Genomic DNA, 144179 nt, shown 5'->3' on the forward strand with positions numbered 1-144179 from the left:
CAAAAGCATCTGGTGGTTGAAACGACATGGAATGAGGTTTTCGAGAAAAGCCCTGCGCTCTCGACATAATTCACGAAAGTAAATACAACATGTTGAGGAATCATTTTCTCCATGAGGTTGTGGTTTGAATCACCGTAATTGGTTGCATGATTTGACAAGACATGTTTATAACATCTGGTTATTTTTTGAAAATACTTCTGACAATTAAAAAGACATAATTACAGCAGGGAGTCCATGTAAAGATCATGCAAACCACCAGAACCGACGGAAAAATAAGGACAGTGAAAAACAAACCTATGCTTGTGTGTAATTGTAAATATTTTAAACAATCAGTGCAGGATTATGATATGGAAATAAGTTGAAATATTTATAGTTAAAAAATAAAATAAAAGTCATTCGATCAAGATTACGATAGATTAAGCAGTTTTGTTTTTTTTACAATAATAATTGTAAAAAAATATATAAATATCTATAATAAATTTTTTTTACATACATAAACTGCTCTATTTTTACATTTTAAATTAAAAAATATTTTTGTATATATAATAAGATATATATAAGTAAATGTACATAGGTACATATACACCAACACATATACTGTATATATATATATAGTATTTTATATTAATATTTTATGCATTTTATTATATTACACACACACACTAAATAATAGTAAAATTGGGGTCTTGTTTTGACCTTACATTTTGGAATTCTGTAAGAAATTATTTTTGACATCATTGTTTATAGGGTAAAAAATTTAATAAATAAATTAATCAAAATTATTATTATTATTATTTATTTTTTTATACACACACACACATATACATGTATAATATAAACATACATTTTTTTATACGGTATTTCTAATCATATCAGAAGCCATTTCAAAATGTGCAGTACCCAAATCTAACTGGTCTCCATTTCATTTTTGAATAACAATTATGATGATTCATTCTGATTTGACATCTGATGATATAATCATTGACAGGATACAGTCCAAAACATGAATATAGTTAAATACGGGTGCGGATCTCATCAAGCCCTCGCTGTCTGACACTGGTACACAGAACCGTATTTGAGTTATAAACTCAATCCAGGTCTGACACTGATTCATGATCCATCACTGTGGCTCTGCACATTAGACCTGGTCTGCAACACATCAGAAATACTTGGACAACAGTTCAGTGTGTGGAAGAGCAATCCCATCAGATGCAATGACTGATTTCACCCATAATAAAATCTGCTAAATAAAGTCTTCTGCAAACACACACATCTGGATGTGATTCCACTGGCGTTTCTTCATATCTTTCGCTGAATGGCTTGTGTCCATTAATGTCCTATTGTTTTATTAAACTGGCGGATGATAAAAAGAAAAATCTGATCTGAGAAATCTTTTTTTGTTGATTTATTTGAAGTGTTGGAAACACATAAGAACTTTTAGGGAAGTTTTCCCCCTAATTAAAAGCAAATCTATATTGTAAACTTATCTTAATTTAACCCGGCGAAACAAATTAACTGGGATTAATTTGTTCCCACACTAAACCAATTTGAACTCTCTTTCACAAAAAGAGAGAAAGAAAAAGTAAATAGATAAAAATAAATAAAACAAAGCCCTTATAGTGATATTTTAAAGGTTCCTAATTTTGATTTAACGTCTCCTACAGTAGGTTTACATGCCCAGTCTGCTCTGATTGGTCTACTCTGCTCTGATTGGTCAGATGGCCCAGTCTGTTGTGATTGGTCTACTCTACTCTGATTGGTCAGATGGCCCAGTCTGCTGTGATTGGTCTACTCTGCTCTGATTGGTCAGATGGCCCAGTCTGCTCTGATTGGTCTACTCTGCTCTGATTGGTCAGATGGCCCAGTCTGTAGTGATTGGTCTACTCTGCTCTGATTGGTCAGATGGCCCAGTCTGCTGTGATTGGTCTACTCTGCTCTGATTGGTCAGATGGCCCAGTCTGTTGTGATTGGTTTGCTCTGCTCTGATTGGTCAGATAGCCCAGTCTGTTGTGATTGGTCTACTCTGCTCTGATTGGCTCCTCCTTGCTGAGGGGAGTCTAGAGAGGAGGAGCTAGATGTAAACCCCACCCATTTGTCATGCATTGAGCAGCCTCTCGTTGTGATTGGTCTACTCTATTCTGATTGGTCAGACTGAACAGTCTGTTGAGATTAGTCCACCGCTTATAGCGCGTATCGGAAACTAAACGCCCATTACCATATCAGAATTTCAGATCTTCCTCAGTGCTTGATACACAGTGGCATCAGTTCTCCCGTATCAGTTCCACCACGAGTCCTCATCCTTTAGAAGTGGATTTGCAGTGCTGAAAACAGCTTCTTCCAGACATGAACAACACAAACCAAACTCTTGCAGTCTCAGATACATAGGCTGGCATTATGCAAATTTGTTACATAGGTATGTAACAGAAAATGAGACTGGAGTTGCTGATGTGATGACTCGTTTCAGCAGTTCAGAATCAGTTCTTTCTTTTAGAAGACATTAACTTTATTTGTTATGAACTTTGCAGACCTTTCACATTCACAAACAGCTTTATTACACACTACATGAAAAGCAATATTCAAAAAAGCATAATAGGGGCACTTAAACCAGTTTTCTTCAAGTTACAAGTATTATTAAATAATTATATTAACTATTAATTCATTATGACCACCTTTTTTCTACCGCTTTAAAATATATTAAAAACAAAATTTTTTTAATTGAACTGCTCTAATTTCATTACAAAACTATATGCTGTTTTTTTTCTTCTTCTTCTTCTGTGCAAAACAAATAGGAGAATTTAATGTTTGCATTACCTTCACACTAACAGGCCAACACCCGAGAAAGACACGGCAACAGGTCAGGACATACGTGACCCTGGACCACAAAACCTGTCACATGGGTCAATTTTAACAAATTGAGATTTATACACCACATGAAAGCTGAATAAATAAGCTTTCCATTGATGTGTGGTTTGTTAGGATAGGACAATATTTGGCCGAGATACAACTATTGAACATCTGGAATCTGAGGGTGCAAAAAAATCCAAACATTGAGAAAATCTCCTTTAAAGTTGTGCATTTATGTTCATGATTGTGCAGCATTCACTCACAAAAATAAATGTTTTATATATTTACGTCAGGAAATATCTTCATGGAACATGATCTTTCCTTAATATCCTAATGATTTTTGGCATAAAAGAAAAATCGATAATTTTGACCCATACAATGTATTGTTGGCTATTGCCACAAATATACCCGTGCGACTTGTGACTGGTTTTGTGATCCAGGGTCACATATGTCCAACATCTGAAGTACCCCCATTACACTAACAAAACTCAAAGATCTCGCATATCAACGGGAAACAGCCAGGAAGGGAGCCAGCGCAGAGGGAGTCGATTCAAACGTCTGATTGTATACTACGAAACAAATAAACAATGCACTCAAAATCTGGTGCTGGAATGAAAAACCACAACTCTAATGCACATACTTTGCTTTAAATCATTGGTTCATTTCAGGACAACTATAATCGTTGATCAAATCCAAACAACAGGGGCAGAATCCGGAGGGAATCTTCATGAAATCAAGGCATGCTTAATCTTGAGGGCAAATAGAAAGAATACCTCGCTTTTCCGATCCATTGCGATGATAAAATTGTGGTGCGTGAAACAGAGCGCGACAGTCACTGGCCACTTTTTCAGTGACTTTGGAACCAGAAGTCATTTTCTCCATAGGGATTTCAAAAACAATCATCAGTAAAGAGGTCTGAGCCATGGACCAAAACCAGGATGAATCATAACATGATAAACTGTGAATTGAAGCAAAAACAGAAAAGTATGTGAGAAACAGAAAAAAACAATAACTTAATGTCTTTGTGAGTGGATTCATGTGACTCATCACAGGAAAATTACATCATAGTTATTAGTAGTGTCTCCAAACCTTCACTGGCGATTATCCTGAGCTGTGACATCAAATATAAATAAAAATATATACATTTCCATTTAAATGGCGAAAGATCATGTGACACTGAAGACCTGTGAGTAATGATGCTGAAAATACAGCTTTGCATCACAGGAATAAATTACATTTTAAATATATATTTACATAACATAAAACAGTTATTAATATTTCACAATATTTTTAACTGTATTTTGATCGGATATCAAATCCATGGTCGATTTGGTGAGATTCGTGTTAATTTTATTGAACTGAATCTCCATTCAATTATGGAGATTCTCACCATAATTCTCTTGGTGAGAAAGTATAAATATTTAGACACTTAACACTAGAAGTGCCAGAATTCCATAACTACTAGTTCATTTTGACCGCTAGATTCCAAACTCTATATCTTTAATGATAAATACCCAATTGAGAGATTAATGCATTTATTGTACAAGGATGTCTTTTAAAAACAAAACACCACCAAACTGTACATTTAAACAAGTTTAATTATAAATGTATAAATAAAAAATATCCGTAGATGTCCTGAACAAAATGACGGAGTAGTTTTCACGTTTCTGTTCGATCGCGCCCGCGCCCGCCGACACACACACACACACACACACCATATTCCAGCATTGTAATCTTGACATTCCAGCCTGTTCATTATAGCCATAATAAAATATAATAATAAAATAGTGATAGTCAACCTAACTTATAGAAATTCCACTGCTCTGTTTGTCAGTAGCCTAGTACAATTCGTACCATTTTGCGCATTTGAAGAGGATGATTTTTTCCGTGGATATTGGAACGTGAGTGAAGTACAAAGCCAATAATAAAGAATAGTTTACCATCCAAATACATCGCAAATTTTGAAACATTTTGATTCTAATTAGAGAGTTACGTGAGCCTAACGCCGCTTACTTTCACTTTCGCTTATAAAGTATTTCATTTTGGCTTGTTTATAGTTATTTTTTCATTCTTGTTCTGTTCTGAATATCATTACATTTAAATTATTTGTTGTTGAATATGTTTAGTGTATTTTTTACCACATTTTATTGTTGTGTATAGCCTATAATAATACCGCGAAATTCCGTGCGGTCAATATGACCATCTATGGCCGAAATAGGTAAATATGTTCATTTGTTTTTTTTTTGCCTTGTGTAATTTATATGAAAAACATTTTAAATGAAAATACAGACACTTTTAGGAAAAGTCAGGTACCAGCAGGATTGTATTTATTTTTTTCAACAAAGTTATTGCTGATATAAAATTCAAAACGGTCAAAATGACCGCCATGGCAGTTCTAGTGTTAAGCCACACTGAAAAAAGTATATATAAGTGCCATCTGAAATTTTCTTCTAGAATGATCATTTTTATCAAGCCCGTACATTTATGTTCAATAATTTCACTTAAATGGCGATGCAAATGACCTATTAATTGTCATTTAGGTGAAATTACTTAACTTAAATATACAAGCTTTATGAAAATGATCATTCTAGAAGAAAATTTCAGATGGCTTTTGCATCTGAACACTTCAAATACAATATACAATATTAAATCAAGTGCCATTTACTGTAAAGATGCACAAATGCTCTTTTCAACAAAACATTTCATAGACTAAAAATATTTCGATTGGCTTACAAAATGTTGATTTTCTCAAAATACACAACTTTTTGAATGATGGGCATTGTACTGTAGAAAGATGCCGTTTGCCTGTCGAATAGTTTAGTTACAGCATAAAGTTAACCAGACGTCTTGTGTAATCAATGTGTGTTAATAGCAGCGTTTGCTCCTGATCTCACCCGCATTACCTGATAAAGCTCTAATGAGAAGTTTGCCAGCTAATTAAAGCCTCTATAACAGATTAAGCTCTGCCAGCCGTGCAGATTTAGAAAGAGCACTAATTTTGCCTCATCTGAGTTGGAGTTAACTAGTTTTCCTAGCTCTGAACGGCTGATGAAATCGATGTAAACCGTCAGAGATACTTGAGCTACAGCTGACAGACGGCTTCCCGGTAATGGACGTTTCAGAGCCAAGGTTGTTTTTAAATAAATGAATTCTTTTAATTCAGCAAGGATGCATTAACTTGATCAAAAGTTGACAGTAAAGACGTTTATAATACTACAATAAATTAGTAAACTTTCTATTTGTAAAAAACAAAAACAAAAAAAAAACCTGGGTTTCCACAAAAATATGAAGCAGCAAAAATGTGGATGTGACAAAATTCAGCTAAAAATCACAGAAATAAACTACATTATAACATATTTAAACAGTTATTTTAAATAGCAATAATGCTTAACAATAGTTTTTACTGTATTTTTGCTCAGTTAAATGGTGAGCAAATGTAAATATTTAAACACTTAAGCCACATTTGAAAAAATAAATAATACTTAGACAATTTATTAAGCAACGCAAAAAAAGTATGCAAATGTAATTACATTAGATAAAATATCAACATGCATCATTTATTGTAAATAAAGAAGAAAAAAAATTCAACAAAACATTTCATGAAAAGAAGTGTGTCTATGCTAAACCAATAGATGTAGTGTTGGAGATAAAGACAGTCAGTATTGTGTGTGATTATGGTTAGTGGACATTGTTACTTCATCGATTAGCGTTAAGCTTTGTATCAGTAGAAACCCGGTAGTATTTTGGAGTGACCGTGCTTCCCTCCCTCATGTCCCCCTGAGACAAGGGATTTATGTATTGTGTGTCTGGAAAAAAACCTCAGATGACGCAAAAAATCATCATTTATCGTCATCAGAGGCTCTTTTGTCCAGAGGCGAGAGACTACAGCCAGTAGGAGGAGCTCGTCCCGCATGTCTTCAACCCGCCCATAGGGGGATCTCACGATAAAACACCGTCTTTTCAGTTTCCAGTCGACTAGTTGCCTAGTTGTATAATTTCTCCCGATACTGTCCTCTGTAACCGGTAGGCGTGGCTTGGGAGTGTCTTCGTAGGGCAGCGAAGCAAGTGCATTCTGGGAGTTGTAGTCTTTCATCCACATGAGCCAAAAATACATTTTCTGGCGTTTCTCAGGCTAGACGGCACCAACTTCTAAAATAATTTCATAAATGACCCAATTTAAATACACATTCATCTTTCCAGTGGTGAAATATCCCTTTAATGTGATTCTCTACACCTGTGAACTTCAGGAGAACTGACTTCATACATCACTAAAAATCAGCAAAACACTAAAAAGTGTGTTCAAAGACTTAGCTATAGTTTGTTAAGTAAACAGAAAAAAAAAAAATATGTAATCGCTGGCCTGAATACCATTTGCTGAGGATTTCCCGCTATCATTACACAAGAAAATCTGTCATCTCAACAATCACCCTGTTTTGGGGTTCCAGTGAAGAGCCCTTCAGTCTGAAATGCATCCCATGGTCTTGGTTCAGTACATCTGTTTAGTAATTCACCATAAGGGTTTTGTGAGACAGGCAGCCATGCAGATAAAGGCTGAACAGCTTTGTTTAACACAAAAGCATAAGATAGAGTTTAACTGCTTCCACAGAACTATACAACAATGGGCAAGTGTTTCAACTTACACATAATGATGGGTGTGCGTTTATCTGAAAAAGAGAAAGTGAAATGGGTTCTGGTCACTTACATAATGTTCCACTTTTTCTTTTTTTTTCTTTTTTACTCGAGTAAGTAAACGTGGGAACGGAGATAATTTAATGAAATTAAAGAAAGCATACATTTGAAACTTTTTTTTTTGTGACAAACTGTTATTTGATTAGCATTGCGTGTTTTCCATTTTCATATTAGTTAAAGTTTTTTAATTGATGTGTTTTTGTCATTTTTTCATGTGTCTGTCTCAATTTAAACCAAAATGAGTTCAGTTTTAATTAACTATAACCCTGCAAACAATACAAGCAAACATTACAATATTTTTGGCACAACAGAATTGAACAAATCCACAGCGGTTCACTAATAATTGGGTGATTATAAAGTCTCCTGTTGCTAACGTCATTTTGGTCAAAAACAGCTGAACCAATCCGATTAAACATTCATGCTTTATGTTTACATACATGAGATGCCAAAGAGTTCAAGCTCAGGAGTGACTCCTGTATTCCATAAACACACAGAATGATCATTTACTCACTTGCACATTTGTGTACGTGGCCATTGTGATTCAGTATACAACCATCACAAATAAATGGCATGTTATGACACCTAAATACACTGGAAATATTGAGTATTCTATAATCACAGCCATCAACACCTGGACATTTCCAGTTAAAGGTGAGGTATGTTATTTCTGCAACAATAGACTCACCAAACAGAATTACAAAACTACTAACTGTTTTCAAAAGTATTTCTTGAGTTTTTTCCACGGATGATCCTGATCAACTCTTCATTTCCTTCTGTGTGGGCCTCTGAGTGAGTTCACGTAGTGTAACAGCGCAGCGCTTCTGGGTTGTACGTCAGAACGGAGGCTCGGTTTTTAGTACCAACTTGGTATCGAAGTCGGTACTTTTGAAAACATCACATGAATGGGGCCCGTGATTGGCTGTGGAGTAGACTGACTGGCCATTGGAAGCACCTGAACTTTTCCCGGTGGGCCGATCGGAAAACGAGTCCACAATTTGGACCACAAAACCAGTCACATTGGTAAATTTTTGGAAACTGAGATTTATACATCACTTGAAAGCTGAATAAATAAGCTTTCCATTGATGTATGGTTTGTTATGATAGGACAATATTTGGCCGAGATTAGAAAGTCTGGAATCTGAGGGTGCAAAAAAATCAAAACATTGAGAAAATCTCCTTTAAAGTTTTTCATTTATGTTCACGATTGTGCAGCATTCACTCACAAAAATAAATGTTTTATATATTTACGATAGGAAATTTACTAAATATCTTCATGGAACATGATCTTTACTTAACATCCTAATGATTTTTGGCATAAAAGAAAATTCGATCATTTTGACCCATACAATGTGTTGTTGTCTATTGCCACAAATATACCCGTGCGACATGTGACTGGTTTTGTGATCCAGGGTCACATATGTGAACATTAAATGCTGAACCTGAAACCAGATCCAATAGCTCCATGTAAACTGAAGTGTGGAGGTAAACTGTACACAACGGTGATAAGCTTTTCAAAAAGATGGGTCTCGGTTCACTTCCAAAAACTCTGATGCGCTTCGAATGAAATATGAACGCAACACGGACCAAAGACATGTAAACGAACCAAAAACAGGAAGATGAGACCCTTAAAAGGACAGAATGCTCAAGCACACCTGTTTTTCTCATCATAGTCGAGATGTTGCTCATCATCACAGTTCAGGCATCAGAACCGCATCTCCTCACAGCAGATCTGTGTGTGTGTGTGTGTGTGTGTGTGTGTGTGTGTGTGTGTGTGTGTGTGTGTGTGTGTGACGGAGGGATTCCTGACGCTGTTTTGACTCCTTTACACATTTATAAGCTCTTCACAAGTTCTCAGCTGGTCAGAATACCATCATATGCAGCGACACACACACAACCAGCGCATTTACCCCAGAACACAGCATCGTTTTAGATGTTCGGGAAGGTCTGTCGCGAAATATACGTAATAAAATCTGACCAATCAGGTTGTGAACGTATCAGTAACGTTCAGTATCTTTAGGTTCAGTGTTAAAATGCCAATGTGAACGCTAAGTGGACCAGGACTAAATGTTTTGTGTGTTTTTCTTTTTCTTTTTCTGGACCAAATTAACCAAGAGTGTGAACACACACCCTTAGAGCGTTCAAGAGAATCAAGCTACAAATGACTCATAGTTGTCTTTGCGTGTTAAAATAGTCTCTTCTTTCCAAGTTTAACATCAAACAAGTTAAATAAACTATCCTTCTATCCTCTCAGCAAAGACATGCTTCACTGTCAAACACACTTTTCTTTCTCCGTCCAGGTGCTGAATCACGCGGTTGGAATGTTACGAGAGTCAGATCTCTTCTGAGTCAGGAGTTGCTCGAGACACTTCGGACAGGTTGCAGAACGAGCGTTCGCCGTGCTGCCGTACAGTCAGACATTCATGTTTCGTGAAGGTCTTCCATCTGCTTTGCATTAACTGACTCTTAACACTCTTTATGCTGAGAGCCGATGCGTTTCAGGGAGTGTACGAGTCAATAACCTTGCATGGACCTTCTCAAGAGCCCTGCAGAGTCTCACACTTTCTCTTCTCTTCCCGGAAGACTGCATCTTTGGTTAACGGCCATAAGTTTCAAGCTATTTTGCTGTGGAAGGACTTGTGAGGTGAGGGGGACAACATGCTGCTTTCCACGACTACAAACCAAGTGCAATGCATGTCACGTCAAAAACAAATCTCAAGTCAAGTCAGTTTTTTTTCTAAAGCACAAATCAATCATTTCAAAGCAGATTACATTTACATTTATTCACGTTTTATCCAAAGCGACTTACACAATAGAAGCAGTTAAACTAACAGTAGGACAACAATATTTTAAGTGCTATGACCAGGGTTCCCACACCTTGGTTAACCCTTGTATGGTGTTCATTTTTTATCAAAAGAAAAATGATACGATTAATTATTTTTCAACCTCAGACTCATTGGCCTTGGCTCATTTTCTGTGAAGAACATATATCAGAACAATGACCACACACTGTACACCCCCCCCTCCTCCCTTCACATTTATATTACACACAGGATGTTCGGGTCCACTGGACCCGGGGCTAATAAAAGTGTGGACATTTTAGTTCCTGTTTATCTTTACTCTGTCCTCCTCCTGTCAGGGCTTGCTGTTATTGTGTGTGTGTATGTGTGTGTTCTTGTATATGATTTATGAGGACACAAATGTGTATAATCACATGGGTATTACAACGTAAACATGGTTTATTAGGACATCTGTGTCCTCATAAACCAAGCGGCTTAAAAAAACATACTAAATGGTGTTTTTTGAAATTCAAAAAAGGCCAAAAGTTTTCTATGATTGGTAGGTTTAGGGGTAGGGTTAGTGTAGGGGGATAGAGTATACAGTTTGTACATTAGTAAAAACCATTACGCCTATGGAGAGTCCCCGTAAACCACATATCCAAGTGAGTGTGTGTGAGTTTTCTTTTTACTTTTATTATGAGATTTTTTCGAAGTGAACCAATTCGTTTTTTGCAGTCAAGCTTCATGTCGAACCATTTTCTTTTCACTTCTGGGACTGTTCGATTAACAGATGAAACTCCATTAACTGCATCTGTAATATATGCTGCCAAGCTTCCTTTTTTTTAGGACCTGATACGCCACTATGTACGCTTGAAAATAAAATGTGGCGTTTTAAATGAACTTCTGATATCTGCATCTGAGAAATTTCTCTTTTTCATTTGCTTTTGAGAAGACATGTTGAAATCCTTCGTTTGGTGTCATAATATGATGCCCATATATAGTTGTCAGTCGGATTTAATGGGCGGGATTTATGGTAATTGAGAATGAGCGTGCACGCGCGTCCCATTTACGACTGATTGGAATTCACTAACACACACACACACATTTCACTATCACATCTGACGTTTACGAAGTATTTGTGAATCAGGAGAAGAGTTTTCGGGAAGGTCTGTTTACGCGCAAATCACTCACATATTTACTCGTATATTTACGAATGTTTCATGAATGAGACCCATTGTGTGTAAGTGTGAAAGAGTGTGAGTCCAAAAGTGAGTTTTGTTTCTACCCCTGCTGTTCCCGCACAAGGTTGCAATTCTTAAATGTGATCTAACAAAGCTAAAGAGGAATATGAATTAACCATATATGCTGTTTATATTGCTTGTAATTGGGATGAAGTAAACATCTGTTGAGTATTTTAACATAAATTGTTTGATTATGTTGAATTACAAACCCAAAAATGCAGCGGGTCCACCAGACCCACGAACACTGGCTGAATAACAAAAATATGAACACCACACAAGGGTTAAAGGGTTAGTTCACCCAAAAATGAAAATTCTGTCAGTAATTACTCGCCCTCATGTTGTTCCAACCCCGTAAGACTTTTGTTCATCTTCGGAACACAAATTAAGATATTTTTGATGAAATCTGAGAGCTGTCTCACTCCTCCACAGGCTTATGGACACTATAACTTGCTGGCCCAGAAAATGTATTAAAGACATTGTTAATATAGTCCAAGTGACTCCAGTGGCTCAATCTTAAGTTTATAAAGCGACGAGAATATTTTTTGTGCGCAAAAAAAACCCAACAAAAATAACGACTTTATTCCACTTTTCATTTCCTTCTCTCTGGGGCTCGAGTCTTTTCACGTAGTGTAATAGCGCAGCGCGTCTGTGTGGAATAGTGGAATAAAGTTGTTATTTTTGTTGGTTTTTTTGCGCACAAAAAGTATTCTCATCGCTTTATAAACTTAAGATTGAGCCACTGGAGTCACTTGGACTATATTAACAATGTCTTTAATACATTTTCTGGGCCAGCAAGTTATAACGTCTATAGCAGCCTATGGAGGAGTGAGACAGCTCTCAGATTTCATCAAAAATATCTTAATTTGTGTTCCGAAGATGAACGAAAGTCTTACGGGGTTGGAACAACATGAGGGTGAGTAATTACTGACAGAATTTTCATTTTTGGGTGAACTAACCCTTAACTTAGGGGCCTTTTACACCTACCTTGTTTGGTCCGGATCAAAATTACAGGTGTGAAAGCTCCCCCGGACCACGGCCCGGACTGAACAGACGAAATTTGGTCCGACGAAAAGAGGTCGTCTCGGTCCGGATGAAACTGAACAAAGGTTTGGTTCGTTTCTAGTGTGAAAGCATTTTCTGTATGGTTCGGACTTTCAGACCATTTACAGGAAGTTCTGGTAGTTCCCGCTTGGCCTAAACAACTGAAGAAGAATATTTATGTGCAGATCTGTCCCACAGCGTTTCTTCCAGCTGATTCACACACACACAAGTCCTGCCGGCGACGATAAAATGTTCGCACAACGAGGACGTTCATTTGGACTAGCCTCGAGTATAGTTGGTGCTACAGGCAGTAATGCCATAATAATAAAAGTATAGTGGCAACGATATCCGTCTGTTCATTCATTCTTATCAAAGTTACCCGCCGACTTGACAACACGCTGACGTCAGACGCACGTCTGTTTACAAACCAATCAATGTCAAGATGCAGCCCACATGTAAAGTCCTTTAGTGCGCTCGCATAATTGCAATGTGAAACCAAACCAAAACTAACCGAATGTATACAATGTATCAAAACATGAACTTTGGTTCGGACCTTGGTGTGGACTTTCAGGTGTGAAAACGCCCTTAAAATTCAAGGACCTTTCAAGGACTTTCCAGGTCCAATACCCTCAAATTCAAGGACTTAATGTGGGAACACATCTGTAGTTTCGAACAACAAACGTTGAGGTTCCATCGTAGTTGTTTTGTGCGCACGTGAACGTCATGGCAACGTAAAACACAAAGTACCTCGCGCGGGAAACACTTAACGTAACGCGTAAATGCGCGTGGCTAACGTAAATCAAGCAAGCTAGTGTGCAGAGGCCACGAAGTGTTGGCGAATTAACACATTAGCGGACCGGAGGGAATAATATGGCATTTTTTTTCCAGAAAACTAAATTAACAAAATAAATTCAAGCACTTTCAAGGAACTGTCTCTATTACGTTCATTTTCAAAAACTTTCCAGGGCCTTGAATTTATTTAATTCTTTTCAGATTCACAAGGATTTCAAGGACCCGTGGGAACCCTGTATGACCCTTCTCAGTTTAATCTAATGCAGTACATGTAAAAAAAAAATGTTTTGTTGTTTTGGTTTTTTGTTCGATAAATATAAAAGAAGAGAAAGATTTTGTATTACTGGATCAAGCGCTGCCGAAAAATACGCGTCTTCAGACGTTTCTTGAAAATGGCTACGGACTCAGCAGCTCTGGTTGAGTTAGGCAGGGAACAGTCTAGGTCAAGGTCAGGGAAAGAGATTTTGTGCCTCTTTGAGATGATGCACCACAAGACGACGTTCGCTTGCAGAGCGCAGGTGCACATAAGTCTGAAGTAATGAGTAAAGTAAAGTAAAAGGGAGCAGAGCCAGTGGTTGTTCTGTAGGCAAACGTCAGTGACTTGAATTTGATGCGAGCGGCAACTGGCAACCAGTGCAATTTAGTGAGGAGAGGAGTGACTTGTGCTCTCTTCGGCTCGTTTAAGACACTCTCGCTGCAGCATCTGGATCAGTTGCAGAGGTTTGACAGAGCAAGCTGGAAGACCAGCCAGGAGAGCTTTACAATTGGCCTTTATAGCATCACAATAGAACGCCGGAAGTAGTCGCGAAAAATTGCTGAAACAGTGTACTGCGTCTTCCGGTTACTGCGTTCACCATGGCTGCCTGTTAATCATCACTGGACTACTTCGCTCTCGCATCTCCCAAAAGTTTTTTTTTTTTTTTGATTTCTTGATTCCATTTGAATGGTTTGATTAAATTGTTATAACCAATTATTTAAAATGTAATGATTTCAGCAAAACTTTCTTCAAAAGCTAAAACCAAACTTTTATTTTGACGGGTTGCCGTGTAGACCTTTGAGTCTCTCTGTGTTTTATGTGTTTTTCTCAAATTAAGCTAAAATGCTGCTGACGTGACTCTCAGAGCGGCTGTGTTGATGAAGTGCATTAATGTCCTCATATAGGCTGAAAATATCGCGAGCGTCATGCGTGCCTCAGTGTGTGTGTGTGTGTGTGTGTGTGTGTGTGTGTGGTAAATGAAACAGCGCGTCTGTGCCATTCATTCACAGAGACGCGCAGAACATACATGATCCCTATTTAAATAGTCTTTATGCGGTTTAATATTGACAGACACTGGTCTATATCGCGATTTTATTTAAGTTTACTGACCTACTTTTCATCTAAAGGTGTAACTAAGTAGTAGGGCTGGGTAAAAACATATCGATTTCTCGATTTTAATCGATTCTCATTTTTACGAACCGATATCGATTCTTAAATCCCAAGAATCGATTAGTCATCCTGTTTTCAGTTGATGAATGTATGGAACATTGTAGCGCACGTCCCATCCAATACATCGCAATAATATTTGAGCTTTGTTACTTTTGATATGAAACAAAGTCTCAGATTTCAAATTACGTCCTTTTTCTTACGAAATTCAAAAACATAAATACCGTTTTGTCGCTGTGGCGTGAGATCGCTCTGGCTCAGGCTCAGCTCTAGAGAAGCACATGATCTTCTCTTCCGCCTTGATAACACCAGTTACCGTGCGAAATAAACATGAATGAGCATCTGAAAGTGTGTTAAAAGGTAGAGTACAACTTATCGAAATCCGTATCATGTGACAAGGAATCACTCAATCAGTGTTTCAACCGTGGAAAGACGTCAGTAAAACAGCTTGTAAAGACCTCAGAAAAACCATATCCAAAGATCAGCAAGAAAGAGTCAGCAAGAAAAATTAACTCTAGAGAGGAGCATTTTGCTAAATATATGCACCATATTACATATTCATTATAATTTTTAATGTTCTTAAATTTGTAATGCATGTTTGAATAAATCTGGCAGGTTTTTATGACAGCCACCATTTAAATGTTTATATTTCACATAACTTTATTATTATAAAAATAAATAAAAGTGTAATTTAAGTGTTTGTATACAAATAAGTTAATTTTTACCTAGTAGGCTAACGAAGCCTATAGGCTACCACTGACTCCCATAGTTTACAGCATTAGTTAAGAGATTTGTTTTCCTTGAGAAAATTTGGCATGTGTTGTACCTGATATCCAAAATAATCAATATTGAATCGAAATCGAATCGAATTGCAAGCTTGTGAATCGAAATCGAATCGAATTGTGAAATTTGTGTCAATACCCAGCCCTACTAAGTAACCACCGGAAGTGCGAGTACACCGCTTGGCGATTTCGAACGTTCCGAAACCAGGAAATGAGATAAAGGCCAATAGTTCAGTCTGGATAGAACAAGCGCTTGGACAAGGAGTTGTGTAGCATGCTCTGATAGGAAGGGCCTGATCCTCCTAATGTTGTACAAGGCAAATCTGCAGGACCCGGGCCGTTCTAGCAATGTGGTCTTTATTAACAGAAAATATAGCCTGAAAACCCTAAGTCAAAGGTCACAGAGCAAGAAAAACTTGACAAACAGCAACGTGTGCTTGCATTGACACGCACCAATGGCACACAAGCAAAAAAAAAAAAAAGAGATTACATGAAGGCCTAGTGATATTATTTATTTATTTTAGAACTGAAGTCATTCACAAACACATGCCAAACTAAATATCGCAGTAATCCTTCAGCGTCATGCAGCGTTCAATGCGGTTATGAGCTGTAGGGGAAAGCTAAACGTTCAAAAAGCGTGTCAAAAAGTGTCGCGCTTCCATTGACCTGAAAGGTGAAATTTGGCCTCCATTTCTTGAGGCATTTTGAAGAACGACGAAAGAAAACATCACAAGACAAAGACTATAAAATACAAGAAATTACGCGACAAGGTGATAAAAAGATGCATGTGGACTCGCATCTGAATTTGCATGTGTCTGCATCAGCCTTTACTGTATCACAGGTACATTAAATACACAAATAATAAACTTATTATCAAATATATTTGATCAAATAATGTTATATTATCAAATATATCATCAACAATGGATGGCAATTATTGATATAACCTTCAATTCACACACTATATGGGACCCTGGACCACAAAACCAGTCACATGGGTCATTTTTTTAAAAATTGAGATTTATACATCATCTGAAAGCTGAATAAATAAGTCTCCCATGGATGTGTGGTTTGTTAGGATAGGACAATATTTGTCCGAGACACAATTATTTGACAATCTGGAATCTGAGGGTGCAAAGAAATCGAAACATTGAGAAAATCACCTTTAAAGTTGTGCATTTATTGTTCGCGATTGTGCAGCATTCACTCACAAAAATAAATGTTTTATATATTTACGGTAGGAAATTTACAAAATATCTTCATGGAACATGATCTTTGCTTAATATCCTAATGATTTTTGGCATAAAAGAAAAATGGATAATTTTGACCCATACAATGTATTGTTGGCTATTGCCACAAATATACCCGTGCGACATGTGACTGGTTTTGTGGTCCAGGGTCACATATAATAAATAAATGATATTGTTAATTGTAAATCGTAATAAATTATATTGTTATTATATAATAATTTTTTCACATTTTCATTGATTTTCTGAGGGGGATCACACTGAAATGATTATTTTACTTGTAATAAAATCTACTAAATCTGCTGATATCAGCTTGAAACGGTGGTATAGTTTTCGTCAACTCACAGAAATTAACTGCTATGATCACAATTTGGACAGTAGCTAATTACACGGAGTACAAATAGTGCAAATACTGATAAATGCAACAGAGTTTAAATAGAAGTTAAATGCTATTTGTACTAAAGGTAAAATATCTGAGCAAATAGTGGGCAGTTACTGAAACAAGTTTGACTATTTGCACTTCTTATAACTTGCATCTTATAACTTGCATCTTTTTTTTTTTATTAACTTTTAATTAAGTTTATTGATAATATTGATTTAATTGCCTTCACAGAGCAGCTTGCATTCTTTGGATCTCTTGCAATGCATCCCCAAGAGACAAAACAATAATTAAACGGCATTAATTAAAGATTAGAAGAGTTAGTGAGTTACAAGAGTTAGTGACACTCTCTGAAGCCTGTCTTGAATTATATGGATTGTCCCACATCACAGGTGTCAAGCATGTGGTGTGCACTAGGTGTTTACAGCCCTTGTTCATTGTGCCCTGGTTGTGAGCATCCTCAGGCCCCGTCCAGCGAGAGAGGGGGGAGATCCAAGAAGCGATTAAAGTCTACGGTAATCCGACCCATCCAGTGATCAGTGTGTTGGTAGAGGAGGAGTCTCTCACACACACACAGGGAGGAGAAAGACTGACAGGGACCGAGGAGAGTTCGCCATGCGCACACCCCTGAAAAACATACACACGCAAACTCCTGCTCTCTCTCACACACACACACACACACACACACGCGCGCACGGAGGGATCTTACGCACGAAAGACTCCGTGTATGAGAGGACATCCAAACCAGGATTTGGACAGCCTGTAAGCTTCATATGGCACATGGTAAGTCTGGAAGGAATAAGCTTAGTTTAAGTACCTTACAATTTTAAGACAAACCGCACTGTGATCATATTTAATTTGAATTTGCAGTCACTTATAAAGTCACGGTTTTTAAACAGGAATGTTGAGGAAAGCGGAAAAGTGAGAAAAACATTCAATTTTGACAATTCATTTCAGGCTAAAAAAATTAATAAAATAAAAACATTTTGCCGTAAAACAAGTCAAATGCTTGGTCTAAACCATATATGACGGACAGTGAGAGACCCTTAAAGGTTTACTTAAATTTCCTGGCTTCACGTAACAGCTCTGTTGCAAAACCTTGGCTGCCGTGTTTGTCTACATAGGCATCGCAACCGAGAGGAACATCATAAGGGATTGATTTGAAACGCTCTGCATAAGGACAAACTCTGTGCACTTTACAAATAGCCACTCTGCATGGGAGACTTGACTCACGATTGACTTTGATAGAGTTTGCATGTTGCTAAGCAAACACTATGATACTCTACTAAGTGTAATGGACATAGAACACACAAATGTTTGGTGAAAGGGTCGTGTTTTAATAGATTGGACTACTTCATTGATATGAGAGAAGACCTTAAAATGCAAGGTTTTGCATTACACCTGCTTCCCCGGCTTGGGAATTTGTTGTTCCCTGGAGTAAAACAAAAAGACATGAACTTTTTTTTTATTCCACGTGCTCTTAAATTGTTTTATAAATAACTTACAGGTTTGATTGTGTGAAGCCTGATGTATTTCTTGTGTATCTGTTTTACTCCACCTGTTTCTTTTATTGTATTTTTTATTAGGCACATGAGGTTGTTTTGAGTATGTGTTATGTTTGATAAATTTCCGGGTTTTGTTCTACAATATCCTGCCTTGTCAAGCTCTTAAAAATTATTATAAATTTTTTTTAATGCTAATTTCTGCTGCTTTCTTTGTCCGTACCAAGTGCACAGTGTTGACTTTGCCAATGTGTAATTGTGTTTCAGATCTGGAATCCTAAAAAACCGGAACAGGACTCCTGAATCAATTTCCAAAAACTGATTTAAATCGCAAAGTCACGATCAACTAGTCTCAGACTTGCGTAACCGACTATGTCAAAGGATGAGGAAATTCCGAGCCCACCTCCAGAGTGGCCGGAAGAAATGTTAGTGTAAACATATATCCCGGAGGAGAAGTCATCATGAGAAGGAATCTCTAAGACGCTGGTATAGTACTTAATATTCACACAAAACCAACCCGCGATCGACTGATTACATGGATGTACGGCGTGGATGGAAAACACACACACTAGCATCTCCAATCCTGCCTCCATGAGGGATTTGCCCTCCCCACCTGTTGCCTGAGGTCAAGCCAACGCAACGCCAACCCTGATAAGTCTGGCTTAGCTGGCCACTTGGTAAGGACACATCTTCTTTTGTCAGCATAAGCTGCCACTTACAGCCGGGGTGTTAAACACCGCAGATCGCCACAGATTCAGAGAGCACAACTGTGCCAGAGCGCATACATCAAGATTAGTAAACAGGTTGTTTCATTAATCGAATCAAGATGCTGAAGTTTTCCGTTCTTGTGGAAGTTGTATTCTCTCGAAGATTACCGAGACATCTGCATGTGTCTCTCGATAGGGGCTGGGAATCTTACAGTGTTTCATCAGATGCTATAGATAGTGAAAGGAAATCCTTGTTTGGTGTGTTTTTTTAACATTAGATCACAAAAAAGTCCCCTAGGAGAACCCTTTGATTCCTAGACCTTCAGGCCACCATACATCACTTACAGTCCATTTGAGTTCAACAAGCTTGACAGTCTTTTTTTTTGTCTTTTTTTACCCATACCTTTACACAGTGGATCTCTTTAGGGGCAGATATAGAGGTATTTATGGGTAGTTCGATGTAAACCAGGTTAGAAGTTTTCAAAGGTGAGTATTCAGGGACTCCCATTGGGTTAATCAGCATTTAGTCTTGTGCTGGAAACCAAGACATTTAATATATTCAGTAATACGCTTTTAGATGAGAAGAAAGTGAATTGACTATGACACTATTGCCTTCAGTAGAGCGTATTTATAGCTGAATTGAACTTTACACAGTTATTGAACTGAATTGAATCAACATTGAACCGACTCGAGCTGAATAACGACTCAGAGCTGCTTATAACTGAACTAAACTTGCTTCGTGATCACCCAAAAATGAAAATTCTGTCAGTAATTACTCACACTCATGTTGTTCCAACCCCGTAAGACCTTCGTTCATCTTCGGAACACAAATTAAGATATTTTTGATTAAATCTGAGAGCTGGATCACACCTCCATAGGCTTCTAAGACATTATAACTTGCTGGCCCAGAAAATGCATTAAAGACATCGTTAATATAGTCCAAGTGACTCCAGTGGCTCAATCTTAATTTTATAAAGCGACGAGAATACTTTTTGTGCGCAAAAAAAACTAAAATAACGACTTTATTCCACTATTTATTTCCTTCTCTCTGAGCCTCGAGTTTTTTCACGTAGTGTTTTAGCGTAGCGCGTCTGTGTTGTACGTCACACGCATCACACACATGACCAGCGTCGGCCAATAGTGAGCCTACGTGGTGACATGCAACACAGACACGTTACGCTATTACACTACGTGAAAAAACTCGAGGCTCAGAGAGAAGGAAATAAATAGTGGAATAAAGTCATTATTTTTGTTTGTTTTTGCGCACAAAAAGTATTTTCGTCGCTTTATAAACTTAAGATTGAGCCACTGGAGTCACTTGGACTATATTAACAATGTCTTTAATGCATTTTCTGGGCCAGCAAGTTATAATGTCTTAGAAGCCTATGGAGGAGTGAGACAGCTCTCAGATTTAATCAAAAATATCTTAATTTGTGTTCCGAAGATGAACGAAGGTCTTACGGGGTTGGAACAACATGAGGGTGAGTAATTACTGACAGAATTTTCATTTTTGGGTGAACTAACCCTTTAACTTTACGCAGTTATTGAACGGGACTGAATCAATACTGAACTGACTTGAGCTACGAATGACAACACTGTTTTTTAGTCTCTGATGAAGTTTGCATTGGAGCCGCACGATTCTGCATAAATTGAGTATCACATTATTTATTTTTAAACAGTTTGACTGAATGATTCAATGACTCAATCATAAGCACTTCACTTGTTTCATTACCGGATGAATCAACGTTTTTGATCGAATCTCTTGAATGAATGATTTAATGACATACATTTTTAAGTCCCTTGTCGCCACCTACTGGTGTAACGACGTAATCGATACCAGCTTTGTATGAAACGCCAAGTTACTTTCAAAAGGATTTGCTCTATTTTGATCACTACCGTAGACATCAGTGATTATATACAAGTTATACACTTTTATTCCCAGTACTTCTGTGATAATTTGAATATTTGTAACACGATACAGTGTGATTGAAAAGACTTGTTTGTGAAGCTGTTTCATAAACGATAACTTCTCTCTGGGTCAGCGGCAGCGCGAACACAGATTTGATGCTCCGGTGTGATTTTGTCAAAGGTTTAATAGACAGAGACAAATCGTTGTCATTTAGGAATGAGATCGCGTGGGTGTTTGAATCGAGATTGTGATCTTTTAACAACTGAATCGTGCAGCTCTGGTTTCCATCATTGATGCTGTTATGTCCCTGTTTATTACTGTGAAGATGCTTTGAAACAATCTGTATTCATCCGGTAATTTATTTACAGTGCTATGCATAAGTTTAGACACCCATGCTAAAGTTGACTAAAAAGAGGAATAAAAAAATCATCTTTTGGAAATTGAACTTAATGCCTTAATTAAAAAAATTAGGAAAAATCCAACCTTTAAGGACACCAATTTTCTTTGTGAATGAATAATGTATCGTAAATAAATAAATGTTCTTCCTTAAAATACAGGGTGCATAAGTCTGGACACCCCTATGTTAAATTCCCATAGAGGCAGACAGATTTTTATTTTTAAAGGCCAGTTACTTCATGAATCCAGGATACTATGCATCCTGATAAAGTTCCCTTGGCCTTTGGAATTAAAATAGCCCCACATCATCACATAGCCTTCACCATACCTAGAGATTGGCATGGAGTACTTTCCATAAGATCATCTCTCAATGCAAATCAAACCAGCTATTAGGCTAACTGAAATAAAACCATGCCAATCTCTAGGTATGGTGAAGGCTATGTGATGATGTGGGGCTATTTTAATTCCAAAGGCCAAGGGAACTTTATCAGGATGCATAGTATCCTGGATCCATGAAGTAACTGGCCTTTAAAAATAAAAATTTGCCTGCCTCTATGGGAATTTAACATAGGGGTGTCCAGACTTATGCACCCTGTATTTTAAGGAAGAACATTTATTTATTTACCATACATTATTCATTCACAAAGAAAATTGGTGTCCTTAAAGGTTGAATTTTTCCTATTTTTTTTAATTACGGCATTAAGTTCAATTTCCAAAAGATGATTTTTTATTCCTCTTTTTAGTCAACTTTAGCATGGGTGTCTAAACGTATGCATAGCACTGTATATAGCACGTTATAGGCTACCACAGTAGTTCCAAAGTGCTGTACATTACAATAAAAAGCAAAAACAACAAGAGAAAACATAAAAACATCCATGTACTAATGTACTAAAACGCCAAAGAAAACAAATAAAATTGTAAGCGGCCCTTAAAAACATTTGAAGATCTAACATCCAATGGCAGATTATTCCACAATCTTGGACCAGCGACAAAGAAAGCATGATCACCCTTCAATTTGAGACGTGCACGGGGAATAGTTGTTAGATGATCTTAGTATTATGCCTGGACTGTAGTATCGTATTGTATAGAGCGTATTGTACAAAATCTACTGCACCACTGCCATAGTGAACAAAAATGATCTGAAAATGGTTGTAATATCACAAATCTTCACTTGGATTATTATTTTTTAAACATTGTGATTGTTAATTTAGCCAGGCTGGTATATCACAGTTGACCCGTAACGATGACCTGATCATAATCGTCAGTGGGATCTGGTGCATTTTGAGGTGGCAATGTCACAGCAGGTTAAGCTTATATTCACTTGAGCCTTTCAACTCCCATAACCTGGGATTCAACCCGGCTTAGTTTGCAAGCCTGATGAAGGAACACGCTGTAAAAATCGATGCTTTCGCCCACACTCTTTCCCCTCGACCTCAGGGGGAACTCTCCAAATCCGCTTTGCAGGTGCAGCGTTGTGCATTCAAAACACGAACCTGAGCTTTTTGACATCTCGTTTTGATCCCTGCACATTTTTCCAGATAGAAGCTCTTGAATGGGTGCGTTTGTTTTTTCTGCCTGTCCTGCTCCGACACGCTCAGAGTAAGCTGCATTGAAGTGTGCCAGTCGCTAATCATCAGGACTTTTTAAAAACGCCATCACGCAACAATAGCACCCAGGGTTTTATTTAAGTACGATCTGCTCTTCGGCACGCAGAACTGTCTGGATTGAGGCTAACCTCGGCTTTGGCTTGCGAAAGCAAACATTCGTGGCATTGCATCCAGACCGTAAAATTCCACGATGCAACTGATTTACGGTTTACAGATTTGACTATCCATTTGTAATATCTGATAACACAGCTGTTGTCAAACAAAAAATAAAACAACTCTGGAAGTTCTAAATCATGCATACGTGATTAAAACAAATGTTGAATACATTGTGGTTTAGTGTGCATTAATCAGGATGTGATATGTAAAAGGTCACGTCCTTTTCCGGCTATTGATCACTGGGGCGACGCACATGTGCATGTCTCTCCGTCGTGCATCTGGGCTTTTTATTCCTGTCAGATGTTCCAGACTTTCCCTAAATGAGGTACATTTTTACAACCAGCCACAAATAATAACTGGGGTGAAAGATGGCAGGAAATACCCTCTAAAAGACGCAGCGTTCACACAGAGCGGGTGAAATGACCCCTCCAACCTTGGGAAGCTCGGTTATATGATGATATCAAATTCCTGCCGCTGTAAATCCTCAGTGGAACCACAAATCAAACCTCCGAACCAAACTGTTGACTTCACGGCTGAGCCCACACGGAAACTGGGTCTGCAGAGCTAGGACTGAGATGCCTGTCATTCACAAACTACTTCATATTTAGTAAACAAAATGTGAAAATTGAATATGCTTTCAGATGCCAATAGGAGTGTTGCATTCTCAGGTCTCAAAATGGAAAGTTTACCCCAAAAAAACAAAACAATAGTAAATATTCACTCTCATGTCGTTCCAAACTTGTATGAGTTTTCCTCTGCTGAATAGAAAATAATATATTTGGAAGGTGGTGTAAAAACAATATTGGAACATATTTTTTTATGTCCATATAGATTTGGGACATGAGGGTTAGTATATAATGATATCTTTGGGTGAAACATCACACATTTTAACATATTTTACATTGTGTGATTTCACTCCACTGACTTTTCTCCCAAAATATGCATGAAAAATGTAAAAAATGCCTTAAAGATACAGGACAGATACCAATATGAGTGTGGTATTCTTAGCCGTCTTAAAATGGAAAGTTCACCAAACAATAAAACCATCATGCCGTTCCAAACTAGTTTGGCGTACTTTCTTTCTGCTGAACAGAAAAGATGTTTTGAATATAGATTAAAAACGCTTTGAATTCCATTAAAAGGATTTATTTATTTTTGTTAAATATCTTGTGTTCAGAAATGTTTGGAACAACAAGAGAGTGAGTAAATTATTTGTCATTCTATAAAGCCATTCCATCCCAATGAAGTCTGCTGACTTTTCTCCCAAAATCTGTACAGAAAATGCTAAAAGTTCTTAAAGATACAGGACAGGCAAAATGACGTAAAAACTAGCAAAACATTGAGGACTGTGAATCAGATTTCAAGGAGATGTTAGCATGCACGTATCACAGAACATCACAGAAATTCTCAGGGCCTGTTTACACCTGGTCACTTCATGCATTTCTACTGATCAGATACCAACCTGATTTGTTAAAACAGTTTACACTTGGCCACATACACTCCGCAAAACCAATATGAATCCGAATATAATTTAATTTGCATTAGTTTGTGCGATGGCTTGTTGAAGAGATACTCAGCTATACTCATCAGCGGCAATGCATGTTGCAGTAGCGTTAGGCTATATACGGCTTTAACGTCATATAGCCTATATAATGCTTTCAAACATTTATTTTTTAACATTTTGCGAGGAGTAAGGAGTACACCTGCATATTAAGCACATTGGTGTAATGTTCTGGAGCATGTGTATTAACTGAGTAACAAACCATCAGCATTGTGCACTTTTACCGCTGAAGCATCTGTCAGGGTTGTGCAAAATGTTGTGAATTTGAATTAGCCACAAGAAACAGGAAATTGCATTTCAATTTGAATTCGAATGATAGGAAGAGGATTTCACTGAATTGGAATTCAAAGAAATTCAACACAGGTAATGCATTCTGTGAAATGAAGTGCTCTTCCACACTTAAAGGTATAGCGGAGGATTTTCCCGAATTTTAGAAAAGAACCGCCCTCTCCACTTTTTGAAAAAATGCACATGCGCAACACTCTCCCTGCTCCCGAGAGGGAACGCCTATTAAACGCTAGCATCGCTAATCATAGCTTACATTAACTTTTACTAGCAGTGATTTTAAATGGATTTCTCCAAATAGCATGCCAAACTTTACCTGTCGAGTAGAAACTTCGTGACTGAGGCATCAGTGGGAAGCCCAACCTGTGCTTTTAGCGCACGCCAGCGTGTGAAATATTCTCCCAAAAACACTCTGGTCTTGTTTCTTTCTTCAGAGGCCTTTCTCTTCTTGTCATACAATTCGTAGACACTTTTTCTCTTGCGACCCTCAGACATTTTGAAAAAACCCGGTGAGAACGGCAAGCTTCAATGAATGGTTGAAACCATAGCTCACCACACATATACACCTGAAAGTGCGCATGCGCAGAAAGGACGAGCACATACGACGGCCTTACGTAAACATATCACCAGAATGATTGACACTTAGGTGGACCAATAGTATAGGCTACCCACCCGGAAAAAGAAAATCCTCCGCTATACCTTTAAGTTAATCTCTGTCTATCTATATCTTTCCCTCCATCCATCCCTCCATATATCCATCCATCCAGCCATCCCTTTATCTATCTTTCCCTCCCTCCCTCCCTCCCTCCATCTATCTATCCCTCCCTCCATCCATCCATCCATCCATCCATCCCTCTATCTATCTATCTATCCCTCCATCCATCCATCCATCCATCCATCCCTCTATCTATCTCTTTCCCTCCCTCCATCCATCCCTCTATCTATCTCTTTCCCTCCCTCCATCCATCCATCCATCCCTCTATCTATCTATCTTTCCCTCCCTCCATCCATCCATCCCTCCCTCCCTCTATCTATCTATCTTTCCCTCCATCCATCCATCCCTCCCTCTATCTATCTCTTTCCCTCCCTCCATCCATCCATCCATCCCTCTATCTATCTCTTTCCCTCCCTCCCTCCCTCCCTCCCTCCATCCATCCCTCTATCCATCCCTCTATCTATCTTTCCCTCCATCCATCCATCCATCTATCTATCTTTCCCTCCATCCATCCATCCATCCATCCCTCTCCCTCCCTCCATCCATCCCTCTATCTATCTCTTTCCCTCCCTCCATCCATCCATCCATCCCTCTATCTATCTATCTTTCCCTCCCTCCATCCATCCATCCCTCCCTCCCTCTATCTATCTATCTTTCCCTCCATCCATCCATCCCTCTATCTATCTCTTTCCCTCCCTCCATCCATCCATCCCTCTATCTATCTCTTTCCCTCCCTCCCTCCATCCATCCCTCTATCTATCTTTCCCTCCATCCATCCATCCATCCATCCATCCATCTATCTATCTTTCCCTCCATCCATCCATCCATCGCTATATCTATCTATCTTTCCCTCCATCCATCCATCCATCCCTCTATCTATCTATCCATCCTCCATATATCTTTCCCTCCATCCATCCATCCATCCATCCATCCATCCCTCTTTCTATCTATCCCTCCATCCATCCATCCATCCATCTATCTTTCCCTCCATCCATCCATCCATCTATCTATCTTTCCCTCCATCCATCCCTCTATCTATCTATCTATCCATCCTCCATATATCTGTGAGACACCAATGTGTCCCTGAGCAAGACACTTAACCCCTAGTTGCTCCAGAGGCGTGCGACCTCTGACATATATAGCAATTGTAAGTCGCTTTGGATAAAAAGCGTCAGCTAAATGAATAAATGTAAAATGTAAATATCTTTCCCTCCATCCATCCATCCATCCATCCCTCTCTCTATCTATCCCTCCCTCCATCCATCCATCCATCCATCCCTCTATCTATCTATCTATCCCTCCATCCATCCATCCATCCATCCATCCCTCTATCTATCTCTTTCCCTCCCTCCATCCATCCATCCCTCTATCTATCTCTTTCCCTCCCTCCATCCATCCATCCATCCCTCTATCTATCTATCTTTCCCTCCCTCCATCCATCCATCCCTCCCTCCCTCTATCTATCTATCTTTCCCTCCATCCATCCATCCCTCTATCTATCTCTTTCCCTCCCTCCATCCATCCATCCCTCTATCTATCTCTTTCCCTCCCTCCCTCCATCCATCCATCCATCCCTCTATCCATCCCTCTATCCATCCATCCATCCATCTATCTATCTTTCCCTCCATCCATCCATCCATCCATCCATCCCTATATCTATCTATCTTTCCCTCCATCCATCCATCCATCCATCCCTCTATCTATCTATCCATCCTCCATATATCTTTCCCTCCATCCATCCATCCATCCATCCCTCTTTCTATCTATCCCTCCATCCATCCATCCATCCATCCATCTATCTTTCCCTCCATCCATCCATCCATCTATCTTTCCCTCCATCCATCCATCCATCCCTCTATCTATCTATCCATCCTCCATATATCTTTCCCTCCATCCATCCATCCATCCATCCATCCCTCTCTCTATCTATCCCTCCCTCCATCCATCCCTCTATCTATCTATCTATCCCTCCATCCATCCATCCATCCATCCCTCTATCTATCTCTTTCCCTCCCTCCATCCATCCATCCCTCTATCTATCTCTTTCCCTCCCTCCATCCATCCATCCATCCATCCCTCTATCTATCTATCTATCTATCTTTCCCTCCATCCATCCATCCATCCATCCCTCTATCTATCTCTTTCCCTCCTCCATCCATCCATCCATCCATCCATCCATCCATCCCTCTATCTATCTATCTATCTTTCCCTCCATCCATCCATCCATCCATCCCTCTATCTATCTCTTTCCCTCCCTCCATCCATCCATCCATCCATCCCTCTATCTATCTATCTATCTATCTATCCCTCCATCCATCCATCCATCCATCCCTCTATCTATCTCTTTCCCTCCCTCCATCCATCCATCCCTCTATCTATCTCTTTCCCTCCCTCCATCCATCCATCCATCCATCCCTCTATCTATCTATCTATCTTTCCCTCCCTCCATCCATCCATCCCTCCCTCCCTCTATCTATCTATCTTTCCCTCCATCCATCCATCCATCCCTCTATCTATCTCTTTCCCTCCCTCCATCCATCCATCCCTCTATCTATCTCTTTCCCTCCCTCCCTCCCTCCCTCCATCCATCCATCCCTCTATCCATCCCTCTATCCATCCCTCTATCTATCTTTCCCTCCATCCATCCATCCATCCATCTATCTATCTTTCCCTCCATCCATCCATCCATCCATCCCTATATCTATCTATCTTTCCCTCCATCCATCCATCCATCCCTCTCTCTATCTATCCCTCCCTCCATCCATCCATCCATCCATCCATCCCTCTATCTATCTATCTATCCCTCCATCCATCCATCCATCCATCCCTCTATCTATCTCTTTCCCTCCCTCCATCCATCCATCCATCCCTCTATCTATCTCTTTCCCTCCCTCCATCCATCCATCCATCCCTCTATCTATCTATCTTTCCCTCCCTCCATCCATCCATCCCTCCCTCCCTCTATCTATCTATCTTTCCCTCCATCCATCCATCCCTCTATCTATCTCTTTCCCTCCCTCCATCCATCCATCCCTCTATCTATCTCTTTCCCTCCCTCCCTCCATCCATCCATCCATCCCTCTATCCATCCATCTATCTATCTTTCCCTCCATCCATCCATCCATCCATCCATCCATCCATCTATCTATCTTTCCCTCCATCCATCCATCCATCCATCCATCCCTATATCTATCTATCTTTCCCTCCATCCATCCATCCATCCCTCTATCTATCTATCCATCCTCCATATATCTTTCCCTCCATCCATCCATCCATCCATCCCTCTTTCTATCTATCCCTCCATCCATCCATCCATCCATCCATCTATCTTTCCCTCCATCCATCCATCCATCTATCTTTCCCTCCATCCATCCATCCATCCCTCTATCTATCTATCCATCCTCCATATATCTTTCCCTCCATCCATCCATCCCTCTCTCTATCTATCCCTCCCTCCATCCATCCATCCATCCATCCCTCTATCTATCTATCCCTCCATCCATCCATCCATCCATCCCTCTATCTATCTCTTTCCCTCCCTCCATCCATCCATCCCTCTATCTATCTCTTTCCCTCCCTCCATCCATCCATCCATCCATCCCTCTATCTATCTTTCCCTCCCTCCATCCATCCATCCCTCCCTCCCTCTATCTATCTATCTTTCCCTCCATCCATCCATCCCTCTATCTATCTCTTTCCCTCCCTCCATCCATCCATCCCTCTATCTATCTCTTTCCCTCCCTCCCTCCCTCCCTCCCTCCATCCCTCTATCCATCCCTCTATCTATCTTTCCCTCCATCCATCCATCCATCCATCCATCTATCTATCTTTCCCTCCATCCATCCATCCATCCATCCATCCCTATATCTATCTATCTTTCCCTCTATCCATCCATCCCTCTATCTATCTATCCATCCTCCATATATCTTTCCCTCCATCCATCCATCCATCCATCCATCCCTCTTTCTATCTATCCCTCCATCCATCCATCCATCCATCCATCTATCTTTCCCTCCATCCATCCATCCATTTATCTTTCCCTCCATCCATCCATCCATCCCTCTATCTATCTATCCATCCTCCATATATCTTTCCCTCCATCCATCCATCCATCCATCCATCCATCCATCCATCCATCCATCCATCCATCCCTCTCTCTATCTATCCCTCCATCCATCCATCCATCCCTCCATCTACATCTTTAGCATCTATATCTCTGGAATCTACAAAGTACATGTTAACATTGAAATAAAAGCATGTGACCAACGCACTGTTTCGACCTCTTCATACAGATATGCGTCGTTCAGCGTGGAGTAATAATAAGGTGTGTTAGTTCCAGGGTTATATTCAGATTTCACACTCATTCACAGGTTCAGTACGTGACAGCTGTTGTATTTCAGACATAGCATCCGCACATGGACTGGCTAACCTCCAAATACACAAACTAAATGCTAAATGGTGTCTTTCACAGCTGTCGACTAACACTTCCAGTAAACATGCGATTTCTGTGAGCAGATGCTCAGAGACTTTGTCAATGTTTATAGCTTATTTTGAAAATGAGCCCAAATGTGACATCATGTTTAGCTTATTTGCAATTTAGGGTCAGCAGATGAAAGGACGCATTGGCATAATATCTGATAAACTTTGCATGCTAACTGCTCCTGTGTTTAAATGTGCATTCAGAAATTAAATACAGAGACCAGCAAAAACGTTTCAACAATAGATGTTGAAATAGTTGATTATGTTGTCAAGTTATGCAACCACTGGCATATTTGTGAGTGACCCACTACAACCGCTGCAAGCATTTCATATACACAGCAACCCCTAAAAGTATTTGGACACTTTTGAACACACAAATTGCACTTAAAAATGTCTTAAAGGTATAGTTCACTTTGAAATAAATTTTTGGTATGTTTTAGCTTACCTCAAGGGCATCCAAGATGTAGGTGTCTTTTTTTCCGCAGCAGTTTCAATTTTGATATTTTTAGGTCAAACCGTTCTTGTCTGTCAGTCATATAATGCAGATCTATGGTCATTATCTCAAAACACAAGCACAGAGTCCAAATTAAAACAATTCCCCGTCGTCCAAATTAAACAATTCCCCATCGTAAGTACACATTGATGGCCTAAGACACGAAACGAGCGGTTTGTGTGAGAAAACGAACAGTATTTATATCGTTTTTACCTCTTATACACAGACATGTCCGAGTGATCTGATCTGACGAGTACGCAGACTGGTGCATAGATATATATACACCAGATCACTTCGACATGGCTGCGTATAAGTGGTAAAAACGATATAAATACTGTTCGTTTTCTCACACAAACCGCTCGTTTCGTGTCTTAGGCCATCAATGTGTACTTACGATGGGGAATTGTTTCATTTGGACGACGGGGAATTGTTTTAATTTGGACTCTGTGCTTGTGTTTTGAGACAGTGACCATAGACCTGCATTATATGACTGACAGACAAGAACGGTTTGACCTAAAAATATCAAAATTGAAACTACTGCGGAAAAAAAGACACCTACATCTTGGATGCCCTTGAGGTAAGCTAAAACATACCAAAAATTAATTTCAAAATGAACTATCCCTTTAATGTCATTACAATAGAGAACAAAATATCAAAGCAAGTGTCTTAAATGCGGCAGGATCATTTCTATTCACTAACTTCACTTTTCTTAATTATTTTTAAAGTGTTTTGGTGATTTTTAGTGGATTTATGAAGTTAGTTCTCAAGTTGACAAGCACAGGTGTATCACATTACATCTTTTCAACAGTGCATCTATAATTTCGTATATATTTTTTTTTATTACATATATATTTTCGTAAAGTGTAAAATAATAAATGACACTTGCTTTGATATTTTATCTAATGCAATTCATTCAGAAATTAAGTGTCCGAACACACATCTTGTATGACTGCGTAAAGATCAAAGATTAAAATATTAGTAAACATGGAATTTTTTATGTTCTGGGTCACCGCTGAAATATAAGATTTTAGTAGATTCATTTACATTTGATTGGGCCCTTTAGACCCAAGATGACCAAGAATGTTCCGTTTAAAATCCAGAGATTCGGAGAAGTCGTACTCAGATTTGTTATATATAGATGAGCTACTAATACCAAAGCTTTAAATAGCCTGTAACGAAACTGTGGATTGTCTTTAAATAAACCACAGCTTACACATAGAAAACACACACACTACACAGCGTCTGCTCACCAAAAAAATAAATAAAACTACACAACAGTGCATAAAGTAAACTTAACCAAAGTGAAATAGGAAACGCCTCAAAAAGTAAAAGTGTCAATGACAAGGTCCAGCCTTTCTCTGCCAACTTCAATGAAAACACAATTTATGTTTATTATAAATTATAAGTTTATTATTTGTTTATTTACTTTAATTAATTTACTAATTATTATATAAATATAATTTATTTTATTGTATATATATATAAAATAAAACATTTTTATTGTGTATGTGCGTAGGCTACATATACATTTTTTAATAATTTTTTTATTGTATAGATATACTGTGTGTGTGTGTGTGTGTATATATATATATATATATATATATATATATATATATATATATACACACACACACACACACAATGAATATGCATAATATGCATTTATATATATATATATATATATATATATATTATTATTATTATTATATATGCACATTTATATAATATTCTTATATCAAAAAAATTTATTTTATTGTTTATTTGACAGGGACAATACAGAGTAACATTATTGTACAGTGTTAAGCAGCAGATGCTCTATTTTCTCTCTCTCTATATATATATTTTAGTGCAGACCTAAGAAATATAACAACCAACAAACATTATAAAATTCTAAACAATAATAAAGTAACAAAATAACACACATTTAAGTTAAACAGTGGCATAAAGACAAGTACTTTTTCAGTATATCTTAACTTAGCAAGAGTGTGTGTGTGTGTGTGTGTGTGTGTGTGTGTGTGTGTGTGTGTGTGTGTGTGTGTGTGTGTGTGTGTGGTGTATATATGTTTTTCTATCCCAGTGGGGACTTCAACCTGAATGCACACAGACTCATGGGGACTCGTGTCACTGTGAGGAAACAAGCTTAAAAATCATACAAAATGATTTTTTTTTTTTTATGTAAAAATGCAGAAACTTTTGTGTGATGTGTAGGTTTAGGTGTCGGGTTAGTGTGTGTGTGTGATGTGTAGGTTTAGGTGTTGGGATAGTGTGTGTGTGTGTGTGTGTGTGTGTGTGTGTGTGTGTGTGTGTGTGTGTGTGTGTGTGTGTGTGTGTGTGTGTGTGTGTGTGTGTGTGTGTGTGTGTGTGTGTTAGGGGTGTGAACCGACACTGGTCTCACGGTTCGGTTCGATTATGATTATTATGTCATCGATCCGGTTCAATTCGATATCACGATGCATCACGATGCACCGCATCCTCAATTTTAAATTTTACTTCAAAAGTGATGTGTGCGCGCATGTGCTCGCCTGTTCGGGAAGTTGCAGTGACAGACACAGTGACATTCCAGTTTAAGTTTCAAGGGATTAAAGCTTGTTTATGACACTAAGAAAAGGAAAATCTGTCAAATAAATTTTGTTTTAAAGAAATGTTCATTTAAAAGCAGCGCTCATTAATCAGTGTATTATGTTACTTACCATTAAAGATGCGCGCATCAACCGTCGCCGAGTCCGCTGTTGAAAGTGATGATCATCCATTTATAATCACGCGTAACAACACAGAATAATTGTAATTTGACCATCGGGTGCGGATACTTAAATCAGAGAAAGTTATTGGGGCGGGTGGGTGATTTGTTTTTGGCTGCGGATTCGGGTGACGGAGCTCATCCACTTACTCTAAAGCAGTCAGACTCTGCCGGGCGATAACAGCTCGGGGTGAAAACGGCTAACGTGGTTTATCAAGTTAGTGGTATTGCCTCCTGCATATTCTATTTGTGCGTGACATGAGCGCACACAGCGCGTGTCTTCTGCAGGTCGTGCTTACCACGTTGTTCATAAAAGCCGAAATGTGCCCAGATGTTGGCTTTTAAAGTAGTTGGAGCATTTTTTATTTTCTCTCACTCGCGTCTCACCTCCCTCTGCCATTGTATGCTACCGCAACAAAGCACGTACGCGACAAATGACGTAAGAAAAGCGTCAGTACATTATAACCGGTTATGGTCTATTACTGAACCGATACCGAAATCGTCCTCGTCTGCATCGCGATGCATCGTAGAAACGATTAATTTTGACACCCCTAGTGTGTGTGTGTGTGTGTGTGTGTGTGTGTGTGTGTGTGTGTGTGTGTGTGTGTGTGTGTGTGTGTGTGTGTGTGTGTGTGTGTGTGTGTGTGTGTGTGTGTGTGTGTGTGTGTGATGTGTAGGTTTAGGTGTCGGGATAGTGTGTGTGTGTGATGTGTAGGTTTAGGTGTCGGGATAGTGTGTGTGTGTGATGTGATGTGTAGGTTTAGGTGTCGGGATTGTGTGTGTGTGTGTGTGTGTGTGTGTGTGTGATGTGTAGGTTTAGGTGTCGGGATAGTGTGTGTGTGTGATGGGTAGGTTTAGGGGTCGGGTTAGTGTGTGTGTGTGTGTGTGTGTGTGTGTGTGTGTGTGTGTGTGTGTGTGTGTGTGTGTGTGTGTGTGTGTGTGTGTGTGTGTGTGTGTGTGTGTGTGCGTGTGTGTGATGTGTAGGTTTAGGGGGGCAGGTTAGTGTGTGTGTGTGTGTGTGATGGGTAGGTTTAGGGGTCGGGTTAGTGTGTGTGTGTGTGTGTGTGTGATCTGTAGGTTTAGGGGTCGGGTTAGTGTGTGTGTGTGTGATGTGTAGGTTTAGGGGGGCGGGTTAGTGTGTGTGTGTGTGATGGGTAGGTTTAGGGGTCGGGTTAGTGTGTGTGTGTGTGTGTGTGTGTGTGTGTGTGTGTGTGTGTGTGTGTGTGTGTGTGATGGGTAGGTTTAGGGGTCGGGTTAGTGTGTGTGTGTGTGTGTGTGTGTGTGTGTGTGTGTGTGTGTGTGTGTGTGTGATGTGTAGGTTTAGGGCTCAGGTTAGTGTGTGTGTGTGTGTGTGTGTGTGTGTGTGTGTGTGTGTGTGTGTGTGTGTGTGTGTGTGTGTGTGTGTGTGTGTGTGTGTGTGTGTTGGGTAGGTTTAGGGGTCGGGCTAGTGTGTGTGTGTGTGTGTGTGTGTGTGTGTGTGTGTGTGTGTGATGGGTAGGTTTAGGTGTCGGGTTAGTGTGTGTGTGTGTGTGTGTGTGTGTGTGTGTGTGTGTGTGTGTGTGATGTGATGTGTAGGTTTAGGGGTCGGGTTAGTATAAAGGGAGAGAATATACAGTTTGTAAAGTATAAAAAACATTACGTCTATGGCGAGTCCCCACAAAGATAGTGAACCAGACGATGTGTGTGTGTGTGTGTGTGTATATGTGTGTGTGTGTGTGTGTGTGTGTGTGTGTGTGTGTGTGTGTGTGTGTGTGTGTGTGTGTGTGTGTGTGTGTGTGTGTGTGTGTGTGTGTGTGTGTGTGTGTGTGTGTGTGTGTGTGTGTGTGTGTGTGTGTGTGTGTGTGTGTGTCCAACGGATGAGGCGACAGTGAGATTAGCCTGGCCGGCTGCTTCCACACCCCGCGAGCCAATCCCAGGTGTTAGCCCACGTGACGATAGATAAAGCAGGCCGCATTAGTGCTAATCCCAGCCTGATCTTTGGAGTGTGTTCCTGCCCCCCTCCTGCCAACTATCTGCCCCATGGTGGACCCGACCGGTGCCAGGCCTTCACCCAAACCGCTGAAGTGCCCAAAGCCTTACGCGCCTGTTCTTTTCAATGAAGAGCGTAAAGTAGGTGTCACGCTTCATCAGAATTTATTACGCATTAAGTGGCTTCACCTTTCACCGTGTGGTTGATGGCTCTGACACAAAGCTGATGTGTTTTATAGAGCTGTCTGAGTATCTGACAAACGGTGTGTGAACGACAGGACAGAAAACGAGAAAGATTGAATTACTGTAAAATTAATAAGAGTGTTCTTACACTACTAGAGTCTAGTCTAGTTATGATCAGCATTTAAACAAGGTTTCGGACATAAAGATCCTCTTTGTGAGTGAAATCTCTATGGAAAGTGAAATGCTTCCAAAAAAAAAAAAAAGGAAGTTATTGTTTTTGTTTTTTTATGTGGAAAAGTCATGAAAATTCAAAACGTTTTCAAGAATTCAAGTTTCATTACATTTCCTGGAAATTGCACATTAGCAGAAAGTATAGAGTGACTAACTACTTTTCTCCATCAGTGGAAAGTTTCTAGCTTCAATTCAAACGGTGGGAAAGTGAGATCCTTTCCAGAGCTGATAGAGACTTGCTCAGGAAACAGGTAGTTTGTCACACTTTATGTTTTCAAATCATTTGCAATTGCCAGTAGAAAACTTTGCTCACACACACAGTCATATAAATTACAGCTGGGCGTGTTGAAGTTGACAACAGAAAATGTGACTTTATGGGTGGGCGGAACTGAATGTGCAAAACTTCACGTATCACGTATGAATAATAACATATCATGGTAGCAGTATAAAAATCACAACATAGTTGGTTTTGGCACTACTACACACTACACAAAATGGTTTATGTATTAACCATGTGGCAATGTTTGTGTAATACAGTGAGTTAAATACATTACCAATCTAATTTGGAACTTGATGGACACAAACCAAAAGATCAGATTATTCACACATTATGAACAATAAGTCTGACATCAGTGCAAAATAGGTTCAAAACAAAGATTCAAAACAGTCATGAGCCAAAGTCGCTGTGAAATAGCAGATATACACACGCCTATAACGTACATGAGTTAAATTCTATATTAATGCATTAAGTTGTCTGACAAACATAAGTTTAACTACCATTTGAAAGTTTGGGGTTAGTCAGTATGAATTTTTTTTTTTTCAGCAAAGATGCATTAAATTGATCATGTGACAGTAAAGACATTTATAATGTTACAAACTATTTCTATTTCAAATAAATGCTGTTCTTTAGAAATTTCTATTAATAAAAAAAAACGTGTAAAAAAAGTATCAGAGTTCCAAAAAAAAAAAAATGTTTAAAAAAAGTAATAATAATAATAATATTATATAGCAAATATAAAAAAAAATGTACAGTGTAAGCAAGCATTGCAGCTTGTGCAACAAAATTAATTTTAGTGCAAAATAAATAAATAAATAATAAGCCCACGACCATTTAAACTTTCATAAACATAAAAAAAAAAATATACAGACATCAGACTTTTGTATGTAGACATGCAATACGATGTGCAGTTCCTTTGTGGCTCTCACATTTACATTTCTAGCAGTTGACACACCTCATTATACACCTATACACACACACACACACCACAGGAGCCTTTATGTAGAAACAGCATGAAGCTGACAGGATCATTATCCATTCATGATTATGATCATTATCAGCTGTGATCTCCACAACACAAACGTTTGTTTATTCTAGAGAATAATGCATCCTGTCATACTTGTTATCAATCTGATAATATCAGACTACTTAAAGACAATTCATCAGATTACACAGACACACGCTTCTTAGAAACAGTGAACTGACATGTCAACATGCGATTTCCTGTTAAACAATCTGTCTTTGCCAAGTAGAGATAAGATGAGATAAGATGTGAGGTGACCAATGTTGTGACGGATGAAAAGAAACAGACATTCACTCTCTTTCCAGGGAAAATTTTTGTTTTGCTTTCTTATGAAGACCCTACAGCCCCTTCTGACAAGCTGGTAGGGCTTAGACTTTACATCACAGCCATAAAATATGCTAGTCATTTGCGGCATCTGGACAAAAATATGTATATATATATGTAATATTTTTGTAAATAAAACAATTGGAGTATGTTTTACAAGAACTTACTATTTCAGAAGGGCCTAAAAACCTTCCAATAGCCGCGTTTCCATTACCCTTCAAATTGCGCAAATTAAAATTGCGAATTGAAAATACGGCCAATGAAAACACGTCATTTTCGCCAAAACTCCCATTTATCGCAAAAAAGTTTTAACGCTCGCATGAGGTGGTTTTTCAGGCAATTCGAAAAATTAATATTTCGCAAACCTGCAATGGAAACAGCTTTTGCGCATTTACAGGTCAGCTGACGTATATGACGCGGTGTGTTTGGACAGAATACGAGACAGAGTTCTTTATTAAACTCATAAAAGACAAAAGAATTACAGGAATAACAGATTCTAAACCTCAAATAAATGCCACAATCAAGACCTCGAAGCAGAAATGAGTGAGAAACACCCAGAAACTCTTCATATGTGCCGCTCACAAGTATAATAAGGGTCTTTCCTTGCCATTAAGTAAGGGTTAATGCCCTTCGAGGTGTCCATTGTCAGGTATTAATGGACGACGGCGTGGCGTGCGCGTCGGACGGTTGCCTCCACCGAAGTCCATTAATACCTGACAATGGACACCTCGAAGGGCATTAACCCGCTTATACCATGGTCACTTGCCAAATAACACATTTTTAAAACATAGGTTTATATTTTAATTAGTTTTACAATCGAAATCTAAAGTTTTTACAAACAATAACTTGGTTTCCCTGGTTACGCCTGACGGTTTATTTAGCAACCGGAGATATTTATAGTCGTAGAACCCTTCAGTTTACTGCCTGTTGCTATGGTTACTCACAGCTGATGTCGCCAGCGCATTTATTTATTAATTTCGAACGGTAAACAGTCAGTTTCACCAGAACTCCTTTACTAGGTGCCCTCTATCACTTTTTAATGGGCACCCTGCAGCCAATCAGAATCGAGTATTCACCCAGACCATGGTATAATGATTGGATAACACATGTTTCCTTTGATTAATAATAATGGCCAGTGCAGCTGCTGAGATATACATAAACCGACCAACGTTCAATGCTATGATTTTTGGCATGACTTAACGCGAGAGGAAAAAAATTAGTTTTAGTCGCATAACATCGGTTAATGGAAACGGCGTCATTTCGCAATAGTTTTTTGTCGACATTTAGAAGAAAAAAAAAAGAAAAAAAAATCAAGAGTTTTGGACTGTAAAATCTTATTTTCATGATTTATTACATCTTTGTCAAATTAACTTTGTTAATTCATGTGGTTCAGATAACAATGTTTTCTATTTATTAAATATACTGTATCTCCTTCATTGTATAAACTAAAAAAATATATATTTCAATGAACTCAAAATTAATGCAACCGGGTAACTTACTTTAAGTTCAACCAACAATATTGTTTTACAGTGTAAGCTTGTGCAACAAAATTAATTTTAGTGCAAAAAAATAATAATAATAAGCCCACGACCATTTTAACACGTGTGCATGTTGCTTCACTGATGGTTTAATCATAAAAGTATATCCATATAATTTAACAACTAAAAAACTACTGAAGCCCTTTTTGAAGAGCGAAACAGTCTCTGAAATAAGGACTATTACATCACTAAAGTTTTACTCATAATCAATCAGAACACAGCCGTTTAAAATAGATGATGAGGTAACACTTAATACACAACAATTACATCATAACATAATTCATCAAACACACTGCAGTTAATGTCAGACTCAATAATCAGCATGAAGTACGTCTCAAATGTAATTGTCCATTGCGTTCATCATAACGGTCTGTGTAAATATAGTTAATTAGCAGAACACCCCTGATGGAAACAATTCGCCTCAACAGGCCAATTAATCAAACATCCATCTCTGAAAACTCACAACTGTGGTTTGATTATTTGTACTGAAACTAAAGGACGATTAAAGCAGAAAGGCGAATAACCATTAGTGGGAATAACACACATGCCGTATGAATCTAGAGAAAGTTTATTGGTTCATCAGTGTTCTTTTGTATATCTTGACACATTTTGGATTAAATCAGGATTTCAAAATACACAAATCTCATGAAACCCATCAAGAAGGTCATATTTCTCCCCAAAAATCGAGAAGGAAAAACAATTTACACTTTACTTGAAGTAAATGAAGCCTATATTCTGAGGATCATAATGAGTTTTCAAGTAACATTGGTTTCATGAGAGTTTGGGTGGAAACCAGCTAGACATGTTTTCATGACATTCACTTAAATAATGATCTATTTATTATCATTTGTTGGAAGTTTTAAGCGTTCAGACGTGCCAGATCTACATTTTGGTCAAGCGAAGAGTGATAATGCCGTTTCCAAAACACACAGCGGTCGAGATAAAGACACCAGAACACATAAAAAATCACAGCATGCTTTCCAGAAAATAAACTGAATTCCAGACTTATTAAAAAAGGCATTAATTTTACTATTAAAAATGATAATAGCTTGTGTTTACTTGTTTAGACGGGTTATTTTTGGGCCACACGGAGACATGGAACACAAAGTCTATGTACTTAAAAAATAAAGTGGATAATGATGACCGGGATAGTGACCCTGGATCACGTCACCAGTCACATGTCGCACGGGTATATTTGTGGCAATAGCAATTCATTTATAAAATAAATGAAATTATTTTTTGTTATTATACCAAATTCTCATTTCTATTTTTAATGATGATTCTCGTTACATTTAAAAAAATATATATATAAATACTTAAAAAAAGAAAAATATCACTGCATTCTGCATCACAATAATGTGATTGAGTTTTATAGAATTATATAAAATTTGGGGGAGGGGGAATAAAAAAAAACAGTCAATGCAAAAAATGTCTTAAAAATAAGCTTCATCTAGTTTATATTCATATTAGATCATTAATTTCATCATAGCTTCATCTTGCGCAACATAAATAGGATTATACCTATTTCCTTCTTTTGAATTTTGTGTAAAGTTTTGACATGCCAGACATGAATCACTAATGAAGTGAGAATCACTCATGAAAATATCTCTCAGACACACACATTAACTCTAGACTTGGCAGCCAAACCCCCCATTAACCCAATAAGACCACCATACTGTCAATCTGGCAAAACACTTCCAGCATATAGTGTCTGGATTTGTCCTTAAATGTTACTCATCTGCCATTTCCTGATCTGGGGAAGAGTTTTCCCGCTTCCTCCAACTCTGGAGAAAACGGTAACTAGTAATAACAAAGAAGAAAAAGAAAAAAAAAAGACTTCAACCAGTATGTTCAACTGCAAAAACAACAGTGTTTCAAAGAGATTCCCAGCAGGAAAAGAATGCAGCCTTTTGAGAGAGTAAAAGAAAAGTGTGTGCACACATGCACAGATACACGATTGCTCCATAGATATGTGTATAGCTAAACAAACAAAAGCTCAACAGATTGATCTGGTGGAGAACGTTCTACCAGCAGACCCACATGCAAAACTTTGAACCGTTGTTATAAAAAAAAAAATGCAATGCACAAAAACTAGATCCATCTCACCCCCATCTAATTTCAACAACTACTGAAGGTCTGTTTACCATCATAAATCTGCCAGCATTGACTGGATCATCTCGACAAAACAAAGATTCCCCCTCAGGAAACATACGACTAATAGTTTGGACTTGCTTGTGTACAATGATGTCGGATCTCATTCTCCACCCAGGTGGATGTTATAAGGGACACACCTTCATAAAGATGAGGAATCAATTGGGAAAACGACACAATGCATAGAAAAGATCATGACTTGAAAGAGAGAACCTCTATTCATACACCGATGATCTCAAAGCATTCAAAGCAGACAGTAATTCTTTCAATTGTATTATTATCGTATAATTAAGGGTTATTAAAAACACTCTCTGCGCCAAGTATGCGGTCGAAGCTTAAGAAAAGTACAATATACAAAAGGTTAAGTCCCTAAAAGGAATAGTTCAACAAAAATTGTGTTATCATCAGCTGTCATTTTAACCCTTTTTTTTTTTCTGTAACGCACAAGAAAAACATGGAGTGTTATTCATATTGCCATGTTCTGAAAATAAAAATAGGTATAAAAATAGTCCTTCAGATGGATAGTAGTCCTGAGTTTGCTGCCAAACGCCCTTTGTTTTTGGGTCACATGACCGATAGTAATGCAACCCGAACGAAACAAAGCAATATAGATTTCAGCAATATTGAGAAGTGGAAGATTATAAGTTAATAATGACTTAAATATACTGATAAATATTCCATATACATATATATACACTATACTGTTTTGTCTAAATTAAAAAATAAAACACTAAAAAATAAATACTTTTTTTTTTTTAATGGTACAAGCAAATTTAGAAATCACTACATATTCATTTTAAGATTTGCTAAAGATTTAACACTTATTAAATGTAGTAATTTTAAAGATTAAATTTAAATGAGCGTTAGGTGACAGCAGAGGTCATCTAAATATAAAAACAAGGAAAATGAGCATGCACTATTAAATATCCAATACCAATCCATATACATATGCATTCTGCCATAGTTAAATATCAGTGTAAATTTAGAAGACTTGGAGTATATATATAGCACAAAAGTCATACAAACTACTCTTACAGTGTTTTTATGTTTTTTTTTAGAAGAATAAATCACCATCCACTTTTGTTGCATGCAAAGGCTTCGACATTATAAGACAAAATGACAAGATGACAAACTGTGTAATTTGAGCGAACTATTCCTTTAATGCCATGCATTTTTTTGTAGACTGTGCTCAGGAACACTTTTACAGTTCATTGAAAGCTGTCAATAAATGTGAAAGAAGCCACATATCTCAAAGACGGGTTAAAAGCCTGTCTGAGCCATGGCTATTATAGTTATAAAAATAAAATAAAAAAGACAAAAACACAACAAAATGACAAAAAATGTAATATTTAAACAGAATATATATATATATATATATATATATATGAAGAGTTCAGATGCAAAAGCCTTCAAGTGCCATCTGAAATTTTCTTCTAGAATGATCATTTTTATAAAGCTTGTATATTTAAGTTCAGTAATTTCACTTAAAAGGTTTTGATCCACTTCAAATGTTGACTACTGTATATATAAAATCCAAAACATTAACAAAAACTAAAAGATCTCAATGATACTTAAACACCACGTGTGAGATGAGTTGCCTGACGAGCCTGTTTTAACATCTGTTTTTCAGAGTTTCAATGCTCCACGCTGCTCTAAGATGAGGGTATGGAAAGAGGTCATCGCCTTCATCCTGTTTGGTGCCTCGTTTTTCCTCCTGCTTATGAGAACCACGTTACCTATCGGGCCCTCCTACCCAAAGGCCTTAGTGATCTCTTCAGGCCCTTCCTCACATCCACCAGCCTCAGCACTTGAATCCCCACCATCATCATCATCATCATCCTCATCCTCATCTTCACTATCATCAACCTCAGCGAGGAAGCCAGCGCCGCGAAGAGCGGTCAGAGCCACGGAGGACATGGGCTCCTTTCTCTCCGAATGTAAGAGAAACCTTTTTTTGGTTTTCCTTATGTAGCGACAGCGCTAGTGTGGATTAGGTTGACGTTGACGTAGACATGACGGGAAGGATTTAAAGTTGTTCTTCAGTCGCCGTTGTGTTTATACTGCACACCAAGTCACACAAAACCTCGTATATCATCAGTTCACAGTTACCACACACACACACAGCATCTGCCAGCTCACTTGATATTTAAAGGCAAGAGCGCAGGTGAATAGGGTAAAAATGTTAAAGGTGCTCCAAGCAATGTGACGCGTTTTTAGGCCGAAACATTTTTTGTCACATACAGCAGGGGTCCCCAACCCCCATTTGGTACCGGGCCAGACAGAAAGAATAAATAACTTACCGTATTTTCGCATCAGTCAAAAAATGCACCATGAAGAAGAAAAAACATATATAGCCAGAGTCGCACTGGACTATAAGTCCCATTTATTTAGAAATGTATTTCACACACAAAAAACAAAAACAATGTTACAGACGTGACAGTTCTCCGTTACGGACGTGAGCGCTCTGAAAGCGGCACTAAAAGACTGCTTTAAAACTTTCACAGAGACCTCAAACAGAAAGCACAAAGCCTGTCTTTAAATTTAATTTCGTTTTGTATTAATTGTATCTTAATTTTAATCTATGTTTAATCAACCAATTGCCTGGATTTAATAAATAAGAAGTAAATATATTAGAAAATAGATAAATCACGACACGGAGGCGCCGGCGCGTGAACCTAGAGATCGTCTCATAAATTAAACAAAACTCAGTGATAAGGTAGCCTACTTGCCTCACAGACCTGAGACATATATAGAAAGTTTGAAATGTCTACTTTTTTTAAACAGAACAATTCAAAACGAAAGAAAACAGACTGTTCTCTGCTTACATAATCCGTATGAAATGTGCATTTCTCTCTGGCGCGTTCACTACTGCGAAGATCGCGAGTCAGCATCGTCAACTTCATCTTTGCAGCCGACACTGACACAGAAAACACTTGTTTATTAGTAAACAATTAAAATGTCTCCTGCTATATTTTACATATTCATAATCATTCATTTTGCCGGTTCGTTGTGACAGCTTTTAGGTGCTTTATTGGCAGTGCCACCCTTACATGTTACATGAACGCATTTTTTTCTTTTGGGGGGCATTTTGTTTGTGTTCAGGCTTTCTCAGTTGTCTTCAGGCGCGATGTTACGAGGACGCTGCTAATAAAGTTGCGAGTAGGCCTACACATTGGATTAACGTTTATTATTATTATATTTAAAAAATACCCCAGTTTTTATGCTGGTCGTATCATTTTATTTTGTTGTATTTATCCACCACACCTTATAAAGGCCGGTCCGTGAAAATATTGTCTGATATTAAACCGGTCCGTGGCGCAAAAAAGGTTGGGGACTGCTGACATACAGCAAACATCTCCTCACTATCCGCTCGCTGCCTGTCCCCTGAACACACTGTAAAAAAACGCGGTCTCTGTAGACAGCACAGGCTCCACACACGACAACAAAAACAAACTGGCCCAGCCTGGACCACGAAACATAACAAACAGTGTTCCAGCCAATAGCGGACAAGAATGATTTGGGGGAGGGGGTGGGGGGGTTAGTGCGTGTGCACATGAAGGGGGGTGTGAAGGAGAGAGAAGCATGAAGAGGGAAGTTAGCAAGAGGAGAAATGTCCTAGACAATGACAACGACAACGACAACGACAAATGTTATAATTATATTCTTGAGAATTTTGATATGGCCGACACACGACCAAAGAGACGACGTTCCGATGAACAAATAGCAAAGAAGAGGGAAAAGGAGAAGGAACGCGCAAAGTCCCGAATTTATATCGGAAAAGCCTTCGAAAGGTGGCGAGGAGGGAGGGGGACGGGACGGGACGAGGAGGAGGGAGGGTCGAGCTAGCCTCCGTTTTGTTTGACAATACTTCGAACGTCAATAAGAAGTCGTGACGTCACCCAACATCGCTTAGAGCACCTTTAACTAGTAGATATCAGCATTAGGGCTGTCACAATTCCTTGATTAAATTCGAGTACTTGATTATAAAAAACCCTCGATTACAATTTTCCCATGTCGACTAAAAATACCGAAAGTGGCGAATTCCATGCATTATTAGACCATTTCCAAGGCTGTATGATACATTAAAAACATAAAAAAAATTATAATATAGCATAGTGCTACTGTGAAATATTCAGTTAAATAAATATATATATGCCCTCTGGGTTTCAGGGTGAAGCGCGACGCTTTAATTATTTACATGCGTGAAGGTTTAAAGTTTCTTCTGTCTCAGAGCGTCTCCGTTCACAGTAGATTCTGCTCCAGATGAACTTAGTCTCTGCATGTGCTGTTTGTTTGGGTTTCTAATAATGTGCATATGATATGGTAATGAATAAAGTCTGACGCTCGTTGTGTTTTTCATTGCACTTTTATCATTTAAATGTGAGGAGTGCATCTCAGCAGCTCGGCTAGCTAACCCCATCTCTGCATTTGTTTGGGTTGCTTGCTTATAACGTTCATATGGGTTCGCAACGTGTGCCATTTCACCAGATAAGTAATGTTAATCATTTATAAATCTAAGCCAACACAGGAGAATACATCAATATGATTCTTAATATGCAAACTGTTGTTAATTGCAATTTGCAGTTTGCATGTTTTGATGTCCACATGTTCTTGTTCAAGAAATTACAGCGGCTGTAGCCTTTCTATAACAAAGAAGTGGCCAAATATTAAAGATTAAAAGGACGAAGTTTCCTTCAATGTTGTTTAGATATGCAAATGCATGATCTATTAAATATGAACTAATTTGCATACATTTCCAGGCCAGATTAACAATTCTTGTTTTATTTTTGTTGATATAGTTAAATGTTTTTACAGAGTGGATTTTGGATGTCTCTTTTATCACTCGGAAATCGGAAAATACTGTCAATACAGCCAAAAAAAATAAAATAATTCAACATATTTTCAATGAGAAAACTCATTTTGAGAAAACGACCCATAAATAAATAAATAAATAAATAAATAAATGAATGAATGAATGAATGAATGAATGAATGAATGAATGAATAGTTAGTAATCGAAATCTACAGTCGCAAATAGATCATATTCACTTAAAAGTGTATTTTGGAGGTTTTCTTTCCACTAATCTGAAATAACATGTTATAAAAAGCCAAATATAGTGACATGCTGAAAAGTTATGCTAATCAAAAGTGTAGAAACAGGCAAATATTGAATCAAATAAAGATAATTCAAGGAACATTTCTAGTAGTTGGCCAAAACACCCTAAATTAAATTTAGTTTATTATTGTCAAGAATATTTTTTGCCCCTTTTCTTCAGCGCATTCAGACACTGTATGTTGAAACGGCTGCATGAAAAGTGTGCAATTACACGCGAAAGCAATTTTCCTAAAACATATCCAACTTGTAAAGACTGCAAAGAAAAGCAGACCTATTCTTATCTTACATATAGGACAGTTTTCTCTCAACCTGGTACACATTTTGCATCTCTCTCTTATCTGACACACCCGTCTTGGTGCCTCTAAAGACATAATAATGAGTTAAAATCAGGTGTGTTTAATTAGGGAGACATACAAAAATGTGCAGTGTTAGGAACTACTGACATGGAGCATCGAAAGGTCCGTGCAAAAATGCTCTAAACCCATCTTAAAGATGGACGTAATCTTACTTTACAACCTTGATCATTATAGAGATTTAAAGCTGGTAAATCCGAAACAAAATGTGCAGGTCAAGCCCTTTGAGTTCTTAAGTGTAACACAACCAATATTATGATTGTTTTAAGAGCCGTGGAACACAGACAGAGAAATACTGTAGAGAAGAAGAAAATATATGGACAACATAAGACACTGATTGTGATTTTAAATGCAATTTTAGCAAATGCATTCGTTTCAAAATATTGTTCAAAAAACTTAACGAGAAGGAAATCAAATTAACAGCTTGTATTGACAGATTCTCTAATAAAGGTGCAACAACCTGTACCTTTTTAAGCATGCTGCATTCTGATTGGCAAACATCTTTCGCATACAGATGAGTTTAAAAAATGACTTCATATGGCAGCTTTTAGCAATTTAGAAATGATTCGAGCTTCTATCAAACTGTAATTTTATTTATTTATTATCTAGACAGCAATGAGTTTAAATGGAGAGCTGAAGCTGAAGACTGTTAGAGCCCAGCCCTAACCCGGCCCTGGCCCGTGGTGTTCAAGCCCTAACCCGGCTCTAGCCCGACAACATCTGAAATTTTTCAGCCCGAACCCGACCCGACCCGAGACCAACATCAATATCACTTTAAGCTCTCTCTGACGCGCACTGTCTCTGCTACACGCATGCATGCACACACACACACACACACACACACACACACACACTCACGCTACTAAGAGGTAAACTTTTATTATATGCCTCAAACATAACTACCACCACCGACAATTATGCCCACAAATATTAATACAGACTGTCCATAAATAAAGATTTACGGCCAATAGCCTACCTTTTTTTTATGTTAAAGGGATAGTTCACTTTGAAATTAAATTTTGGTATGTTTTAGCTTACCTCAAGGGCATCCAAGATGTAGGTGTCTTTGTTTCCGCAGTAGTTTCAATTTTTATATTTTGGTCAAACCGTTCTTGTCTGTCAGTCATATAATGCAGGTCTATGGTCACCACCTCAAAGAGCATGCACAGAGAAGTCCAAATTAAACAACTCCCCATCGTAAGTATACATTGATGGCCTAAGACACGAAACGAGCGGTTTGTGTGAGAAAACGAACAGTATTTATATCGTTTTTACCTCTTGTACACAGCCACGTCCAAGTGATCTGAGGGCGCGCCCTAAAATACGGAAAGGTATTTTAATAATAAAAATATAATAAATACAAAAAATCCGTTGAACTGAGTAGGCTACATGTATGTTGGTCATCATTCACTGTTTATTCGCGAGTGTTGTGAAGAAAAAGAATAGCATCCAGTGTTGAAGGCTTCAGGCTCATTGTTTGTTGTGGTAATCAAATCAAAACTCTTTCAAAATGCAGCTTTTCCTGAAGCATTGGGAACTTTTAGTAACTCCCCACGCTCCAACTTCTCCCTGATGCTCTGCATGGTCAACTGTCACCTAATGCATTGCACTCGCGTAATCGCATATTGCGTTGCATATTTATAATATTATCAATATAACAATATTTCATATGCGCTCTGCACGTATATTATGGGCACGATGAAAGGAGAGAAGCTAAATGAGCCCGAGTCCGACCCGAGCCTGATCTGTAAAAAATAAAATAAAAATGGACCTCTACCGACTGTACCTCAAACCAACCAATGCATCTCCTGAAAACAAGACTTGAGTATAATCTCACACGTCTCCTTTAGAGTCATATTGAACATTTCAAATTCTTAACTTTAAAGGCCAAACTTTCTGCCTATTTACATTCATTTTATAGTTCTAGAGACCATAAAAATGTAATTAGACACAGATGAAAATAAAAAGAAAGTCCAAAAGGTATACAGTGTCATATATAGGGCTCAACAATAAGGATTTTGTTTCTGGCCAGAAAACCATAAATTCAAAATACACTTTTCCTTGAAAACAATGATATATGATGCAAAACATTACGTTTTGGTTTGTAGTTTAACACATTCTTAATGATGCTTTTTCCAGTCATTTTTAACTGCTTCTATATAAGCCAGCTATAATGTTTGAGTTTGCCATAAAAAATGTAAAATCTAATATACAGTTTTCAACAACAATGCAGAACTGATTCAAAACACACTTTCACGCTGACCTACTAATGATCCTATTGCAACCTATTGAATGAACAACATGTTTAAACCCAACAGGCTTCAGCCTTGTTTTCATTTGTGTCAAATTAAATATGCTCTCCGTCCTCAAAAAGGTCTATATTCTTACAGCATTTCAACAACTGTGTCTACTTTTACCTCTAAGGAATTTTAGTAAAAACATCTAAGACAAAGTTGATACTTAATGCAAACATTACTAAGGTCTCAAACACACTTTATGAAAGCACAAGTTGCCACAAGATTCACTATAGAGGGAATTAGCACACACTTCTACAGTGAGCTTTTTCGTGCAGGTGAAACAATTGATAGTTATTGTTAGCATGTTTATAGCTACCCAATATAGAGCTGTTGAGTTTGTGGGCAAAACCCAGAGGAGAATTGACACTTTAATGAGTTCCCTCAAGACTTTCCTGTGTTTTCATTTGAGTAAAATACATTCTGAGGCTAACAAGAAGAGACTTTCACTTTTTGTTTCACAACAACACTCTGTAATTTTTTTATTTGCTGTATTTTTGAAAACTAAATAAAACTTGCTACATATCCATTTACTGTTGTAGTTAAAACAGTTAAAAACTCTTAAAAGAAAACATTCTAAATAGAACATTAAAGGGTTCCGTCAATCACTTCATAAATAGAACCTTTTAGGGATTCCCATCATTTCATGGATTTAGCTTGAATTAATTTAGTTTTAATTAATTAATGACATTTTATGAATTAAGCAGCTCAATAACATACTTTATAATCAGAAATAATTTGAAATAACCCATTCAACATCACATTAAGACATTTATTCTTATATAGAACCTTTCTCTCTTATATTAGAGTCAAGAACCCCATTGAACCTCTTTTTTTTTCTTTTTCTTTTTTTTTACTTGTTAGCAAAAAAACAGACAAAGAGTGGCTTCAAAATTCACATTTGAAACCTAATAGTGTATAATTTATGTTGTAGAACAAAAAACGTGAAAGTAATGAACATTACTTTACTCATAAATCCAAAACTGCTATTCAAAAAAAAAAAACCATAATACACTCCAGAGGGAACTGATGGTAAATTATCCTAGCTCTGGTTTAATGACACAGACATTCAAAGGTAACTCAATCGCCCCTCGAGAACTGAGGTTTGTTTCCGCCACAGAATCACAAACGCACGGTGGTAAGCATGTTTAATGGCTCATTAGCAAAAATCTGGGAAAAGCATACATTGATGTCAAGTATGTTTCTGGCCTAAGAACTCAATTAAGTCTCTTGAATTATGGAGGAGCACACATTAACATTCTCCCTCTGGTTGTTTTTCCTCCTCTAGTCTCGTACCTCTTCCAAAGCTTCACCGAGGGCGAGTTGAAGAAGGTGATCGCGACTCTGGTGGACCGAAAGGAAAGGAGGATGAGAACCGAGACGGGACGGAGAACCAAACGAGCACGGAAAGGCCCAAAGCCGTGCTCTCTACATGAGGTCGAGCTCACGGTGAGCGAGCTCGGGCTCGGGTACGAAAGCGACGAGACCGTGCGCTTCAGATACTGCAGTGGGAAGTGCATCCATGAGAGACGCAACTATGACTTTGTAATGGAGCACATGCAGTTAAACAACGGCTCCAGTGAGAAAGGCCGGCGTGGACGGGAAAACGGGAAAAAAGACAAGGCGCGCTACACTCCTTGTTGTCGGCCTACGAAGTTCGAGAAGAAAATGTCTTTCTTTGACAACAAGGACAGATTCTACACAATCCAGAACGTGTCTGCGAGAGCGTGCGGTTGCGTATGACATTCAGGGAACTGTGGAAACTTCAGGGAGCGTGTCCAAACATCACCATAGAAAAACCAGAAAATGTTTCAGAATTCAATGGTAAAGGAGCTTTGGAAAGCGGGCGACAAAAACAAAAAGATGCTCCGGTACGCCACCATGGAAAGAGTGAAAGCTACAGAAAAGTGATGCACAAAACACAAAAGACAAGGCCTGAATTGTCTAAAGCCAACTGTGGAAAGTTTGTCACGGGAATAAGTTTTGTTTCTGCCTTTTTTCAGTGGATACTGGCACTTATGATTAGTGCAGGGCACTGGACTTTAACCAAAGGCGGATCGTTGGTTTAATCAATGGGACCGAAAGCTGGCGGGAGACTCATTTTGCCTTCCACTGGAAACTTCTGCAGAAGAACAAGTACAGATATAATAGTATTTATCCGAAGATATATATATAAATAAATGGTAGAGGGCTACAGCGACAACTGTACGCTGCTCGCTTTTGTTACGAATCTGAATACTGAAGTATGAAGTGCAACACAGCTGTGAAAACTACCTCATTTCTTTCTTCATTACTTTTTTTTTGTTTTGTTTGTTTTCTTAGAAGAAATGTACATGCAATGAATCTTGTTCTACCGCACCCACTTCCTGGAATTACATTAGTCAGAAATATGAATCAGAGGTATACATGTGGAAAAATACCAATCTCTACCAAACGTTTTCAAGGATTGATATTACCTAAAACAACATTGTCATTTGAAACGTATATATGCACACTATACATCAAGCCCTCAAATTTGAGCGTAAAGCCTTGCCAAAGCATGTCTGATCATATCCCGCTTTTCCCTCGTCTTTGAGACAAATTTATACCCAAATATTTAGATTTAAAATAGGGAATAGGCCACCCATTTACAAAAAAAAAAAAAACAGTAGGGAAAAGTACAGCTTCAAATGCTTTCCCAAAGGTGTCGCCCCTCAAATACCGTAAAAGTAATTTTTTTCTCATGAACATGTTTCATGTTTACATTCTTCTAGACAATGATCAACTCGAGACACATTGTCTTTTGGAAAGTATGCCAGATTTAGACCCTTTTCAACAGCAAACGTATATATGTGTTATCCTTGAAGTAATTGTAAGCTTTATTTATACAGATGGAACATTTAACTCTTAAAAAAAAAAAGGTTCTTCAATGATTCTTTTGTAGCACTTTACATTAAACAGGGATCTGTCCTCTTAAAGGGACAGTTCACCCAAAAATGAAATTAAAATTACTCACCCTTCACGTCGTTCCAAACCCGTAAGACTTTCGTTCGTCTTCAGAACACAAATGATGATATTTTTGATGAAATCTGAGAGATTTCTGTTCCTCCATTGACAGCTACGCAACTACCACTTTAACACTTTCAAAAAGTTCATAAAGAGATCGTAAAACTAATGAATTGAGCGGTTTAGTCCAAATTTTCTGATGAGACTCGATCGCTGTATATGATGAACAGATTGAATTTAGGCTTTTATTCACATATAAACATTCATCAACGGAAACAACAAGCTCAAGCATGTTCGCTTGACGTGCGAGAACCAATGAGGTTCATTCTCGTGTTACGCAGCACGTTTGAGCTTTAGTTTATGTTCGCTGATCAATGTTTATATGTAAATAACAGCCTAAATTCAATGTGTTCATCATATAAAGCGATCAAGTCTCTTCAGGAAATTTGGACTAAACCGCTCAATTCATATGGATTAGTTTTACGATCTCTTTATGAACTTTTTAAAGCGTCAAAGTGGTAGTTGCGTAGCTGTCAATGGAGGGACAGAAATCCTCAGATTTCATAAAAAATATCTTCATTTGTGTTTCGAAGATTAACGAAAGTCTTACAGGTTTGGAACGACAAATTAATGACAGAATTGACATTTTTAGGTGAACTGTCCCTTTAAGAACCATTTTCTGCTGTACTTCTTCAGTGGCTAAATGGTTCTTTGGAGATAAAATAAAATTCTTCAGATCATTGTATTGGTTTCTGGCTTATAAAGCACCAGTGCGTAATGTTAAATTTCACAAAACCAGTCAAGAACATGTCTGAAACATTGAAACTCAATCAAATGAAAGACATTAAAAAAATATATATGAAGTGATGTCTTTTTAAAACAAATTAGACTTTTTTCATTGCACTGATTCGCATTACAGTAAGGCAAAAAAATTATAATATTTCAACTATTTATACATTGTGCATGATTTGTACCACCTTTAATTTATGCAGATTTAAATAAAAAAATATAATATTGCAGTAACAAGAATAATGAAAATCAGTCAGTAATAATCAGTAATTTTACGGTAATTATGAGAATTTGCTGGCAAATTGTTCTGCAATTTTTTTCTCTCTAAATATAAGCATCATTCTCTTTATAAAAATTCATATTTACCTTTGATTTTTGGGTGAAATGTGACCTGGACACATTTTTAATGAGATTCACCCATATATGTTTTTCTAAAGAGCTACCCAAGTTACCTAAAACGGACATCAGGTTGAAAAACCCTTTGAATCTTAATATTTTTAAGAGTATACATGTTTCACCCTTTCATTAGGAAAACGTTCTTTATGTTATTCTAGGTACTGGACTAATCACGGAGTACGAAATCTGTCATAACAGTTAACTGATAATTGCATGTGTGAAGATGAACTGCTGAAAAGAACTGATGGTGGAGAGTTGACAGGTCTAAGCTGTTCAGACATACAGGATTAAGCGTTAAGTTTAGCCTTGTCCTTTCAGAAACATATTGTAAAAGTGCAGCCAGTCTTCTTAAAGCTACATTCCAGTTAAATCCCTGTATATATTACACCGTATTCCAAGCTTCAACCTCAGTCAAAAACACCAAATGACAAATCTGGTTTATATATACAAAAGCGCGCTGAACAATCTTGAATTTGGTCTGAGTCAAATGAGGCACGATCCCTCAAACACATTTCTTGATATTTCTTCAGACGACTTCTTTATCCTTGTTGTTCTTTATCACCGAAAAAGACTGGTCTAATTGAATAACTCTGAAGTAATTAAGGACAAAACTACAAATGAGATTTGGAGTCACGCCGGGATCCGTCAAGTCCTAAACACGTCTTTCCTTCAAAGCTAATGGAATTACTGTTAAAAACAAGGTAACAGCTAATGGAGCATGCAGTCATTGTACATGGATCAATTCTATTTCAATTCAGGTGGAACATTTTTTGCTCATTAATGTATTTTAATTTACAAATCTTCTGAATGATAGTGAAATTTTTAGAATCTTGACACACACCGTCAATCATTGCGCAAGGAATGAATCAATTTTTAAACAATAAGTACACCCTGCCCTGTGGAAATATCAACGGTAGACGAGAAAAATGTGTCATTAATTTGTTTTATTGAAATTTATGGCACCTTGCCAATGGAACCCCAGTAAGCGATTAAACTGTGTCTTAGCTTGCTAATTGGATACAGAACGCGATCGCTTGCTTCGACCAGGCAGTGTCAAGTGTTGTCTATGCAAATAAAAAATATGCACAGACAAAACAAATGTAACTATGTAATGTCACCCAGCATGTACGGAAATAGATCCAAAGTTTTTGTCCTCCTCTAAAAAAAAAAAAAAAAAAGATAATGCAAATTGGACAAGGGGTTCAGTGACTCTACTTCTGTCCATTTATATTGGAGTGGAGTACTTCAGTGTCTGTATTTGTGTGTAAAAATGAGTCGAAAGTACTGCGGCAGTATTACAGGAATGCAAATGTGTGTGCGTGTGTGTGTGTGTGTGTGTGTGGTTACATTTCCCATGTCAACTAATCATGATCAGCATTTGGGAGTGTTGGGATTTTTCACACCAACAGCAGAAATGTCGATGCAGTGCATCTGTATTGTGGATAAACCGTATTTATTGCAAAATGCTTTACATTTATATTTAGATACTTCAGGAGGGAGACAGAAACTTATTTATTATTGTACACTTGTGCCAAATGGAATTTCTAAAAGTCGGCTGAATAAAACATACCCAGCTTACAACAACAAAGTTGCTTATTTGTCTTGAATTTCTAAACTCACTTTCCTGTTTATGCTCATGCAACATGTGTAGACAGAATATTTACAATGCCGCAACTTCAGGGCACAAACAGAAGAATTCAATTCTGGTGGGAGAGAGATCTTGTTTACGAAGCTTTGATGTTTAAGCTATTGGGGTGACGTAAGGACGGTAAAAAAACAATAAGAATTAAACCAATAACAGAAATAAGTAGATGACTCATTAAAATCAAAGCGAAAACAGATTCTACAAAGTGCCCTAAAATAAACAGAATGTAAAATCCATTTCATAAGCATTCACCACCTTTAATATGAAACACCTATATCATCACTGGTGTAGCCAATTGGGTTTTGAGGTGACATAAATAGTTAAATTGAGATCACTTGTGTAGTCTAGTCTAATAACACCTCAATCTGGAAGTTCCAGCTTTCTGGGTGAGTCAGTACAAGCAACTAATTAAAAAGCATAAAGAAGGAAAACGGATACCAGAAGATTTTCAAGGCTCGCCTCTGAATAGCCCTTGAAGTATAGTTAGTTATATCAATAATTAAGAAATGCAAGAAGCTGTAAATTCAATGGAGGCCACCAAGAAACCAATGTCCTGGAATCAGAAGGTTGATGAAACCTTCAATCATTATAAGATCATTACAAATCTCACTGTACGACATGGATCTAATAAACTTGGGTATGTTACTGTACGACGATGACACCTATCGAATCATCGGCTATGACGCAAGTTAGTATAGAAGAGTAAAACATCGTCAGCATGAGGTAGTGGTAAACAAATAGAGCAAGATGAATTGCACTTAGAGAGAGTGAAATAGGAGTGAAATAGGAGAGAGAGTGTGAAATAGGAGAATATGGACATGGTTATTGCTGGGAAAAAGAAGCCAAATTAGCACACCAATTTTGTAAATGGAGCTTGAGGTGAGTAGTTTTAAGTTTTAGCCAAGCGGCAACCTCCCTGTCTCTCTCTTGAAACCAACACGGAAGTGAATTCAACGGCAATTCATCGACTGGCCACTAGAGACCGGCTGCAGAAGTGAGTCAAATCTGCATCTCCCCCATGTTAAGACACCCAACTTTACAGCAGAAAAAAACGTTTACAGCCTGGAGCAAAAAGTGGCTTCGGTCTATACAGCTAATTCTGCCCTTCATGACGACTGTGAGGGGGGTGAATATTTTTATAACTCATCCGTTTACATTATATTAAGCCTTAAAGTTCTGCATAATTAAGGGTGTGTCCACTTTTGAGTGACAGGTGGATTCCCGCTGCTGTGGTCATTAGTCATCATTAGGCGTTTGTCTGCTGTCTGTTAGCCGTCACGTTACCTCAGCTCATTGTCTGACTGTAAAAATAGATAAATTCGGGAGTGACGCGCTGCCAAGATGGCGACGGTCGGCCACGCCCACTTTAGGCTTCAAAAACGGTCTCCAGAAACCTCCGTGTAACGTCACGGACACTACGTCCATATTTTTTTACAGTCTATGGTTTTAGCGCCATGTAACATTGATCAATACGCAATTTCATATTGCATTTTTATTTTATTTTTATTGGCTCGTCAGTATCTGTAGGTCGTGGCAGCAAACATACACTGTGAGATGATCATGATGAATTCTGACACTGTCAGTAAATGATCACAGGCTGTGTTTGGTCACAAGTCCGTGGCAATAGCCGTCTTTGAGCCTCTCTCACTGTGCGACATAGCAATGGCGTTTAGGAGACACGACCAGAGAAATCGCCACGATTGGTCATCTTTCGTCTGGGACAGCCCAAAATCGTACAATGTGTACCGGGCATTAGGTCTTAAAGTGATATTTAACCACTGTAAAGATTAATGTGTATTTAAATTGGGTCATTTATGTAGTAGAAATGTGTAATTATTTTAGAAGGTGGTGCCTTCTAGACTGAGAAAAGCCAGAAAATTTATTTTTGGCTCATGTGGATGAAAGACTACAACTCCCAGAATGCACTTTCTTTCGCTGCCTTACGAGGTCACTCCCAAGCCACGCCTACCGGTTACAGAGGGCAGTGTCGGGAGAAATGATACAACTAGGCTACTAGTCGACTCGAAACTGAAAAGACGGCGTTTTATCGTGAGATCCCGCTATGGGCGGGTTGAACATGCGGAACGAGCTCCTCCTACTGGCTGTAGTCTCTCGCCTCTGGACAAAAGAGCCTCTGATGACGATAAATGACGATTTTTGCATCATCTGAGGTTTTTTTCCCAGACACACAATACAGAAATCTCTCGTCTCAGGGGGACATGAGGGAGGGAAGCACGGTCACTCGAAAACACTACCGGGTTTCTACTGATACAAAGCTGAATGCTAATCGGTGAAGTATCCCTTTAAGTTAAGTAAAGTAAAGTTAAAAGTTCTAAATAAGATCCTAACAGAAACTCCCATACTAAACAGTTAAGATGTTTTTGTAATACAGCACCAGAACTGAATCCAACTGAGAATTCATGGGTGAACTTGAAAAAGGCTGTTCACACACAATCTCCATGCAACCTGAACGAACTTGAGTGAAACAGAACAATGGTGGGAACAGACGTTCAGGAATTGAAATGTTGGAAGGATTATATTAAAGTATTAAAGTCACAGATGAGAATCTTGAGCTGGTCAGTGTTACACTACCGGTGTGATTCTGTGCAGCATCATGCAAAAATAAAGGTTTTCAGAAACGGATGCGACTGTTAATGCGTTATTCATAGTGACCCATGATATATTTATTTGGTGTCTTTCCGAGAATGGGCGAATGTTTGCGACTTTACGTGATAAACAACATACAGTAGAGCTGGTATTACAAAACATTCAGTGGCACATGCCACTCAAATACAGACATGCGTTTTATTGACATTTAAAATATCGCTAAATTAGGCTATTTATTTAGGATTTTGTGTCACAATTACGCCAGATGCTCAACTCATCTGTCAGCCACTACTGGAGGTGTCACAACATGTCTCAGTGTCCATACTATCCAACCTAAACAGTATGTGAGATTAGAATAAGTGTGTCCCAAAGCAAAGTACGTTGAAAAGAGTATGCCAGAAGTCCACGGATGGTCTACTATTTCCGGTGGATTCTTGAGGTGTGGATCCGCGCTCATTATAAAGAGTAAAAAGTGTTAAAAAAAACTACAAAACATGGCGGATATGCGCGACCTACATAAAGGTTTGAGTGACTAATCAAAGTTTAACCTGATACAAAACATTTTATTTAATGTTATCCGTGTTATATTTCATCTGCAATAACAATGTGGACTGTTCCACATATAAAGATCTGTTCGGCCATTAACTTTTAAATGCATCATTATGCATTAATATGAGGAGAGTCTCCGCATAAAAGACCCGTGAATGACGTGCTTCTGCATTTCTCTCTGATACGGTAGGAAATTAAATTAAATTAAATGTGGAGGATTTTAACTGTGACAAGATGATTGACAGGCCAGTTTACTGCGACAACCGTATGACGTGATAGTGTGTCCCAAAGCTTGTCTACTCGTCTGCTACACACTCAAAAGTATGAACATACATTTAGGGTGTACTAGAAGTAGGCGAATTGAGACGCAGCATCAGTGTTTCTCGACTATGTCAGTGGCACATGCCAACGGATGTGTTACTAAGATTAGCGGCATGTGCCATTGGCTTCTGTGCATCAGATGTCATGTCACTTTATGTTAATACTGCCACTGGTGCAGAGAAAACATCAACAGAGCAGCTTGATAATCACTGTCTGAACATGACCACAAATACAAACACTGTTGCTATTGGCTGTAAACACTTACCCCATTGAAGGGTGATTTGTCAGATTGGGTCACTTCATTCTGTGGCTGTCCTTCTGGCTATGAATCCAATGAACCTCTAATGCTGGTCTATGTTAAAAAACAGTAAACAAGTCTGTTTCATTCCACTTCCACAACAGATGAAAACACTTAATAGCATTTCAACTGCTTCTCAAGTAAATAAAACTGTAAATAGAGGCATGTGAATAGAAAACACCACCACTTCCAGCTGTTTACCATATGAACACATTGGGTGTCTAATGAAACCTGTCAAAAACATTAATGGGTCATATTTCAAAATAACACAATCAAAAACGACTAATGTGAACCAAATGAAAATTATCAGGGAGAATTTGTGACAGTAATGATTTGTTGGTGAAAGGTAATCTGGACTTGTTTGAATGAGATTCCCCTTTTACTGGTTTTGACAGGTTTCTATACACTGGCTAAAACAACAAACTACCTCAGTCTACAAACTAGTCCATACATGAAATAGGGTTTGTTTAGACAATTCTCTTTACCTGTAGGCTACTTAAGTGTTGCAGTTTACCGTGGTAAATACGAATGAATTCATCAGCAAATGTCTGATTTAAACCAGTAGACCATATTTTGGAGATTTTGAGAGAAACATTTAATCGTAGGTTCAGGCGATTTTCAGCGTCACGTGATCGAGTATTCCCGCCTTGTACACAATTATCTTGGTACCCGTAGTTTCCGCTAAAACAGTTATAAAGTTACTGTTACTAAAAAAATAAAATAAAATAAAAAAACCGAAATATTCTGAACATTTATTACACTTTGAAGGTGATTGATATTGTTTTATAATATAAAAAACGGCAGAAATAATATTGAAGTTGCCTAACTCTGGTATTTAAGCAGAAGCTATGGTTAACAAGGTAAAACTCAGCTATTGATAGGTTTAAAAGGTTAATTAAATAAATCAAAAAATAAATTAGCTAACACAGATGATGAACGCGGAAGATGATGATTGACACGCGGTGCAGCCAATCAAAAGGAGAGTTGAGTTTGGAGGGGCGGAGAAACGAGCAAGTGCACCTGAGAGACATCTGAGAGACTGCACAGTGCACACACACCTCCAGAGACCCTCGCAAGATACAGGTATAATATTTCCTTTATATTTCTTTGAATTTAACTTAATATTCATGTTAAACCATTTTTTATTTCTACACAAAGGTAGAAATGACCTTAAGCACGAGGTTAAATAAAAGATAAGCTTCATATTTTGTTCTTTTTTGTTTGTTTGTTTTAACTTGTTTAATCATCTAATATTTCCTCACAATGTATACTGATAAATATGATGATGATATAGCAGTGCGTTATTTTGGGATTAAGATTTTTTTTTCTCATTATAAAATGTCTACAGAAAGACTAAATATATATATATATATATAACGTTTGTTGATAATCGTTAGCACAGCTTATTATATGGCAGTTTATGTTTACATTTGCCATGGTTACATTCTCTGAGTTTATGTTTCCAAGCCAACATTAATCGCTGGGCCTACATAAAAACACTTCCTTGTAATCCCACGTGACGTCTTGAGGACCACCTGACCCCAGTTCACTTCAAAAAGCCTTTGGTGTAAATATCTTAAATGCATTCAGTGTATAATGCAATAAAAGCTCATATCAAACTGTGATTTGTATAACAATTTTATTATTTTATATAAAAATTTTTATATTTGTAATATTTTAATTTCACAGACCAACCTGAAGCTTTAAGAGAGCACAGACTGTAGATACACCTGAGAAGAACTTGGACACAGAGAGTAATGGCCACAGATGCAGTGAACGAGCTCCGCCAGCAGTGCCTCAGCAGGGGCTCAGCAGGAATCAAGGGTCTCGGAAGGTAAGGGAAATATTCAAATCTCTTTAAAAATGGTAAATGATTGTATGATTCCAAAGAGAGAGAAAAAATTGAGGTGGTTAAGATTCAGGTCTGGTAATGGGAAAGTTGTTGTTGATTAATTATTAATATAGATATAATTAACATCAGGTTACTCCAGAAAGACTAAACCAGTGATAGGGACCCAGGGTTATTTAGTTACCTGAAATGAAAACCATAAAAAAAACATTTTATGTATATTATATTATTGTGTGTGTGTGTGTGTGTGTGTGTGTGTGTGTGTGTGTGTGTGTGTGTGTGTGTGTGTGTGTGTGTGTGTGTGTGTATTTTCATTTAGTTTAACTTGATGTACTAAAATTAAAACTGAAATAAAAATTAATAAAACCTACGTGGACATAATTAAAATATGATATAAGATATGATATATATGTCATATTTTAGTTGGACACATACTGTCATGTGCTCATTTTTAAAGACATTGCTAGTAAAAATGGGCTCAACTCACCCTGCTCTCCCATAATGCACCCAGATGCTTTATTTTTGAATTTTTTGTTGTTGTAATTCTCATTATTCTTTGTGATTAATTTCTACTTTTTAAGTTATAATCTCAAATTTTATGTCAATTATGACGTTTTAATTCATAATTTTAACTTTTTAGTCATAATTTAAAGTCACATTTTCAACTTTTCATTGCATAATTATGACTTGGTATATCATCATTTCGACCATAATTATGACTCAAAGTCACATTATCAAATTTTTTTAATGTAATGTTATTTGATGGATTTCGGAGTTATATGACTTGGACATGTACTTCATAAAATTCACCTTATAAGATGATACAATGATGTTTGTCAGGTGATAAATCAATATTTCAAATGATAATTTTGTCTATTTCATTCAGCTTTTACAAAGGTTGAGGATTAAAATATGTCTAAGTCCAACATTTAAACTACGAACGTAAATATTGTTTCCAGGACGTTCCGGATTATGGACGATGATGGCAGTAAATCTCTGGACTTCCAGGAGTTTCAGAAGGGATTGGAGAACTACGGCGTGTCCGTGGGGAAGGACAAAGCACAGCAGATCTTTGCCATGATGGACAAGGATGGAAGCGGCAGCCTCAACTTTGACGAGTTTCTGGAGAAACTAAGGGTAAGAAACTACAGAAACGCTTCCAGGATGCAGAAATGTAAATAAGAGATTCATTGTGCAGTGTAGACAATGTAAAGTTGACCGTTTAGTCACTGGCTTGATTTACTGATGCATAAACAGCAATAAATGATTTTAAGACGAACCTCTGACTGTACATGAATCATTATCAGAAATCACTGATAACAGATCAGGCATCAGAATGAACAAGGTAACTTGCATGTTGTGGCTTTAGTGTCGGGTCCATATCTTACAGTTAAAGTATTTTAGCAAAGCATGCACCGAAATTTCAACTGATTTACCAAATCCACAGTGAAATATACCAACACTCACATAGTTGAAAATAAATAACCACTTGAATCCGTGTCTTTGCTTCAGCCGCCCATGTCGAGTGCACGGAGGCAGGTGATCGGTCAGGCGTTCCAGAAGCTTGATAAGACGGGAGATGGTGTTGTGACTGTAGAAGATCTGCAGGGTGTTTACAACAGCAAACATCACCCCAAACACAAGAGCGGAGAGTGGACAGAAGAACAAGTCTTCCACTCGTTCCTCGACAGTTTCGACTCTCCGTACGACAAGGATGGAAAGGTTCCTTCAAATTATTCCTGCATTTACAGTCTAATAAGTGTCTGGAGATTAGATATTACTATCATCATCATCATCATCATCATGAGTGTTCATTTTTGTCCTCATACGCAATACCATAATAATTATACATATTAACCGAAAAGGTGTACTAGGCTGAAGCTTTTTTCATAAGCATCACTTCCACTACTAAATTTAATCTATGCAAAAAGATACAACACAAAACCATTACTAAAGACAAAACTGCTGAAGATTAAAAATTCGTAGATAAAGTCTCTTTCTGTGTTGACTTTTGATCTCATAATTATTACTTAGTATGTCATAATTTCGACTGTGACTTTTTAAATCTGAATTTCTGCTTTTTTGTCATCATTTAACACTTTTCATCTCATAATTATGACTGTCATATAAAAAAAAAAAATCATAATTATGACTTTTAAATATAGAATTTTATGACATTTTATGTTTAATTTTTTTATCTCATAATTAACTAAAGTCATGATTTCAACTTTAAATTATGATTTCCCAAAGCATGTTTTTTTTTATGTGGGGGAAATTAACTTACTGTACCTACCCCTTTTTTTAAATAAGCGTTGCTTATAAATCTATGCTTAAATTTAATATATGACAAAAACAAAATGGTTACTAAAGACAAATTAATTTAAGACCTTTATACTCAACTAAAAATGACACCTTTTATAAATTAATACAATTCCTTCATATTCTTTTATATACAAATTATTAAGAGACTCGATCGCTTTATATTATGAAAATATTTAATTTAGGCTTTTATTCCCATATAAATATTGATCAGCAACCAAACCTGCTTGACATGCAAACCTCTTGCTGATGCTCAAACGTGCTGCGTAACACGAGAATGAACCTCATTTGCTCTTGCTGAAGCTCAAACGTGCTGCGTAACACGAGAATGATCCTCATTGGCTCTTGGAAAAGCTCAAACGTGCTGCGTAACACGAGACTGAACCTCATTGGCTCAAACGTGCTGCGTAACACGAGAATGAACCTCATTGGCTCAAACGTGCTGCGTAACACGAGAATGAACCTTATTGGTTCTTGCTGAAGCTCAAACGTGCTGCGTAACACGAGACTGAACCTTATTGGTTCTTGCTGAAGCTCAAACGTGCTGCGTAACACGAGAATGAACCTCATTGGCTCTTGCTGAAGCTCAAACGTGATGCGTAACACGAGAATGATCCTCATTGGCTCTTGCTGAAGCTCAAACGTGCTGCGTAACACGAGAATGAACGTCATTGGCCCTTGCAAAAGCTCAAACGTGCTGCGTAACACGAGAATGATCCTCATTGGCTCTTGCTGAAGCTCAAACGTGCTGCGTAACACAAGAATGAACCTCATTGGCTCTTGCAAAAGCTCAAACGTGCTGCGTAACACGAGAATGAACGTCATTGGCCCTTGCAAAAGCTCAAACGTGCTGCGTCACACGAGAATGAACCTTTTGGTTCTTGCAGAAGCTCAAACGTGCTGCGTAACACAAGAATGAACCTCATTGGCTCTTGCAAAAGCTCAAACGTGCTGCGTAACACGAGAATGAACCTCATTGGTCCTTGCAAAAGCTCAAACGTGCTGCGTAACACGAGAATGATCCTCATTGGCTCTTGCTGAAGCTCAAACGTGCTGCGTAACACGAGAATGAACCTCATTGGCTCTTGCTGAAGCTCAAACGTGATGCGTAACACGAGAATGATCCTCATTGGCTCTTGCTGAAGCTCAAACGTGCTGCGTAACACGAGAACGAACCTCATTGGCTCTTGCAGAAGCTCAAACGTGCTGCGTAACACAAGAATGAACCTCATTGGCTCTTGCAAAAGCTCAAACGTGCTGCGTAACACGAGAATGAACCTCATTGGTTTTTGCTGAAGCTCAAACGTGCTGCGTAACACGAGAATGAACGTCATTGGCCCTTGCAAAAGCTCAAACGTGCTGCGTAACACGAGAATGAACCTCATTGGCTCTTGCTGAAGCTCAAACGTGATGCGTAACACGAGAATGATTCTCATTGGCTCTTGCTGAAGCTCAAACGTGCTGCGTAACACAAGAACGAACCTCATTGGCTCTTGCTGAAGCTCAAACATGCTGCGTAACACGAGAACGAACCTCATTGGCTCTTGCAGAAGCTCAAACGTGCTGCGTAACACAAGAATGAACCTCATTGGCTCTTGCAAAAGCTCAAACGTGCTGCTTAACACGAGAATGAACCTCATTGGTTTTTGCTGAAGCTCAAACGTGCTGCGTAACACGAGAATGAACGTCATTGGCCCTTGCAAAAGCTCAAACGTGCTGCGTAACACGAGAACGAACCTCATTGGCTCTTGCTGAGGCTCAAACGTGCTGCGTAACACGAGAACGAACCTCATTGGCTCTTGCTGAAGCTCAAACGTGCTGCGTAACACGAGAATGATCCTCATTGGCTCTTGCTGAAGCTCAAACGTGCTGCGTCACACGAGAATGAACCTTTTGGTTCTTGCAGAAGCTCAAACGTGCTGCGTAACACGAGAATGAACCTCATTGGCTCTTGCAAAAGCTCAAACGTGATGCGTAACACGAGAATGAACCTCATTGGCTCTTGCAGAAGCTCAAACGTGCTGCGTAACACGAGAATGAACCTCATTGGCTCTTGCTGAAGCTCAAACGTGCTGTGTAACACGAGAATGAACCTCATTGGCTCTTGCAGAAGCTCAAACGTGCTGTGTAACACAAGAATGAACCTCATTGGCTCTTGCAAAAGCTCAAACGTGCTGCGTAACACGAGAATGAACCTCATTGGTTTTTGCTGAAGCTCAAACGTGCTGCGTAACACGAGAATGAACGTCATTGGCCCTTGCAAAAGCTCAAACGTGCTGCGTAACATGAGAATGAACCTCATTGGCTCTTGCTGAAGCTCAAACATGCTGCGTAACACGAGAACGAACCTCATTGGCTCTTGCAGAAGCTCAAACGTGCTGCGTAACACGAGAATGAACCTCATTGGTTCTTGTTGAAGCTCAAACGTGCTGCGTAACACGAGAATGAACCTCATTGGCTCTTGTTGAAGCTCAAACATGCTGCGTAACACGAGAACGAACCTCATTGGCTCTTGCTGAAGCTCAAACGTGCTGCGTCACACGAGAATGAACCTTTTGGTTCTTGCAGAAGCTCAAACGTGCTGCGTAACACGAGAATGAACCTCATTGGTTCTTGCAGAAGCTCAAACGTGCTGCGTAACACGAGAATGAACCTCATTGGCTCTTGTTGAAGCTCAAACGTGCTGCGTAACACAAGAATGAACCTCATTGGCTCTTGCAGAAGCTCAAACGTGCTGCGTAACACAAGAATGAACCTCATTGGCTCTTGCAAAAGCTCAAACGTGCTGCGTAACACGAGAATGAACCTCATTGGTTTTTGCTGAAGCTCAAACGTGCTGCGTAACACGAGAATGAACGTCATTGGCTCTTGCTGAGGCTCAAACGTGCTGCGTAACACGAGAATGATCCTCATTGGCTCTCGCACGTCAAGCGAACATGCTTGAACCTCCGTTTATCACAACTGATATGTGAGTTGATTAAAGTTTATACGTGAATGAACGTCTAAATTACAACATGGCATGAACACACCTTTTTTTTCTTCCTGTGATAGGTGACGCTGGAGGAGTTTGTGAACTACTACAGTGGGGTCAGTGCTTCTATTGACAGCGACGAGTATTTCATCACCATGATCAAGAACGCGTGGAAGCTGTAGTCATCATCGCTCGCCATTAATTTCACATGCATTCCATTTGTCATTAGAAATAACACTGAAATAGTGCAGATTGTAAACTATTTACTTGTAGAAATCATGTCTAATTAAAGTTTTTTTGACTGCTACATTTTGCCTTAATGTTTCACACATTGCTCGTTTTCCCAGAAGACAAAAAGTCCCTCTCACAGATCCATCTGATTCTGGTTGACCTTTGACCCAGGACACGAAAGTAAACAGCGTGACAGCCAGTCAAAATCTGGGCTTGTAAGACGTCAGCTTCAGGAGAGCTTTATTGATTTCTCTGACAAACACCTTTCAATCTGTTGTTAAATCGCACCAGCTGTAAACTTGTGCATCGATAGTTTCTGTGCAGATGTTTATGAGTTTGTGTCGCCATCTGCTGAACATTCACAACATGACACCTCAACGTCAATCTCAACTCATTTTAGGAAATAAAGTCTGATTATTAATGCAGAAGTAGAACAAAAGTGATTCTCACTACACAGATTTTTGCCAAACAACTAACAATCAGCAATTTTAACCAAACTTAATACACTAGCATTCAAAAGTTTAGGGTCTGTAACAAGAAATTAATACTGTTTATTCAGTAAGGATGCATTAAATTGATCAAAAGTGACAGTAAAGACATTTATAATGTTACAAAAGATTCTATTTAAAAAAAAAAATGCTGTTCTTTTCAACTTTCTATTCATCAAAAAATCCTGAAAAATATGTATTACGGTTTCCACAGAAATATGAAGCAGCACAAACTGTTTTTAACATTGATGATAATCAGAAATGTTGATCTTGAGCAGCAAATCATCATATTAGAATGATTTCTGAAGGATCATGTGACACTGAAGACTGGAGTAATGATGACAGGAATAAATTACATTGTTAAATACATTCAAATGTCACAACATTACAATTGTTTTTAATATTTTGATCAAATAAATGCAGCCTTGATAAGTATAAGACGAAAAAAAATAAAAAATCTCACCCCAAACTTTTGAACGGTAGTATATTTCACACTAAAGTAAATAAAGCTTACTTTTTTTTCTTTTTCTTTTTTTTAACCAATAAGAAGTTTTCATTGTAACGATATTTCCTTTATGCAAAATATATTTTCTTTAAACTTTTGGATGTGTTCATGATATTCACCCATGAATTGAAAGACTGCTATAAATCACCATAACTTCATAAAGAAAAATCACATGATTCTTCCTTGTGAGAAAGTGAAGCTCACGATTTGACATAAGACAAAAATTTATTTCAAATGTTTCATCTTTTTTTCTCTTTTTTTTCTTTTTTTTTTTTACTTTGATATTACTATTTATTTTGTAAAGGAGTTTGGAGACATGGTGTGCTAGTAAGTGATAATATACGCATAGAAATTTACAGAACATTCAAGGGTACAAGTTTTTGTTTTTTTTTTGTCCTTTTTTTTCCTGTCTAAATGCACTCAAACTTCCAACACACGAAGAAATATCATCTCCAAATGACATGAAAAATGGATAAAAAGTTAATATAGTAAATCAATATTAAAAAAAAAAAAAAAAAGGCCAAAACAATACAAACCCTCAGAATATGGAAAATAAAAACAAATACAGAGATGCTGCTTTAAAAATGTTAAATTCTCATCAGATCAACTAAAAAAAGAAATATTAAACATTATCTGCCCCTAAACGAAGCTACACAACTCAATTAGATGTTTCAAGAGACGTTGGTGTGAAGATATTTTTCTCTTGTACAGGGGGGCGAGCGAGCTCTAGAAACAGATCCACTACAGCACGAGTCCGTGTGCTGGTTAAGTCCTTTATTGGTTAACACCGATGAGAAATCTAACTACCATCTTAGCAGACTAGTAAAAGTGTCAGCTTGTCCTAGAAAGTGAACATCCAGGAGATGCTTGGGTGAAACTGCCAGAAATCAGTCGCAACCTGGGAAAAAAAATGGTACAATTACACCGAACACAGGGGATATAGGTCAGGTGACTGATGCTACCGGCCAGCTGATTGGCCGATAAGTGTGATGATGCGGCGAGGGCATGATGAGAAATGGTCTGAAGCCGAGAGCCAGTGAAAAAAGAGAGACAGAGAGAGAGAGAGAGAGAGACAGAGCGAATGAGTAAAAAACGGTCCCACGGTAGAAACTGCAGTCTTGTCGATTCCGTGTCTTAAACGGAGAGAGAAACACCCTCACACTCATCAATATGATGAGCGACCAAGTCCAAAGCCATACATGGAAAAGTCTCGATTTTTTTTCTTTTTTTTTTCTTTTTTGTTGTCTTTTTAATTTGTTTATTTGCAGTCCAAGAGGAAAAAAAAACCAACAACTAAAAACAAATGAAACGATTAAAAAAAAAAAAAAAAAAAAAAAAAAACAGCTCCAGATTTACAATAAATGTTGGAGGGGAAAATGAACTACAGAAGTTTGGGTGAGTCCCAGGGGTCCTCAGAGCGGTCTGACTGGGGCTGTCCGCAGAGATGCCTGCACTGAAACACCTGGTGGGCGGCTGTGGGTGGAGCGGAGCTTCATGATGCTATGTGCTCTCGCCCGCGGGGGTCTCGCTGTTCTCACAGTTACCTGGAAGAGAACAAGACAACGTTCAACTCACAAATATACAGTAAAACAAGGGGCTGATCAAGAAATACTGCATTACCTCACCACTGTTTTTTAATGACTCAATGTTTAGGATATTAAAGCAGCCCTATTACAGTTATGGAAGTTCCTCATTTTGTTTGAGTCTCCTTCAATACATGCATCCAAGGCCAAAACACTTTGACCTGTCTTAATAGGTTCATCAAGGATTCAGTCTCTCTTAACCCCTCCTTTCTGAGAGCCTGCTCTACTCTGATTGGTCAGATGGCCCAGTCTGTAGTGATTGGTCTACTCCGCTCTGATTGGTCAGATGGCTCAGTCTGTAGTGATTGGTCTACTCCGCTCTGATTGGTCAGATGGCCCAGTCTGTTGTTATTGGTCTACTCTGATTGGTCAGATGGCTCAGTCTGTAGTGATTGGTCTACTCCGCTCTGATTGGTCAGATGGCTCAGTCTGTAGTGATTGGTCTACTCCGCTCTGATTGGTCAGATGGTCCAGTCTGTAGTGATTGGTCTACTCTGCTCTGATTGGTCAGATGGCCCAGTCTGCTGTGATTGGTCTACTCTGCTCTGATTGGTCAGATGGTCCAGTCTGTTGTGATTGGTCTACTCTGCTCTGATTGGTCAGATGACCCAGTCTGCTGTGATTGGTCTACTCTGCTCTGATTGGTCAGATGGCCCAGTCTGTATTGATTGGTCTAATCGATTCTTTCTTTTAGGAGACAATAACTTTATTTGTCATTCACTTTAATCTTTAAAAATGTGCAACCTTTTACATTCACAAACAACTGTATTACACACTGCATGAAAGGTAATATGAAAAAAATCATTATAGGTGCACTTTAATATTAATATTTAATACAGTATTTATTCCTCTTTGTTAACGATTAGAGCTAACACAAATATAACGTAATTTTTGGCTCATGTTAGCTCAAGTCCATTACAAAATAATAAGATACAACTTTTGATTTTAAGAGTGTCAGCAAATGTTGAAATTAACAAGATCAATAAATAATGTACAAGAATTGTTCATTGTTAGTTCATATTAAATAATGTTAAATGGAAAAATAAATCAAACTAAAGTAATTGATAATATTAATTTATGCATTAGCTAACAATGTGTAATAATGTTTATTAATCTTTGTTAGAGACATTTCAAAATAAGAGTGTCTGTGTATTTTAGGCTTGTTTATAATTAAAAGTCCCGTAATATGCAGATTTCTTTTAAAAATAAATACAATTTGAAGCAACAATATTTAAAAACCTACTGTACTTTGTTTTCAAATAAATGATTGCACCCTTAAAGTTCTTTATGCACTGCTAAATATTTTAAATTATGAGCATACGTGCTCCTTTGCAGAAACATCATGCTTCATACGTCCTGATGAAATCCAGGCGAATGAAAGTGTCGTACCGCTGCTGGTGGAGTTCCCCGTGCCGGTGGAGTTGGCGCCGCTGCTGTTGTTAGTGGGTTCGTCGTCGTCGCTTGACTGTGGGATCTCTGGTTCTGCCGGGGCGGGGGTGCTCTCGGTGTCCGGCTCCACACGACTCCGCAGGGCCAGGATCCGGTGATGTAGAGCGGCGGCCAGCTGACCCGCATCTTTAGAGCTCGCCTGAGGACACACATCACAGACCAACTGTGAATGTTCATGCAGGGTTCCCAAAAACAACATCTGCATGACTTTCCCAGGCACTGACTGAATGATTAATGCAAAAATTATTTTATAGACTGCAGTGCACACACACAAACAATTTAAGTAGATGCAATATTTTAAAGCTGAGAATAACTAGCCTATACAATTTAGATTCTCTTATATATCCTCCTACAAATGTCTATCACTTGATTTCATTGACTTATAAGGCCTGTAAATAATGGGCTTTATTCATGACATACAATCTAAAAAATATATATAAAAAAATAAAAGTAAAAATATTTATTAATAAATTAAAAAGCATTCATTTAAAATAAGATAATTAATTAAATAAAATTAAGAAACTCTTTTTTTATTTATAATTTAAAATAAATGTAATTAACAATACATTTTAATAAAAAAAAATGAAATTTAATTCTAAATAATACAAAATAAATATAAATTTAACTAAAATAAATACATTTTATGAAGATAAATAATTGATTAAATTGACTAGAAAACCTGATACCAAAATGTAATTTTTCAAACAAGTTATGCATGTTACCTTTGCATTAATTCACTGATAAATACAACTAAATACCAATCCCCTTCTTGTGTGAAGCGTTATGGAGGTGTCCATCATACCGATATGAGGAAGACCTTGACTCCCTGGTCCTCAGTGTCCATGGCTGTGATGCGAACGCTTTTCTCACTGGCTTTATCCACCTGCATCTGAGGCCAAAGCTTCGTGTTGAGAATCAATCGCAGACTGCCCTGTGTACGCATCACTGCAAAACAGACGGCGAAAGATGAGAAAGATGAAGACCACTCTGAAGCGAGCGTGCCACACAAGTGCTGAAAAGTGAAGCCAAAGCGTCTCGATCGCCCAGTGGTTGTTCCCAGTATAGATCATAAACCCCGTCCTCCTCTACCCTGGAAATCCAGAAATCTCACGAGAGCACAAGTTGAATTTGCTCAGCGAGTTTACTCTGGTGTCTAGTAATGATGCTCATTAAATATGCCCTTGTATCCGAGCTGCACCAATCACATCGGGTTATCTGATATAGGCGGGCCAGAGGCGAGCTAAACAGAAGACGACAGCGCTGTGACGTCGAAGTCATTAGTAAACATTGCAAGATGGCTATGGATGAACACCAGTTGTTTGAAACGGCTTTGGCCGCTACAATGAACGAGTTAGACGTGGCTTTTTATCTAAAAGAGGAACAGAAGACTGCACTCGAATCGCTCCTTTGCAAGAAGGGCGTTTTTGCTGTTTTGCCGACCGGATACGGCAAGAGTCTAATCTACCAGTTAGCTCCGCTGGTAGCTAAGCGATAACTTGTTGTGATTGGTCGTAGTGTTATCCAATTGCGTGCAGTGAGTTTTTTAAATGCATGCTTGGTGCCGCCCCTCGAGCTGGCTGATTTTCATTAGTCGATGCCAGACCATTAATCTTTCAGATTTGGGTCTGGATTTCCAGGCTAGTCCTCCCCATGAAGTCTAATGGAACGTGACGGAAACTAAAAAAATCAAATTGCACTTAAAATAAAAATTTTCCAAAGATGTTTTCTATCATTTTAGGTCATTTTTATCACGCAGATGTAAGTTTAAATGTTACTTTTTTAAAATAATTTTCGTCTTAGTTATTTGATACTATTGGGAATGTGACATCATGATTGACAGCTTCTCTAAACGAAGTGGTCCCTGAGGCATCAACAGACTTTTTCTTCTTTTTTTTCAGGGGAGGAGATTGGAGCTTGTACTTTAAGGGATACTTCACAGTTTTTTCATATTAAACTATGTTATTCCCTTAACTAAGACGAGTTGATACATACCTCTCTCGTCTCAGTGCGTGCACTCAATCGCTCTGGCGCGCGGCGACACTTTGATAGCACTTAGCTTAGCCCAGTTCATTCATTAGGACCCAAACAGAGATGAAGTTAAAGCGAACAAACACCTCCACCAACCAACGTGACTTTTTACTACGCCGAGTCGAAGTGCTCCCAAGTGCTATTCCGCCATACATTATAGTTATCCTTTTTACCCGCCTAGAAAAGCGCCACGTTTTATTTTGTGTCACCATACTTGGTCGTGTAACTACTCGTGTAACTGTATTTAAATAGAGAAAACGTGGAGGCGTTTGGTCGCTTTAACTTCATCTCTGTTTGGGTCCTAATGAATGAACTGGGCTAAGCTAAGTGCTATCAAAGTGTCGCCGCGCGCCAGAGCGATTGAGTGCACGCACTGAGACAAGAGAGGTATGTATTAACTCGTCTTAGTTAAGGGAATAACATAGTTTAATATGAAAAATCAGTGAAGAATCCCTTTAATTTCTACATGTCCATAACTGTTAATTTCACACTGACATGAGTTGTACCGCAGTAAACTGTATTAACGGTTTCTGCGGGACCTTGATATTGCGGCTCCACTTCACGTTCACTACTGCGCAGAATCAGGTCCCAAAATCAGCGCAAGATGTCCGCGCCATATCAGGACTTTGACAGCTTCCCTTTTCACCAATGGAAGAGAGTGTCAGTCTATGCTCTGAAGACACGTGACCGGCTGGACGGCGCTCTTACCTAATCTGGACTGTAACGAGCCGTCATCGGTGGACGCCATGTCGTTCAGTCTGAGCAGACCGCGGCCTCGTTCCACCCACGACTGAGCTGGCTTATCGAACACAAACAACTTGCACTGCATCTGTGGAGAGATGGGACACAAATCAGCTCATTATCACCAGGTCATCTTATCACTGAGAGGAAAACACTAGCTTGCAATGATTAAAGGAATGTTTCTGGTCAATACAACTTGAGTTCTATGAAACTTGCTTGCTGTCAATTACCACAGAAAATAGTTCAGACTTGTCCCTGTAAAAACAAGAAATTAAGTTTACAGTAATGCACTTACAATATAAGTCTATGGGGCAAGACACGGCAGACTAAAAGTTAAAGCACACCGTTTTGAAAGTATAACCAGAAAGTTCAGTACAAGTTAAGCTCATTTGGCATTACATTGATTAACACAAACAATAAATGAAGTCCTAAATTCTGGCAAGAAAATTTTTATATTTAAATATCACAAAAATAAACGGATTTTCTCCTTTTCGTTACAAAAAAAGGTTACAGCAAAGAAAACATAAATAGCACCAAGACACTTAAAAGTAAATGGTAGGATATGTCAATATGTGAAGTGTATCATGTTATACATGCCCTTAATACTAAATATTCAGTAAAAAACGTTTATGTAAAGCTGTTTACATCCTTTGTCCAGTTCTCATCATGGCAACAACATTGTAAAATTGGATTAAACAGCTTTTTTTCACACTAAAATCAATGCATTTACATCATATGACTGTACTACTAAAACGGTATTGTGTTTACAAATTGACCCTATTCACTTCCATTCCATGTATGTTTTTTTTTGAAGAAGAAGAAGAAAAAAAAAAGAGAAACACTTCGGTTTAAATAAATATGACAGGTTAACATGAGACATGTACATGTAATGTTATCCCCAATTTTGAAACGCTTGACAATTTAAAGCCACAAAACCCTGTAACTTCAATATGAAGTAACTATTCATAAAGTATTCATATCACACAACTCAGCAATGCTGAAATCACATAACCAGAAGTTCCTCTGCTGATCAGAAACGTGAGCTTTCTACTGACAGGACGACGAGCTGAGATTATCTTCTGTTGTAACTGAAAGCTGCAACAGATGTTGTTGACGGATTCAGTGAATCTCAATCCGGAACATTCTTTAAATTGTGGACTAAATGCCAACAGTTTTCCTGAGGCGAGCGACTCTTGACTGCTACGCTGAACATCGTCTCACCTGTAAAACGTTGCTCTCCGCCTCCTCTCCTGTACGGACCTCCACCTTCTCCAGAATGCACTTCTTGGCAGTGGCTTTGGTGTACGCGGCTGCCGACTCTTCTAGAGACTCTGTTACACTGTGATCTGACATATGCACAGAGAGAGACACGTCAGGATGAACTGAACGTAGCATAACTTCAGCATATCTGCCTACTATGGGGAAGGCTTAGCTATTAATTAGGGCATGACAAGCATCCAGTCACAAAACTAATTTAATATTCAAACAGTCAACAATATAGTGTGATTCTGGGATGACTAGGGATGCAGCGATACCACCTTTTTTCAGACCAAATACAAGTACTTACATTTTGGTGCCAAGATACCAATATGAGTACTTAATAATACCATTACAATTCTTCTAACAATGCTTTATTTTCATCAGATGTTTTTCACTTTCTGACTGTAACAAAGTACAACTGATGCTGTTGCTGACATTTTAACATTCAACTTGGTGTTTTCCTAAACAAACATGGCACTGCTGCCCATTTCACATAAATGTAACTGAAGAACAACTGAAATTATGTTAGCATATGTTAGTACAGTACTAAAGACTAAGCCTTTTTTGGAAAAGTGAGAGGCAGGTTATTTTTGATGAAAGCAGTGTTGATGTTTGAGAAAAAAAACGATCTTTATCTCTAAATCAGGGCTAATGTCACATTGCCATAAGGGGCCGTTCACATGTGTGACCCTGGACCACAAAACCAGTCACATGGGTACATTTTTTTTAAACTGAGATGTATACATCATCTGAAAGCTGAATAAATAAGCTTTCCATTGATGTATGGTTTGTTAGGATAGGACCGAGATACAATTATTTGGCCGAGATACAACTATTTGTAAATCTGGAATCAGAAGATGCAAAAAAAATCAAAACATTGAGAAAATCTCCTTTAAAGTTGTCCATTTATGTTCGCGATTGTGCTGCATTCACTCACAAAAATAAATGTTTTATATATTTACGGTAGGAAATGTACTAAATATCTTCATGGAACATGATCTTTACTTAATATCCTAATGATTTTTGGCATAAAAGAAAAATGGATAATTTTGACCCATACAATGTATTGTTGGCTATTGCCACAAATTTACCCGTGCGACATGTGACTGGTGACCTGATCCAGGGTCACATATCGCGTTTTTTGCGCGTCCAAATTCATTATTTCAAATGAAGGGCGCGGCAAGCGCACTCATAATAGTTTTGCGCCTATGTTCACAGTTTCATAGCAGCGACAGACGGCAGCGCGACCACTTGTGGAAAGGAGGAGAAATCCCGTTTTAAGATGCGATATGTGACCGGCCCCTTAGAGTGGTATCGGGTGCGGTTGTATTGGGGTAGTTTTACGAGTACATGAGCACAGTATCGGACCGAAACCCGAGTACTGGTATCAGTATAGGTGCATCCCTAGGGATGACCAATGTCAATGTCAAGATACATGTACTCCGATATGACAAGTTTTCAGAATTTAGTCTTTTTTTTTTTTTATTCTCACTGAAAACAAAATGATGCACAAAGCACCAAATATCATAGACAAAAGGCCCTGTTTACAGCTGCATTTTGGTCAATCGGATCACAAGTAGACGAGGGAGACACATCCTTGTTTACACCTAGTGTTTTAATCCGTCTCTTTTGTCCACTTTCAACTACTTCTGTCCTGATTTCTTCAAGGGCAGGGTCTATGGACGGGTAAATGTATGGGTTTTTTCAGATCTTTCGATCTAATGGACAAAATAAGCTCACACAATTTACATGAACGCGCCGGAGACAACGGAAAAAACACACGGAGAGCATCAGCTTTAGTTTCTGCTCTGACAGACGCAAGACCAGCCGAACGCTGTGAGTGTGTGTTAGAAATCAGGAATGATGAGAGAACATTGTGCTTGGTATGTTTTTCATCTTCAAACCAAACTTGGGTCTTTAGCCGACAAAGCTTAAACCCCATCTAGGTTAGCGCGCTTCCCATAATGCTTACGCATTAGGTTAAGCAATCTGGTCAAATACCTCTGGATTGCTTGAAAGTGGACAAGCTCAAAACATTTTACACCCCGTTTACACCTGTATTTAATGTCGTCCACTTGTGATGCGATCGACTACAAACGCATATGAACATGGCAAATGAACATTATTCAAATTAAATACTTTATTTATAAAACAAATCAATCATATAATATGACACAGACACAGTGTAATCACCATGGGAAAATCTCAGAGTAAAACTGGGAGTTGTGAAAAATATGATACACCGGTGTTTTGCCAGATGAGAAGTTTATCTATGCATCATCTTTTTACTTTTAATTCCTTTTATAACTATCATATACTCTCATATAAAACTCTTTATAGAACGGATAGTTCTAGAACTACATTGCTTGGCGGAGGAATAAATGTGTTATAACGTTATATTTTTTGTTGCTGGTGTTTATTTTATGAATAAAATAAATATTAAAATGAATATTTTTATGGAGCAACAATTTTATAAAAGCAATAAGCCCCTTGAAGCAGTGTTTTGCTCCGCGTTGTGCCTAACAACGCCCCTTAGCTGTTCTAAAAAAAAAAACACTGCTTCAAGGGTCTTATTGCAAAATTTTATTCCTTTTATAACCGTTTTCATTTTCTTTGCTTTTATTTTGTGATTATTTTAATTCCTTTCTGTGTAAAGCACTTTGAATTACCATAGTTTATGAAATGTGCTATATAAATAAACTTGCCTTGCCTAATATATACATACACAATATATTATATATATGCCTGTATGTGTTTGTGCGTCTATGAATATATACATATATATATATATATATATATATATATATATATATATATATATATATATATATATAGCTGATGCTGTGTGAAATGTAACCTACTTTTCTCAGGTGTGGCCTCTTGTGATGACGGCTCGGACGCTGGAGCCGAACTGTCTTTACTGGACTCTGTTGGCGCCTCGCCTCCTGTCGGGGGACTCTGGAAGAGTTCACACACACAACTATATTTAAACACCTCTGACATTTCCAAAACAATTAATTTAATTTACTGTATTTTAACTGGCTTTTGCTCAAATATTTGAAGAAATAGTTCCGAATAGGTTATCATCTGTTCTGTTATGGTGCTTTTTTGGAGTCACCTCCTACTTTCACTGTATGGAAAAGAGCAGCTTGGACTTTCTGCTAATCTTCTCTTTTAGTAAATTATTTAAATTTTTTGGGTGAATTGGGTTTTTGGGTTTATTTTTGAGCTACTCCTTCAAATATTACATGTAAGAGGTGATTAGACTGTATACATTTTCTTTTTTTTAAACAGGTGAGGGAAAAATGTGTCTGTGGTTCAGATCCACTCACTAGTACTCTCTCAGACATGTTCTGGCCAAAAACGAACTTGGAGCCTTTATCCGAGCTGTTTGTGGCATTGTGGGAGCTGTAAAACACAGAAGCAGATTTACAAGACATAGTTCCCGGTGCCAGAGAGCGAACAGCAGTTGGATTTAGGAGAGGTCTATTGAATCAGTTACCTAGCGCTGCCCATGTACTGTAAGAAATAATTGGTGCCGCCAGACTGAGAATCTTGTGTGGAGTCTTTTGAGTCACTGGACGTGCTGTTTTCATCCAACTGTTCAATAAAAACACAGAAAGAGAATTTGAGCATAAACACAAACACTCCAGAGGGAACTTGTATGGTGCCAATTTGCAGTCAGCGCTGACCTTCGCTCGCTCTTTGATATTCTGCCCGAACACAAAGTCCTTCTTCTGACTGCTGTCGTCTTTCTGTCCTCCATTTTCTTCTCCTTCCTTCTCCCGCTTCTGCGAAGAAATACAATTAATGCAGATCCAGCGACAAGTTTTTCGCAATTGTTTCAGATGTGAATATTGAAGCCTTGTTCTGTAGGGTCTCATATTAAAGCAATTTAATATCGCTCAACATATATGTCTCTGATTGGCCATTGTGTTCACTCGCTCAACATATAGGTCTCTGATTGGCCATTGTGTTCACTCGCTCAACATATATGTCTCTGATCAGCCATTGTGTTCACTCGCTCAACATATAGGTCTCTGATTAGCCATAGTGTTCACTCGCTCAACATACATGTCTCTGATTAGCCATAGTGTTCACTCGTTCAACATATACGTCTCTGATCAGCCATTGTGTTCACTCGCTCAACATATACGTCTCTGATCAGCCATTGTGTTCACTCGTTCAACATATACGTCTCTGACTAGCCATAGTGTTCACTCGCTCAACATACATGTCTCTGATCAGCCATTGTGTTCACTCGTTCAACATATACGTCTCTGATCAGCCATTGTGTTCACTCGCTCAACATATAGGTCTCTGACTAGCCATAGTGTTCACTCGCTCAACATACATGTCTCTGATTAGCCATAGTGTTCACTCGCTCAACATATACGTCTCTGATTAGCCATAGTGTTCACTCGCTCAACATATACGTCTCTGATCAGCCATTGTGTTCACTCGCTCAACATATAGGTCTCTGACTAGCCATAGTGTTCACTCGCTCAACATACATGTCTCTGATTAGCCATAGTGTTCACTCGCTCAACATATATGTCTCTGATTGGCCATTGTGTTCACTCGCACAACATATAAGTCTCTGATTGGCCAATGCGTTCAATAATCAACGCTTCAAAAACATGTTGTCTTCAGAGAGCGTTTGAAAGCAGGAGTCTATCAGCAGATTAAACGCTTTCGTGTGTATCTGTGCAAGCGCTCGGTGAAGACAACATGTTTTTGAAGTGTTGATCATTGTAGCCATAGACATAAATAAAAATTAAATAAGTATATTAGTAAGACGATATTAGCAAGTTTTAGTGTGGACGAAAACATTTCGGAAACATTAGAGTTTTGATATGAAAAAGCAGTTTAAATGCATCCAAATGTCACAGTTCACCACAATTATGTAACATTACTGCTGCTTAAAACTAAGATGATTCACTCTAGAATGAAAATGCAACTAGATAAGACTGCAACTAGATCATAATGTAATTTCCAAACAACTATCTATAAGTCATTACCACACACCCAGGTCATCTCAACGATGATCAATGATTACAGGTGACGGAGACATTTACGAGATGCTCTAAACAGAATGCAATTAGTTGCGATTCATTAATCAAGCGTTTCCATCTCAGATGTTTGTGCTGTATGTCCTCACCGGTGATTTGTCTGAGCTCTCTGTGTTGTTCAGGAAAACGGATCGGTTTTCTGATGATGAATCTCCAAACTTCCCCACTCCATTTGTTCCACAGCTGGAGTCTGCGAGTGAAAAATAAAATAAAAAACGTCAAACTAACAGCATCACACTCTCAACACACATTTCCAGTGCTAAAGGAGTCATGAACACTAGTGGTCATCCGATACGTCAACTAGTCGCCCATATATCTAAATAGCATGGTGTGACTGATGGCCGATATAATGCTGATACATACATAATATAACTTAATAACGGCAAATGAGATATATAAAAATAAAACAGCTGAAAAATAAGCACAACATTCACTATAAACAATTGTTTATTTTCTGTTGACAAGGTCGCCTGTAGCTTTTGAAAGTCATACAAGGTGGAAAAACTACTCAGGTTAAATGGTCCAGCCAGGACAACTATAAGCTGATCATTTAAAAATTGGTTAATTCATTTTTCAGTCTAATATATCCGTTTAACAGTTGTTGATTCAAAAGTCCCCAGTTGTCCAGCACAATATTTGTTGGGGGGGGGGGGGGCATTTATTTAGCATTTAATTTTGGATTAGAGATCGATTCTTTTAATATATTAATCATCATTTATTAATCTGAATACTTTAAGTCATCACCTAGAAGTGGCACCAGCCAGTCTTCAGTAACTGATTATAGCTTAGTTGTATACATGCTTGTTTATAGCTCCTAACTTAAAACGGGCCTTGTGAATATGAGGAATGATTACCTCATACAAACAGCTTTAGCTATATAACTGATTAAAGATGCTTTAAATCAGGGCTATTCACTTAAAGTTCCAAGAGGTCCAGTCTCTATATTTCCTTCCAGCAAAGCTCCGGGCAATCTTTTTTTGGGGGGGAATAGCTTTATATTTTCGTAATGATTATGAGTGTGTCGTTAAAAAACAGAAGGAGACTTGTCTAAATATTTTTACACACACATATATATTTATAAAACGGTTAGTTCCAATCCTTGATTCTGATTGGTCAATAGCTGTTTTATTCACGATAAAACACGGCTCTGACCGCTTCACCCAACGTTTCTATGTATCACTACACAACACCCCTAGCAACCACTCTTAGCAACGTAAACATATGTTTGATCTCATTGATAGCCTATTGTTCATTGAAGCTAGAGTAGAGCAGGTCAGTCCTATATTCATAATAAAAAAATCAGTTTGAGTGTCCGCTGCGATATCTTGTCCTTTTAACAGTTTAGGGGTTTTCCCGTGCCCTAGTCATTTGTGTCTTGCAACTGTTTAAAAGGGTGGTTGATTATGATTTCACTTTTTGAACTTTAGTTAGTGTGTAATGTTGCTGTGAGCATAAACAACATCTGCAAAGTTACAACGCTCAAAGTTCAAAGCAAAGGGAGATATTTTATTTTAAAGTAATTGCTTTTTAAGGACTACAACAGACGGCTGGTAGAGACTACACAAGCTTCCTCCCGGGTTAGTTACATCACAAACCCTAAAATTCACATTAACCCCGCCCTCGAAACATGATTTATAGATTATCAAGACAGAATATGCTAATCAATGACTAAAAGATAACTACACATAAGCTACATAAATTCACCAACTAACCATTCAGAAATGTTGTCTACATGTTGTCACTTCTTCTTGAGTCTCTCCATCATTGTCTGACTCCGGTTTGAACATAAAAGGCTAAAAGTTTTTGAAATTTTCAGTGCATGTGTGTGAGGAGGTAATTGAAGCTCCGCCCCCTGTGCCGGGAGCAGCAGCTCATTTGCATTTAAAGCGACTGACACAAAAACGGTGCGTTTTTGATCACCCTCAAAAAGTGACCATTTTAACATGTTATATAAAAATATCTGTGGGGTATTTTGAGCTAAAACTTCACACACACTCTGGGGACATCAGAGACTTATTTTACATCTTGTGAAAAGGCCATTATATCACCCCTTTAAGACGTTTCAATGTAAAAGTCTTCACTACAGACTGACTCACTCATGAAGACAGTTTTTGCTGCCATCTAATGGCGAAATAATGTATGTAACTTCTTTTGCGGTTTACAGTCAGGGACTATTTTTTCCAGTGGAAGGAAGGCTTTTAGTGATGTTACTTCATGAAAGTTGCAAAGATGCATATTTTTCGGCTTTAATATTTGTATTGTGTGGTAACAGTTTTAAAAAAGCAATAAGGTACAAGAGGCTAGTGCTGTATTGTAAATAATACACGGCTGAAGGGGGTTGCAGGCACTCCGCGAACAACGCCCTTCAGCCCTGACTTATTCACGATACATATATATGTTTTCTGTGTTTTTGGTTGCAGAGATTAAGTCACGATGCTGACTTTCATATTCTATAGTATTTTTTTTCCCTAATATGAAAGTCATTGGGGTCCATCAACTGTCTGGCCACCGACATACTCCAAAATATCTTCCTTTGTGTTCAGCAGAAAAAAATTATTCATACAGGTTTGAAACAACTTTTTTAAAGTGAACTATTCCTTTAATATGCCGCTTTAGCGGGAGAGAGAAGCAATGCGCACGGAGCAAAAAAGGCTTGGCTCTAAATAAAAACAAAGGATATAGCACTGAAAGATTATTACCATAAACTGCCCTGAACGCTTGCGGTGTGAACAGCTCTGTTGCTCACTTTAAACTGTAGAAATGGTAAAATGGTGCTACAGCTGTCATTTTGTCTCGTGGTCCGGTTGGAACCAAGCCAGGGGGCGCTGTTTGAAGATGTCTGCTTTACACCGTGCCCTAAACAGACGCGATGCGATAAGATTCCAGCGACAAATAATTTGTCTGTCCACACTAGACGCGACTGCAAAACCCACAGCCAATCAGAACAGCGTGTGGGCGGAGTCTCGCGGCGAGTGAACGGCACCAGAGAGTAATCTTGACGGCACTCGCAAGAAAATGGATAAGTAGGCTACATATTCAAATTCACAAATATTACACCATTTAAACATAATTAAAAATACATAGGCTACCGAGTTACTAAAACAATCTTTGTCAAATAATACAAATAATGTTTGTTCACAGTTTGAACGTCCTTGTTTCCATTTGTTTAATTTCAAGATCTGAGGTGAATTATCCATTGTTGCTTTTACAGCTACAAAGCTGGAGCACTAAATGATATTCAAAGTCACATTACATGCTTTTAACATTAAATAAAGCACATAAACAGTACCTGAGATTATCATTGCCACACTTTGTGTTTGTTGTTCTAACGCGACATCGCAGAAAAATAGAAACCGTTTCTAAAATAGAATCGTCGCGTGTCGCCGTCGCGGCCGGTTAGGACAAACACTCTGATTAACATGGAAAAGACGCCTTTTATCGCACGTCGCGTGTAGTTAGGACACGGTGTAAGACAATTATAATTAAATTAGCCCCAAATCTTCTGGAATCCAGAAAATAAATTCAACAAAATCAGATTTCAGGAAAACTAGGCCACTCTGGCTTAGATTTACACATCCGTTCTAAACACAACATGAGCCTGAAATGTGCTTCTTTCCAGAACAGGCTGAGACCTCCACATATTCTGTTGCTCTGAAAGCCAGCAGAGAGCATTATGGGATTTGTACATACTGGTCTTGACGGGTTCTGTGAGGGTCTTGGCCGGAGGAGCCTGTAGAACGGCTGGTCTCAGAACACTGCGCTGCTGTTCTTTGGGCTTCTGACTGGGAACGCCTGGAAAACAACCTACTAACGGATTGAATCAGAAACCAAACACCGCAGGGCAACAACACACACCAGTGTTTGAGGATCAAGTGGAAAGGGCTTAATTAGGTCTTTAGCAATGGAACAGCTAGTGTTGTTGTTATACATTACTAAAATTATTTTTGTATTCAAGTAGAGGTTTGAGAGAGGACCGGAAGTGAAGTGGGGTCGGGAAAGGACCACAAGCTGGAACTTGAACTCGGGTGGCCTAAGCACGATTACGCTACATATCGGAGTGCTGATAACGAGGATATCTGTTCTGACAACTACAACTATTTGAAATCATTTTTGTAAACTGAAATAAAGCAGAAATAAAATAAACATTAAATACTAGATGAACATTTTTGAAATGTTGCCTTGGCAAGTAAATGAAATAAAATAAGTACTAAAATTACTCAAACTGAAATAAAAATAAATTGAAATGAATGGGAAATATAAATATAAATATATATATAAAAACTAGGGCTGTCACTAATGATTATTTTGGTAATCGAGTAATCAGATTTTTTGGGTGGTAATAAAAATGGACCCAAGCCTTTAAAATGACTTGAAATACATGAGGCAATAAAATTTGGTTCAAATAAAGTATTAAAAAGAGGAAAAAACTTGGTTTTATAGACCAACACTGTTAAAATACATAATGTACATAATATAAACAATCATCTTATGTACATTATGTATTATAACAAATGCCTGCAGAAGGCGCCAACTTTACAGGGTAAACGCTTTGCGTAATTGCGTAAACAATTGTTGTTGTTACACTTTACAGCATGATCAAATTATTGTTTAATATTGGCCAAACAACATTTAATTCAAATTACTTAATCTTTAAAGGAGCCGTATGTAAGATTGTGGCCAAAACTGGTACTGCAATCACTTTCAAATTACTGTAGAGCGGTGTATCATTAAATATGTATACGGATGAACATTAAAAGCAACCAAAAGTCATATGCAGAGATGGAGTTTGAGACGCTCCACGCATGTAAATGATAACGGTTCATGTGGATCAGAATTTCCACGCTCTGAGACACACGTAACCTGCATGCATGGAAATAATTAAAGCGCATATTAAACCCGCAGGGCATATATTCACTTAATTGAATCGCAGCCTTTGTGATTTCACAATAGCACTATGTTATAGTATGATTTTTAAATGGTTTTAATTTGTGCAGCCTTAGAAAACGGTCTAAGAAACGCGGTTCATGGATTCTCGTCCGTGGGAATTCGCCATTTACGGTATTTTGCCAGTTACTTTACTGCAATCGAGGATGTTTTTTTAAAATCCAGGACTCGAATTTAATCGAGGAATCGTGACAGCCCTAAAAGAAATAACGAAATTGAAAAACGCATGTAAAATGGCTACAACCAACATTAAATTAAACCGAAAATGTAAAGAAAAGGCTCATTCAAAATAATAAATACTATAATATACAATGCTAAAATAGTGTTCTAAGCCAGGGGTGCAAAACTCACCACAGCCCTGCAGTGTTTAGCATCAACCCTAATTAAACGCACCTGATCCAGCCATTCAGGCTTAAGCCGGATGCACACTGTACGATTTTAATAGTCCTTTACGACTGTTGAACTGAATGAACATGATCCCCGCTGTAAGCCATGTCATACTGTAGGATCTCAGCTGTCATTACTTGTCATAATGTACGGCAGTCAAGACGCATTAAAAAGGTTGCATGCAAGAAGACTCATCCAGAGTTTTACTTCATCAATCCGTGACACGTTCAGTGACAGTGAGCTGCGTTACATGCAGGATTTAAATGGTAGCTAGCGAACAAAAACAATGGCTGCATCCGAAATCGCCCGCCGATACCCTTAAATAGGGCACTTTTTGAAGGGACAGCCATTTGTAGTGGTGTCCGAAACCATGGTGGACATTATCGAGTGCACTCATTCAATCCCACAACGCACCGCAATAACGAATGTACAACACTGCGAGAGTCATGAGTCGTATTCTCGCGTCTGACCAGAAGATGGCGCTGCTTAATCATCCATCGATCCATTTTACAAACTGCTGGTCCAATGTGGCTGTAGCGTAATATCATACAGGTATAAATTGATTAATAAATTGTTTAATTATGCTAGTTTCCATAACAGAGTTCAAAATAAATCTTTTCATTACTAGTTTCAAATAATTATTAAAAAGCAAGCACAAATTATGCAAAAAAAATTCACTCACTCGTTTTCATTCAATCCTTCAAGTGGACTATATTAGTGGAGTAATGTAGGAACCAGTGAGGCAAATCTCTACCATTAATTTTGATCATGGCTGGCCTTGAAAAGCAAAAGCAAACAAAGACGATGTGTGTGTGGTGGCTTGTTGTCTCACTAATTGCTTCATCAGTTTCTGAGCTGATCTAGGATCAGAGGAATCTTTTAGGATTCTCAGCATTTGTCTCAGACGGCCAAAATTGTACAGTGTGAATCCGGCCGTATGTGAAAACTACAGGTATGTGTGTTGGAGCATGGTTTGGAAGTAAACCGTAGGACTGTGGCCCTCCAGGAACTTAGTTTGCACCCCTGTTCTCAGCAACATCTCATGAAAAAAGCGAAACATTGAAGCAAACGGACTTAAATCTACTTGAGGAGCTTTCAAATGCACAAGATGACATTTAAAAAAAGGATTGAAAGAGGAAGCTTCACAGTCAGACCCATTGTGACTAATTTCCCCAATCTTTCCTGCTGAGGAGAGTATATTTATGTGAATGTTTTACTGTAGCTACACACACACACACACACACAACAAAGCAGGAATGAGTTGATCTTACCTGAGCTTGGGGCCTGGCCATGAATGAGTGTGGGGGGTTTCAACCTGAACCCAACGGGCTTCTCTTCTGAGACAGACAAACAGAAGCATAAACATGTAAGACACTAAAGCAAACATCCCTTACGCAAGACGAGATAAGATCTCTTCGACAAACAAACACTCAAAGTTAATTCGTATGTGGCCTCAAACACACCAGTAAAGAATAAGCCGCATGAATCGCATACAACTCACTCTTTCTCAACGCTATAACACTAGTTAAAGAAGGGAAATAAACATTACAATAAGTTTAAACATTGTTAGCTTCATATTTTTACAAAACAATGCAGTCAATACCACACTGTATACACTAGTAATGCAAACTCAGCCACAGAGTCTCTATATCTATATTGCCTTCAAGCTGTGCCTCATATCTATGGCCTCAAAACAACTCTGACCACTTCCGGTTAAACCTTAAATCCCCTCCGCAGGCCTCTGGACTTGATTTAGCACATTCCTGACAGTAGCCAGAACACATTTGGGTTTAGTGCGCTTGACTGGGTTTGAGCTCTTTCTAATAGAGACCAAAATAGAAAGCTGTCTTAAGTTGCATGTAGAGCATCTTCTATTTACATTACTCTGCGTAGCTCACTTTATCTCTAGAGGATGAGAGATCTGAAGCCACTTAGCAAATGTGTTTTAAATGAGATTTATATAGTCTGATTATTATTATTTTTTAAACAACTATGCAACAACTGCATTTTGGGGGCCTGAAAACAAACTTTTGGAAACGGTTTTCAAAGTTTCAAGTTTAATTAATTTATAAAGCACATTTAAAACAGCCACAAGCCTGACCAAAGTATAAATAAAATATATATATTTATTAGTGATCGACCGATATAACCCAAACTCCGCACATGCGTTGATCTGAATGCAAGTCAAAGTGAATCAAAGTGCAAGATTTGTGAAAATGGTGACATCATGCGCATGCGTATTACGTGTTTAGTCTATAGACGCGTTTTGTTTCTTTATAGGTGACATCGCCAACTACTGGCCTGGCAGCAGAATACAGCGCTTTTAATCAAATTTCGTGGATTCGTGTGAACGGGGATCGTTTCGACAGTGTTGTCGTCTGCACGCCAAAAAAACACAAAGGAAAAACGTTTCCGTTTTAAATACATAGTACATTAAGTACATTACTTATACACCAATGCATCCTGTCTGTGTTTTTTATATACATATAAAGAGCCTCAAGACAAGATTGCAAGACAATTTCATTATAATGTATCCCATTAATAGATGGAGAAAATCTGATTGTATGGCCAGATAAAAATATACAGCTTTTAAACGGGCAGCAAAATCTGATTGTTTGACATATCCAACTCAAATTTGTTTAGTTTTTTTTTGTTTTTTGTCTGAATAAAAATGTGAAAGGAACCTGATGTTTACAAACCCAATCCAAACCACATCCACATGTGAAAAATGACAATGCGAAAACCAAATTGGATGTGTGCAGTGTAAACAAACCCTAAGACTGTCAAACAAGACAAAGACCATGTATGGCCGCAGAACAAAGCTGAAGTCATGCACTCAAAACAAGACATTTCGCCAAATTTTCGAGTTCTATTTATATAGCATCCTGATTAGTAGCTCCTCCCACTGTAAAATCTCATTGGTCCAAAGCCCTCCTCCACTGTTGCATATTAAATATCATTATTTTTCTGTCCTCATTGATGTAGCCACCAGTGATCAGAACACTTATTTGATGCTGGACATCCGTAACATCGTGGCTGGTTCGGAAACAGTGTTAAGATTCAAATCTTTATAGTTTCTAGAAAAAGACTGAAAAGAAGGCTGGTTCTTACCTGGCTCAGAGTCTGAATTACCAGTTGGAGACTGGCATAAACTTGAGGGCATAAAGATATTATTCTTGGGAACTGTAGAAGGAGGGAGAGCAAGCAAGAAAGAAAGAGAGGATCAGATGGGAGCATAAAACTTTGTTAAATTCAGCCAAATAATACTCGTTCAAAGGGAACAGTGTCGGGAAACGGATCGTTGTAGATTCACCTGAATGTGACGGGGGGAACTGGGTCAAAGATGAGGTCCTCTCTCTCTTTACTGGGGGACAGTATTCGACATCATCCCGATCTGAATCTGAAGAACACAATTCAAATCAATAGACCAAACAGAAACTACAACTATTGAAGCACTCAAATTCTGTACACAGTGCTGAGAACCGAAAATTCTAATTTTAAATTAATATTTAATTTATTATTATTATTTAGAATTGGTAATAACTTCTACTTTCAATTGGTGAGACTTAATAAAAAAAAAAATTTTTAATAAGGGCTGTTCATAAATTGCCATTTTAATCGTGATTAATCGCACCCTTTCCAGTGATTAATCGTGATTATTCACATACTCATTGTGAAATTAAGCATACACTTATCTTGTTTAATGCATTTATTTTGTCATTTGCTATACCCAGCAAAGTAAAACATCAGATTGAAGGATGATTCTCACAAAATCTGCAAGCTTTTTTTCAAGGTAAACTTATGTCTTTCCAAAAAAAGACACTTGGAGACTCCAAAAGGACACCTAATAACCAAATGATATAAAAAGTCCATATAATTCATACATTTATGCATACCAAAACACACACGGAACAAATGACGTTAACAAAACTTTTCAGAAATCAGTGTTACAGAGCTTGTTTACATTTTATACATGTCACTTTGCGATACTAAACCGGACCACGTGGAGATACCAAAAAAACTAAACCACCTTGACCTGACTGCATATACCTACTACAGTACATGGATCCATTCAGAATGATTAAACACAGCAACACACACACACGACAGATAAAAAAACAAAAAAACATTATCCTGAATGTGTGTCTGTGCATAAATACAATGTGCGATCCGTGCATCGAAAGCATGGATTGACTGCGCATCAATAATAACGGACTCACGCGTGCTTCCTGTACGTCACTGCAATCGTCTTTACCTTGATTACAATTTGCATCCATCAAAACTTTACTAGCGAGACGCTGGTTTGCTTTATCCAGCCGAGAAACGCTGTTTGCCTATCATCTGGTCATACAGCGCTGGGATGTTCTGACATTCTGTTCAGTCTGTATTTCACACAGCGAGATGCGTGTGAGGGCTCACACTCTTCAGAAACAATGACAGAATATGACAAAGCTCGTGTTTTAAAGCTAAACAGACACTGGAATGAATAATTCACTGAAAAGTGGACGCGAGTCACTGTTTTCTTTGCCATATCTGATGTTATAAGCCTGGTTTTCTTAACATAAGCTCTGTTTTGAACTGATTTTTTTAATGCTTTCGCTTAATGGATAATTGGAGTTGAGCGGCTTAAAATGATCCGAAACAAAAGCGAAATCTTGTGCATGCTTGTGTAGATCTGTGCGATAAACTCCCCGACTCCCAAGATCATCTAATTGCGTGGGATAAATTACGTCAACGATGCAATTTTTTGTGCTTCATTATTTATTTGTTAAGGATATTGAATTAATCACATGCGTTAGCGCGATAACGTTGAATAGTAACGTTGAGTAACCTTGTAGTAGCGCCCTAGTTTAAATAAAAAGCTGTATAGAAGAACATATTATCAGTGTCAGAGTTGTTAAATGCATTATTGACTTTAAATTCAGACAATGACCTCCAAATAACTCTCATACTGATGTTTGGATGATACAAGCACATCTGCATCCCACAATATATTTCATGAGACATTGTGTTAGTGTCTTACTGTCTGCATCCCATCACATATCATATACAAGTTATTTTCCAGCAAAACATCATCAGGCAGTGTTTACATGAAATATTAAAAACCTGATTCATTTCATGTGCATGCTGCTTATGTTTTCTGTTATCAACTGGTGGACGTTTCATGTTTTTGATGTATTTTCTATTTTTAATCAGAATAACAGAAATGGCATTTTATTATATTTTTGGAGACTGAAATGATGGTACATTAAAGTCCAAACAAAAAAAACAAAAACTTCTCTCTATTTAAGGATGCATTGCAATTTCGGCCACTAAAAATAAGACAAATATTGGCAAAAAAAAAACAATGTACAGAAACTTTAACAGATTCAATAAAAGATTATGACAAAAGAAAAAAAAAAGAAAAAAAAAGAAGCAGATTGGATGTGAAATTATCCAGGTTTAAAAGAGTGCAACACAATAATGCAGTCCAGGGTTATTATAGTTAACTTAAACTAAGATCAAAACCATAAATTATTTCGTTACTTGAAATAAACGTTAACTGAAATGTACAATAAAAATGTATTTTATTGCAGCTAGTTACCATGGAAACATTTCTTATTTCCATTTAGTTTAACTTGATGTGCTAAAACAACTAAAAATAAAAATGAAATAAAAATGAATTAAAACTATATAGACATTTTCAACAACAAAAAAAAACACAATAAAAATGTCAAATATGTATGGCAGCAATCATAATCACAATTATTTTTGGTTAATATTGAAAGCACAATTATTTAACACGATTATTGGCGGCCGATTTGATCAAAGACTTATTTCACAACATGAGTAATTTAAAATAAAAAAAAGTCAGTAATACAATAAAGAACAAAGAAATTAATTACACACAAAACGTACAAATAAATACAACAGAACGAAAATACAAATTAAATAGTGTTTTAAGTTTTTCAGGATGTGGACAATTCCACGCAAAACTGTCACATCCATAACGCCAACTAAATACCATGGCATTGTGTTGGCGTTATGGATGTGACAGTTTTGCGTGGAATTGCCCATGTACTAACAGTGCTGTTTAGATAATAGCCTAAAACTAAATAATAACACTGTCTGCATACATGGTCTTACTGTACACATTAAATATAGATTAATCCTTATTAAAGCTACTTAAGTTATTCAGTCAAGATCAGTGAGTGATTTTCCTTTGTCATTTGTTGTTTGATTATCATTAATGACAAAGACGACAGCAGATTTATTAGGCTGTTGTCACTTTAAGCTGTCACTTTTAATGCACGGATCCAATATACTATTACACACACCCATTTCTTTCTCAACTGTGTATGTTTGCTTAAGACATAAGCCACTGTGTTTACATGAATACTCTCCAAAAAGGGTTTTGGATATTTTTGTGTATCCGCGTTCGGCTCCGACTAGCACACACACAGAAAGCCGCCTGGGGAAAAGTGTTTCTTTTGCGGCTTAGTGCGCTTTTAATAGCACTGTTGTTTAATATCAAACACGTCCCACAGTTTAGCAACAGTAAGACTGCATTTTACAACACTCACTTATTTGGCTGATTTGGACGTTAAGTTTGGGTTTTTAGGGAGAAATGAAAACAAACCGCTGTGAAGGAAAGGAAGTTGCGCTGGATGGAATCGTTTTACCTCGACTATCTTGTTTACATAATCATTGGAAGCCGAAATCGAAAATCAATTACAATTAAATCGCACAGCACTAAAAAACATATACAAAAAAATTACTACAACTTTAAAATTAAGTTGAAACCAGAAAATAAAAATAAATATTAATAAAAACTAAAAATACAGTATCTCCGTGATACTAAAATAACACTGCTCATTGCAGTAAAAGACTAACCAACATCTCATGAAATATATTGTTAGGGCATTTTCATTCTGCACAACATAATAATGGTTATCAAAAAAAAGTTCCAAATGTAAAATATTTTGTTTAAAGTTAATTTTTCACGCATTTTCAAGCAAGGATTTTCATTTTGGTGCATCACTAGAATCTGCACGAAAACTTTAACTCACCGTCTCCGTCCTCTGCACTCGACCCATCTGCGGATCTCTGGAACAGACAAAACATAATTAATTAATCTGATCACACAGAGCTGGACTACATCACAGAGAAACACACTGTACAGTGGAAAACAATCTTAAAACCAAAGGCCAGAACCATCCCGCTGAGTTTGTTGAATTTGCTTAAAATGCTTCGGGGAAATCATGTTTTAAGCCTGATTTGTATCTGTGTTAGACAGATGGCAGCTGAAGTTCATCCCACTACCAGCCAAACTGGCCAGATGAGTAGGTGAATTTACTTGCCAATGCTGAAATTTGGCAGGTACCAGATGCTAATTTCATGCTGGGCATGAGTGTTTATTGAAAAATGTCTATTTTGTTATTGCAATAAAACTCAAAGCTAAATTAAATACTTCCCACTAAGTGTATTCCATCATAACATCCTCAGGTTATTATGGAAAGTGTGTTCAACTGCTAGAGGTAGAGCTGTGCAGTTCTGGGAAAAATTTAAAACCACAATCTATATTTCACAATTCTCCCACGATTCTGAAGACAAACTAAACAAAATAACATGTAACTCAAAATCTGAATAAATAATTTAAAAAAATAATTTAAAAAACGGTTTGAATGAATGATTCAATGACTCACTCATAAATAGTTAACTTGTTTCATTACAAGATGAATCTTTTTTTTTAAACAAATCTCTTGAACGAATTAATCAATGACAAAAACATTTAATAGTCACTTGTCGTAACAACGTAATAGGGATGGGACGGTATGAAAATTTCATATCACGATAATAGTGACCAAAATTATCGTGATTATTAGTGATGCTCCGATTGATCGGCCGCCGATCATGATCGGCCGATATTGGCAAAAAATAGCTTGATCGGCAACCCCCAAAAGCGCCGATCAAAAAAGCCGATCACGTGACGTAAATAACTCGCGCAACTTTTCCGCATGCGCGGCAACACAACAGCAGAGCAGAGCTTGCTTAACAGTGGCAAAATGAGTTCTCCTATGACGGCAATTCAATGGCAATTATAAACGAGCGCACAACTGATGCTGGCGCGCGCGGTAAATGACATTCGCGAGAGGATAACAGATCTACGCGCGAGGAAACGGGAACTCGCGAGCTCATTCAAACCCTGCGCGGGCGCATGACATCTCTGCCCTCGCGCGCGCGCATGATCATTCCCAGCACTCTCGCGCTTGTTCTCCTCTCGCCTGCTGATTTTGCTCGCTCGAACACTTATTTTTGGCAGTCGAGGGGCGGGACTTACTGTTTTAATAACCTCAAATGTCATTGTCATTATTTTATTTTTTGGATCTGATGTAGTTAGTTCCTCAACTACATCCATTGTACACCCTCTTTGTTTTGAAAAATTATACTGTGCCTTATTTGGAAAAGGTGGCCTACAGTAGCCTTATGTTATCTTGTTTTCTAACTACAATTAAATAAATATTGGTGGTTCTTCAAGATTTTCTTGACTCTAGCATATTTCCATTCTGTGATTGGCAGTGATCGGCAATCGGCAGATCATGATTTTGGTGATCGGTAATCGGTGATCGGCCCCAAAAATGCTGATCGGAGCATCACTAGTGATTATCAATATTATCACGGTTTTGTTAAAACGAGATGAAAGTGTTCAAAAATAACTGATGCTCACACTGAAAACATTAACGAGTTTTATATTTGAAAATTAACAAACAACAAATAAAACGAGCAGCTCTATGCACTTTTTTAAGCAAGATTATATTCTGTGGCATTTCCATCCTTAAAATGACCGTCGTCAATAGCAACGCATTATAACACGGCGCACATCCATGTATCGCAACGCACGCGCTCTCTCGTTTCATTCAAATACAACTTGCCGTCTTGCGTCTCCGTTTTCGATTGTATTGAAAATGAAACAGAGTTGATTTATTGTTTACTGAGTTTGATAATATTTTTGTGATCATGTAAGATTTAAAACATTAATTTGCCTTCCACCATTCCTTCTCCAATAAAAAAACAACATTGCGCGCTGCGCCGGCGCCAGCCTGTTGCTGGCTGGACAGGATTTACAGTGAGTTATTAAAATCGCGATAATCAAATACGGTTTTAATGATAATTCAATTTTAAACGATAATACTAACCGTCCGTCAGTACATTTTATCGTGGTTTATAGTGAAACCGGTAATCGTCCCATCCCTACAACGTAATATTCAATTGTTATTTGAATCGCCAAGTTACTTTCAAAAGGCGATTTACTCGATTTTGATCACTTCCGTAGACATCAGTGTTTATATCCGAACTATAAACTTTGGTTACACTTTATTTGTTTACACTTTATTTTAAGGTGTCAGTATTACAGTGTAATTATATATTTAAGTACTGAGTAATAATAATTAACTTCATGCACTTAGGGTTTGGTTGAGGGTTAGTTGCATGTAATTATGCATAATTTACTGTTATTACTATGGTAAGTACATGTAAGATATGCAACAAGGACACTGTAAAATAAAGTGTTACCTAAACTTTATTCCAGTACTTCTGTGATAATGAGTATTTGTAACACGGAAATTATGATACTGTGTGGTTGAAAAGACTGTTTGTGTATACATGAAACTGCTTTCAGAGCAAGAATGAGAGCAAACCAACCTTCTGTGCTTTGTCCTTCTGAAATACAAACACTGGAGGAGCTATGGCAGGCTTCTCTGTTAAAAAACAAAACAAAAACAAAGAAAATTAGTTGGAAATTTATAATATCTCCCACAAAAAGTTTAGTTTCAAGCCAAAATTCCATTTAAACAGGTAAGCTGTGATGTACCAATGTTACATTTCAGATCGATCCAAGTTTCCCAACATCACACAAAAATATCCAAAGTCATGCAAGATAATCATTCACATTTCACAAAATAGGTCATTTCCTAAAATGGTTTATTTGAGGATTGGCCATGAAACAAACTGACGGACCAATACAGCATCCAAAGCAAATGTTGTTCTTGATGTAACATCTTAGTTTAACTACACAAGCGCTTTTTGACAAAACACTCGAAGCCAATTTGAGATCAATGGCATTGACATCAAGACTTAACCATGCCGGCTTTAGATCAATTATAAGTTATAGTTAGCCATTGGGTTAAAAGCACAAAAAAAAAAAAAAAAAAAAAAAATCAACAAAGCTTTATCAATAAATCACTTGATGGTATTTGTTACAGATTTTACCATGGTTGAGGGGGTTTGAGGCATTCGTGTTGTGCATATCTATCTATCTATCTATCTATCTATCTATCCATCCATCCATCTATAGGCGGATCTTTTGTGACGTCATTGTTTATGTTTGTCGCGTTGCATCATGGGAATCGTGTGGCAGGAAACACCGCTAGATACCTGTAATTTGATTGTTTTGCACGTTTGGAGGAGGATTTAGAGAAGAGGATGGTTCACTCTTGCTGTGTGGTCGAGTACGGCTCGTTGGGGGCCTGATAAAAAGTTTTTTCGAATTCCCTCCGAAAAGGATCGCGAAAAACGAAAGAAATGGTTGCGTGCAATTAGGCGATTGAACCTGGACGCTCCGAAGAAAGCCTGGATTCCTGCAGCTAACGTTACTGATCGAGTTTGTGAGGCTCATTTTGTTCATGGTAGGCCTAAGTCTTAGTGACTATGTATTTATAGAAGATTGAATAAAAAAATAAATAAAACTGAGTCAAATCAACCGAGTCATATGTTTTCGCGTTCTGATTCAGGTGTCCCAAACCGCGATCCACAGCACCCAGACTATGTTCCTCACATCAAAATGGGCTATTCTGGATCGCAAAACTTAAAAGCAAAAGAAAAGGCTGTTCTAACCTCTGCTTTTAGCACGATCACTGCTTTCTGTTTGGCAGAAAAGATCGGCCCAACTTTTCGAAAAAACAAAATAATCATAGGCCTCCAGACTTTTGAAAGCCTTTAATCTTTCATGAGTGAAGGGTCCAGGGGTTTCTATTAAATAAGAATAAATGTCTCCCCAGCAGATTGGTGGCCAAGACACGGGCAAGTCGGACCAACGTTTTTTTGTCATCCCAGATCTCATATGGGCTTTGAATAACTTCGATTTTGTCACCAATACAAATTTTGAGCTTCTCTCCAAACCTCCTCCGGTCTTCAGATGTTAAAGTGCTTATATAATGTGGATTTCGCCCGCTAACTCTCTTGAAAATGCTCGTCGCGTCTTTACTGCCCGCAATACTGTTTGTTTTGTTGCCACACAACCACTCGCGCATGCGTACAAAGATGTCAACAAAGATCCTCCTATATACACTTTATATTTATTTTAATGAATATTTAATCAATTAGAAATAAGTTAGAAAACAAATCCTTAAAATAAACATGCTTATACTTTAGATGGCAACTTCTTGAATCTGCAGTCATACAGTATTTTTCACAAATAAAGTAATTGTTTAAAAATATGGGAACTATACGGTTATCCGGACCACACGTGTGTCTTTTAGTCCCGTATAGTCATCCCTGATTGGTCTTAACCCCAGTGACGGGTAGGTTTAGGGGCGGGGTTAGGGGTAGGCCATCGTATGATTGGTCTTAACCCCAGTGACGGGTAGGTTTAGGGGCGGGGTTAGGGGTAGGCCATCGTATGATTGGTCTTAACCCCAGTGACGGGTAGGTTTAGGGGCGGGGTTAGGGGTAGGCCATCGTATGATTGGTCTTAACCCCAGTGACGGGTAGGTTTAGGGGCGGGGTTAGGGGTAGGCCATTGTGTGGTCCGGATAACTGTATAGTACCAAAATATGTGAAGATAAAAAGGAAGTAAACACTGTAACAGGGCACTCAGTAATCTGGTAATTTCGTGCGCACTGGTAATCCTATTTTTTCCAAATAAAGACAAGGTAACGCTAATTTTACATACAGCACACAGTGAAAACGATATGAATATGACACAGTGGACAACTGGATATAGCACAGTATATTTTAAAATGAAGGATTTAAAGTTTTTTGGCCACTAACTGTAACATACGGCCTCCAGTTTTTGCAACAAAAAAACAGCAATATAACAAAAGGCAGCAATGTTCAACAGCAACACTTATTAACCTATTATATCACATTTTTAATCTATTAAGCACATTTATTAGTCAAGAAGTACTGTGATATCATCCAATCTTAAGTCATAAACATTAAGAACAGGGCCTGAATTTCATTTTGGAAAATGGGGGGAAATCCCCCCTTAGGTGATTCTTATGGGGGGGAATTTTTTATTTGAGGAGCGAGTTTAGACTTTTTCGCCTAAATGTATGCTCACTCATTTTTAGTGATTTTGTTCTTAAGAATTTACACAACTCAAGGAAGCTTGATTTCAGTCTTTGAATTAAATTGAAAAAAAGTAGCACAAATAAATACAATAGAATAAAGATACCAATAAAGAGAAAAGTTTTTGCTTAGGTCTAACACTTGTATTCAGAAATACTACAGAGACTGAATAAAGTAATCAAATGTAAAACAACACTGGGTAGTATTTTAGTCCTGACTAAATTAAATGCATAGGCTATTAATCCTGATTCCTTAAAATGAAAGCTCTGTTTTGTTGTTTTGACAACCAAATTAATGACAGACACATATGTCTGCTGTCACTGTAAGAGCTAGTGCACGGATCCTGTTTCCATTATACGGTCACGTGCGATTTATGCTTATTTAAGACATAACCGACTGTGTTTAGACTCTAAGGATACTCACCAAGACCGAAATTGACAATTTTCGCTTTTTTTTTTACTGTTAAAGCGATATAATCCACGAAAAATAACTTGTGTTACCCGCGAGCTGTTTGTGAGGCGGCTTTACTCTATGTATGTGTGCAAAAAAAAACATCTCTCAATGCAAGTACCGAATAGTTTAAAATCGCGTGAATGTTTAAACTGTAAGACTTAAAAAGACGTGCAAATGGTAAACTTTAGTTACTCATGATGCAATGCTGGCCCGATTATGCAAGTGACAATTCTGTCTATGCCAACTCCCGAAACGCGAGAGTGTATTATCGCCGCCTGCAGCGCGCTTAACGATTGCCTTGTGCAACCCATTTTGAGAGACGACAGATAGAAGACGCAGCACCGCTGAATCACTCACGCTGTTTGAGAAATTGCGTCTCGCAGACAGTTTTAAAATGACTGATTTGATTTTATAATCTGTGTGGATTAATTTACTAATACAACCTACATGCTAAAGTGAATCAATGTTTGTGGGAATTTCCCGCATTATAAGTGGGAGACCTGCGGGAATGATTAAAATTATGCGCAATACCCGCGCCGAAATTCGAGCCCTGAAGAACGCGATGAAAGAAAAGCAATGTCTGTTATGGAGCAGAAAACCAACATTTCATTATGTTAAGTTAGTTTGAAGTCTCATACCACTTTGAAGTGATGAATGCAACAGTCACCAGATGCTAATATGATCGTTGAGATATGGGTGATTAAAATATTTAAGCAATTACTCAATATTTAAAGCAACACCAAAGCACTTTTCCTCTTTGGTCCCCCTACAGGTTGGAAGCAGAATTGTTCATTACCTCTGTCGTAAATAACTTAGCCTACCGTCGCACGCACGCTATTTGTTTATTCCAGCTTTGGAAATAACGATGTCCACAGACAAGGTTGCATGATTTTATGAAAGTATGATGTATTGCTGCATCAGAAACGGCTATTTTTTTTATATAGGCTCGACCTATCGGCTATAGTAACGCTTGCCGTAAAGCAAGTCACATTTGTAGTTTCTTATGTCTCATTCGAACTACAGATCCGCTACCCGATCTGGCAAACTTGCATAATGCGGTTATAGCCGATAGAGGGCCGCAAAGCGAATGCAGAAGTGCCGTTCACCCTGTTACGAGTTGATGAACCACTGAAACGATTTTGGAAACATTATTTTAAGGTACAAAACCATCTTTGTTGTTTCTTTAAGAAAATGCCAAGGTTATGGGTTTGAGTCCCAGTGATTCCATGGCTTAATACAAATGTATACCTTCTAGGGGTGGAACGGTACATGTATTCGTATTGAGCCGAAACGGTATACACGGTATAAAAATAAATAAAACTCGCGTGCTAATTAATTAATGAAATGGGGAACTACTGTTAGATACGCGGGTTCTTTAGGGACACCTAATCTGTAACCCCGCCTTAGCTCTGAAGCAGGCTGCGGTGTAAAGATTGCAATGCTGGAATATGTTGTGTGTGTGTGAGAGAGAGAGAGAAAGAGGCGCGGGCGCGATCGAAAAGTCGCAAAATGTTTACTTATATTTGTGTGCGCGCGCGTGTGTGTGAGAGAGAGAGGGGTGCGCGGGCGCGATCGAAAAGTCGCAAAATGTTGTGTGCGCGCGCGTGTGTGGGGGGCGCGGGCGCGATCGAACAGTGGAAACATAAAAACATACTCCGTCATTTTGTTTATACAGGACATCATTCAAACTGCAAAGTGTTTAAGTTACTGTTATTTAAAATTAAGTAAAAAACAAATATATTAATCTGAAATGTAGCAAATTAATTTTCAATTCATTCAGGTACAATTACCAAACATATCTCAGGGTCTTTTTGTCTTTTTATTAATTTAATTAAACTAATTATATAAAACTATTGTCAGTGCACTACAAATAAACTGGTTCTATGCCTTTACTTTATTAATAAAACGTATTTAAAAAATACAATTTATTTTCCTTTGGTGGTCCAGCCTGAGACATGCACAAGTCTTCCGCACTTTTGTTTTGCTTTTCCCTCCATTGTACCGAACTCGTACCGAACCATGATGTCTGAACCGAGGTATGAACCGAACCGTGACTTCTGTGTACCGTTCCACCCCTAATACCTTCATTGCAATGTAAGTCACTTTGGGAAAAAGCATCTGCAAAATGCATAAAAGTAAATATGTTAATGTTGTCCATTGCATTGAAAAAGTCTTATCAATCAACCACTTTTTTGAACCGCAACCTGTGGTATGTTCTTGCTATTACAAGCCTCTGGGTGATCTGATCAGCTGGAGTTAGTAACCAGCAACAGCGAGCCAAACACTCTCTAACTAGTGTTGTCAAATAGCCTAAGTTATCTTATATCTTCTCTCATTTCAAGCCAACCAATAAAACCCCAGACACTTCTGGCTCATTCAAAGGGCTTTAAAATGATCGTCATGCTTCGTAAATAAACAGAGACACATGATCAGGCTGACACGGTCTGATATTTTTAGCTCCAGCACGTTGACAGCAACACAACTGGAGGGTAATAAATCAAATATTTGTAAGGAAGAGTATAAGGCATGTTGAAGAGATGATATGCAAACCACAAACGTGAGCAATACATCCAAACACACGTGGTGCATCTGTAAACAGCTGCCTTTCCCAAAACAAATCACATAGTCTTCTGGGTGGCTCATTCAGCACTGTGATAAACCCATGCACATCACTGTAATTAGGTCAAGGGGTGAGGAATCCACCGAAGGGTGATCTCACCACTCATGGCTGCTGTGCTGGAGGACATTAGAGGGCTAAATCATGTGTGCATGGGGTTGCATTTCACCCCGGGGCAGGAGAAGGGTGGGCGGGCCTGCATTAGCACAGACAGCGGACCCCGGTAACGCCACTGGCCGCATGAGCAGCACCGACAGGCGGCTTGACCGTGAACGAACCACCGCCACTTGCTCCAGACTCTGCTTTCCGACTAATAATCGATGCATTTATCAGAATAACGTCCAAAAAGGATTGTGCATTCATATCAGATTTAAACAAACCACGAGATGCGCAACTCACTACCCCACCCACCAGACATTTGCTTTCGTTTCTGAATTTGGACTGTCTCAAAGGAGGATAAAGAATTAATTATCACTTAACAAACGGGGACAGACGTACAAAGCACGATTAGAACAGAACAACACGTTGCAAGCTAAATGCATACTAATGGTGTCAGCTTAAAAAGATGCCATAATTATGCACAATGCATTTAAGTTAGATAAATGGGCACATGTATGCCACATATTTTTTATTCTAAATATGATGGGATATATATATATATATATATATATATATATATATAAATCACGTGCACATAAAAAAGCGTCATTCATTAAACCTTTATTATTATGCAATGCATGAATACATGTTTTCATAATTTTAGAGCGTGCACGCGTATGCGTTGCACGCGAGAGCATCGGGGTGAGGCGCGTGCGTTTCCACCCGCCTAAAAATCAAAAAGAGAAACACAGCGAGAGGCCGGGGGTTCGTCTGTTAGCTACACAACACACTAACTACCATACACACACACACAGTTCTGTCAGTGCGCTGTTTAGCCCGCGAAGCTAACACACTCATCGGCTAACTTGAGCTAAACATCCACACACACTCCCACTCAGAGCAGCTAATGCGCACAGAACGCACCAAAAACCCGTGTGGAACTCTAACCAGCACTATTATGGTGTGTACGGCTCATGGTGGCGGTTTATTTGCTTTATTTTGCTCATTTTGCGGATTCACACGGTTGCCTACCTTCGTTCGCCAAGTCCGCCATTTTACTTCTCCGTGCACACCCACAATGCACCGCGGCACTAGTGCGCTTTATTTCTCAGAGCAGCGGCACTTGAAATGCATTTACATTTGAATATTAGTCATTTTGTATGGAATATTACAATATTATGTATTAGTATTGTCTATGTAAACTTTTAACAAATATTGTAAGGTAAATAATGCTCGATAATGTTAATATTATTATAATATCCAGTAAATAATCTCTGTAATAGCAGATATTGTTTTACTGTTTGTAAATCATTTGCTTGTTGCCTGTAGAAAGAAAAACTAATTGTCTTGTAAAAACGATTATCTTATGTTACATATTGCAATAATTATTAATATGATATCTAGATATTAACCACTAGGCCTATATTATTTTAATATGCTGTATGACAATTATTTCCCTTTATGTATCGTTGCATCTACTAACAATAGCCTATTAATTATAATTACAAAAATATTATCTTATGTTAACATATAACAATGCCTAATTATTATTTTTATTTGTTAAAAATGACCACATTCGTACTATTTGTAAATATTTTTCCTTTGTCTCGTTGCTGATGTCTAACAAAAAATTAATTAATTATATTAAACGATTATCTAATGTTAACATATATTACAAGGCCTAATTATTTATTATGTTATTTTGTTGCAGGCTAAATTATGTTTATTCCTGTTTTTCGGCCCTTAATATTAAGTAATAATATAATAATGAATATTGCTAATCGAATGTTAAAAATAATATATATATACATCCTAAATAAAATTATACATTTTTATATTATGAACATAGCCTATAATTTATATTTTTCATTAAACAAATTTTTTTTTTATTCCAATGTATTTCTGTATTATTTTTATTCCTATGTGTTGTGTAATCAGTGACCACTAGATGGCCAAGTTGGTCAAGGCTGTAGTTTGGATGATATGGACTTGATGGTTGGCCTGAACTTCACCTTGTATTTAGACTTAAAGTAAGTATAATTTTAAATTATATGAAATCAATTTTTTCATAAAATATGCAATAAGCTGCAATGTTTCAGGTTCAGTCCTGAGTCCCAGTAAGAGTAACTGGAAAGTTCTGATTAGTGTTAGTCAAGACCACCTTAAATCGAGACATCCACAAATTAATCTAAAAGATCCACATTTACTGCCGGAGAAATGTCTTATATAATCAATACACTGAAAAAAAAAAAAAAAAAAGTACATGCAATCAACTTGGATGTTTAAGTAATTTCAACTTAAATTACATTAATCTGACTTTTTTTTAAAAAGTTGAAAATTGCATAACTTATTTTAATGAGTTAAAGCAATGTAAAAACATGATCAATGACAACATACAGTATGTATAACATATAATAACATATAACCAATAGGCTATACAATTAGAATAATAAAACACTGTAATCAATAACAACAAAATGTATCTTTGTGTTGCAGAGGTGCATTCATCAAATTACAGCTGCATAAATAATGTTTTAAAAATAAATATTGTTTATTGAGCATTTGTATGAACTCAATATCACATTTGCAGTCGTGCTCATATTTGTGAAAACAGCTCTCTTGCTTAATTATTATCATATAATGTAAAAAACAACAACAACAAGATATTATACAAGTAGGCCTTTATTTCTTGAATATGTATAAATATTTGGTGACGTCTTTGCCACAATTCCTCATTGATTTCTGCCCCGGCAACAAAATAAAGCGTTTCTGGTTGCAATAAGTGTTATATCCAATCACAATGATGTTAACAAATAAATCAGACAATGGCAATAGTGATAGTGATATCCTCTCAGTTGTGGTCTTGAAATCCGAGACAAGACCAAGACCTTCAAAAAATGATCTCAAGACCAAGTACTACAAGTTCTCATACTCAACAATTGATCATGTTTCTCAAATGAGACTGACCATTGCATAAAACTCTATTAAAAAGCAAGCAACTGCACCCTTTTATTAAGCTCCAGTATTTCTATAAATGAAAGGAGAATGTTTTATATTCTTTCAAAATGCATATAAACAGCCCTCAGGCAAAACCCATGCAACCACATGCAACCAGACCTCAGACAGATGAAGATAAATGTGAGTGATTATATAGTGAAAAAGTTATAATCTCTTGATTGAAAGATTTATATTCCTCTATGAAAGGGAAAACAGGTTAAATTAAAGGGCATCGTGTGTATAAACGGGTGTTTTTCATTTTCATTGTATTCCAAATATTTAGTGCACAAAAAAGTATAAAGATGGATTTGTTCGTGCATTTGACCATTAGAACCCATTCCGTGTGTGTGTAGCGTATATATTACATGAGTCAGTGGCACAGTTATGAACTGTCAATAAACAATATCTCACAGGCTCATTCAGGCTTAAAGTGAAACATGAGCAGCTGATTCAAGTTTCTCACAGTCAGGCTTATTGTTGACACTTTTCAAAATGTGTTTTGAGCGTAATTCACCTTTAAAATGGTCCTTTAAAGGGGTGGTATAATGCCCTTTTCACAAGATGTAAAATAAGTCTCTGATGTCCCCAGAGTGTGTGTGTGAAGTTTCAGCTCAAAATACCCCACAGATATTTTTATATAGCATGTTAAAATTGAACATTTTTGAGGACGAGCAAAATGCACCGTTTTGTGTCTGTCCCTTTAAATGCAAATGAGCTGCTGCTCCTGGCACAGGGGGCGGAGCTTCAACAGTTTGCACTCACACAGACATGCACTGAAAATTTCAAAAACGTGTAGCCTTTTATGTTTAAACCGGATTCAGACAATGATGGAGAGACTTAAGAAGAAGTGACAACATGTAGAAGCAACAGGACGTTTCTGAATGGTTAGTTGATGAATTTATGTAGCTTATGTGTAGTTATCTTCTAGTCATTGATTAGCATATTCTATCTTGATAATCTATAAATCGTGTTCCGGGGCGGGGTTTATGTAAATTTTAGGGTTGGTGATGTCACTAACCCGGGAGGAATGTGGTGTAGTCTCTACCAGCCGTTTGTTGTAGTCCTTAAAAAGCGATTTAGTCCTTAAAAAGCGAAATATCTCCCTTTGCTTTGAACTTTGAGCGTTGTAACTTTGCAGATGTTGTTTATGATCAAACAGCAACATTACACACTAGCTAAAGTTAGAAAAGTGAAATCATATTCAACCACCCCTTTAAGAACTGTTGCCTGAACGGTTCTTTGGCGGAACAAACATGGTTCTTTATGACATCACTGAAAATAAAAACTCTTTTGGAACCTTTTTTTTTTTTTTTTTAAGTGTATCAGATGTGATATGATATGAAGTCCCAGAAGTGATATCCAGTCCCTTATTAAGACCACACATAAACAAAAGGATCTCAGATAATTCAAGATTAGATTTGACGTACTGGTTCATGAGCTCAAAGGAACAACGTGGCTTATGTAATGGCTAATAAATACCTTGTCACTTGTGTGTAGAGTACATGTAGAGTAACACTTTCACCATTGATAGCTTGTGTGAAATGATACAGGGGATCTCCAGACTCTCACAAAAAATAAATAAAAAAATATCATTTATTTCCTTGTTTTATACAAATACACCAACCAAAAAAAGCAAAAAGGGGAAAAAACGCAATTATTATGTTTCTAGAATGTTATATGTTTGGCAACAGTTCTTCTAACCCTAATTGATGGAGTGTGTAGCTTTTCATTTCTTAAAGACACATCATGATCATATTCCAGGATGACAATGTCAAGATTCATCAGGCTCAAATACTGAAAGAGTGGTTGGGAGGGAGCATTGGTTCATCAGTTTTTGGTCAAGATCTTGTATTGTCAATGCAAGAGTCCAGCACTCTGTAAAGTCTCCTCCAGAACACCCCAAAGACTTTCAATTATTTTAAGATCTGGACTTAGAGGAGCCGATTCATGTGTGAAAATGATTCTTCATGGTCCTCACAACCATTCTTTCACAGTTTGAGCCTGATGAATCTTAAAGGGGTGGTATAATGCCCTTTTCACAAGATGTAAAATGAGTATTTGATGTCCCCGAGTGTGTATGTGAAGTTTTAGCTCAAAACACCCCACAGATATTTTTATATAACATGTTAAAGTTGTCACTTTTTGAGAGTGAGCAAAAACGCACCGTTTTGTGTCTGTTCCTTTAAATGCAAATGAGCTGCTGCTCCCGGCACAGGGGGCGGAGCTTCAAGAGCTTGTGTCCTTTTACCTCACACACACATGCACTGAACATTTCAAAAACTTTTAGCCTTTTATGTTCAAACCGGAGTCAGACAATGATGGAGAGACTCAAGAAGAAGTGACAACATGTAGACAACATTTCTGAATGGTTAGTTGATGAATTTATGCAGCTTATGTGTAGTTATCTTCTAGTCATTGATTAGCATATTCTGTCATGATAATCTATAAATTGTGTTCAGGGGGCGGGGTTTATGTAAATTCTAGGGTTGGTGATGTCACTAACCCAGGAGGAATGTGGTGTAGTCTCTACCAGTCGTTTGTTGTAGTCCTTAAAAAGCAATTTCTTTAAAAGCAAATATCTCCCTTTGCTTTGAACTTTGAGCGTTGTAACTTTGCAGATGTTGTTTATGATCAAACAGCAACATTACACACTAACTAAAGTTAGAAAAGTGAAATCATAATCAACCACCCCTTTAACATTGTCATCCTGGAATATGATCATGATGTGTCTTCATAAATGGTTGTGTAAGAAATGAAAAGCTACACGCTCCATCAATTAGGGTTTGAAGAACTGTTGCCAAACATATAACATGATAGAAACATAATAGTAATGATCCAATCATAGACTCTTAAGCCTGTTTAAACAGCATTATTTTTTCTTTTTTTTTGGCCAGACAGTGTATATGGTATGTAAGAATACCACGTTAATACATTCCTGTCTTTTGCATCCTCATTTCAGGCCAGATATTTAAACGAAGACTTCATTGTTTTATCTCACAGATGATTGATTATTTTCCCATGTGAGCTACTTGTTCCTGTCTTTCAGGCTTCATATGGTGGATCTGAGTTGCTTATGTAACAAAATACCATAAGTGAGACATAGAAAGACATTAATGTCACAAGTAGACTATATGGCACACATCTGTGGTTTTCAGCCAGATATTTGACACACATATATATACAGTATATCAGCTCAGGTGCACCTTTACATAAAATTTCTCCCATGCATGTAACATTCTTTTAATGTTGCTGCCAGAAATTCAGAGAGGTTCATTTAAAGGGATACTTCAGGATTTAGCATTAAGCTTTGTATTAGTAGAAAACCTGTAGTATTTTAGAATTACCGTGCTCTACCGAAGAGAGATTTATGTATTTTTTGTCTGGAAAAAATCCTCAGATGACGCAAAAATAGTCATTTTGCGTCATCGGAGGATTTTTTGGCCTGAGGCTAAAGACTACAGCCAGTAGGAGGGGCTGTCCCGCATGTTCTCAACCCACCCATAGGGGGATCTCACTCACAGAATGTACACATAGTGTCAGCAGTCTTTCTTTGGAAGCTAAGCTAGCAGGCTCTTGTTCTGTGGAGAAAGCTGAGTAGTAGGAGAAAGCTGAGTAGTAGGAGAAAGCTGAGTAGTAGGAGAAAGCTGAGTATTAGGGGTTACCATCCTCTTTTCCCCGGACATTTCCGGCCGTCGAGATCGTCCAAAATGTCCGGGATTCGGCTTTTGCTTTCTGCAGTCGCCATTCATTGTTTCCATGCACACCTTTTGTTTCAATCTAACTGAATTCATTCTGATTGGTGAATCTGAATGTAGTGTTTACATGAACGCTAAACAAGTGATCGGTTGATGTGCGTTTTAGCATTGCTAAGAAAATTCCCGCTCCTCCGTGAGAGATACGAGACCGGTGCGTCTCGCTCATCAGTAATCACGCCACCGGCCTCGCGCCGTTCTCCCGCGCCGCGCCCCTCAGCCTTGTCCTGCTCGCCACAGTAGACATGATGAATGGCGACTGTAGAACGCAAAAGCCGAATCCCGGACATTTTGGGCGATCTCGAAATCCCGGGGCAAACTCGTCACGGAGACTCACTAGTAGCCTAGCCTTGTTGTTTTCAACTGCGCTCTCTTACCGGTAGGCGTGGCTTGGGAGTGAAGCAAGTGCATTCTGGGAGTTGTTGTCTTTCATCCACATAAGCCAAAAATAAATTTTCTGGCTTTTCTCAGTCTAGAAAGCTCCAAATTCAAAAATTAATTTCACATTTCTTCTACATAAATTACTCATTTTAAATACACATTCATCTTTCCAGAGGTGAAGTATCCCTTTAAGACTGATTTTGAAGGTAAAGTGACTTCTTTACTTTTAGATTTCAGCATGCATAGTATTTGTAATGAACGTCAAATGGTCAGGATTTAGGGACTCATTTGACAATTTGAAATTATTATTTTATTATCCACATTTTTGACTGCCAGTGTAAACTTTTCTCCTAATTCTGTCGATATAAAAACACGAGTCAATATGTCAAAATGAGTCAATAGTTGTCATTCAGTAAGAGTATAGAGCTATACAATGAATTTGGAGAGCAGCTCAGATGATTTGATCTTTCCTTTAGGCAATGTGAATCTCTTTTCGTACATCTCTCAGTCTCTAGGAGACGCTGTATAATGTAAGTGTTTATGAGAGACTGAAGATCATTGCTGAATTTGTGCAGTGATGATTGAGGCGCTTTGAGTTGTTCATCTGCCCGGGGCCAATCTGATCCGCTCATGATTGATGACATCTATATTTTCTCCTAAAAACTCTCAGAAAATGACCTCAGCGCGGTGAAGTTGGTATAGCATGGGAACGATTGTTATGGTTTGCAGAGGACAATGTGTATATTTGTTTTTTCAGGCACAAAAGAAACAAGTACGGTTGGTGGCAGACCATCAATTTCTGGAGGTCTTTATTTGTAAAAAATATGTCTTTGCTATCAGTGCCATTAATCTATCAAGATGGTACTCTGATGATCTCTTACGGGAAAAGAAAGATCCAGATGCCAACACTGTTTTTTTTCTCTCTCTTCACTGTTGTTATGCCAGCTAAACGTCAGAGTTCAGACAAATGGGAATTTTTTTGATAATGAGCCTGTTTTCTTATGAACTTTAAGAAACAAATCCTTTAGCAAACAATAGTTGATCACTATTTTTTTGGGTGGGTATGTCGGTAATAACACAAAATTTAAAAAAAGTAAAAAAAAAATGTTTTGTCATAATTACTTTAATATTTTTTTTATGCAGCCTGCTATATTTCCAGCAGTGCATTCATTTATTAATTACGTAATGAATTAATTAAACATCAATTATTTTCCTATGTACACCAATTAAGGCTGCACTGAAAATTGTGAAATAGTTATTACCTGTTTTCTATGTGAATTGTGAAATTTATTCCTGTGATTCAAAGCTGAATTTTCAGCATCATTAGTGTCACATGATCCTTCAGAAATAGTTCTAATATGCTGATATTGAAGAAACATTTACTATTATTATAGTAATCACTTTTGATCTATTTAATGTGTCCTTGCTGAATAAAAGAATGAACTTTTGAACGTTATACAAATATATAATATTTGAAAAAAAAATAAAAAATACAAATAGTATGTGTAAATGCTTAGAAAGTATAGCAGCATGAATTTTAGAAACAGGCACAGTCCCATTTGCCTATCGTTCTCACCATGTTGTTGGTCTTGTCACTAAAGGCAAAATAGCCCATGACTAACCCATTAAAAAAAAAAAGAGAAAAAGAAAGAGAGCATCACATACCGTGAGAAACAAACAAACTCTGTCGAAAGTAAAAGGATTCAGCTCTTGCTATGGATCAACTCTGAGGAAAGTGAGATATCATAAACAGTGACCGACGCTATCACATGGTCCCCCATTCCCACATCGGAGCTCTGGCGTCTCAGGACGACTGAAATGGAAACAAGGGCCCAAAGGTGCAACACATTAGAACACATGATTTAATGTTCTGGTGACAGAAGAGTTTGAAATATGATGCAAAACGCTGTCAGAACATGATACAACATGAGATAGAGAACAGCTTGGGAAGTAAACGCTCCAGTTCGTCCTTTTGACTTTTTTTTTAATCCTATGGAGTCCCTTATGTTTCATCGCACTGATGTTATTTTTGGCACAATACAGGCCAAATGTCAAATGCCTTCATCATATATACACACAATCTGAAAGTAACAGCACAACAGTTGTATTGTTCACAGTGTATATTTATAGTTTGCGGGCTATAATCAGCACTGTGTATATTAATTATTAAAATCTGCACCTGTAACGATCACCAGTGAGAGTGCCCGGGATAACCATCAGAGGGCACTACAACCCGGACAATCACCACACATCCACTAACTACATTTCCCACAATCCTTTGCCTAGACTTATCAGCCATCATCACATTCACCTGTGTGTCATTACCTTGTTTAGCTCATAGATATCATATAATAAAGGCTAGATGTCTCGTCCGCGCTGCTGGCCAATGGAGGTCGATGTCCGCACACGGCGGCCATCTTGCCACAGGGAGCTCGCTCACTCGTAACATTGTGTTAATGGTGCATGTACTTTTTAAATAACCATAACTTGTTCAATTTTCTACTGATTTTCAAACGGTTTGGTTTGTTATAAACGTCAGAGATGTAGTTATGACACTGCATACTTATCAATAAATATAATATAATATATTTAAACATGTTCAAGCATCCATAATTATAGCCACGTTAATAACGTTTGTAAGAAACCAAACCGTTTGTAAATCCGTCAAGATTTCAGCGAGATAAGAGGATTTGTGTTCGTGCTGATCATCACCTTACTTCAGATACCACAGAGCTCGCCAGAAAGCTTCCCTGTGACAAGATGGCCGCCGGTGTGATGCCGTTCAAGACTCCGCCTTAAGACATCTAGCCTTATATGGATATCTATGGTTTAGCTCACCCCATATAAGCCTGGTTTTCACATTCACTCCCGGTGAAGTCTTGTTTAGTGTTTACACTGCGATTCTGAGCGTGTTTGTGTCCTGGTTACCTGGATGGGAAGTTCAGATCATTTTACTGACTCTCTTGTTTGATCTCCTTCATCAAAATGAGTCATTTCGTTCATTTAAGGGGCTTTAAATGTTATACTTTTAACAGGCAAATTCCCCGAACACATCCACCTATACGCAATCTTGATCATATTCTGAATTAAGAAATCATTATAATGCAGTCAAAAATAATTTAAACAGGGAACATAAATAATTACTTTAACTTCCGAGTCTTTCGTTCGTGACAGACGCAATGAACGGATCGTTCATGAACGACTCATCACTAGCCTACAGCCTATAGGTGAATGTGGTGATGTCTGATTAGTCTGGGCAAAGGATTATGGGAAATGTAGTTTGTTGGATGTACGTTTGGTGATGCTCATTCTGTTCACTGGTTCTCTGGTCGCCGTGGTTTTGTTATAAACTATAAAACTGCATTTGGATCCAGCTCTTCTTTTGTTTTTTGAGTTCACCCAGCATTACAGCACCAATGCCTTTACAACATTGCAAATTGAATAATTTCACTCAACTAACCCATCGGTTTTAATGAAAGGGAAGATGTCTGAAATGTACAAAATTCATGGAAATACTGAATAATAACTCCATTAATTGCAATAATTATTCAATTAAAAAATAACAACATGCTACTCTGGGACTTTTGTGCCATTTCTGGTGGCCCATCTTACCCCAAGGGTCTAATTTGATCTTTTTATTTAAAAAAATGCACAAATCAAATAAAAACATTAATTTTTCCACAAATCCCTCTTTAACAAACGGACACAAAAAACTTCAATGAGATCATATCATCTTACCCCAGGGGACATCTTACCCCGACTTACCCTATATCATTCTAGCATTTACGAAACGAGTTGTGCACAACGGATTTCCACTGCATATTCATAGCAGTGTTTTTTTGTTTTTTTATGGATACTTGTTTTCACCACAGAAAAAAGCGTAATTGTGACTTTTAAGCAGAAAGAGTTGTCATATTTCACAGTCTTGAGATCATAGGCCAACTTCTCGACAACGATTTCATTCCACTCTTATTTGATATTTAGATTTTTACTGTAACATTACTCCAGACAGTTTCATTTTGATTGCATTGTAAAACAAATCAAGTCAGTTTGAGAACCTTTATAAAGTTGGAGTGAGTCTCAGCTGTAGAATTTGCACATGCTATGAATTTCATTAGAACTCCTTTACAAGTTCCCTGTTCAGATTATTTATGTGGTGTGTGAAGTCAAGGCTTAGAAAAACAGAATTAAAGCTTACATAACAGCAACCTGACAGTCAGAATGCAAAATGCCACACTAAAAGGTTTTTAGGAAACATGAGATGCAGGAACATCTGTGCTTTTAAGCTGAAGCATGTTTGTGTCTCTTCAGAGGTCGAAATTTGATGAACTTCTCCTGTCACTCGCTTTTTGTATAATTGCAAAATGTTAGAAGTCTCATTCAACACAAGTCAAGTTTAAACAGCCCTGTGTTTGGCTCACATTTCCTCAAAAACGCTGCAAGGCCTGAATTTTCACCTTGATGGCTTGTGTTTCAGATTTTTTTCAATACCAAACACATGGCAAGAACTGAAAGATCTTCATAAAATTTGTATAAATTGGCTCTTGAAGGATCAGAAAATCATGCATGAACAACAACCACACTTGTCATTTTTTATCTTGACTGTCACTACCGTAACAGTCTTTTTCATTATTAATCAAAACAATGAAAACTGAATGTATGCAGTTCATGGTTTAATTACATTTTACATTTATTAATGCATTTACTAGACGCATTTATCCAAATGCATTTGGCTGCAAAAGCTATTTTCAACAAAAACAGAAGTGGACACACAAAGGGCCCTATCTTAGCGCCAAGTGTGTTTTGCTAGTTTCAGCCTGACGCAGTTATCATTTTCACGTCCTGCGCCACGTTGTTTAAATAGCAAATGCATTTGCGCCCATTTGTGCATCCATGCGTGCTGGTCTGAAAAAAGAGGTGTGTTCTGGTGCATTGTTGGCGCGTTGCTATTTTGAGGCAACAGAAGTAGACTGAGCCATTGACCAACTGAAACCTGCTCTAAAGTCAATGATGCAATATACTGTATACAGTACACTCTAAACAAAAATGGTGCTAAATAGCACTAAAAGTGGTTCATTGGCTTGTAATCATAGGGGAACCACTTTAAGTGCCATATAGCACCTATCTTTAAAGGTGCTATACAGCACCTTTGTCAAATGGTGCTATGTAGAACCATAAGAGGTGCCATATAGCACCTTGGTTGTTTATAATTGCTTCAACAAAAATGGTGCTCAACAGTACCCAACAGTGGTTCTTTGGCTCGTAATAATAGGGGAACCTCTTTTGGTACTATATGGCACTTAATTTTCTTTGAGGAATACGGCGCTCGCGCTCACTCACGTGCACCTGACATGCACAGTGCACACTAATCGGCGCGTACGTTTTTATTTAATTATATATTTATTTATTATGATTTTTTTTTTTTTTTACTTTCAAAATGACAGAATTCAACAACAAGTTCTTGACACATTTTCAAATTGTGTAAGTATAAATTTAAACACGTTTTTAAACATAACTTCTCTCGTCACTCATTTGTTTAGCCTAATTATTTGACTAGGCCTACACAAATAACAAAAAGCAGTTCATATATGAATATAGCTTTTTATTGAAGTTTGTGACATAATTTCAGTAGGCCATATATCTGACTTCACATCCACACAAATTTTTTCTGTGGTCAAAAAGTCTTGTGTGGGGGCCCTGGAATATATATAGGCGGGACTTGTATTCAGGAAAATCACTATATTTTAATGTCGTTTTTCTAATCCTATCACCAACTAAACTAAGAGACTAAGAGAGCCTTTAAATAACTGTAGGTGCTTAACAGGTTTTTTGTATGGTAATGGTGACATATAGCACCTTAACCACCCCAAAGAACCGCTAAAGAACCGCTGAAGAACCAAACTGGGCTTAACAGGTTCTTTAAATGGTAGTGGTGCTATATAGCACCTTAACCACCGCAAAGAACCCCTGAAGAACCGCTGAAGAACCATTTTTTTTTTTGTGTGTAGGCTACCAGTCAAAAGTTTGGAAACATTACTATTTTCAATGTTTTTGTAAGAAGTCTCTTATGCTCATCAAGCCTGCAGTTAAAGAAAGAAAGAAAAAAAAACAGTAATATTATGAAATATTATTACAATTTAAAATAATGGTTCTCTTTTTTAATGTATTTTAAAATGTAATTTATTTTTGTGATGCAAAGCTGAATTTTCATCAGCAAGTACTCCAGTCTTTGGTGTCTTATGATCCTTCAGAAATCATTCTAATATGATGATTTGATACTCAGTTATTATCAATGATGGAAACAGTTGTGCTGTTTAATATATTTTTTTGGAATACTTTTTTCAGGATTCATTGATGAGTAAAACGTTAACAGCATTTATTCATTAAAACAGCATTTATTCAAAATAAAAACATTTCTAACAATATAAATCGTTACCATCACCTTTTATCAATTTAACGCATCCTTGTTGAATTAAAGTACTAATTTCTTAAAAAAAAAAAAAGTTATTGTTCCCAAACTTTTGAACGGTAGAGTATATTGTTTCAAAAGATTTCTATTCTAAATAAATACAGTTCTTTTTAACTTTTTATTCATCAAATAATCCTCAGGTTATAAAAAAATTATTAAGCAGCACAACTGTTTCCAACATTGATCATAAATCAGCATATTAGAATGATTTCTGAAGGATCATAAGACACCAAAGACTGGAGTACTTGCTGATGAAAATTCAGCTTTGCATCACACAAATAAATTACATTTTAAAGTATATTAAAAAAGAGAACCATTATTTTAAATTGTAATAATATTTCATAATATTACTGATTTTTTTTTTCTTTTTTTTTTAACTGCAGGCTTGATGAGCATAAGAGACTTCTTTCAAAAACATTAAAAATAGTAACGTTTCCAAACTTTTGACTGGTACTGTATATATATATATATTTTATTTTTTTAAAGAGCGCGTTAGTAATGTGCGCCTATAGGCGGGTCCACAACGCGCGCACACTCTGCTTATTAAACACACAGGGACACACAGCAGCACACAAACATGCCAAATATTTTAAATAGAAGGATTACAATGTAAAAGATTATTATTGTGCACATAAAGATATGGTGGAATCCGGCTTGTCCCGTAGATGTTCTGCTTGCGCACTTTTACCTCGCGCACGAGCAGATCCGTTTGCGCTCTGGAGACGCGTTCGGTCTTTCCACTATCAAATTCCAGGGAAAACGTAAAAATTCTACGAAGTGGCTTATTCGTACGAATTCATACGACCTGACTCGTACGAATTAGTACGATTTTTGCAAAATCGTACATATTTTACGAATTGGCCAATTCGTATGAATTCATACGAATGACCTACCCCTGACCCCGCCCCTAAACCTACCCATCACGTGGGTTTAGACAAATCGTACAAATTCGTACGAGTGAGGTCGTACAAATTTAGCCAATTTTTTATCATTCGTACGAATTCGTACGAATTGGTCGTGAGATAGCGTTGCAAATTCCGTCATGTAAATAGCGAATCTGCCATGGCGCGAGCGCAAATGGGAGATGAGACTCTGATTGGTTTAACGCACGTAAATCCCAAAACACACCCATTACTCACTGAGAATGGGGACAACCCTTTTAGACCATGCGCCAGGCACGCCGACCATTTTCCCCGTCGTTAAACTATAGCAAAAGTTGATTCGGACTCGCCCTGAGTGAACTTGCGCCCTGCGCTTCAGACCATGCGCTTAGATCGTTAAAATAGTGCCCTTATTTTTTTTTTATGTTTTTGAAAAAAAGTATCTTCTGCTCACTAAGGCTGCCTTTATTTGATCTAAAATACGGTAAAAATATTATTACAATTCAAAATAACTGTTTTCTATGTGAACATATGTTAAAATTTAATTTATTACATAGGAATAAATTACATTTTAACATATATTCACATAGAAAAGTTATTTAAAATTTTAATAATATTTTAGATCAAATAAATTCAGTCTTGGTGAGCAGAAGTGTTTCTTTCAAAAAAACATAAAAAAAAAAATTAATAATTCCAAACTTGTGGTTTAACATCAAAGCTGGCTAAAGGAAGGTCACAGTTCTCCTATCAGCTCGTAAAGCTCATTTCCAGCATGTAGTGTTTACATATTACAATTTTTGCAAGCACTGATGACCAACATAGATTATTATGAGAGGGAAACCCACCGGTATGGTGGTTAGCCACAAATAAGGAAGTATTAGGAAATAAATCCCAAATCCTGATAGATAAATCAGTAACTGTGGTTTTTAACCCAAAAATGCAAGTAAGTTGATCTCATAATTCCCTGTGGTTTCCTTGTGAGGGATGTGGCTCTACCTGGCTCAGGTATCAGGGTTGGGCCCGATATAAATCGATGCAGATGAGAAACGTGCACAATCCTGGGAAGAAACTGCTTTTCTCCTTTCTTCACAAACAAGGTGAGCCGACAGCAACATCATTTTTACAGCAACCATTCTATATAATGTTTAACAGCAATGCTTTGAAAATCTAAACTCCTTTAAAGATACAGAGGATTTTTCTCTTTGAAATGCAGACCTTCACCTGTGTGGTGGGTTAACTGGCAAATTTGACTTGATTTTACTGCGTTGTAACACTGTAACACAGGTCCATATTCATTAATGATTTACCTAAGCTAAATTAACATTAGTGGTTGCATTCAGTTTTAGTTTTTTCGTCTCTATATGCAACCCATAAAGTTTATGAATGGTTGCTTGTTTTATTCAGAGGTGATGATTTTACAGCATCTGTCGTAATTTTAAGTGCTTTTTCGACAACACAAAAAGCTGTTTTATGTTTTACACTTAATATGTTAGTGATGTCCAATGGTCAAGGCTGGAGGAATAAGGATAAGTGTGTTGGGAAAACCCAGCCTCTAGTGCTGATAAGGTTTCTCGTATAAGAACTATCAGTTTGTGATTTTTTCTCTCATTTTACAGTAGAGATACTGGGATATCATGCGGTTCAGCGTCTTCTTCTTCGCCGTCCTCCTGGGCTTCCTCTACCTCACACTGGCTCAAGGTAAACGCCACAAGTGATGATGATGATGATGATGCAGCTGTTAAGCTTGTGTTTTAAATAATCGGGTTACTTTTTGAGGTTGCAATAAAGTTTAAGAAAACATACTGGGAACGCATTGCATTATGCTTTATTCGTTATTGCATCATCTTTAGTTTGCACTTATGAGATTCAGAACAACAACAAATAAATGAATATCAAACTCAAATAGTAATTTTGCCAAATTCATTCACAACATCTTATTTAATGGTGCAGCAATCTATGTTAAAATGCATGATTTTAAATGTTAATTAAAATCACTCATGCAATGTAAAGTCTGTTTTCTGTCATGTTTAGCATAATTGTCATATGATAAGTTTTAGTGATATTGCATATAGAATGTGTCTATTTGGAAAAAATAACTATAATGATTATATTACTCCTATTGTTCCACTCCTGATTAGTAAAATAAAAGCAACTAATAATTGAATAAATATAAAAGAAATAATACAAATTAAGTTCTGGTGATATACATATCATGGTTACTAAACATAATTATTTACACTGTAAAAAAAAATTATATGATCAAAAAGTTATGATAACGTGTTTTTACATGGCTTTAACTCATCAAAATAAGTTAAGCACTTCAACTTTTTTTAAGAAGTTATACAAGATTCAACACATTTAAGTCAGTTTAATGTAATTTAAGTTGAAATGACTTAAAAATCCAAGTTGATTGTACTTAAAAACTTAAGATAGCAATCATCCGGGAGATCGTTCTTACATGATAATATTGACATTTATCGTTTTATGAGACAGTGACACATTCACTAAATCTGTAAAATAGGACTGTAAAATAGTTCTGATGTGTGTGTATCTCTGTCTGTAGGCTCGTATGAGGACTGCTGCCTGCGGTACGCCAAGATAGTGAAACCGTCCATGAGGAACAGAGTGACCAGCTACAGAAAACAACAGCAGGACGGAGGCTGCAACATCCCTGCTATTGTGTAAGCAACATATATATGATCATTTATAAACGTGCACTTTTTAGACTGTGTACAAAAAGTTAAATTTTGCATGCCCATTTATCACTTCATAAATAACATGTTTCAGGTAGAAAATATATAAGAAGTGAAAGTGACGGCCAAGTATGGTAACCCATACTTGGAATTTGACCTCTGCATTTAACCCATCCAAGTTAATGCACACACATTAGGAGCAGAGTAGTGAGTAGTAAACACACACACACACACACACTGCAAACGTGGATACACACACCCAGAGCAGCGGGCAGCCTTTGTGTGGCGCCCGGGGAGCGACTAGGGCTTAGGTGCCTTGATCAAGGGCACCTCAGTCATTTCCCACCGGCTCTGGAATCGAACCAGCAACCTTTGGGTTACCAGTCCAACTCCCTAACCACTAGGCCATGACTGCCCCCAAGTCTTTTCCATATGGGAAGTGTGTGCATGACATGTTTGAACGTCTGTGAAATCATGATGCAAGAAAATGCACTTACCCAATTTGTGACTCTGTCTACATCTGACCTCATGGTTAATGATGTTTGATGCAATGTTCTCTCCCTGCAGCTTCACACTGAGACACGGCCGTGTGTTTTGCGCTAATCCCAAAGAGAAATGGGTCAGGGAAGTCATGCAGAGGGTGGACAGTCAGGAACCATTCTCACCTATGAAGAAGAAGGTGAATATAAAATGTATATAGATCACAATTTCTGTTTTATTTTCCTTAGCATTTGCAATCACCTGTTGACTTTAATACTCCTGCAGAGTGAAAGAATTATTTTAGTTGAATATTTTTAAGGCAAGACACTATTAAGGCAAAAAAAACTACACAATTTTGAGCTATTTTGCTTGCATAACATGTCCGTAACATGTAACAAACATCCAAAATGTACATTTATGTATTTTACTGCACTTACTGTACATACACTAAACTTTACAGTTTTATTCCTATCTATATTTGAAAGGTTTTTATATTGTGAGGGTGTTGTTCATCATTTGCCTGATTTATATATTTGATTTCTTAAAAATATAGTGGAAAAAAAAGTCTGCCTTTTGACAGCATTTTTTTATTTATGGTGTTATAAATTATAAATATTGTGTAAATGTATGCAAATTAGGGCATATTTAATTAGATAATGCATCATTTGTCTGAATGTACTGTGATTAACTCTTTCCCCGCCAAATTTAAAAAAAGAAAAGTTGCCAGATAGCCAGCATTTTTGATCATTTTCACAAAACTTTCATGGCCCTTATAATATTTTGTTGTAGGAATATCTGAACATGCAAAATATCAAAAGAAAGAAGAGAGCCTCTGTAAAAAATTTAAATAAAAATAAATAAAAATTTCATTCTACCTTCATGCATGTGGATAAGTTTAATAAAAAATAAAAAAATTAGCATAATTGGAAAATGGAGAAAGCAGAAAGCAGAAAATGGCGGGTAAAGAGTTAATCAACTAGGGAATGTATGTTGATATCTATCAATCGGTTCAAAGTTTTACCCTATTCATGTGGTGTCTTGCCTTAGATGTTCAAAAATTCCATATAGTCATAAAAATGGCATTCATAATAATTATAAAAGATGAACTTTGCCTAAAGCAATATGTTTGAAATGTAATGAATTATTTTTCTTTTGATGTACAGAATGTAAGGGGTTAAACAAACAAGCCAGAGGACCAGAGGGAAAGCTGCCCGAGTGTCTCGGCCAATCACATTCTTTCTTTGAGCTCCGGCTCTCCGAGCGCATATTTCAGCATGGATTGACTGGTGTTCCCAGTACTTCCTGTGGTATCAGGTGGTATTTCCTGTTTCCAGACCTTTGTCGCTTCACTGACGGACTGCTGGTTTAATGCTCAGAATGGGAGATGGCCATTATTTCCCCTTTTCCACACGCTGCTGTAACCTTCACTTCCAGGCTCTCTTATACAAAACCTTGTGAGCTGCCTTGATGTCTACTTCTAAGCAACTCAATCAGTTAGTGCTCCTCATGTAAACCGCACAGGAGTCTTACAATTCGGCATTGCATGTTGTTAAGCTAAAAATACAATAATCTAATAACCAGAAAGTATATTTGAATTCCTTTCGCAATGTATGTAGTATATGATGCTTGCTATGTAGGCAGCTTATAGGTTTTAGAGCAGAGCTTAATTGTATTAAGCTAATGTATCATGGACTTTCACTTTGCACACTTTGTCTGACCGCTTTTTGCCCCACAGTATCTATAATAAACAGTCAGTGTGATTAAAATATTAGACAATAATTAGCCATAAATGTGGGTGGGAAGGTTTTGCAATTGCAAGCAACACAGATAATCCTTCAATTTCCTTATGAGTTTATTATACAGCTGACGCACCGACAAGTGATTTTGGAGTTTGTACGGTATTATAATGCGTTGTAAATTATGATTTGTTTTTGTGCTTTAATGCAATACGCTTAAGTGATTCTTTTATAGTTAGCCTGTTGATAAAAACGAATGTTCATAGATCTCATTTATTTTCGTAAATCTCAGTTTCTTTACTCTGTGTATTTCAGTAAGGTTTTATATGTTTAGTAGAGTTTATTATTTAAGTGGTACTACTGTATTTCACATTTAATGTTCACTTTAACACAGTGAGAAAGTATCTTTATAGAGCGCGTGATGCAATGTCACGAGCTCTTTATGTTCCTGATAAAATATTCTTTACACTGCAGATTTTTGCTCATATATGACAAATAAAATGTTCTAAAATAACTGGATTTATCCTTTTTTTTTTTTTACATGATGCATGTCGATAATTGTGAGGTTCTTTTTTAAAACTGAGTTTAATTTAAGCATCAGATGGTTCTCCTAAAATCCCTTAGAAGACACAAATGAGTAACAGTTGTCAAGCTAAGAGTATAGAGCTAAAAAATTACACTGTAAAAAAATGTGGCTGCGATTTAGTTATAACAACTTAAAATTTGTTGAGATAACTTAAATATCCAACTTAACTAAAGTTAACTAAACTTAATATTTTAAGTCAAGCATGAACACATACTTTTTAAAGTTGAAACAATGTTGGATTTTAAGTTGTGATAAATAATCGACAGTGTAGAGATAAAAAAAAAAGAGATAAATAAGAGAATTTGCTCATAGAAAGATCTCTGAATTTTGTTTGCAGACTGACTAAAATCTGACATGTTTTGAGATTCTCTTCTTAAAGATTAGACATGACAGACAGTAATGACAGTGATAATCCATTTCAGAACATATGAAATAGTTTTAATTGTGTTGTAACCTACTTTCACTTTCCCGCGAAACAAAAGTCACATTGTGCAATATAACAGGGTTAATAAAAAGCCAGAGGATTACAGCTTATGGCTCTTGTGAAACAGATTGTTAAATTTACTTTCTAAAGGTCAACTTTTTACATGGCGGTACAGTGACGGTATCAGATAGTACTTTTATATGTAGGGGTGAATTCAGGGCGTTTGGGACACTTTTTCCCCATCGAGAAACTTAAATGTCCCAATCAACCTGAATTCACCCCTGGATTATTATCATAAATAAATCTTTCCTAATCTGTTTTTGGGGGTCTTTTACATGCACACTTACAATATAACATTGTTTTTTAAATGTTCTTTAAAGAATACAATCAATTTCCCCAAAACAAAGTGCCATGCTATTGTTTTCTTAGTGAAAGATGTGTCAAATTCTCCCATGCAACCATCACTTTCTTGTCATGGCTAATAGCAAACGCTTTAGACACGCCGTCTGGATATCCGCCTGTCCTGCAGGTTCCAGCGTGCTGCTGTTGTCCCGAAGCTCTCGTTTCACGTGTAACATGTGAAGTCCCGTTTCTGCACCTTTACGCCAGTTTTCCTCTCTCTTCCTCGTTGGTGGTGCTGATAAAGGCTGAGGCATGTCTGCTCAGATAACATCTTAGCAAGTGTCTTCAGAAATTGGCTTCCTCTGTGATAAATTGTTTCCAGTCGGTACGGTTCATTCTGCCTTCGAGCAAAACATATCCCGCAGCAAAGTTGGATTTCTATACATCAGATGCGCAAATGGAGGCTGTAAAATGTGATTTTCCCTGGTAATGATATGACTTGAGTGATGAAGATAGTTATCTTTATCGTTCCAAAGCCTGAGGACTCAAGCGTTACACAGATGCATCACTACAGCCGACTTATAGCTTTTACCAATCCTCCAAAAATGATCTTATGATATTCACAGAAATGACTCTAATGAGTAAGTTCAGTGAATCAACAATATACAACACGAATAGCTGTAAATGCACGAATCATGAACAAATTAGCCTACTTTTATCAACTGGTTCCTTTTAATGAGTCAAAATCACTCAGTGCAACCAGCGTAGACCCATTCATAAAACAATGACTCTAAGTCGGTTCTTTTTAGTGAATCTATTGGTGTGTTCGAGCAGTTGTGGGGCGAAAAAAATAAATAAATATGCATGTCAATGTTGACCCACAACTGTTTGGTTACAAACATTCTTCAAAATATCTTCCTTTTTGTTCAACAGAAGGTGAAAAAAACAATAAGTAACATTTACTAAATTTTTCTTTGGCAAGTTTTTGCACGCATATTTTTGAAGTAAATTTCACACGCATATTTTTGAAGTAAATTTCACACGAATATTTTTGAAGTAAATTTCACATATGGAATTAAGTAAACTCTACTTAACTAAATTAAGTGAAAGTAACAAAGAAAATAAGTAATTCTAACTTGGCTAGTAAAAGGTTGAGTAATATTTATTTAGTTGAAGTTTCCTTTGCAATACATTTCACTCAAACATTATAATTTTGAATTAAGTATATGCTTAACTCAAAAATACCTAAGTAATTAATATAATAGATATTGTGTAAGACAGCATATCTACATATCAGATGTTAAGTGTCATGTGAACGCAGAGACCTCCATACTTGGTAGACAATACACAATGACGGTAACATTGATGGATCGTTTTTGTGTTTGAATGTGTCATTTTGAGTAGAAAATGAACTCCAAATGGCACAAAATGTCACGTTACTGATCCTAACAACAAAAGCAATGATGAAACAGTGTAAATACAGTTTGAAAACAGTGAAAAATCAACCTCATTAATTATTCAAGGCCCAGTGCATGATGGGAACACCAGTATCAGAAAAGTTGAGTAATTTTACTTAATTTTATAACATTGATATTTACGCTTTCATTTCTACACGCTTGACTTGAGTACTAATATAGAATTTACTTAATTTTTTTAAACTCTTCCCTGAACTAACTTTTTCATGTAAATTACATTGTTTTTTTCTGTAGTATTTACTTTAACACAAAATCATTTTTATCAGTGTGAGTAACCAACAGGGTGAGTAAATGATGACAGAATATTCATTTTTGGGTGAACTTTCACTTAACAACATACTACTATTAGTTCAATTTACAAACAAATGTCTCACTTTTTTTTTTGTGAGTTCATTTCATTTTTATTTATCTCGAACAATCAGCAAAACAAAATTTTTAAACCACAAAATACAACACAAACAGTCAGAATTTAATAACAAAACAAAAAAATAAATATATATATATATATATATATATATAAAAGAATTAGTTCGAGAAGGAGCAGGCGGAAGCAATTTAATCCTGCCTCTTATTTCACAAAATAATATTATTACAACTTAAATAGATATGCAAATACCGCATATCGCAGTTAAATACCACAGTTAAAACATGAATTGCAACAAGTGTAGTCCTGTTCGCAAAAAAAATTATTCTAATGAGCAGGTTCTTTTAGTAAATCAACAACATAGGCATACAACAAGGCGACTAGAGTAGTCGGTTCAGTTTAGTGAGTCGAATAACATTCAGTGCAACCACTGTAGTTGGTTAAAAATATATATTTTTAGTGAATCAAACATATACAATGACAAATCGAAGTGCAATTCATCTTTACTTTCACAGATGTCAGTTTTGAGAAGAACATGAACACTAAGTTCTGTCCTTTTTAGGTGTAAAACAACCTTTTTCAAACCTTTTGCCAGCCAAAAACATTGATTTTTACAATGAAATATTTACAATAATAATATTATAGGCCTATTGAATGATAAAGTGTGTGTCTAATGTCACTGCATGCATACTTTGAGAGAGAGAGTGTTTATTATTCGACATCTTCCTTTAAGTATATTCTGCCCAACCCCGCAGGTAATCGGGGCCTCAGGGAACTTTATCATCAGGGATTAATGCATAAAAACCAATTCAGGTGTGCAACAACATCCTTTCAGAGCTGATAATGCAGAATATTAGGAAAGCAAACAGTGTCCAAATATGTGGGTCAGGTTAAATATTTAGGTCACAAATGCAAAAACATCATTCAATGCTCATTGTGCCAAAAGGAACCACAGCTCGTTGTGTTTAATGTGTTTCCATTGTTTTTTAATCCGAGACAACTGTTATTGTTGCTATTGGTGGTTTTGGGAATGCATGCATATCTTAGAGGGATTAGATTTCCTCTTCAAAGAGATTTTATTTAATGTGACTCAGTTCCGAACATGTTGGAGCCCGGCTTTAACATGCAGGAATACACAAGCACTTTACCTCATGCATTGCCAACTATGAGGAACACAATGTGGTTGGTGTAAGGTCTTATAAAGTGAACAGCTCTGGAATGATGTGAAAGTTAATGAAGAATAAGAAATGTTTTCTCGTCCCTGAACTCCTCAGCTCGAATGAATGGTACTTTGTGAACACAACTTACATGACATAGTTGTTTTCATTATTGCAATGGAATAATCACATTTTTGTGCACATTATTTATAGGTCTTACACAAAACTTTAATTTACATTAATGCATTTGGCAGACACTTTAATCCAAAGCAACTTACACTCACCTAAAGGATTATTAGGAACACCATACTAATACTGTGTTTGACCCCCTTTCACCTTCAGAACTGCCTTAATTCTACGTGGCATTGATTCAACAAGGTGCTGAAAGCATTCTTTAGAAATGTTGGCCCATATTGATAGGATAGCATCTTGCAGTTGATGGAGATTTGTGGGATGCACATCCAGGGCACGAAGCTCCCGTTCCACCACATCCCAAAGATGCTCTATTGGGTTGAGATCTGATGACTGTGGGGGCCATTTTAGTACAGTGAACTCATTGTCATGTTCAAGAAACCAATTTGAAATGATTCGAGCTTTGTGACATGGTGCTTTATCCTGCTGGAAGTAGCCATCAGAGGATGGGTACATGGTGGTCATAAAGGGATGGACATGGTCAGAAACAATGCTCAGGTAGGCCGTGGCATTTAAACGATGCCCAATTGGCACTAAGGGGCCTAAAGTGTGCCAAGAAAACATCCCCCACACCATTACACCACCACCACCAGCCTGCACAGTGGTAACAAGGCATGATGGATCCATGTTCTCATTCTGTTTACGCCAAATTCTGACTCTACCATCTGAATGTCTCAACAGAAATCGAGACTCATCAGACCAGGCAACATTTTTCCAGTCTTCAACTGTCCAATTTTGGTGAGCTCGTGCAAATTGTAGCCTCTTTTTCCTATTTGTAGTGGAGATGAGTGGTACCCGGTGGGGTCTTCTGCTGTTGTAGCCCATCCGCCGCAAGGTTGTGCGTGTTGTGGCTTCACAAATGCTTTGCTGCATACCTCGGTTGTAACGAGTGGTTATTTCAGTCAAAGTTGCTCTTCTATCAGCTTGAATCAGTCGGCCCATTCTCCTCTGACCTCTAGCATCAACGAGGCATTTTCGCCCACAGGACTGCCGCATACTGGATGTTTTTCCCTTTTCACACCATTCTTTGTAAACCCTAGAAATGGTTGTGCGTGAAAATCCCAGTAACTGAGCAGATTGTGAAATACTCAGACCGGCCCGTCTGGCACCAACAACCATGCCACGCTCAAAATTGCTTAAATCACCTTTCTTTCCCATTCTGACATTCAGTTTGGAGTTCAGGAGATTGTCTTGACCAGGACCACACCCCTAAATGCATTGAAGCAACTGCCATGTGATTGGTTGATTAGATAATTGCATTAATGAGAAATTGAACAGGTGTTCCTAATAATCCTTTAGGTGAGTGTATATTGCACACAAGCAACATTGTGGTTTAATTCTTATTTAAAGGGAAGAACTCAATGTGTCCAGGTGGAGGGTATCAATTCAGACTCAATGAAAGTGGTTAAGGGAGTCCCCCAAGGATCTGTACTGGGGCCATTATTATTTACTAAATATATAAACTGTCTTGATGTTAATGTTGAAAATGCAAGGTTTCACTTTTTATGCTGACGAAACTGTCATCTATTGCTCTGCTCCTACAAAAAAAAAAAAAAAAAAAAAAAAACCTCTGGGTGATTTACAATCTGTTTTTGATATTATTCAAGCAAGGTTTTATACTTTAAAGCTGGTTTTAAATGATGAGAAAACAAAATGTAGAGGATCTATTGACAGAAATGCAATATAAGATCCATTACTATGTTTTCAGTGGTGAATAAAGACCTTACTTAATGAACCGTTATGTTTTTATTACCTTAGAATGAGTCATTTATATCCATAGACATGTATAGAAAGGCTAGATGGCTCAAGGCGGAGTCAGCTGTGTCGTCACTTGGCGGCCATCTTAGGTCAGGAGACTGCGCTGCTGCTCCCTGCTGCTGTGGACGGAAGGTGAGTGACATACGCCAACTAAAATGCTCGTAACTTGCTGAATTCTTGACGGATTTACAAACGGTTTGGTTTATTACAAACCTTATTAACGTGGCTATGATTTGTGCTGATGCCGTTTGTGGCTATAATTTTTCACAAGTATGCAGTTAAATAGCCGCATCCCTGACGTTTATGACACACCAAGCCGTTTGAAAATCGGTTGAAAATTGAGCAAAATATAGTTATTTCAGCACTACATGCACAATAGACTTTAATGTTATAACTGGACGAGCGGTCCTGTCCTAAGATGGCCGCCGTGTGACGTCGTCGGGTCCCATTGGCTCTCAGCGCCGGTAAGCTATCTAGCCTTTCTATACATGTCTATGTTTATATCTACATAACCGCGGGCACCCCACTTCTATGAAGGTCGACATATTGTGACGTCATGTTTCTACCGTAGCCGACAGCGAACAAACAGCGCTACAGAGCGCGTTTCGTCACTAACTTGAATGAGAAGCAGCAGAAAAAGACGCAGCAGAATACTCAGGTTGTCCCTGACTCTACAAACGTGGAGAAAAACATGCTGTCTGAACGACGCCTCGGACATCGTAACGTTAGCTATTTGCCTAGCTGCTTTGATGCTTTTATCCATAGCTCTGGAAACAAGCTATGGTAAAGTCAGTGAATAAAAGACTAACACAATGATGAACAAGTAAAAATAACAATCGCAATAACATGTGGTTTTACTGAACAATTAAGTGAATATAATTTAATATAAAGAAACCTCATTGCTTGACTTGCTACTCCCTGCTGACTCAGACTCAGACGACGACATCTTCCGATCCTACGTCGGCCACCGTAGCTTCCGCCTTTCCACTGCGCACGACATTCGCATTCGATTGTCGCATTTCGCCCCCTGGTGTCAGTCGCACGGAACTTTGAAATTGGTCGTGATGCAACCGTTACCCTCGGCTATTCACAATGGTAAAATTAATGATTTTAATGAATGTAATGCATGCATGAATATATCCACACAAAACAAATGACCCTCAATACATCTTATATATAAAAAACAGTCGATTTTATAGAGCTAATCAATATAAATATTTATTTAATATGATACAAATATTTTTTTCAGCCATAATTATTAATAACCGTCATTTTGCAGGAATAGCGTTTACATTAAAGTATTAAAATATTGGTAATTCTAGCTTCGCGCTTATAGTTTTGATTAGAATACATCACATCCGGTCGACCGGTCGCATACGGTCTAGCCGCAGAAGTTCAGATATTTCAACGCATCCGAAGCTCAAATCGGATCCGAAATTTCCGCATACGCATATGATCGGAACTCCCCGTACGTCTCTCCATAGGAAATGAATGACTTCCGGTCCGACGGCTGTCGTTTGTCGTTTGCAGTGGAAAGGCGGCTAGAGTTTGCAAACCGAGGGATAGGCCGTGAGTGACTGCTGTTTGCAATTCGCAAATCTCACCACTAGATGGCGCTAAAGATTACACACTGCACCTTTTGGATTGTAAATTCTCAACACATCATTGTACAGACAGTAATGGAGTTGCTTGGTCTTGTCCTGCTGTTCGAAGGAAAATGTATTGGTACTTAGTGATATACTAAGCAATATAAATGTATGCACTTTATCTCCACCTTATCTCTGTTGTTCGATCCAACAAAAAGCATTTGGTAACTATTTATTGCGTTTACAATCATAGTATAATCTCTATGTACCATTTGGTGTCTTTTAGTAATATTCAGTGGTGTAGTCTAGTTTTTTGTAGTGAGTATACTGTAATATAATTATTTTTACAATTACAATTACTTTTATTTTGGTGGGTTGTAGACATTTGAGTTTCTGTGTGTTTTAATAAACTATTATTATTATTATTAGGCCTACTTGAAGTATACTCTACTGTGCAATAGTAATATATTTCTGAAATAATTTCTTCAAGTTATACCGAACTTTTATTTTGACAGGTTGTCGTGAAGGCATTACAGTTTCTAGTTTTATCAAATGAAATGGTGAAATTCTCGTGCAGTGACTCTCATAGCAGCTCTGCGATGAAAGTGCACATGTGTATCCTATCCTACATCATGTCTCAATCATAGACTGTAAAAAGGTCTCAATACAGTGAAACGCTGAAAACACCACGAGCGTGAGTCACGCGTGCTTCAGTGTGTGTGTGTGTGTGTGTGTGTGTGTGTGCGTAGTGGAGCACACATTGAACGCTCATTCCCAGAGACGCGTAGAACAATTGCAGTCTCTTTTAACTTTAATATTCACAGACACTAGTCCATATCGAGATTTGATTCATTGTACAGCCCTACTTTTGATTTATTCATTCAAAAATAGCCAAATTCCGTGACGTTCTGCTTAGCAAGCTCCATTTGTGACTGGATTCCGTGATTCGGTGTCGCTTCGCAAACACTGACGGGGTTAATATGAATGAAAGTGAAAATTCTGACACAAAACGAAGTTGTTACGTATCCTCACGATTTTTTAAGTGGGTACGGCGTATACCTGCGTATCACGACTACACCACTGGTAATATTAAAACACTTATGCATGCACTAAAGATTAAAGAAAGATTTAGTGAATTGCAAATGCTCCCAAGGCTGTATTTTTATTGATATTTTATTGTACAGTATGTTGTTGTTTGTTATGTGTGCATTTGTATATCCGGGCCGGCTATCTTGGCCAGGACACTGCTGTAAAAGAGATTCGTAATGGTTCTCTCCTGGTTAAATAAATGCAAAAAAATTATAAAAAAATGCATATGCATATGCAGCATTTCTGTAGCTCAAACATGGGTTTGATTCCCAGGGAATGCATGAACTGATAAAACATATACCTTGAATGCAATGTAAGTTGCTTTGGATAAAAGCATTTGCCAAATGCATAAATGTAATTGGATTCAAAATATTCATATTATCAGTTCATGCATTCCTAGGGAATCAAACCCAAGACATTGGTGTTGAACACTATGCTCTAAAATTCATCATGTTTGACTTTGCAATTGCAAATGACTTCTTTATGATGTCCAGTAAACACACAATGAATAAATTTTTTGATGCATCAAATTAGGGGTGGCCTCTTAGAGTGGAGTCATAGATGAGTTTTGCAAGATTCTGTTTCAATTATGTATTTTGTGATATGCTTGTTTTGTTATGGGAAAGGACTGTATATTCGTTTCCCATGAAATGGAAACTCAGAGCATCATATGCAAACAGAAAGAATAAAATTACTACAAAAAAAAAAAGAAAGTGAAACGCAGACCCTGACTCTATGATTAATTCAAATGAACTATATAGATCTTTAGCAAAAATATCCCCCATTTGCTGTGTTTTACATTTATTAAAGTATCCGGGGAACTCCAAGACTTGCAATTACAATCTCCTTGCCAAAAATGTGTGCCGGCTAAAACATGATAAAAGCAGTTGCTCTGGGGAATTGGTTGTTAAGCTTAAGACAAGACGTATAATCCTCTCTGATAAATATGAAAATCCTTTAATTTCATACATGTTCACATGTCATAATGAATCAGTTTTGCAGCAGAAATATAATAATTGACTCCATTAACAATAATAAAAATTTTTGACATATGATAATGAACACATCTGATGGCATCTCCGAGGAGCATGAGAGGGTTTATGAAGAGGGCTGTGTATATACAGTATAATGCACATTATTTGTGTTCTGTTTTCTATGTTAAAGTGTAATTTATTCCAGTGATCAAAGCAGAATTTTCAGCATCATTACTCCAGTCTTCAGTGTCACATGATCCTTCAGAAATCATTCTGATATGATGATTTGCAGCTCAAAAAACTTATGAATATCAATGTTACCAACAGTTAACAGATATGCAAAAAAAAAAAAAAAAAAAAAAAAATGGTTACCCATAGTTTGGAACAACTTGAGTGTGAGTCAATTTTCATTTTTGGGTAAACTATCCCTATAAGTCTCCATTATCTCCCTAAATTTCCCAAAACTTGCATATGTTCTGATAAAGAAGTATTATTAGAGCTTTTGGCATGTTTAAACACACAGCAAGGAACATGCTGTTTCTGTAGAAGATCTGCATGTCTCGATCTTTCGCTGAACAATAAATTAAGCAGGTAAATGTCAAGATGCAGATCAGATCTGGATGTGTTTTGGTACAGTATCACTGCAGGGCTCACTCATCAAACAGTAGAGAGGGTGCGTGACTCATGTGTTTTCATACTTCCCTGGGCTTTAGAATTCATAAAATTACAGTGAATCAAAATGAAAAGAATTTGGCACAGATTTCAGCTGAATTATGATTAAGTCTTGTGTGAAAGTGTGAAAGTCTTGATAGGATGACATTAAATGCTTCATCTCAGCGTTTCATGTTAATGATGGCAATCACACTGACAATCTGTTTTGTCAACAGTGGAACTATTAAAATCCATAAATTGTGCCTGACAGGTCATTCAAGTGCCATTTACGCCCCTCAAACACATGTGTAAAATGAGTTCAAAAATGAATAAGAATGTAATTTGTGCTTACTATGCTATCAATATCACTTTTAAAACTGTATTTAGGGGTTCAAGCGTGTTGCGCTGATTTTATTAATTGTTAGAATTTCAGGGGATCAGCATTCTCCCCTAAAAGTGATCGGGCAGACCAAACCGTAAGTCGTAGAGACTTGAAACTTTGAGGGATGGCAGTACTCACACCGTCTACAACGACACCAAGTCTCACCCCAATCGGCCTGATGGTGGCGCTACAGCGATCAAAAGTACTTAATGGATCATAACTCCAAAACCGTTCTTTGCTAAAGAGCAAAATTTGGGGGTATTTCGTTTTTTTTTTTTTTTTTTTTTACCTACTTTTGCAAACTAGTCCTAGGTTTTTCGCCCGATCGGAACTAAGTGACTGCGCTAAACGAATTCAGCAATTCCGCAATGGGACACCAAAGGCCACTTTTACTAAATGGTTATCCCTCTTTAACGGAATGAGATGACTTCGCCAAACTCGGTACACTTATGTACGCACTCAGTCTGTCGTAGCATGAAAAAGGACATGGAGATTGGCCACTTGATGGCGCTATAAAATGGGGGGGGGGGAACACGAAAACGGCTATAGCTACGTACGGCTATAGCTACGTAGTCTCACGTAGCCAGACCTTCAGACTGACAGAAGAAGGTCTGGACTCTATCGCAGCTTTTCTTGGCCAAGGACCGTTTGACTGACATGTAACACAACCAATCACAGTTTGTTTTGATCCACGTCATGTTTAGGGGCGTGACAATATAATGTGATGTCCCTACAATAACACACAAGCATGCGTCTAATAAATTATTAATTCAAGAACGATGTGCAAACTTCCCATACTTGTGAAAACCCAGCGTTTAGTTGATCCTGGTAAGCGCTCATTGTCACAGTTGTAAAACACAACGGCTTTCTTCTTTCATGAGGGAGTTTGGCATCATGGCATTTGTTTCCAGGCGGACCGATAAAGAACGCGACACACACGTCTTTCGGACATCCTGTAGAATTCAACCAATCAGATCGCGACTTCGAAACTCCTTAAGTGTTTCCAGAAAAGTGGAAAAGTGTGCCATATGTATCAGACGTTCAACGGTCCGTGGGCGTGACGTCTGAGGCTGAGACTGATAGCTACGCAACAGTCAGTCCGATTGACTTGAAAACTGGCTTGCTGTGTTTTTGTCCAAGGTGCCGCGATTGTCTAGGACATTCGAGTATCTCTAAAAACACGGCCGTATGGCAAGCCGTTTTAGCTGAAATTGTACCCAGCGTTACTCGTCGTAATTGCATTTTTACTAGTAAGAATTAAATTAGAGAGCTCTACAATTCAATTCTTACTAGAAACAATTCCAATTAGAGAGCTCTACAAATGAATTTTTGCTAGTCATATGTCTCCATTGACTTCCATTCATTTTTAATTACGGAGCTCTACAATTGAATTGTTACTAGTAAAAAAAATGAATTAAAGATATGTATAATTGCAAAGCTCTGTAATTGAATTAAAGAGCTCTGCAATTGCATTCTTACTAGTAACAATTCAATTGTAGAGCACCGTAATTAAAAAAGTCAATGGAGACATATGACTAGTAAAAATTCATTTGAATAGCTCACTAATTGTAATTTTTACTAGTAATAATTGAATAAGAGAGCACTCTAATTGTAATTGCTACTAGTAAGAATTGAATTGTAGAGCTCTCTAATTTAATTCTTACTAGTAAAAATGCAATTACGACGAGTAACGCTGGGTACAATTTAAGCTAAAACCATAGGCTAAAACGGCTTGCTATACGGCCGCATCGGCCAATGAATTTCGAGTGGCTGTCGACAAGGTTATCGGAACAAAACTCGCTGGGCCTGTTTAACTCACGGCCTGTGAGAAATTCAAAAGAGATCGGGCACCGAGAGGCTCCTTTGCATTTTTCAAGTGCGTGTATATCACACGATTTTTTTTGCACACGCCCAAAAACATTCATAATAATATGGTAGAACTCCTCATTCTGAGCAACATTGCCTCTAGGACCGGCGTCGTCAATCGAGCCGGTCGTTAAATATTGGAGTTTTGTTTTTTTGTTTTTTTACCTAGGCCTACTTAAGTTACATGAACTATTCCTAGATTTTTGGCTCAACCCCAATAACTGTTAAAAAGCTTTAAAATATAGGCTTATATTTCCTCAGTAAAATGCCTGTTTTGGCTGTAAATGTCTTTTCCATCTCTGATCTTGGTGATCTTACAGGTGCTACATCATGAAACATAATACTTTTACAAGTGCTAATAAAGGCTTTAAACCGCTTGAACCCCGTTAATTGCCGCTCGCAGCTATGTTTTTTTCTTTCTTTCTTTCATCAAAAGGGTGCTTTAGGCCTACCTGAATAATTTTCTGTGAAAGGAAAATGCACATTTTGATGATAAATAAATAAATGGAAATAAAAGCAACATTTTGTCACCTCTTTTTTATTACTTCTTTTTTTAGCATCTTAAACGTCCATCTGTTAGCCTACCATGATTTTAAAAAGCATGTCAGCATTAAATTCTTATTTTAATAAACACAAAGTGCCTTGACATTGAATCCAAGGCTTGTAATAGGCCTATCTTAATAAACTGTGAAACAATCCTGATACTTTTCTGAAGGCACAATAATTAAACCCAGCTAACAAGGAACATTCTCAGAACTCTGATTAACGTTCTCTCAAAGTTATGAACTACTGTTCTTCAAAGTTATCAGGTCTTTAAAAATTTTCTCAAAAATTTTCTTTTTTCTGAAACGTTCTAGTTGGACGTTCATCTAACATTTTTTAAATGTTTCTAGTTTCAGAATTTTCTGAAAACATTCCAAAGTAACATTCCCATAATGTTTGCACAATTATAAAATGGAATGTTCCCTTATCGTTCACATAACCAAGAAAATTGTTATACATTTTAAAAACTGAACGTTCAGGAATCATTCAGTAATAACGTTTTCTTAACTTAATGGGAACGTTAGCAAAACGTTATTAGAATTCCAATATTTTTGCTACCTAGGCACATTTGACTCATGAAATGTTTAAAACCTTTTAAAAATATAATATCACGATCAGATCAGACCATTAGTCTACTATGTTTATTATTTTGACAATGATAATTCATATGTATAAAAAAAAACATATGTCCGAATACATAAGAAAAAAATGATTACATGCACTGCACATTATATCAGTTGTTGACATCAAACAGCCTTGGTCTCCCTCTGCTGGTCATCAGTCATAAATGAGCTCGAAGAATAAGTGATGCTTCTGAGAAAAAACTGGCCGCCTCAATAATGCTCTGGTGTTGTGGCAAGTTTTGTATATCCTTCATAAAATGTATCCTGCTAATTCCTCCTTTTCTAAATATTCTGACAAAATATAGGCTATCTTCCAACTTTTCTTCTTTAATTCAACTCCCTAATTTCATCCATCCAACTTATATAACAAAAATGCTAGATTTCTGAGGCTTTATACAAGTTTATTCAAAGATGTGATGTTTAATTGCTTTTCTTATATATGTGTATTTTTGTAGACACATGTTTTTTTCTTTCCTGCATGCACTTAAAAATTCAAGCCTTTTTAAGAATTTCAATTCTATGGTAAAATTCCATCAAAATTAATTGAATAACCCTTACATATTAGCTTGGTTAATCAGGCCAATAAAAGACTATTTACTCTTCCTGTTTTAACAAGCTTTGCTAAATTTACAAAATTTAAAAACATTTTATTACTAATAGTGTTATTTTAGAAGTATTTATATACAATTATAGTATTTAAATTATATTTTGAATTACATTTATTTATTTATTTTGTCATTTTGCTATGCACTTTTTTAGTTTGTTTAAAACATTTCTAGATATCTTTAATTAATTTTGATTTATTTAAAATGTTTTAGTTTTTGGTCATTTTAGTATTTCAACTTTGACTTGTTTTATTTTAATTAGTTTCCAATGTAACTTTTCTAATTTCAGATCTTTTTTTAATCTAACATTCATATTTTATTTTATTTCAACTAACGATTTTCAATAGTTTTAGTTGTCAATATTGCACCATTTAAAGGTAGGGCAAGTTAGCTTTAAAGGACAAGTTCGGTATTTTACACTTAAAGCCCTGTTTACAGATCGTATCTGATGAAATAGAACGGTTAAGATTAAAATTTGGACACATGCTGCTGTCCCGAGAATTTTAGGTTTATTTCGCTTCACCCCCCCACCCCCACAATGGTTGTCTATGTGCACTGGAAGATTCCGTCCTAAAAACACATTAAACTTTCGTTTACAAAGACGTGAAACTCACCGAGTGGTCAGGGGTGTTCACTGATATGTTCACTCAAAAATCGCTGAAAAAGATGCATTCCAACAGGTTTTATCGTAGTTTTTGTCCAACTCCATTGACTTAATAGGACGTGCTGTGAGCCTGTGAGACCGCAGCACCTTTACGGTATTACTCCGCCGCTTCTTCTTCTGCTTCTTCTGTGTATTCAATCAGAGCCCGTCTACGGAGAGCCTGTCCACTCCCTATTAAGCCCTATTGTACCGAATTTTGGTTGTAGTACCACCAGAGTTCCACTGGGGGCGCTTGCCATGAGTGCAAAATGAATGGGAGTCAATGGGGCTAGACGGCTAAATTTGTCTCTTTCACCCGATTGCCGTTGAGAAATCTCAGATGTGATTGTAGATTTTGCAAGTTCAACATGGGTTTTAGGTCGAAAGTTGAATGAACGAGTACTTATGTCGTTTTGATTTCTTACAGGTTGAGTTGTTGTTGCCCATAACACGCTAGCATTCTGCTAATGACGTCAGCATTCTGACGTCACTGACATTTTGAAATACTTTTTTAAAGCAAATAAGTGACTCTAAAAAATCTAACACCCAGCAATGTGTAATTTCTTTGCATCTCCTTTCGAATACAACATTCAAATTACTAGACAAAAAATTATATCCTGAGAAAAGTGGATTTTGAGGGGTATACCGCCATTGACCTCCATTCATTCTGCACTCGTCCTGTGAGCGCCCTCATATGGAATCAGAGTGGAACTGCAACCAGTTCAAAAGCCGGAAGTGTAGTGAGAGTGAAACTTCTCGCCATATTAGACATTCTCTGATTCAATGAAATGTATGGAAGTAGAATAATGTCAAATGTTTTTGAAATAAAAAGCCTGTTGAATTGCACTACTTGAAAAAAAATAGTCATTGCATTAACCATGCTTGCATTTTAATGCATTGTATTTTTAGTGCTTACATTTTTATGGGCTGAAATTCAACATGGTTGAATATTTAAGCTGTGAATATTTCAATTAAAAACATTTCAAACACCTTTTCATTATTAAAAATTCAATAATCCATATTCACCTTTCATATTTCACTTCCAAAATATTCAAACTGTTTAAAAATACAACCAATAATATTCAACAGGCAATTTTCGGTCCATTTTATTTCGCTTTGCAAATTCGCATCCACAAATTCAGTGGTTCAAATTCGACAGTAAATTCTACATTGACGTCCAGGAACTGCAGGAAAAGCAGTAGATTGCCGAGCATACTCTCCATCTGCTGTTAGTCGACCTCACCATCAGATGGTGCAAAAGCGCTTGTTGAAGACCAGCAACAGTTAGAACAAGTCATTCATTCATAAAACCCATTTACAGCAATGTAAGTGTATTTGTGATTATTATGACGGCTGTTTTATGTTAAATTCAGTGTCTTCACGGTTACTTTTCCTGTGTAGCCTACATGCATCTTTCTCTACCGTGAACGAGATTATAATGTTATTCCCCGATGCGGATATACAGATCCAATGTTACATTTTTGAGGTTGACATATATCATATATTTGGTTGTTTAGTTGCCTTAACTTTATATTGTGGCGATGTGCTGCATGCAGGCTATTAGGGTTTCCCTCAATACTTAAGGATTCCCCTGCTGGACATATACAACGCTTAACGTAGCTTAATGGACTACAGTGATGTAAAAGACCAAACTCGCAGGCAAGCAGATGGACTCAGAATAACGCGCAAAGCTTAATGCTGAGCGTTTCCCAGTGATAGACTGCAGCTGGCATAAAGATGGCTTGATGTTGGACATTCGCACATTTAGGGACCGTCTCTAAAGTGTATACGACTTTGGTATACACGTTTCTAACTCCGATAGCATTTGAATAGAACGACTTACAGTCATAAAACCAACTGTAAAGTGTTAATTTAGTGTCAGGCATAATGCGCACCCTTTGGATTTTTGATATTTATTCAAATAAATTTAAGTTTGCTATTGAAGTCAGAAACGTGTATGCCAATGTTGTATGCAACTTTAGAGACGGTCCCTAAATGTGCCAATGTCCAATATCAAGCCAATTTTTACATTGAGTCATTTAGCAGAAGCTTTTATCCAAAGCGATTTACAGTTAAACTAACAATAGGAGGACAATATGCAAGTGCTGTGACAGTTTAAGCTAATGCAATACACGTATGCATACTACATATATATATATATATATATATATATATATATATATATATATATATATATATATATATATATGTGTGTGTGTTGATTTTATGCCAGTAGCCTATATCACGAAACGCTCAGCATGAAACTTTGCGCGTTAAGTTCATATTCTGAGTCCATCGTCTTGCCTGTAGCCTATATAATAGCCTACAGCCTACTTCCCTAATAAGGTGCGAGATTGGTCTTTCATATCACTATCAACGGAAGGAAATCCTTGAGTATGAGGTATTGAGGGAAACCGATTATAATCCTGTTCATGGTAGAGAAAGCTGATGACATGTAGAATACACAGGGAAAGTAACAATGAAGTTATTGAATGAAACATAAACACAGCTTTTGTGTGTTATCATCTTTTCCGCATATACTGACACAGATAATCATTTTCATTTTATGAATGAATGTCTTCGTCAGCAACAAGCGCTTTTGCACCATCTGATGGTGAGGTCGACTAACAGCAGATGGAGAGTATGCTCGGCAATCTACTGCTTTTCCTGCAGTTCCTGGACGTCAATGTTGAATTTACTGTCGAATTTGAACCACTGAATTTGTGGAAGCGAATTTGCAAAGCGAAATAAAATGGACCGAAAATTGCCTGTTGAATATTATTGGTTGTATTTTTAAACAGTTTGAATATTTTGGAAGTGAAATATGAAAGGTGAATATGGATTATTGAATTTTCAATAATGAAAAGGTGTTTGAAATGTTTTTAATTGAAATATTCACAGCTTAAATATTCAACCATGTTGAATTTCAGCCCATAAAAATGTAAGCACTAAAAATACAATGCATTAAAATGCAAGCATGGTTAATGCAATGACTATTTTTTTTCAAGTAGTGCAATTCAACAGGCTTTTTATTTCAAAAACATTTGACATTATTCTACTTCCATAGAAATGCCCGTGGTTTGCTTGCAATTGGCAAAGGTGCATTATCGCCACCAACTGGGCTGGAGTGTCTATTATTCAAGCTCTCAACGGAAGAATCACGGGTGTGACGCGTTTGGCAAAATAGGTCCACAAAAGCGAAATAAACCTAAAATTCTCGGGACAGGAGCACGTGTCCAAATTTTAATCTTAACCGTTCTATTTCATCAGATGGGACATTCTACCAGAAACGTACATTATCTGTCCTTGAATTGTTACAGTGAATAAAAAAGTATTTCATCCAAAAATTTCTAAAACTGGCTCATAGTTGATTTCTGTGAGTTGTTCTGTAAAGGAATATGTCATTCATTAGGTTCTCAGATATTTTTTTCTTTATTAAAAACACTTTTGAAAATTACAAATCCTGTCCATGCCCTTGTCCTCAGCCAAATTGGAGCTACAGCTTTCATAGTTTTGTTATGCTACAAACTGTTATTTAAAAAAAAAAAACTCATCAATAACAAGTTTAAGCTGTTATCATTCACATCAACTGATCAAAAACATAAAATTATATATAAATTCTACAAATAAATTCTATTTTACAACTGTCCCCATGTTTTGGTCAGTCCTGTCACGTTTACATAAAACTCTACATAAAATGTGTGAAATACACCTTTAAGGGTATCACTCAGAGGAAGTGACATAATTTGACCCAGGTGAAGCTTACATTGATTAAGGCTGAATTGTTTCATTGAATTGTATGATTTTAAGCTTGTTTTTGTATGTTTTTTTTAGGAAGACGAGCTAAAGGGTCAGGCCCTGTCACGGTTAAACATTCCAGAAAATAATGAAAATGTTTTAAATCCAAAACATGTCTAAAAAGGTTATTGAAATTCCTTGCTTGCATGTTAACAGTTTTTATGCTAGCATGCTAGCAGGCTGAGTAATGGCAGTTTACAATGGCCAACCGTCAGGCCCTGTCACATCAGGCCCTGTCACATTCCTGTGTGACACGGCCTTACAAATTAATGTTATTGTTCTTTTTTATTACATTTATTGCATATGTTATGTATTTAACGCATGCAATAGTAAAATGAAGGCCAAGGTGCTTGATTTTTATACAACTGTGGCCATGGAAGTGATTTAAACACCTAAATTCAATTATTTGGAGGGCTGTCCCAATACTTTTGGCAATATTATGTATGTCCTTGGCTGAATTTTACCATAGTCTAATATTACTTTAACATTAAAATTATAATAATAATTTAAAAAAGAAATGCCAATCAAAACTTAAATAAAGAACACAAAACATAACTTTTTCTGCATCATCAAAATCCATAAAGTCAGTCCTGTCACAGTACCGTCAGTCCTGTCACGCCATGGTCAGTCCTGTCACACAGGAAATTATGATAAAAGTGTACTATTTGAGGAAATATTAATTAATTAATCTCTTTAACTGTGTAGATGAAGGTGGGGGTATATATCCACTACTATGTTTTTATAAAAATCTCCTATGTAAAGGTAGTTATTTTACAACTATATGAGTGCCTGCGGGTATTCTGTGATTTTGTGTACTACAGTTGACCGAAAAGTTACTTATATTTCTTAAAGGAATTATAAAACCATGTTAGATACAATCAGGGACATGTGATCAATAAGAAAATGCTATCTGTATCAAAGAAATTCATTAGGAAACCATTCTAACATATACAAATTTGTCTGTGACAGGGCCTGACATTTTAGGGGTGAAATGCGTATAAAAATGTATTTTATTTAATCATAAAAACATGCTGAGATGGGATGATATGTGTTTCTCATAGTTTAACATGTCCTCCATATGTCTCAACGTTCAGATTTAAGAAAAATATATTTTTTTCCCCAAGATTTTTTAAAGTGGAAATGTACGTTTCTGGTAGAATGTCCCAGATACGATCTGTAAACAGGGCTTTAAGTGTAAAATACCGAACTTGTCCTTTAAAAGCATAAGATCACACCCTCCATTCAGAGCGTCTCCAAAGCCACGCCTCCAAAACACATGAACGCGCACAGCCAGAGCAGTCTGCATGTAAAGCGTCACGAGAGACTGCGTTAAACTACCTCATGTCTCAAAGCACATAACATTACAATAATAATGAATGTAAACAACTCACAGAGTGCTGATTTGTATTACCTGACTGCTGAAGTTTATTCAATGCATAAATCCGAGTCTGAGGACGTGAACGAGTTGCCATCTCGTAAGTACGGTTATGACATGGCGTGAACTCATTGTTTTGGTTCAGGAGGAACTGTAAAAGCGCTGCTGTTTGTTTGTGGCGCTCGGTGACTTACTTCTGTCTAACTCTGCACGGCTTTACGGTACATGCTGATGACTTGTGATGTCTGCGCTGACTGAGCGACACGTGCAGGTGCGAGGAAGTATGGAAATACATTATGTTGACAGGCTGGTAGGACATTATATCATTGTGTTCGGCCCGATGAATGCAATGATTGGATGAACATTGGTCTCAAGACTTCCACAGAAGATATATGTACATGTTTTAATATTTAGACATCTTCTATTATTGATTGCGAGTTTAAACCAGTTTAACAAAAAGTGTTTATGAAAAAAATTGCCTACACTTTAATGAAAGCAAAACATGGAAAATTAAAGCTAATGTTTTGTCTTGAATATTATTATTTTTAAATATAGATACAGAAATATTTTCATATTATTTAATGTTATAAAAAAAATTAAGCAATGCATTAATACGACTCGAATTGTGTGTCCACTTTACGCCCTTTTTTAAAGATAAAATATTCCACAAGTCACAAGGTATGAAGACTTATGGAACATAGAAGCATATTTATTAATCAAGTAATACAATTTTTACAGTAAATGATAAATGCTGATTGAAAAAGTATAAAATTATACACTGTAAAACTCAACCGTCTTACTGTCAATGCTGTTATTATTATTATGCCCCAACACACATTAATATTAGTGCTGGGCAACGATCAATCGCATCCAAAATAAAAATTAGTGTTTACATAATATATGTATGTGTGTACTGTGTATAATTATTTTGTATATATAAATAAACACACATGCATGTTTATATTTAAGAAATATTTGCATGTAAATACTGTATATATATTTATACATAATTTATATTTTATATAAATATAAATATATATAAATAATAACACATTTTAATTAATCTTAAATATATACATGCATGTGTTTATATTTATATATACAAAATAATTATACACGCACATATATATGTAAACACAATCTTTTATTTTGGATGCGATTAATCGTTGCGCAGCACTAATTAAAATGTATTAATTTAGCTTGGCTTGCAATCAATGAACACTTAAAGGAACACTCCACCGTTTTTTGAAATAGGTCTTATTCACCTTCTTTCCTACATTTAGATAGGTGGGCAAATGCATTTTTGTCTCAGTGCATGCATTGTTTTAGTTTGACAGGGTCGGCGCTAGCTTAGCTTAGCATAATGAATGGAATCCTTTGTTGCCAGCTAGCATGTCCTGAGTAAAAGTGATATAAAATGTTTTAAAAACCCACCTAATTACTTCTTGTGGCCTGCGTATTCACAACAAGTACAAATAGCGATGCAGATTAACACTAGACGATTTCCTATGCAGATATTGACTTGGGACTATATTAGGGGGAAGCACAGGTGAAGCACTGCTACTTGGGCGCAGAGATATCACGCCCAAGTAGCAGTGCTTCGCCTGTGCTTCCCCCTAATATAGTCCTTAATATATAAGTCAATATCTGCCTAGGAAATCGCCTATTGTTAATCTGCATCACTATTTTTACTTGTTGTGAATACGCAGGCCACAAGAAGTAATTAGGTGGGTTTTTTAATTTTTTATATCACTTTTACTCAGGACATGCTAGCTGGCAACAAAGGATTCCATTCATTGTGCTAAGCTAAGCTAGCGCCGACCCTGTCAAACTAAAACAATGCATGCACTGAGACAAAAATGCATTTGCCCACCTATCTAAATGTAGGAAAGAAAGTGAATAAGCCCTATTTCAAAAAACGGTGGAGTGTTCCTTTAAACACATTAAATAGCTCATTAAGACTTTAAAATGTTCAACGACAACAAAAACAGACCTAACTAATCAATCATCTTTCTCTGATTGTTTCTTCATGTTGTCTATAGGATGGCACAGAATTCGGACTGCTCTTCTTTCCTGTGGATGGTTGTAGGGTGAGACCAGCATCTCCTGCCGAGGCCTGTGTTGGAGTGACAGAGAGTTGTGAATCCCGTGGATTCTCCCGATCCGCGCCTCTGGTTTCGGTGCAGAAATATCCGGTAAATCCCTGTCAGCGGGCTACGGCAGTCCAACACCACATTGTTCCTCAGGTGAGTTTCGGTGATGCCCAGCTCCTCTAGCGCGAGCTTGACCGACCGTTCATCACTGGAAAGTGTTCGTGTCGGGTCGACCAGGTGCGCAGGTGTGGGAAAAGCAGGTGGGTATGCTTGTGGATACTCAATTCCCCTTAGCCAAGCACTGGACATGATCTGCGACAGGGAAATGCGGTCTGTGGGAACGAGCCTCAGCGCTCCCTTAATAACACGCTGGCAGACCTCAGGGACGTAATCGGGAATGCTGTAGGAACCCCTGAGGATACTGAAGCGCAGTCTTCTCAGGCTGGAGCCGTTAAAGGGGAACGTGGCCGTCACCATGAAGTACAGCAGGATTCCCAGAGCCCAAATGTCCACCAGAGGTCCAATGTAACCCCTGTCCCGAAAGAGTTCAGGGGCCGCATAGGGCGGAGAGCCGCAGAAGGTGGTGAGAATATCGGTTGGTTTGCATTCAGCGCTGAAACCAAAGTCGCCAATCTTGATGCAATAAGTGGTGGTGTAGAAGATATTTTCAGCCTTCAGGTCGCGGTGGATGATGTTGTTGTCATGCTGAAGATGAAAACAAAAAAACTGCTGGATCAGTTATGCGGTTTTCACATAGCCTGCTTTTACATTTGGTCTCTCTAATATTAGTTATATCTTTGGATTCACACATTTTAATAAAAAATGAGGCAGTGCACAATTAGTGCGGCACGATTGGGCACGATCTTTTTTTTAAGAATTGTGTGATATAAACTTGCAATTGCTAGTTATAAAGTCATAATTGCGTGATTTAGCCTAAATTCGCAATTGCCTGTTTTAAATTCTGAATTGCGAGAAAAAAAGTCAGAATTGCGAGAAAAAAAGTCTGAATTTGTGAGATATAAACTTGCAATTGCAAAAAAAAAGTCAGAATTGCAAGAACAAAATTCAGAATTGCAAGATATATACTTGCAATTGCGAGAAAAAAGAATTGTGAGATATAAACTTGAAATTGCAAGAAAAAAGTCAGAATTGCAAGAACAAAATTCAGAATTGCAAGATATATACTTGCAATTGCGAGAAAAAAGTCAGAATTGTGAGATTTAAACTTGCAATTGCAAGAACAAAATTCAGAATTGCAAGATATATACTTGCAATTGCGAGAAAAAAGTCAGAATTGTGAGATTTAAACTTGCAATTGCAAGAACAAAATTCAGAATTGCAAGATATATACTTGCAATTGCGAGAAAAAAGTCAGAATTGCAAGAACAAAATTCAGAATTACAAGATATATACTTGCAATTGCGAGAAGTCAGAATTACGAAAAAAAAGTCCAAATTGCAAGATATAAACTTGCAATTGCGAGAAAAAAGTCATAATTGCGAGATATAAACTTGCAATTGCGAGAAAAAAGTCAGAATTGCGAGAAAAAAATCATAATTGCGGAGAAAAATCATAATTGTGGGAAAAAAAGTTATTATGGCAAGATATAAATTCACAATTGCGAGAAAAAAGTCAGAATTGCGAGAAAAAAAGTCAGAATTACAAAATATAAACTCTCAATTGCAAGAAAAGAAGTCAAAATTGCAAGATATAAACTTGCAATTGCGAGAATGATCTTTTAAATGTTTTTATTCCATGACGGAAATAGCTGCTTGTTTGTAGGGCTGCACAGTTATAGTAGAATACAGACAGCCCTAGACTGTGGCTGTGTATAGTTAAAAAATAAAATTAGTTCAAATAAATCAAGTTTAGCCTCTTTAACGTTTAACCGCAAAATATAAAGGTTGAACACTGAGGCGGTCAGCAGCACGTGTGCTCTCACCATGTGTTTCACAGCAGACAGTATCTGAGAGAAGACCAGTTTACTCTCCAGATCAGACAAGCGTCCTCCGGTGGCGATCCTGGAGAACAGTTCTCCTCCAGGTGCGTACTCCATCACCAGATGAAGCCTGCGAAACGTCTCCACCACCTCATACAGACGCACGATGTTGGGGTGCGAGAGTCTCTCCAT

General features: G+C 37.5%; 5 protein-coding genes and 1 long non-coding RNA gene across 10 annotated transcripts in view; 3 read left to right on the plus strand and 3 right to left on the minus strand.

The window, feature by feature from the left end:
* Window positions 1–2910: 2910 nt before the first annotated feature.
* Window positions 2911–58866, minus strand: LOC309501244. The gene is made up of 2 exons (XR_014206809.1): window positions 58778–58866; window positions 2911–3802 (listed from the first exon to the last, which is right to left on the minus strand). It is a non-coding gene; the product is annotated as an uncharacterized lncRNA (long non-coding RNA).
* Window positions 17847–54959, plus strand: LOC309501178 (uncharacterized protein). The gene is made up of 4 exons (XM_082173245.1): window positions 17847–17998; window positions 18985–19394; window positions 43089–43395; window positions 50509–54959. The coding sequence occupies exons 3-4, from the start codon at window positions 43116–43118 to the stop codon at window positions 50961–50963; spliced, it is 735 nt and encodes a 244-aa protein (XP_082029371.1). The 5' UTR covers window positions 17847–17998; window positions 18985–19394; window positions 43089–43115; the 3' UTR covers window positions 50964–54959.
* A 927-nt stretch (window positions 58867–59793) lies between the features above and the next one.
* On the plus strand, window positions 59794–67691 carry capsla (calcyphosine-like a). The gene is made up of 5 exons (XM_082173275.1): window positions 59794–59893; window positions 60500–60644; window positions 61619–61796; window positions 62172–62381; window positions 66030–67691. Exons 2-5 carry the CDS (start codon window positions 60568–60570, stop codon window positions 66129–66131), a joined length of 567 nt encoding a protein of 188 aa, XP_082029401.1. The 5' UTR covers window positions 59794–59893; window positions 60500–60567; the 3' UTR covers window positions 66132–67691.
* On the minus strand, window positions 67380–101225 carry ranbp3b (RAN binding protein 3b). 3 transcript variants are annotated; one of them, XM_082173065.1, is made up of 17 exons: window positions 101166–101225; window positions 94319–94374; window positions 91687–91723; window positions 87951–88037; window positions 87749–87820; window positions 85909–85974; window positions 82997–83098; window positions 79396–79496; window positions 77927–78025; window positions 77737–77834; window positions 77567–77642; window positions 77096–77192; window positions 74196–74320; window positions 72942–73062; window positions 71008–71150; window positions 70146–70344; window positions 67380–68717 (listed from the first exon to the last, which is right to left on the minus strand). In XM_082173065.1, the coding sequence occupies exons 1-17, from the start codon at window positions 101185–101187 to the stop codon at window positions 68674–68676; spliced, it is 1545 nt and encodes a 514-aa protein (XP_082029191.1). In that variant the 5' UTR covers window positions 101188–101225; the 3' UTR covers window positions 67380–68673. The 3 variants fall into 3 exon arrangements, with proteins under 3 accessions (XP_082029191.1, XP_082029190.1, XP_082029192.1); XM_082173064.1 differs by having other exon boundaries at window positions 82997–83110; XM_082173066.1 differs by lacking the exon at window positions 82997–83098.
* Window positions 101226–115568: 14343 nt separating this feature from the next.
* ccl25a (chemokine (C-C motif) ligand 25a) lies at window positions 115569–120036 on the plus strand. 3 transcript variants are annotated; one of them, XM_082173293.1, is made up of 5 exons: window positions 115569–115710; window positions 116233–116311; window positions 117177–117294; window positions 117874–117985; window positions 118950–120036. In XM_082173293.1, the coding sequence occupies exons 2-5, from the start codon at window positions 116248–116250 to the stop codon at window positions 118962–118964; spliced, it is 309 nt and encodes a 102-aa protein (XP_082029419.1). In that variant the 5' UTR covers window positions 115569–115710; window positions 116233–116247; the 3' UTR covers window positions 118965–120036. The 3 variants fall into 3 exon arrangements, with proteins under 3 accessions (XP_082029419.1, XP_082029420.1, XP_082029418.1); XM_082173294.1 differs by having other exon boundaries at window positions 115615–115710; window positions 116230–116311; XM_082173292.1 differs by lacking the exon at window positions 115569–115710 and having other exon boundaries at window positions 116154–116311.
* A 21859-nt stretch (window positions 120037–141895) lies between these two features.
* LOC309501350 (serine/threonine-protein kinase NIM1-like) overlaps window positions 141896–144179 on the minus strand; it is a gene marked incomplete at its 5' end in the record, with an annotated part of 4094 nt that continues 1810 nt past the window's right edge. The window contains 2 exons of the mRNA XM_082173399.1: window positions 141896–142753; window positions 143991–144179. The exon at window positions 143991–144179 is cut by the window's right edge and continues 80 nt beyond it. Of these exons, the coding sequence (XP_082029525.1) occupies window positions 141992–142753; window positions 143991–144179 (951 nt within the window). The 3' untranslated portion in view covers window positions 141896–141991. The remainder of the gene's footprint in view (window positions 142754–143990) is intronic.

This window comes from Leuciscus leuciscus (assembly GCF_965113295.1).
Source record: "Leuciscus leuciscus genome assembly, chromosome: 6".
Lineage (NCBI taxonomy): Eukaryota > Metazoa > Chordata > Actinopteri > Cypriniformes > Leuciscidae > Leuciscus > Leuciscus leuciscus.

Excerpts from the sequence above, each read along its gene's own strand:
- LOC309501178 (XM_082173245.1), top strand. The coding sequence starts at position 43,116 with ATGAGGGTATGGAAAGAGGTCATCGCCTTCATCCTGTTTGGTGCCTCG. Across the intron at positions 43,396-50,508 it reads GGGCTCCTTTCTCTCCGAAT|TCTCGTACCTCTTCCAAAGC; the intron begins GTAAGAGAAACC and ends TTCCTCCTCTAG.
- ranbp3b (XM_082173064.1), bottom strand. The coding sequence starts at position 101,187 with ATGGCGGACTTGGCGAACGAAG. Across the intron at positions 83,111-85,908 it reads TGGCCAGGCCCCAAGCTCAG|GTTGTTTTCCAGGCGTTCCC; the intron begins GTAAGATCAACT and ends ATCCGTTAGTAG. Across the intron at positions 68,718-70,145 it reads GGGGAACTCCACCAGCAGCG|GTAACTGTGAGAACAGCGAG; the intron begins GTACGACACTTT and ends GTTCTCTTCCAG.
- ccl25a (XM_082173293.1), top strand. The coding sequence starts at position 116,248 with ATGCGGTTCAGCGTCTTCTTCTTCGCCGTCCTCCTGGGCTTCCTCTAC. Across the intron at positions 116,312-117,176 it reads CTACCTCACACTGGCTCAAG|GCTCGTATGAGGACTGCTGC; the intron begins GTAAACGCCACA and ends CTCTGTCTGTAG. Across the intron at positions 117,295-117,873 it reads TGCAACATCCCTGCTATTGT|CTTCACACTGAGACACGGCC; the intron begins GTAAGCAACATA and ends CTCTCCCTGCAG.
- capsla (XM_082173275.1), top strand. The coding sequence starts at position 60,568 with ATGGCCACAGATGCAGTGAACGAGCTCCGCCAGCAGTGCCTCAGCAGG. Across the intron at positions 60,645-61,618 it reads GGAATCAAGGGTCTCGGAAG|GACGTTCCGGATTATGGACG; the intron begins GTAAGGGAAATA and ends TATTGTTTCCAG. Across the intron at positions 61,797-62,171 it reads AGTTTCTGGAGAAACTAAGG|CCGCCCATGTCGAGTGCACG; the intron begins GTAAGAAACTAC and ends TCTTTGCTTCAG.